This window comes from Oryctolagus cuniculus, chromosome 15, assembly GCF_964237555.1.
Source record: "Oryctolagus cuniculus chromosome 15, mOryCun1.1, whole genome shotgun sequence".
NCBI lineage: Eukaryota > Metazoa > Chordata > Mammalia > Lagomorpha > Leporidae > Oryctolagus > Oryctolagus cuniculus.
This window is the reverse complement of record NC_091446.1, coordinates 34560504-34696477: the sequence shown is the minus strand read 5'-3', so window position 1 is coordinate 34696477 and position 135974 is coordinate 34560504. Positions and strand designations below refer to the sequence as shown.

General features: G+C 39.0%; 3 protein-coding genes across 4 annotated transcripts; all 3 read left to right on the top strand.

Moving 5' to 3' along the window:
* Window positions 1-21686: 21686 nt before the first annotated feature.
* Window positions 21687-39543, top strand: LOC138845334 (cytochrome P450 2C30-like). Its single transcript, XM_070057554.1, has 9 exons — window positions 21687-21891; window positions 23982-24144; window positions 26230-26379; window positions 28043-28203; window positions 28654-28827; window positions 31459-31600; window positions 33321-33508; window positions 36819-36960; window positions 39158-39543. Exons 1-9 carry the CDS (start codon window positions 21724-21726, stop codon window positions 39337-39339), a joined length of 1470 nt encoding a protein of 489 aa, XP_069913655.1. The 5' UTR covers window positions 21687-21723; the 3' UTR covers window positions 39340-39543.
* Window positions 39544-51404: 11861 nt separating this feature from the next.
* LOC138843065 (cytochrome P450 2C30-like) lies at window positions 51405-79732 on the top strand. Of its 2 annotated transcripts, XM_070057550.1 has the most exons (9): window positions 51463-51702; window positions 54757-54919; window positions 57541-57690; window positions 68593-68753; window positions 69204-69377; window positions 71010-71151; window positions 73231-73418; window positions 76616-76757; window positions 79347-79732. In XM_070057550.1, exons 1-9 carry the CDS (start codon window positions 51535-51537, stop codon window positions 79526-79528), a joined length of 1470 nt encoding a protein of 489 aa, XP_069913651.1. In that variant the 5' UTR covers window positions 51463-51534; the 3' UTR covers window positions 79529-79732. The 2 variants fall into 2 exon arrangements, with proteins under 2 accessions (XP_069913653.1, XP_069913651.1); XM_070057552.1 differs by lacking the exon at window positions 57541-57690 and having other exon boundaries at window positions 51405-51702.
* Window positions 79733-97742: 18010 nt separating this feature from the next.
* LOC100352031 (cytochrome P450 2C3) lies at window positions 97743-126229 on the top strand. The gene is given in 10 exon segments (XM_070057553.1): window positions 97743-97950; window positions 106165-106287; window positions 107042-107209; window positions 110521-110681; window positions 112906-113079; window positions 113976-114117; window positions 117221-117408; window positions 123042-123183; window positions 126049-126186; window positions 126189-126229. Coding segments are annotated over 9 exon segments (1275 nt in total). The 5' UTR covers window positions 97743-97950; window positions 106165-106166.
* Window positions 126230-135974: the final 9745 nt, after the last annotated feature.

The window sequence follows — 135974 nt, the reverse complement described above, 5'->3', positions numbered from 1 at the left end:
TAAATATAAGAGTGGGAATAAGAGAGGGAAGAGATGTGCAATTTGGGACATGCTCAAACTGACTTACCTCAAACGGTAGAGTTAGAAACATACCAGGGGATTCCAAGTCAATCCCATCAAGGTGGCATGTACCAATGCCATCTCACTAGTCCCAGTGATCAATTTCTGTTCACAATTGATCGTAATGATAGGACTAAGAACCAAAGGGATCACATAAACAAGAATAGTGTCTGCAAATACTAGCTGATAGAATCAAAAAGGGAGAGAATGATCCAACATGGGAAGTGAGATACACAGCAGACCCATAGAATGGCAGATGTCCTAAACAGCACTCTGGCCTCAGCATCAGCCCTTAAAGCATGCGCATCTGGCTGAAAAGCCCATGAGAGTATTTCAGGCATGGAAAGCCAAGACACTCTGGGAAAAAAAAAAAAAAAACCTAAATGAAAGATCTCCGCGAGTGAGATCCTAGTGGAAAGAATGGGTCATCAAAGAAGGAGGTACCTTTCTCTGAAGGGAGGAGAGAACTTCCACTTTGACCATGGCCTTGTCTAAATATGATCAGAGTCGGTGAACTCAGGGGGTTTCCATAGCCTTGGAAACTCATGACAAGAGCCTAGGGTGATTACTGATGCCATAAACAAGAGTGTCAATTTGTTAAGTCAACAACAGGAGTCACTGTGCACTTACTCCTCATGTAGGATCTCTGTCCATAGTGTGCTGTACATTGAGATTTAACGCTATAACTAGTACTCAAACAGTATTTTTCACTTTATGTTTCTGTTTGGGAGCAAACTGTTGAAATCTTTACTTAATGAATGCTAAACTGATCTTCTGTATATAAAGAGAATCGAAAATGAATCTTGATGTGAATGGAAGGAGAGAGGGAGTGGATAAGGGGAGGGTTGCGGGTTGGAGGGATGTTATGGGGGGGAAGCCACTGTTATCCATAAGCTGTACTTCGGAAATTTATATTCATTAAATAAAAGTTAAAAATAAAAAAGAAAGAAAATGAATCTTGATCTGAATGGAAGGGGGGAGGGAGAGGGAAAGGGGAGGGTTGCGGGTGGGAGGGAAGTTATGGGGGGGGGAAGCCATTGTAATCCATAAGTCGTACTTTGGAAATTTATATTCATTAAATAAAAGTTAAAAAAAATCAAATTTCAACAGCTAGAAATTAATTATACATATGTAAAGCATGTTTTATCGATATCTTTGGCACCAACCCATTGAGAAAGCTCTTCCATGGTAGGGGCATTGTTTTCATGAAGGCCACAGGTGGTATCTGAGTGATTAAATCAGTGAATGCATTCCATGCATGATTTTTCTTTTTTTTTAACTTTTATTTAATGAATATAAATTTCTAAGTACAGCTTATGCATTACAATGGCTCCCCCCCCCATAACGTCCCTCCCACCCTCAACCCTCCCCTTTCCCACTCCCTCTCCCCTTCCATTCACATCAAGATTTATTTTTGATTCTCTTTATATACAGAAGATCAGTTTGGCATACATTAAGTAAAGATTTCAACAGTTTGCTCCCACACAGAAACATAAAGTGAAAAATTTTATACCACTTAATTTTCCTGGGAAATGAATGTCCCACATTAATAACATAATGATCACTTAGCTTTCCTCCCAATGCTCTAGAATTTATTCTTTCTCTTCTTTATGGTGCAGAATTTCAGTTACCATTTTGTGTATTCTACAAAGGCTGGATACTTTCATCTCCTGAAAATGTCTTTATATTACAATGCTCTGATGCATGTCTATTTTTTTTGTACATGATATCCGTTTTCAAATTTTGCTGACTTTACAGATTGTTTTCATCCACAATGTTTTTTGAGAGAGTCAATATAAAATCTCATTTTTGTTTTTCTCTTTCACCAATGTTGGAGTTTACTCCAGCATGCCTAATTGAAGAGCTCTCCAGAGATTGGGAGGAGTTCATGTTGAGAATTTATGGCCGAATTCGTGAATCTCTTTTTGGAATTGATTCCCTCTGTTTTCAACTTCTGAGTGGATTGTGTACATGAATATTTTTACTGGGTCTTCAGTCCAGTCAGACTGATGGTTGATAACCATGTTTCAGTTCACAGATATTTTCATTCCTCCAGTCTGTGTTACAGATGAAGCTATGATACTTGACAACTCACCAGCACCATCTCCTTTTTTCCTGACTTTTGGGCTCCACAAAAGTCTGGTTCTGGTGTCTTCCAGGCGCTGTCTAATAGGAGCTTTCATCTATTGCTCTTTGCATGTGTCTCTTCATTGACCAACATTTCTCTAGCAGTCTCTATTGAACAAATGCCACCTAGGAAATTTTAATTTCTGCTCTTTACAATTCTAGATTTTTTATAGCTTTCATTTCTTGCTATTTCTTATCTCTGTTTTTCATTTCGAATTCTTGGTTATATTCAGAAGATCTTCTTTGAAATTCCAGTATGATAATCTTAACACTTAGTGTTGAAGAGGCCTATTACAATATACTGCTTTTGGTTTGGCGCTGTGGCACAGCAGGTTAACACCCTGGCTTGAAGCGCTGGCATCCCATATGGGCCCGGTTCCAGTCCCGGCTGCTCCTCTTCTGATCCAGCTCTCTGCTATGGCCTGGGAAAGCAGTAGACGATGGCCTAAGTCCTTAGGCCCCTGCACCCACATGGGAGACCTGGAAGAAGCTCCTGGCTCCTGGCTTTGGATCAGCACAGCTCCAGTCATTGCGGCTAACTGGGGAGTGAACCAGCAGATGGAAGAACTCTCTCTCTCTGCCTCTCTTCTGTGTAACTATCTGACCTTTGAATAAATAAATAAAATATTTTTTAAAAAAATATCTATATATATGTACTGCTTTCCCTTTAATAAGGGGTTGTTGCATTTCTTCCCTTTTTACATTCAGGGTATTTTTATTGATACTGAATATTTTGATTGATTTCTTGTGGGAGTAGGTTATGCTGTCTTCCTTTAAATATAATTGATTTTTATTTGAGCCACTAGTTAAATCACTGATTTTTTATCTGTTAATCTTTATTTTTAAAGATTTATTTATTTATTTGAAAGTAAAAGTTACACAAAGAGAGAGTAGAAGCAGAGAGAGAGAGAGAGAGAAAGAGGTCTTCCATTCGATGGTAAACTCCCCAGTTGGCTGCAACCACCAGAACTGCGCCAATCCAAAGCCAGGAGCCAGGAGCTTCTTCCAGGTCTCCCACACAGGTTCACAAACCCACTGGTTCACCTCTCAAATGCTAGCAATTGCCAGAGATGACACAGCTAAAATTAGTTGAGCACCCAATCTGAGTCTGCACATGGACGGCATGACGATCCCAACACCTGAGGCCTCAACAGCTGCCTCCCAGCAGGTGAATTCACAGGAAGCTAAAATGGAGAGTAGAGGGAGCCAGGCCTCAGCTGAGGTAGCTGCTAGAGGAAGATGCTGGCATCCTAAGCACCAGATTAATTGTTCTGTCAAACCCAGGCACCCTGTAATATGCGTTAAAGTAGGCAGTGTAAGGTCTGCTGTTTTTTCTTTGTGCTGATTGCCTGGGTATTATTATTATATAAAATAAATTTATAAATAATTGTATTTGGACATTTCTCTCTCTGTGTCTCTTTCCATCTTTCAGGCGCTCTGATAAATGAACAAATTAAAAAATCACATTGGTACACTAAAACACCATATTAATACTATAAAAACAAATACATACACCAACAGAAAACAAGGGAGAGCCTACAAAATGTACATAGCTTTGGCAACTTATCTATAACAAGGTCCTAAGTACATGTGTTGGGTAATGGAAAGTGACTTGGGGAAAATTGAGTATCCACACACACACAGAAGAATGACACTAGACCCCATCTCTCACTATGTGCAAAACCCAACTCAAAATGGAATAAAGAACTAAATATGAGACATGGATCTTTGAAACTACTACTAGAAAACATAGGAGGATGCTTCACAACATTGGTATAAGCAAGGAATTTTTGACTCAGACCCTCAAAGCACAGAAAATAAAATCAAACATAAACAAATGGGATTTCCTTAAAGAGCTTCCCTACAGCAACAGAAACAATCACAGAGTGAACAGACACCTTATAGTCTAGAAAAAAAAAATTTGCAAGTTACACATTTGACAAGGATTTAATTACCAATGTATATACAACTCAATAGAAAAAAATCAAACAATCCAATTTTTAAATGGCTAGAATGTCTAAGTAGGCATTGCTGAAAACAAGACATACATGTGGACGACAGCGACATACAAAATGCTTGTTATTTCTAATCCTCAGAGATTTTCAAATCAATATGACCATGAGATATTACTTCACACCCATATGGTGCTGGGTTCTAGTCCCAGTTGCTCCTCTTCCAGTCCACCTCTCTGCTGTGGCCCAGGAAGGCAGTGGAGGATGACCCAAGTGCTTGGGACCCTGCACCCGCATGGGAGACCAGGAGGAAGCACCTGGCTCCTGGCTTCGTTCCATCACGGTGCACCAGCCGCAGTGCGCTGGCCGCAGCGGCTATTGAGGGGTAAGCCAACAGAAAAGGAAGACCTTTCTCTCTGTCCCTCTCTCTCTCACTGTCCACTCTGCCTGTCAAAAAATAAAAATAAAAAAATTTTTAAAAAAGGAAAACAGCTTTGTTTTTAGAAAATACACACATGTTTCAAGATTCAGGAAAAAACTCACATTATTAAAAATATTTTAAGCAGATAAATTCGTTCTTAATATTCAACTTTTCTGTACCTCTGTTATGCACATCTTTCACTACCTACCTGACATCTGTGTAACTTTATCTACCTAGCTATCTAACATCCTCAGTGTATATCTATTTATCTATCATCTATCCATTATCTATCATCTGCATCCATCTCTCTACCATAGTTATGTCTTCCTCATCCTCCTCAATTTTATATCTATCTCTGTCTCATATACCTACTCAATAACAGGCTCACATCCCAAATATGTACATCCGTTTTTAAAAGAATACTAGGTAATTGCCATGACTCCTGAAAATTTTCATAGCATTTTTAATATAACTACAATGATCATGGAACCCATGTTCCTTGGAAAGTTTAATGACAATGGGTGACACTAAATCCTGGCAAGGAAGTAAATTATATTGTATTCTCAAAGGAGATATGTAACCTTGCATGAATACTTGCATATTTTTGTCAGTATTTACTAAATTGGTCATAGATACATATAAAATTATACTGTTAGGTATTTTTTGAAGGAATATATACTAGGATACCACAAGTTATATACATTGATGTTTAAAAAAGAAATATTCATTAAGGCCCCACTTGACAGACACTCACATTTTCATAAAAATATGATGAGGAAGAAAATGTGAAATAGGTATATAACACACTATAAAGAAATAATAACTTATTTATTGCTGTTTCTAGTATGAATGTGTCTCATAATATTTTGTGTAAATAAATAGATGTAGGTATATAGAAATGCATGATTTTGTTTACATGAATTTCAGAATAGATAAAGCTGCCTATGCCATGATACTGGATACATTAAGGGAGGAGTAGAGTTAATGAGTAGGAAAAGCATAAGTGGACACACCTAGATCAAACATTATGGTCTGTATTGGTTACACAATTATAGACACATTGAGGATAAACGAAAAATTCATTGAGGGCATGTGAGACATTCCCTATGTGAATTATTAAATGAAATCGGTTATTAAAATAAAGAACAGATAGCTGCAGCCAGGCACAGTTATTGACTTTGTACCTTCACACTGGAGCAGTCCAGTGTATTCTGTTGTGTAGTGGTGGCACATCCCCTGTATGTAACAGGTATTGAACTGAGAGCTGACAATTTGGATTATGAAACAAGATCTTACCTGGAACAAGATACAGATACTCACCTTCAGTTTTTTTATCCCATGTTGTTCTGAAAGTTCTAGCCTGAGTAATTAGGAAAGAGAATGAAACAAAAGGCAATTGAATAGGAAAGGAGGATATGAAACTTTTACTGTTCACAGATTACATTATCTTATTTAAAGAAACCCCAAAGTCTCCATCCAAAAACCATTAGAACTAAAACACATACTTTCTTTTTTTCTTTTTTTATTTAATAAATGTGAATTTACAAAGTGTCAGGATCTCCCCCTCCAGGAACTGGCCAGGTTGCCACAAAGGAAGAGTCGAGGAGACTGAGGAAGATCAAGCTAAACACACTTTATTGATACTCTAGGCGGCTAGGAGGAGAGATCGCTCAAGCCTACTCCTGCGGGCACTAGGCACTACGGATCAGGAGCTTCTCCCTGCGGGCACTAGGCACTACAGACCAGGAGCTTCTCCCCGTGGGCACTAGGCACTAAGGACCAGGGAGAGAGGCTGAGCGACCTCTGGTTTACAGCATCTGAGGGTCCCCTTATATACAGTTTCTAGAGGCTAGACCCGCCCACATTCCTACCTCCCAGGGTCCCCTAGTCATGGCAATGACAGTTTGTGGTTTGTGGTTAGGACTTCTAGTTAGGCTGTCCCTTTTCAAATCTTACCAGCTAGCGTGGTTACCTTTCTACTTTTCTTTCAAGCTGCGCTACTGCACAGTTACTTTCTTTCAAACGGCGCTACAGTTACTTTCTCCATGAATGGTTCCCTAACAGTCCTTCCTTTTCTTTAAATGGGCTCATAGCCCTGCAAAGCCCGTTGAGCCACTGGGCCAGGGGGATGAACGTTCTTGAGCTAATCCCGAATTGATTTCCAGGTTTGGGGTCTCTTTTTTCTTCTTCTTCTATTTCTGGTGGGCTGGGTTCCTTTCGGAGGGCTAGGTATCCCTTCATGAAATTCCGTCCAATTGAGAAGAGGTGCTGTAAGATAGGCAAGCATACAAGAACCATACAAAATATTGCTCCTATTTTAAACCATTTCCATTTATTTTTACAAAATGTTTGTGAAACATTTCATATCCTGCCTGCCAAAAACAATGTGTTGACTGATTATTACTTGGAGGTCTGCATCTGATATATAATAAGGGATAGAGTCCCTATGGGCTCAGATCCTGACCTTGGTTCACAGGTAAATGGCACATTAGGAATATCAGGGTATGTATAGGCTGGTGGGTTTTCTCCTAAGCCTAACACTTTTTCTGTTTTTATACTTGGCAATATAATTAAGATGATAATTTTCATTATCAGTCCATAAGCTCTGAGGATAGGTAGTTCAAATCTTTCCCACAATCTCATTAAGTTGCCTCATATTTTAAATCATTTAAGCATTTCCTTACCTTCAATTAACTTACCTTTATCTGGGTCCCATCTCCATTTGCTGCTGCTGTTGCCATTTCTGGAGTTCTTTAGTCCTGGCTCTGGAATATGAAATCCCTAATTCTTTCTGTAAAAAGCACAACTGACAGTGGTATCTACATTTCTTACAAACACATGAGTTCTTTTGACAGGATAATTGCAATTGATATTCCATTAGTGCCTAATCAGAAATTCCCAAGTCTTGAGGTCCTGGGGCTGGAACCATCCTAACATGTCTTTGGGGCAAGCTAATAATCCCCTTTTCAGGTGTGTCAATCACTACTGCTCCTTCTCCTTTCCAAAGGATGGTAGTGGGCTCTTTCCAGTCTTTACTGTTTGGTAATCTAAAAAATCAAGAGCTTTTCTCTTTAAATTTCTGGAGTTGGAGCATTTGCTCTAGTTCTTGCCATCTCTGATGGATATATCTTTCAGTAGGAGTATAGCCCCCTATTCCTCCCCTTTTCTTTTGATTAAGGGCGATAAGAGCCGATTGTAGCCGCTTCAACGGTTTGAACTACATCAGAAAATTTATCCATTTCTTGTTTTAAGGATTGATTAGCTCTCTCAACCATTCCCTGCAACTGTGGATTATAGGGTGTGCCTGTGGTATGATCAATATTTAAATATTGGCACAGTCCCATGACCCTTTCTGCTGTGAAGTTAGGGCCATAATCTGTATGGAGTGTTTGGATATGAAATAGGTTCTGAAATTCTAATATTCCCCATACTGTTTCCTGAGCAGTTTCCTTAGGAATTAGCTTAGCCCATAGAAGGCCAATAGATGTCTCAACAGCTACCAGAATTAGCCGGGCCTCATAGTGGGTCACATCCATTTGCCACAGTCCTGGTCCTGATCTACTAATATGAGGAGTAGTTCCTCCTTTACGCACACACTTAGGGAAATTCTTTATTATTTGTTCTGCTACAATTCTTGGTAAGCTGAATTGTTGCCTCAAGTATGACACATCACTATGCCATTTAGCATGATCATCTGTGGCTGTCTCAATATGTTCTAGAAAAAAGATGTTTGGTGCCTTACTTATGTCATGGAGGACAGGCATTAAAATTAACTGAGCTATTAGTTGTCCTGTTTTTACATATACTATTTTTTGGGATAGGTTGACCAATCTTATCTTTAAAGGATTTTGATCTCCTGGGCTGATGAAACCTCCAACTACCCTTACTTTGGCCTCAATCATCTCTGATGTTTCTGTTATCCACCCCCACTGTCCTGGGATTATGGTAATTTGTGTTTGTAGGTTAAGGGTCTCTATTAACTTTGGCATAAGTACCAGATCTTTTGGGGCACTTATGGAGTATCCAATCTGTTCTGGTTCTTTTTCCTTAATGTGACCACCTTGTACTACCAGGTTTATTTGAGTTGTATTTATTTGTGAAACTAATTTGTCAATATTTTCATTGCCTGGGATTCCCTTATGTCCAGGAACCCAATGGATGTAAATTTCTTCTTTACTTTCTATAGCTTCTAATATGGTTCTAAGCAAGGATTCTTCAATATTTACAGGTAGGGGTCTGGCCTCAATTGATGTATATACATATTGGGAATCCGTAACTATATTCATTATCAGGGGTCCTTCTTGAAGGGCTAGTAGCATGGCTCTTTTTTCTAATTCTTGATTACTTCCCTCATTCTCCTTAACTAGTTTAACTCCATCTGATCTCCAAAAGCTATATCTTCCTTGCCCCTGTTTGCTTCCTCCATCAACATAGTAAGTAGGTCCTGGCACGGGATGACCTTGAAGACTGCTTAGCTCCCTTCTAAGCATTAAACGCACATGGATATATTCATCTGTGGTACCCAATGCAAGTAGGGGTCTTCCTGAATCATAACATCTAAATCCTCTTTTTTATAAGTAACCTATATATAGGGCATATATATATGCCCTATTCATATAATACATTCTTGTCTGATTTTATGTAGACATTTTAGGGCTCTAGTTAGAGGAGATGCTGCCAATACCTTTGGAAATTCCTGTCTACCTACCCAAAGGATATCAGATCCTTGGTGCACTTTATAATTTGTGGTGTTACCTCCCATCATAACGGTACAGTAAACTTCCTTGCTGGGGTCCCAGTAGCTTAAAGGTTTGTGTTCTTGTAATAGCCTCCTTATAGTCCATGACATCTGTTTTGCTTCAGGGGTCCATTCCCTGATGCTATTTAACTCTTGGTTTCCATTCATCATAAGAGTAAAAGATTTTGTCTTAATTCTGGGAACATCTTGGGTCATCCAATTAAGGAGTCCTACTAACTTTTGTAGCTCATTTAGGGTGGGTTTCTCTGGAAGTTCTGGCAACTCTAGTTTTTGCAATGTCCATTTATCCGGGTATAACAAGTACCCCATCCATGAATAAGGATATTTCTTGTAATTTCTCATTTGGGGTCTCGAATCCCTTTTCTAGAAGCATTTTTCAAAGTTTTTCTATGATCAGTTTCTGTTGTTTTGGAGAATGATCGGACCCAATATATATATCATCCATATATTGATAAAGATCTACTTCTGGGTGTTGTTGTCTCCAGGGCTCTAGTATGTCCCTTAGTGTACTTTGGTAAATCAAGGGACTTAATATGAAACCTTGTGGGAGGCAATTCCAAACATACCTATGGCCTGGACCTTGATTATTAACCTCTGGGATGGTAAAGGCAGTGTACTGCCTGAAGTCCTTATCCAGAGGGATGGTAAAATAAGCATCCCCTATATCCAAAACAGTAACCTGGTTTCTTCTTCGTAATCCTCCAGGGTGTGGAAGACCTAATTGAACTTCTCTTCCCTTATATACTAACTTATTAACTTCTCTAAAGTCTATAAACATTCACCATTTACCTGATTTTTTTTTCCTTATCACAAATATTGGGGTGATCCAAGGATTATCTGAGCTTGCTGGACATATCTTCCCTTCCTCTAGTAGTCTTTTTGTTATTTCCTTAATTCCTTCTCATTTTCTTTGGTTAAAGGCCATTGGGGAATCAAGGGACCTTTATTAGGATCTTTCATTTTTATCTTTATTAGGGTAATTTGGATAGAGAGTTGTGCCATAATTAGGGCTACCCCCAACTTTGTTAAGATATCCCTTCTGAATATATTGATGGGAATATCTGGGGATATTAGAATGCATGTCTTTGTCTTCCTTCCTTTTTTATCTTTCAGTGTAACCTGTGATATTTTTTGTAATTTAGAGCACCCTGCCACCCCTTCTATATCTTGCCATCCTTTTGTTATCCCTACTTATATTCCTTTAGCCTCTTGTTCCCTCATTATGGTTAAATCAGCCCTTGTGTCTAACATCCCTATTATATCTTTTCCCCCTGGGTTTACCTTTTTTTTGTATTTTTTTAACTTTTATTTAATGAATATAAATTTCCAAAGTACGACTTATGGATTACAATGCCTTCCCCCCCATACCGTCCCTCCCGCCCACAACCCTCCCCTTTCCCACTCCCTCTCCCCTTCCATTCACATCAAGATTCATTTTTGATTATCTTAATATACAGAAGATCACCTTAGTATACATTAAGTAAGGATTTCAACAGTTTGCTCCCACACAGAAACATAAAGTGAAAAATAATAGATGATTTTTTAAATGATGATGAAATCAGATCAGACCTATTGTCATGTTTAATCCCAGTGAGAGTCAAGTTGGGAATTGATAATTTCTTTTTTTTTTTACAGAAGATCAGTTTAGTATGCATTAAGTAAAGATTTCAACAGTTTGCACCCACATAGAAACACAAAGTGAAACATATTGTTTGAGTACTCGTTATAGCATTAAATCTCAATGTACAGCACATTAAGGACAGAGATCCTACATGAGGAGTAAGTGCACAGTGACTCCTGTTGTTGACTTTACCAATTGACACTCCTGTCTATGGCATCAGTAATCTCCCCATGCTCCAGACATGAGTTTCCAAGGCTATGGAAGCCCTCTGAGTTCTCTGACTCTTATCTTGTTTAGACAAGGTCATAGTCAAAGTGGAGGTTCTCTCCTCCCTTCAGAGAAAGGTACCTCCTTCTTTGAAGACCTGTTCTTTCCACTGGGATCTCACTCACAGAAATCTTTTGCCAGAGTGTCTTGGCTTTCCATGCCTGAAATACTTTCATGGGCTTTTCAGCCAGATTGGAATGCCTTTAGGGCTGATTCTGAGGCCAGAGTGCTATTTAGGACATCTGCCATTCTATGAGTCTGCTGAGTATCTCACTTCCCATGTTGGATCACTCTCCCCTTTATTTATTCCATCGGTTAGTGTTAGCAGGTACTAGACTTGTTTATGTGCTCCCTTTGACTCTTAGTCCTTTCATTATGATCAATTGTGAACTGAAATTGATCACCTGGAATAGTGAGATGGCATTGGTACATGCCACCTTGATGGGATTGAATTGGAATCCCCTGGTATGTTTCTAACTCTACCATTTGGGGCAAGTCAGCTTGAGCATGTCCCAAATTATACATCTCTTCCCTCTCTTATTCCCACTCTTATGTTTAACAGGGACCAATTTCAGTTAATTTTCAACACATAAGAATAACTGTGTATTAATTACAGAATTAAACCAGTCATATTGAGTAGAACAGACAAAAAAACTACTAAGAGGGATAATGTATTAAGTTGTTAATTAAGAGTCAGCGCTATGCTGATCAAGTCACCATTTCCCATAGTGTCCATTTCACGTCAACAGGTTCCCCTTTTGGTGTTCAGTCAGTTGTCACCGATCAGGGAGAACATGTGGTATTTGTCCCTTTGGGACTGGCTTATTTCACTCAGCATGATGTGTTCCAGATTCCTCCATTTTGTTGCAAATGACTGGATTTCATTGTTTCTTACTGCGGTATAGTATTCTAAAGAGTACCTATCCCATAATTTCTTTATCCAGTCTACCGTTGATGGGCATTTAGGTTGGTTCCAGGTCTTAGCTATTGTGAATTGAGCTGCAATAAACATTGGGGTGCAGACCGCTTTTTTGTTTGCCAATTTAATTTCCTTTGGGTAAATTCCAAGGAGTGGGATGGCTGGGTCGAACGGTAGGGTTATCTTCAGGTTTCTGAGGAATCTCCAGACTGACTTCCATAGTGGCTTGACCAGTTTGCATTCCCACCAACAGTGGGTTAGTGTCCCTTTTTCCCCACATCCTCGCCAGCATCTGTTGTTGGTAGATTTCTGTATGTGAGCCATTCTAACCGGGGTGAGGTGAAACCTCATTGTGGTTTTGATTTGCATTTCCCTGATTGCTAGTGACCTTGAACATTTTTTCATGTGCCTGTTGGCCATTTGGATTTCCTCTTTTGAAAAATGTCTACTGAGGTCCTTGGCCCATCTCTTAAGTGGTATGTTTGTTTTGTTTTTGTGGAGTTTCTTGATCTCTTTGTAGATTCTGGTTATTAACCCTTTACCTGTTGCATAGTTTGCAAATATTTTTCCCATTCTGTCAGTTGCCTCTTCACTTTCCTGACTGTTTCTTTTGCAGTACAGAAACTTCTCAATTTGATGCAATCCCAATAGTTGATTTTGGCTTTGACTGCCTGTGCCTCCCGGGTCTTTTCCAGAAACTCTTTGCCTGTGCCAATATCTTGAAGGGTTTCTCCAATGTTCTCTGGTAACTTGATGGTGTCAGGTCGTAGATTTAGGTCTTTAATCCATGTTGAGTGGATTTTTGTGTAAGGTGAAAGGTAGGGGTCTTGCTTCATGATTCTGCAAGTGGAAATCCAATTTTCCCAGCACCATTTATTGAATAGACTGTCCTTGCTCCAGGGATTGGTTTTAGATCCTTGATCAAATATAAGTTGGCTGTAGATGTTTGGGTTGATTTCTGATGTTTCAATTCTGTTCCATATGTCTATCCATCTGTTTCTGTACCAGTACCATGCTGTTTTGATTACAACTGCCCTGTAGTATGTCCTGACATCTGGTATTGTGATGCCTCCAGCTTTGTTTTTGTTGTACAAGATTGCTTTAGCTATTCGAGGTCTCTTGTGCCTCCATATAAATTTCAGCACCATTTTTTCCAGCTCTGAGAAGAAGGTCTTCGGTATCTTGATTGGTATTGCATTGAATCTATAAATTGCTATTGGGAGAATGGACATTTTGATGATGTTGATTCTTCCAATCCATGAGCATGGAAGATTTTTCCATTTCTTGGTATCCTCTTCTATTTCTTTCTTTAAGGTTTTGTAATTTTCATCGTAGAGATCTTTAACGTCCTTGGTTAAGTTTATTCCAAGGTATTTGATTGTTTTTGTAGCTATTGTGAATGGGATTGATCTTAGCAGTTCTTCCTCAGCCATGGCATTGTCTGTGTATACAAAGGCTGTTGATTTTTTTGCATTGATTTTATACCCTGCTACTTTGCCAAAATCTTCTCTGAGTTCCAATAGTCTCTTAGTAGAGTTCTTTGGGTCCCCTAAATAAAGAATCATGTCATCTGCAAAGAGGGATAGTTTGAGTTCTTCCTTCCCAATTTGTATCCCTTTAATTTCTTTTTCTTGCCTGATAGCTGTGGCTAGAACCTCCAGAACTATATTGAATAGCAGTGGTGAGAGTGGGCATCCCTGTCTGGTACCAGATCTCAGTGGAAATGCTTCCAACATTTCCCCATTCAATAGGATGTTGGCTGTGGGTTTTTCATAGATTGCTTTGATTGTATTGAGGAATGTTCCTTCCATATCCAGTTTGCTTAGAGTTTTCATCATGAACGGGTGTTGTATTTTATCAAATACTTTCTTGGCATCTATTGAGATAATCATATGGTTTTTCTTCTGCAGTCGGTTAATGTGGTGTATCACATTGCACACATTAAACCATCCCTGCATACCAGGGATAAATCCCACTTGGTCTGGGTGGATGATCTTTCTGATGTGTTGTTGAATTCTATTGGCCAGAATTTTATTGAGGATTTTTGCATCTATGTTCATCAGGGATTTTGGTCTGTAATTCTCTTTCAATGCTGCATCTTTTTCCGGCTTAGGAATTAAGGTGATGCTGGCTTCATAGAAAGAATTTGGGAGAATTCCCTCTTCTTCGATTGTTCTGAATAGTTTGAGAAGAATTGGAGTTAGTTCTTCTTTAAATGTCTGGTAGAATTCAGCAGTGAATCCATCTGGTGTTGGGCTTTTCTTTGTTGGAAGGGCCTTTATTACTGTTTCAATTTCTGTCTCAATTATGGTTCTGTTTAGGTTTTCGATGTCTTCCTGGTTCAATTTAGGTAGCTTGCATGTGTCCAGGAATCTATCCATTTCTCACAGGTTTCCCTGTTTGCTGGCATACAAGTCCTTGTAGTAATTTCTGATGATTCTTTTTATTTCTGTAGTGTCTGTTGTTACATTTCCTTTTTCATCACTGATTTTATTGATTTGGGTCTTTTCTCTTCTTTTTTTAGTTAGTTGGGCCAATGGGGTGTTAATTTTGTTTATTTTTTCAAAAAAAAAATCCTCCTCGTTTGGCTGATTTTTTGTAATGTTTTTCTTGATTCAATCCTGTTGATTTCTTCTCTGATTTTAATTATTTCTCTTCTCCTACTAGATTTGGGTCTGGTTTGCTGTAGGTTTTCCAGATCCTTGAGGTGAATTGAAAGCTCATCTATTTGGTGCCTTTCCAGTTTCTTGATGTAGGCACCTATTGATATAAACTTTCCTCTTAACACTGCTTTTGCTGCGTCCCATAAATTTTGGTATGTTGTGCTGTTATCCTCATTTACTTCCAGAAAGTTTTTGATTTCTCTTTTGATTTCTTCTATGACCCATTGTTCATTCAGGAGCATGTTGTTCAATCTCCATGTGTTTGCGTATGCTCTAGGGATTCCCAGGTTGCTAATTTCCACCTTCATTCCACTTTGGTCTGAGAAGCTGCATGGTATGATTCTAATTCTTTTGAATTTGCTGAGACTTGCTTTATGACCTAGTATGTGGCCAATCCTAGAAAAGGTTCCATGTACTGCTGAGAAGAATATAAAATCTTTAGCTGTAGGATTGAAAGTTCTGTATATATCTGTTAGATCCATTTGGGCTATAGTGTCGTTTAAATCTACTGTATCCTTGTTGATCTTCTGTCCTATTGATCTGTCTATTTCTGAGAGTGGAGTATTGAAGTCCCCCAGTACTATTGTATTGGGGTCTAAGTCTCCCTTTAAGTCCGTTAATAAATCTTTTAGATAAACTGGTGCCCTGTAATTAGGTGCATATACATTGATAATTGTTATATCTTCTTGTTGTATTGATCCCTTAATCATGATATAGTGTCCCTCTTTGTCTCTCTTAACAGTTTTTGTGGTAAAGTTTATGTTGTCCGATATTAAGATGGCTACGCCCACTCTTTTTTCAATTCTGTTGGCATGGTATATCTTTTTCCAGCCTTTCACTTTCAGTCTGTATGGATCTTTGTTGGAAAGATGTGTTTCTTGTAAGCAGCAAATAGATGGGTTTTGTTCCTTAACCCAATCAGCCAATCGGTGTCTTTTAACTGGACAGTTCAGGCCATTCACATTCAATGTGACTAATGATAAGTGGTAACTTTGCCCTGCCATTTCCCAAAGATAAGTTCTAATATATGCTTTGAATTCCCTGTGATCTTTTGCTGTGAGCTTTCCTTCCTTGGTTTCCTTCCTTTACCTTCTTTCATATTGATGACCGTATTTCTGTGTTTCTGTGTGTAACACATCTGTAAGCATCTCTTGCAGGGCTGGATGAGTGGCAACAATTTCTTTCAATTTCTGTTTGCTATGAAAAGTCTTTATTTCACCTTCATTCACAAATGATAGCTTTGCAGGATATAATATTCTGGGCTGGCAGTTTTTCCCTCTTAGTACCTGGGCTATATCTCGCCATTCCCTCCTAGCCTGTAGTGTTTCTGATGAGAAGTCTGCTGTGAGTCTGATTGGAGATCCTCTGAGAGTAATCTGACGTTTCTCTCTTGCACATTTTAGCATCTTTTCTTTATGTTTCACTGTGGAGAGTTTAATTACAATGTGTCGTGGTGAGGATCTCTTTTGGTCGTGTTTATTAGGGGTTCTGTGAGCTTCCTGTACCAGGAGTTCTCTGTCCTTCTCCAAACCTGGGAAATTTTCTGCTAATATCTCACTAAAAAGGCCTTCTAATCCTTTTTCCCTCTCCATGCCTTCAGGAACTCCTAGAACCCGAATGTTGGGTTTTTTAATAGTATCCTGAAGATTCCCGAGAATATGTTTTAGATTTCTAATTTCCTCTTCTTTTCTTTGGTTTGACTGTATCCTTTCCTGTTCTCTGTCTTCTAAGTCCGATATTCTCTCTTCTGCTTCACCCATTCTGTTTGTAAGGCTTTCTATTGTGTTTTTCATTTGATCTATTGAATTCTTCACTTCAGTCACTATCACAGTTTCCTGTTGTACTAGTTGTTTCGTTTCATTTTGATTCCTCCTTAATATTTCATTTTCACGCGAGAGATTTTCTATCTTGTCCATTAAGGATTTCTGTAGTTCAAGAATTTGTTTTTGAGAACTTCTTAATGTTCTTATCAATTTTTTGAGATATGCTTCTTGCATTTCTTCTATGTCATCATCTGCATAATCTTGAATTGGGGTGTCTTTTTCATTTGAGGGCGTCATAGTGACTTCCTTGTTTTTATTACCTCGGTTTTTGTGTTTGTTATTTGGCATATTGGAGATATTTGGTTTCTTCACTGTGGTGCTTTTTCTTGTTATACTATGACTCTAGATTAAGTGGACTATCTGTTTTTGATGGAGCCTTAGAGGCTTCAGATGGGTGTGGCCTGAGAGCTCTGTTTGGTGTGCCAAAGGTGACACTCCCAGGTTAGGCGTGGTAAATCTCTCTCTCTCTCTCTTTCATTTTTTTTTTGATTCAAAAGGGAAGTAATTCCGCACAGATGAACGAAGTTGGAGGTAGTTAGCAGGCAAATGATATACCCACAGGAGCCAGAGATTGGAAGCTCTTTCCCAAGGACCACACAGGGAATCTGTTCTGCCCTCAGGGTGGTCTCAGATTCTCCTTCATTCTCCCACTGGGTTGCCAAAGTTACGGAATTGTAGCGTCTCTGGAGAGTGCTCACGTGAATTCCGTGAGTTCTCTCCCCCACCGTCTCTTTTTTCACAGTCTCAGTTCAGTAGCACCACAAATTTACTAGGTTCTAATCTCCTGTTAATTCATCCCGCCCAGAGTCAGGTTTTTCTGCTAGGCTCAGGACCGGTGCAGACCTGAGGTCGCTCTGCTTATGACGTATGTCCAAGATGGTGCCTGCACTTTGTCTTGCTCGCCCTTGAGAGGTGAGCGGAGAGAGAGAAACCCGTGTCCGTACCAGTCACCTTTTTTCTCTCTCTCTCTCTCTCTCTCTCTCTTCCAGTTAGCCTGGTGAACTTCCCCCCCCGGGGGGTCGTTCCCTCTAGTCTCCTCTCTCTGCTTGCCTGCTGGTGTCTCGGGCTATTGAGGTTTGGCTCACCTCGCATTCCAGTGCTGGTGTGTTGAGTCTGCCGCTGGTGTCCCGAACTGTGGGCTCCCACGCTCTCCACGCAGGTCCGCTGTGAATCATGCGTTCCGGAAGAGTTTCTTCTGCTGTTTCCTCCCCTACTCTTCCTTGAACCTGCAGTATCTCCACTTTTATTAAACTATCTCTCCCCGGACTATCAGTGTGCTCCCTTCCTATTCCGCCATCTTGCCTCCTCCCCTGGGTTTACCTTTAAAGTAGGTCTTTGTCTTAATTCTATTTTGGTAGTTTCGGGTAGATCCCTGTCACAGGGGCTTCTGTCTGTGTTTCCCCTAGGGGCGGGGCAGACAGCAGGATAAATGACTGGATATTCTAGGCAGACGCCATCATGGTCTGGGGGGCATTGCCCCCCACTTTCCCGTTTTTTGGCTGTCTACATACTTTTGCCATATGTCTGGTTCTCCCACAATTATAGCATTTAGCAGAGTTTTTTCTCCATGCCTACAATTTCTTGCCATATGCCCCTTTTTTCCACACCTGTAACAATTTCCCTGAAAACTTGATCCTTGCTGTCTATCTCCAGCCTTTAAGGCCTCTGCCAGCATGGCCATCTTATAGGCAGTGGATCCAAATTCTCTACAGGCATACATTTTTTCTTCTAAAGAATCTCCTGGTCTTAAATTTCTAAGCAACTTTTTACATTCTTCACTAGCATTTTGAATGCTCATGGTGTCCTTTAAATATGTTCTCAAATCCTCTCTAGATGTTTCCATATCAATCTGAGTAAATAGTCAATTAATAATCTCAGGGTAGGGTTCTTTGGGCCCTTGTCTGATGCTGACTGCTTTAGGGGCCCCACTGATAGTTCTCTGGCAATCTTGAAGTACCTCAAGAACCCATGTTCTATAGAGGGTTATGACATCAGCAAATCTAGGGCCAGCTGCTTCTTCTGGTGATAATCCAATTCCCCTAATCTGATCTGATGTTAATGGCACTGGTCCAGCCACGTTGGCTGGGGGAGGGTATGCATCTCATCCCATGCTATTGCCTTCTCTTTTATCTTGTCTATGACTAGCTGTTTCTCTGCTGCAAAGCCAGGAGTTACATTTAGTAGCATATTGATGTCTACTGATGTAAAGTTTATTGAAATTACTCCAAAATAAATGATGGTAGCTGAGTGCGTGAGACCATGTTCCTGAACTTGTTTAAGCCAAACTGCTATTAGTCCAGGTCCCACAGACTCATATTCTTGTCTACCAAGTCTTAACATTATCAGGTAAGCTGACTGCTCTTTTGCTTTTTCTTCCTTACTTAACTCCCTGGGAATAACTTGAGGTTTTTCCTACATTCTGTTATGGCATCATAGAGCTTACAGGCATCTCCTGATTTTTTTGGATTTAATCCCTTGCCACAACAAATTAACACCTTAAGGGTCTGTACTGCACATTTATAATCTTTCCCTGTTGTGGCACCTACTCCTCTTTGTAGAAATTCCTCCAGGAGGTTTTCTACTTCTTCCAAGGTCCGCAGATCTTGGAGGTCCCATCCTGTATAAGCTGTATAAGCCCATTTTACATTTCCTGGTGAATAGCACTTCACTTTCTTGCCTATTGGTGCCTGGTCTGGAAGGAACTTCACCTTCTCTATACTCACTAGTGCCTGCTTATATTCTTTTGACTGGGACACCCCACCCATCGTGGTCTCTTTCAACCACCACTACTCACACTTTTGATGATTCCTCAAGGGCTCATCTCCTCACCATCCGACTTCAAGTCCCTGTTCGGGCGCCAGCTGTCAGGATCTCCCAATGGGAGCTGGCCAGGTTGCCTCAAAGGAAGAGTTGAGGGGACTGAGGAAAGTCAAGCTAAACACCCTTTATTGGTACTCTAGGCAACTAGGAGGAGAGATCGCTCAAGCCAACTCCTGCGGGCACTAGGCGCTATGGACCAGGGAGAGAGGCTGAGCGACCTCTGGTTTATAGCACCTGAGGGTCCCCTTATATACAGTTTCTAGAGGCTAGACCCACCCACATTCCTACCTCCCAGGGTCCCCCTGTAGTCATGGCAATGACAGTTTTTGGTTTATGGTTAGGACTTCTAGTTAGGCTGTCCCTTTTCAAATCTTCCCAGCTAGCGTGGTTACCTTTCTACTTTTCTTTCAAGCTGCGCTACTGTGCAGTTACTTTCTTTCAAACGGCACTACAGTTACTTTCTTTCAAACGGCGCTATAGTTACTTTCTCCATGAATAGTTCCCTAACACAAAGTACAACTTTTGCATTGTTGCAGCTTTTTCCCCCATAACCTCCCTCCCATCCACAACCATCCCATCTCCAAATCCCTCTCCCATCCCATTCTTCATCAAGATTCATTTTCAATTATCTTTATATACAGAAAATCAACTTAGTATATAGTAAGTAAAGATTTCAACAGATATACCAACAGAGCCACACAAGAGTAATGTTCAAGTAGTAGTTTTACCATTATTTCTCATAGTACAAGGCATTAAGGACAGAGATCCTACATAGGGAGCAGGTGCACAGAGATTACCGTTGTTGATTTAACAATTGACACTCTTATTTATGATGTCACAAATATACTTTCAAAATTTGTAGGCAACAAAATCAGTGCACTGAAATCAGTAGTATGGCTTATTTCAATAGCAACTTAAAAAGAAATCAAGAAAGCAATCCCATTTCTAATAGTTACAAACACTTCTAGTAATAAATTTCACCAAAGAGGCTGAGACTCTAAAATGAAAGCTATAAACCATTGAAGAAGGAAAGTGAAGAGGACACAAAGAAATGGAGAAGTATCCCATGCTCATGAAGATTCAGTATCACTAAAATGTGCATACTATCCAAGTTGATTAACAGATCCAAAGCAATGCTCACAAAGATTTCCACCCTGCTCAGGTTTCACAAGAAAGTAAATAGGGGATTATTTTACTGTAATCCTTAGAGCTTCATGAGTTTCCTGCAGGCAATTTAAGAAAGTTGTATTTTATGTTCAAAGTTTGTGTTCAATTATTTTTTTCTCTTTTCTTGAGATTCCTACCAGAAATTTGCTAGAACCATGGTTCATGTCATTTAACTTTGTTTTTAGTGCTCATAATTATTATTTTGATTTCTGGTCTAGGGAAAACTATTGATCCTCCTGAAAAGTAAACTAAATGTAGTTAAGTGCGTTTTATTACTCATACATGTTTAAAATACTACAATTAGATTTTTATGACATAAGCTACATGTTTGTTTTGGTTTTGTATTTCCTGAAACATCTTTTAAGTCCTGACAATTGGTTTATATCTATGTGTTTGTAGACACTTTCAAAGGTTTGTAGCATTGGAGGCTGGACTATTTCTCCTTCCTCAAGTGACAGGGGCAATGCAGACCATGGCAGTGAGAACCTAGCTGGTGTTGGAGATGTGACCAGGAAGATAGGGGATGTGACGCCAAGAAGCATTTCTGTTCTGCCTGAGCAGTCTCTTTTCTTTTCTAGGTATATTTCCTTATATTATTTGTCGGCCCCTGGTCCCCAATTCAGGAGTCTTTTCATTACTGCAATATAGCATGGGGCTTTGTCCAGAATGTTGGGACATCTCTGACATTAGCCACATTAAGTCTGACACCTTTTTGTCTAATGCTTCTGATTCTGGTCTTTTCCCTGGAAATTTCTGACCAAAGGTGACAAATTCTGATATATGTGACCTTCTTTAACTTATTTTCCAAGAACATGAGCTCCCATTAGCCCTTTGAAAAATCTCATCATCTCAATCTTACCATTAATACAAGGACAGTCACACCACAGTATCTGGAAAAGTAAGCAATTTTTCAGCAGAAATTTCCAGTGAAAATTCAGGAATTAGTAAGGTTTGAAAGGACTGTGTTTTTTTCCTTTAATTTTCAACCTTAGGCCAAACTGCACTAAAGTTAATAATATTTGTCCAAAGTTCAAAAAGCGCTACATGTTTCATAATAAGCTCTCAGTGCACTTATAAATTCCTGGAACCCCAAGGCTTCCACTGCATTTGCCCACATCACATCCATGGATCTCTTCATTGTCCTGGTGATCTGTCTTTCTTGTTTGCTTCTTGTTTCTCTGTTGAAGCAAAGCTATGCCAAAAGGAAGCTCCCGCCTGGCCCCACACCTTTCCCACTTGTTGGAAATGTCCTACAGCTGAACAGGAAGAACATTAGCAAATCTATAAGCATGGTGAGTATGATTAGTTTTATCTTGGTTGTTTGCAATGAGTGAATAAGGTGCTTCTATAACTAATGCAATGTGGTGACAGATGGTATTTTACTGTGAAGATAAATTTTTATATGAATTATGAAAAGATAATAAAGGAAAGCATTAATTGAATTCTAGCTGTGATTTGAGAATCTATACAGCTAGAAGACAATGAGATTAATAAGACAATAATAAAACTGACAAAGTTAGGAATGTTTTATTCCTATTTTGACCTACATCTATTTTATTGTTATTATTCTTTTATGAAATATAATAAATATTTAACTGAATAAATTCTTCTAAAGCATACATTGATTTGAACTCTATGAAACACACAACTGAATATGGGTTTTCAGGCCCTTTTATATTTGTTCAATAAATGAATCAGTTACTTATCTGGACCAAGTCATTCATATGGCAGCTCCCTTCTGAAGCCCACAGGATGAATCTAAGAATTTCCTATGGCAGTAGATTACCAGACTCAATCCTGGAAGCTCCTGCTTCCTGTGCCTTGATCTCTGGATTGGAGGGACTGTGTCATGCACCCCATCTCCATGTTAGCTAATTGTCTGGGGCAACTTTTCAATCTTTCAGAGTTTGAATTTCCCTTTGTTAAAATGCATCTGATGGTCATTTTGGTCAAAGGCTACAAGAGATCCTTGAATTATAGAAATTACAGTCTAAAGGGTAAGCATGTATTTAAAAAGAAAATGAGCAATATTACACAGGCTATGTAAATTGGACATTCAGGGATACAGGTATAGTCAGCAACGTATATTCTGATGAACCAAAGCTGGGCATGAGACTTAAGAAAAGAATGATAATTAATCAGATAAAATTCAGATAAAAATCATTTTCATCTGGTTTCAATCTGGGGGAGAATTTCTTCTTGTAGACCTTGGCGATAGACCAACGTGGTTGTATCCCAGAGAGTAAATAAAAGCATACAGATAAGGAATGTGACTTTTGAGAGGTAAGCAGAGCCAGCTGATGTAAGACTTGCTGGATTTGAATGCTATTGTCAAGTCTCATAAAAGAAATTGACTCTAATAATGTACTTCAAGGATTGGCATGCTAACATTTGCCTTATGAAATGAAAGCATTAATCTGTTTTTTTTAATGGAGAGTAAATTACAGAGCAGTAAAAGAAGTTGAATTCTTTATGAGAATAGTGAAAACTGAATTATTCTACATATTTAGAATATCTCAACTTGACATGACAGAAAAAGCTCAGTATTGCAATCACAAAAGAAGAAATGTTTATTTATATCTCACCTAATGATTACAGGTGTTACTGGGCTTCCACTCATCCATGAGATTCTTTCTGAGAATTTTTTTTCAGATTTCAGTTCTACTGTCCCATATCCATAGACTATTATTCCCAATGGCATTTTTATGGTGACAGATCTCTACACTATCATTTCAATGTATGAATAGTGGAGAGAAATAGAGGGCAAGCAATGACTTTTTATGAAATAACACAGCATTTACACGTATCACTTCTACTAACATCAGAGACTAGAGATTAGTTAAAGGACACCAGTTTCAATTGAAACTATGCAATGTATGCAACCACAATGCCATATTTTCCGTTATTACTAATACTTAGAGGTCTCTAGTGTTAAAAAAGTTAAAAACATATGTGGAAAATATATAAAGCAGGATGGTTACTTATCTATACTTTGGAACATTAAAGGGATTCAACATACATATGAGTAGAGATATAAAATTTATTGTCTTTGCAGGAAGGAAGGAGAAATTTGGTTCAAGTTACAGTTTGCCAAATTTAAACTAAGAACAAATGCATAATATAGCCCTGTCACATAGTAGGAGCTAGGTATAGGATAAATGTAGATAATGGAAATAACAGCAGTGTGGTAGTATATAGTAATAACTACCCTTTAAGTATACTTTGTATTAAATTAATGGCTTTAGAAGCTGAAAGCTGATATCTTTCATATCACAGGATGCATACTCAAATGTGTCTTCAATAAGATTAAAATTGTTGCCATAAATTTTCTACATTTCAATTCACAAATTCTCAATTTTTGCCTCTCCTGTTCCTTTTCCAGCTAGCAAAAGAGTATGGCTCTGTGTTCACAGTGTATTTTGGTACAAAGCCCACTGTGGTGTTGCACGGATATGAAGCAGTGAAGGAGGCCCTGCTTGATCATGGAGAGGAGTTTTCTGGCAGAGTGAGCCTCCCAGTGATTGACAGATATGCACAAGGATCAGGTACATTTTGGTCTGTGGAATGTGCTTGAGGTTTTTAGTTAAAAAGTTTCCAAATGGACGTAGGAATTGGAAAATTCTAAGCTTTCAAAGAAATTCATGAAATACACTTTTGCTTTTTATGATAAGTGTGTGAATAATGATTCTATAAGAATCATGATTTTTTAATTCCATGAATGTGATACAGGTTCTCCAGGAGACAAAAAATTCAGTAAAAAAGTCACTATGAGTGCTCCATGAATTTATGACACATACTTTAAGTGATGGTTGCTTATATTAATGAGTTAAAGAGATTGAGATAAAAGAGATTAAAGATAAATGACTAAATTATCCATTCACCAAATATCTGATTTCCTGGTCTAATTCATGGATGTCAACATAATATTCTATGAAGCTTGTGTCATATGCAAGGAGCCAACAAAATGTATATTTCCAGCCTTGTTTTCTACCTCTTATAAAAAGGCATAGCAAATGTTGCCGGCGCCGTGGCTCACTAGGCTAATCCTCCGCCTTGCAGCGCCAGCACACCGGGTTCTAGTCCCGGTCGGGGCGCCGGATTCTGTCCCGGTTGCCCCTCTTCTAGGCCAGCTCTCTGCTGTGGCCCGGGAGTGCAGTGGAGGATGGCCCAAGTGTTTGGGCCCTGCACCCCATGGGAGACCAGGATAAGTACCTGGCTCCTGCCATCGGATCAGCGCGGTGCGGCGGCCATTGGAGGGTGAACCAACGGCAAAGGAAGACCTTCCTCTCTGTCTCTCTTTCTCACTGTCCACTCTGCCTGTCAAAAAAAAAGGCATAGCAATTATTTTACTCTAATAGAAACCAAAGTTTAAAGCGCAGGTATATTATGCAACAAGCATTGTAGAGAAGCATAGAGTGAGTATGGATTGGAACTCATATTAGATAAAGTTTCTTCAGTTAATAAGACTGTGTTTTCTGCTAGTTTTCAGATATCCTTAAATTACCCATCTTCTAGAGGATCACTAAGGTCTACTGAAATAGAAATTGGTGAATGTGTTCCTGTCCTCCACAATATCCTTAACAATGTTTCCTGCACAGTGAAATACAAACTTATTGTTTCTTTTTCTTTATTGATTCTAGAAGTCTGAAATTGAAACTTTTTGGCAGTAAGGCCACATTTCATGCAATAAATTGAACAAGTAGATGAGGAATTTTTAAATGAGAAGAATTATCTGTATACAGGTGTATTCCGTTTTTCATTTAAAAGATATATTTAATTATTTGAAAATCACAGGAGGAGAGAGAGAGAGATACAGAGAGACACAGAGAGAGAGAGAGGAGTGAGAGAAAGTGAGAGAGACATTTTCCATGTGCTGATGCACTCTGCAAGTGGTTGCAACGGCCAGATCTGAGCCAAGCAATATCCAGGAACCTTCACTTAGTCTCCCACATGGGTGATAGGACCCAAGCATGTGTGCTATCTCCACTGCTTTTCCAAGGCCATGAGCAGAGAGCTGGATCAGAAGTGGAGTAATCAGGACACAAACTGGCACCCATATGAGAGGCCATCCTTTACCCATGGCACCACACTGCTATCGCCAGCCAGTTTTTTCTTTATTTGGGGAAATGATTGTCAAGTGATTCCTTCTCTTGCAGAAGAGTTGTCTCAACACTTGAGAATGCGCTTCTTTTTTAAGTTTTCCCAAAAAATCAGAAAATTATTCCCTGATAATTTAAGCCTCTGAGTTGTATCCATGTGACTTACTATCTTGTGGTATTGGGCGTCATGCTTTTCCCTCCATACTTTACTGCACCCTTTCCAGTAAAAAAGGGGAAAAAACTTGGTTCACGGTATTATTTTGAGATTTTGAGGAGCTAAAAAATGAAGAATATTTCAGTGGAATTCCAATTCAAGAATCCTGACAGTAGAATTCTAGATAGACTTCAGGATAGTTTGGACTCATTGGAAATCCTGCAGCCAACACCAATAGGTGTGTGTGTGTGTGTGTGTGTGTATACGGAATTGTCTACATTGTTTCAGAAATGCATTTTCTCACATTGAATTCATGAATGTGGATCATAAGGTAACATATTTGCTGTTATCTGTTTGTTTGGTTTTTGTCCTGATAGGGCTTGTTTTCAGCCAAGGAGAATTATGGAAGGAAACTCGGCGTTTCACTCTCACAGTCTTGCGGGACATGGGGATGGGGAAGAAAACTATTGAGAACCGAATTCAAGAAGAAGCTTCGTATCTAGTAGAAGCATTGAAAAAAACCAATGGTGCATATTTCTTTATATCATTAAAAATGGTAGTTGGGTATAGTATATTTATTACAGTAGTGTAAAATAAAGATATGATAAATAAGTACAACAGAATTACTTTTTTACTTACATATGAGCAGTAAGGTATTAAGGAGTTGGCAGTTAAACATTTTCAGGGACTGATGTAGAGCCTTGAGTATCTTCATCCTTTGGTGTGTGCTGTCATAGAATTTCATCTTTTTGTGTAATTGTCAAAGGAGAAAAGAACAAGGTAAAGAGCAAATGGTGTTTAAACCAGATATGGAAGCTGCACACAAAATTACTCTCAGATCTTAGAGCTAGAATTGTGCACTGTCATAACACCAGTAGGAGTGGTAGGAAAATTTGGTCAGTTGTGTGCACAGGAAGAAGAAGAAAACATGGATTTTCATAATAAGCTAGAAGACTTGCCACATTAGAGTAACAACATAAGCAAACTCTCTAGTAACCTGTGTATAACACTGAAAGAATGCTAAAGTTTTCTAACGTGTAGGGTTGGAGTGTGGGTGTGAATGGAGGGTTCACCTGTGTCACAAAAGTCTTAGATATGTACACAATGTACAAATATGCAGGGCTGGGATGTAGATGGAGAAAGAAATGTATGGACAAGTGAGCAGACAGAGAAATGTTAAGGTCAGGATCGGAAGACATGCGTGATTTCAGAACATCAGGATTTGAATATTTTAACATGATCATTACCTTATAAATGCTATGATCTATACACTGAATATTTACTGTATTTCTTAGTTATATTATTGTCCATACAGGTTATTTCTTTCTAATTTTTTTTGCTCCATCTGTATAAAATACATTCATAGAAATCTCCCACATGGGATGCCAGGGCTGCAAAGCAGAGGCTTAACGTATTATACCACAACATCGGCCCCTTGCTGCTTCATTTTAGTTTCTGTTTCCATAGATAAAGTGTTAGGATAATACAGGATAAAGTATTGGCATTTGGCAGGTTTTACTATTTTTTTACATGAGGACATAGTATTGTTTTCCTGCTAATATGTAATACTTCTGTTAGAAAACTGGTGTTAAACTAATGAGGGCTCCAAAAAGGTGACATGATTCTTTTCAAATAAGATTTTAGAGTTATCTCATTGTGTTTGACTTCTGAGAATTTGATTCTCAGGTATATTGCTAGTGATATATATTGGGATGCTGTAGGCCTCTTGTATTTGGAGTCTGTGTTTTTCCCAGCAGTGGGAGGTTTTCATATGTTACCCCTTGGATCAGTTTTCTGTTCCTACTCTTTTCTTTTATTCCTCACAGATTCCACAAATGCAAATATTTGTTCATTGAATTGTTCAGTTTTCTATGTGCATATAATGAATGAAAATTCAGGCTGAGACCTACATTCAAAATGTTAAAGGAATTTTTAAATTATTTTTTCTCAGTTTTTTCCTTGTTGTTAATTAGGAAATATAGAAAATGATATAAAAAACTAATATTTGGGCAAAATTAACAAATAAAATGGAATGAATTAGATTGTTTTCATTAAAAAATATTAATTTTGTTTTATGAAAGTGGAGTTTATGTTTATAACATGTTCAAGCAATCAGGCTTTCAGTTACTTTATACAGTCAGTTTAAGAACTGCGTAAAAACCGTGTTCTCACTTCTACTGTTTCCCTTAGCATCTCCCTGCGATCCTTCTTCACTTCTGTTCTGTGTTCCCTGCAACGTGATCTGCTCCATCATCTTCCAGAATCGTTTTGACTACAATGATCAGACATTTCAAACACTGGTGAAGCACTTTCTTGACAGCATCAGACTTTTTAATACTCCTTGGATACAAGTAAGCTCAAGGTTCACTTTAATAGAAAAATAGTTTTCTAGCAAATGTTTTGCCCATTCATCTGTCCCATTTAAAGTACTCGATGGAATATTTTTAAAATTACTACTCATAACCTATAAGTGGGTTATAACATTAAAATAATGTATAGAATGCATTACAGAAATATATAGAAAATTAAATTTGATAAGAAAACTATATTATCAATTTTCATTGATAATATTTTTATAAAAAGCTCATATTTTATTATTAATTTATTTAAAAGGCAGAGACAGAAAGAGATGTAAAAAGTTCATCAGAGACAGAGAGAGATCTTCCACCCATTAATTCAGTGAGGGAAGCAAATCCTACTCTTCTTTATCATCTCAGTATTTAAGAAAGAGTATGGGACACCTAATAAGAGGCTTCCAATGTGTGTTGAGTGAGTTAATGAAGGATTCTTTCTACTTTCAGCTCTACAATACGTTTCCAATTTTACACTATCTCCCAGGAAGTCATCATGAGTTATTTAAAGTCTTTAATGACCAAATTAAGTTTTTTTTGAAGAAAATACAAGAACATCAAAAATCTCTGGACCACAATAACCCTCGAGACTTCATTGACTATTTACTGATTAAAATGGAAAAGGTATAATGTGACCATAATTTGCTACCTCATTGATGTGTATGACATGACACATAGATTAGCTTTGTTTCATTCTGCTGAAACTGAGGTATTCAAACAAATGCTCATTCGCTAAGGTGCATCATTGCATGTGCCAGGCGTTCTGAATATGCTCAGGCTGACTTGCCCCAAGTGGTGGAGTTGGAAGCATACCAGGGGATTCCAATTCAATCCCATCGAGGTGGCATGTACCAATGCCATCTCACTGTTCCAGGTGATCAATTTCAGTTCACAGTTGGTCATGGTGAAGGGACTGGGAGTCAAAGGGAGCACTTAGACAAGTCTAGTACCTGCTAACGCTAACTGATGGAGTAAATAAAGGGGAGAGTGATCCAACATGGGAAGTGAGATACTCAGCAGACTCATAGAATGGCAGATGTCCTAAATAGCACTCTGGCCTCAGAATCAGCCCTAAAGGCATTCGGAGCTGGCTGAAGAGCTCATGAGAGTATTTCAGGCATGGAAAGCCAAGACACTCTGGCAAAAGATCTCTGCGAGTGAGATCCCAGTGGAAAGAACAGGTCATCAAAGAAGGAGGTACCTTTCTCTGAAGGGAGGAGAGAACCTCCACTTTGACTATGACCTTGTCTAAACAAGATAAGAGTCGGAGAACTCAGAGGGCTTCCATAACCTTGGAAACTCATGACTAGAGCATAGGGAGATTACTGATGCCATAGACAGGAGTGTCAATTGGTAAAGTCAACAACAGGAGTCACTGTGCACTTACTCCTCATGTAGGATCTCTATCCTTTTTTCTTAAAGATTTATTTAATATTTGAAAGTCAGAGTTACGCAGAGAGAGGTCTTCTATTTCTGGTTCATTCCCTACTTGGCCGCAACAGCTGGAGCTGTCCTGATCCAAAGCCAGGAGCCAGGAGTTTGTCCCAGGTCTCCCACGAGGGTGCAGGGGCCCAGGGGCTTGGGCCATCTTCTATTGCTTTCTCTGGCCACAGCAGAGAGCAGAATCAGAAGCAGAGCAGCCAGGACTCGAAACAGCGCCGATATGGGATGCCAGCACTGCACGTGGCAGCTTTACCCACTAGGCCACAGCGCCAGACCCCAGTCTTGAAGTATTTTTAAATTCTCATTCAAAAAAACTAAGATGGGGGACGGCACCATGGCACACTAGGTTAATCCTCCGCCTGTGGATACTGCATCCCATATGGGAGCCGGTTCTAGTACCGTCTGTTCCCCTTCCAATTCAGCTCTCTGCTGTAGCCTGGGAAAGTAGTAGAAGATGGCCCAAGTCCTTGGACACCTGCACCTGCATGGGAGACCAGGAAGAAGCACCAAGTTCCTGGCTTCAGTTAAGCATGGCTCTGACCGTTATGGCCATTGGGAAGTGAACCAACAGAGGGAAGAACTTTCTCTCTGTTTCCCCCTCTCACTGTCTGTAACTCTACTTCTCAACTAAATAAATAAATAAATATTAAATCTTTTTTTAAAAAAAGTAAAACAAAGTGTTATAGTGACTATATTATTTGGGGACAAATTGAACAACACAAACATACCTAGATGCATGTGTATATATATATATGTGTGTGTGTGTGTGTGTGTGTGTGATATATATACATAATTTACTGACTGATGATAATTGTCATTGCATATAAGCAGTATTTGTACAGGTAACAAAGGAGGGAATGTAGAATGTACAGGAATCTAGTAAGTCTTCCCTCTGTAAACACTGCAGGAGATTTCAACATGTGTACTTGTTGAAGAATCTGTGGTTTAGTCATCAAGGAAGATGAATTTGGTCCAGGGAATGATAAGCACATTGAGGAAATGTGTAGAACTTTCACAGGTCTTAGTTTATAAACAGTTCTATAGGTAATGATGGATGAGGTTAGGAACAGTGTTGTAGTAAATAGTCAGTGATTCTAGAGGCCAAAAGAGAAAAGTACAGATGACAGAACAGATAAGAGCAGTCACGTGGACACTGAGTAGCTGTGAGCAACTAAATACAACAAGTGCTTGAAAGAACTGAAGAGCAGAATGATTTCCTCTAATATGTGATAAATGAGTCACAGAAAGGAATCTGAGAACTGTCACTCGGATTATGTTTTAGCTGTTTGAAAGTTTTGTGGGTTTTTTTGTTTTTTTGTTTGTTTGTTTGTTTGTTTTTGACAGGCAGAGTGGACAGTGAGAGAGAGAGACAGAGAGAAAGGATTTCCTTTTGCCATTGGTTTACCCTCCAATGGCCACAGTGGCCGGCGCGCTGCGGCCAGCGCATCGCGCTGATCCAAAGCCACGAACCAGGTCTTCTCTTGGGCTCCCATGCGGGTGCAGGGCCCAAACACTTGGGCCATCCTCCACTGCACTCCTGGGCCAGAGCAGAGAGCTGGCCTGGAAGAGGGGCAACCGGGACAGAATCCGGCGCCCCGACCGGGACTAGAACCCGGTGTGCCGGCGCCGCAAGGCGGAGGATTAGCCTAGTGAGCAGCAGTGCCGGCCTGAAAGATCTTAACAATCATCTGTATCATCTATACCACTCTCTAATGACTGCCTTACTTTCAGAATTCTTAGGTGACACTGAATTATTTTATGTTATCTCTAACTATTTTGATTCATCATGTATTTTTAACACATCTTTCTCAGGAAAAACATGAAAAACAGTCTCAATTTACCATGCACCATTTGGTCATCACCATATGGGATGTGTTTGATGCAGGAACACAGACAACAAGTACCACAATGCAATTTGGACTCTTGCTCCTTATGAAGCATCCTGAGATTGCAGGTTTGTAGGATCATGAGGAAGGGAAGATGAGATTCTAGGTAATGAGATTCTAGGTAACAAATGATTATGAAGACAACACTCAGAACCATTCTGCCATTTATCTGTCATGACCTGGAACAGAAATTTTTCCATCACTGCTACATCTTCCTATGATTGGATGAATAAAATCAAATAGGCAATAGGATTAAAGGAGAATGGATTCTTAGAATTGTATTTAATAACTACATAAAGACTTTTCTCATCATATTAATAATAATAAACTCAAAGAAAAATTGTACCTATAAACTACATTTTATGAGGTCTGTGGGTGAAAGCTAAAAATATGATATTACATTTTTTGCAAAATATTACATCTTCTGCCTATGGCATTATTTGCTATTTTCATATTTCCCCTTCACTTCCCTTTTCATGCTTCATGCTCACATATATTTTGCCTCCTCCTTTACTGTCTTAAGCCCTACTGTGTCTATTGTTCTGAGCACTCTGATTTTACCAGTGTTTCCTGACCACTTTATATAGTGACATTCTTGTCGTTAAAACTGTAACTTTTCAAATGAGAAGATGAAATTAAACATTGGTCAGAATTTCCCAATACTACCTTTTTTTACTATTTACAAAACTTTAGAATTATCACATGTTCCAATACAAAGGCACATTCTCAGCTAGCAGACAGATAATCTTTAACGAAAGTTGCCAAATGGCATTGGTTCTTTGGACATGGGTTATAACAGCAGTGGCCTCAGATTCTGACTCAATCAGGAGTAGCTCGGAGAAATAGCCTCTTAGCTATTTGCCTTCTCTATTAGGCGTTTAATAGAAGAAAGATCACTTTCTTCCTACATGTGTTAGGAAGCACAAAATAATACCTACCACGTGGAACTATCTTGAGGACCTAAAATGTGACATAATGAATAGTGCAGCATTTACATTGTATATTACATTTTTGAATCTTTTTAAAAAGAGTTATTTATTTTATTTCACAGTAGAGTTAGAGAGAAAGGGTGGGGATGAGAGAGAAAGGGAGCACTCTGGGGGAAAGAGAGATATTCTACCCACTGCTTATCTCTGCAAAGGTCTTCAAGCTTAAAAAAAAAAAAAAAGCCAGGAGCTTGAATTTCATCTGGGTCTCTCAAGTTACTGGCAGGGACCTAAGCACTTGGACCATCTTTGACTATTTTCTCAGGTGCATTAGCAGGGAACTGGATGAGAAGTGCATTAGCTGGGACCCGAACCAGGCCCCTCAGTGTGCCTGCACCACTGACACCAGCATTACATGCAATGTCACAACGCTGCCCTTCATATATTACTTTTTATATAAAATATCCCACCTTCTTTCGATTGCTAATTAAAATCTTTAATATATGAGGTAGCAATATTCATTATGTTTTAATAAATTCGTTTAAAATAAAAAATGGCATACACAAAGTGATTTTATTAAACGGTTTTTAGAGTCAGTAAGATACTAGATTCCTGTTTGATAAGGTAAATTAATCCAGACACAGCACTTGAGTTGATAATAAATTTTGCTGTACATGTGAATATCAAAATCTCTCATGAACTTCTAATCTGTACAGAAAATAAAAGTCTTTTATTTTGTCCCTTATTTCGGTGGTTATTCATAATTTCTTCAAGTATATATCTCAAGCCAAATTCTGGCAGTGATTAAAGTATTTAAACTATTCAAAGAAACTGACTGTACATATGATTCCATCCACGACAGCTAAAGTCCGGGAAGAGATCGAGCGTGTGATTGGCAGAGACCGGAGCCCCTGCATGCAGGACAGGAGCCGCATGCCCTACACGGATGCTGTAATACATGAGATCCAGAGATACGTTGACCTGGTCCCCAATAATGTGCCCCATGAAGTGATTCGGGACATCCAGTTCCGAGGATACCTCATTCCAAAGGTGAGACACATGTCATCTACTCTCCACCCTAGGAATCTTAGGTGATCCTATATAGTAAAATTATAAAATATAAAGCCTTCCATGATTATGTCACAAACGTAACTCGGGCATCTCACCCTGTGACCACATGCTATGTTCCTTTCAATGAGTTGACACAATTTTCTAAATAAACAGTGCTTAGAATTCCAGAGGGTTTTCAGTACATACATGGCTGCACTTACTGCTTATCCATTGACCAGGCTATTGTACATGGTTTATTACTTCTACCCATCAATCAGTAACCTATAAATATATATAGTCCCACCTCCCTATATACGCTGAGTTTCCCTTAATTGAGAAATGTCCAGTTCAGTAGTCTCCTGCTTTCCTGCTTACATGTGGACTACTAATCACTACAGTAAAAAAGCTTGCAACCCAGCAAGTTTATAATTATCCACAAAATGTATTTCAGGTTGTAGCTGATAACCATACAGTACAAACTATAACAACATGCTTCACCATGCTCCTACATGAACTTTTCAACCCTAAACTGCCCTCAATCTTCCATCTCTCCATCATCTTTTCCTCAGTAATATGTCTACCTGTCGACAGAGAAAATCAGAACCACTGCAAGGGAACTCCTGTGATGTCCTTCAATGGGATCTCCACTCTTAGCAACAACCGCATCCTTTAAATTTTCTTTCATGTGTCTAGTGAAAGACTGATTCTCCTTTGACCTAAAGTGAACCTTTTCCCCTGGCACTTGGTTGCTCCAGTGCCTTCCTCCAAGAGCAATTTCTTCTTGCTTCTTAGTCTTCAAGCTCTCCCTCTTTCCTGGCAACATTCCATCAGCATTTGAACACGGTCAATTCTCATCTGTCATCAGCTTAAAGTTATCTCATCTCTATTCTCAAATACCATAAACTAGAAATTGTTTATACATATTTAAAGATCTTTAATTAATATCTTGATACCAACCCATTGAAAACATCTTGTGTTATAGTGACATTGTTTTCCTGGAGGACACAGTTGCTATCCATGTGATTAAATCAGTGAAAGCTTTCCCATGCCTGATTTTCCTTCCTACCACTTAATATTCCCAGGAATGACTTCCCATGGGATACACTCATGTCCCACATTAGTAAAACAGCAATCATTTAGTTTTCCTCCTAACATGCTAGAACTCATTCTCTCTACTCTTCATCCTTCAAAATTTCATTTAACATTCTGTATATTCTACAAAGTCTGGATGGGGCCGGTGCCGTGGCTCACTTGGTTAATCCTCCTTGTGAGGCGTGGAGGCATTATATGGACTCTGGGTTCTAGTCCCGATTGCTCATCTTCCAGTCCAGCTCTCTGCTGTGGCCCGGGAAGACAATGGAGGGTGGTCCAAGTGCTTGAACCCCTGCACCCGCGTGGGAGACCAGGAGGAAGCACTTGACTCCTGGCTTCAGATCGGCGTAGCTCTGGCTGTGGCGGCCATTTGGGGATGAACCAACGGAAGGAAGACCTTTCTTTCTCTCTCACTGTCTAACTCTACCTGTCAAATAAATTAAAAAAAAAAAAAAAGGCTGCAGACTTTCATCTCCTGAAAATGCCTTCATATTACATTAATGCCCTGGTGCATAACCATTTTTTTTGCAAATGACAGCATTTTAAGATTTTGGTCTTAGTGTTTTGCTGGCTTTATAGACTGTTTCCCTCCTCAGTGTTTTCTGAAAATTTCAATGCGAAATCTCATTTTGGGTTTTTTCCTTTCGGTGAATGTTGGAGTTCACTCCAGCATGCCAAATTGAAGGGCTCTCCAGAGATTGGGAGGAGTTCATGTGGAAAATTTATGGCTAAATGCATGAATCTCTTTTTGGAATTGATTCCTTCTTTTCAACTCTGAGTGGATTGTGTACCTGAGTATTTTTACTGGATCTACAGTCCATTGAGATTGATGATGGTTTATACCCAAACTAATCCCACCCAGGAAATTTTAATTTTAATCTATTCTTATCAAATATGGATTTACCAATTTATAGCTTTAATTTTTGTTCTGCTTTTTCTTATTTCCTTCGATGATTTTCATTTAGAATACTTGGTTAAATTCAGATTTTCTTAAAATTTCCAAAATAATAATCTTAACACCTCATGTGCCTTGGGCCTATTACAATATATGGGTTTGCTGTGAATAAGGGGGAGTCACATTATTAACATTCAGGATATTTTTGGTGTATGCTGAATATTGTTTGATCGTATGGGGAGTCTGGATTATCCTGTCTTCTTTTAAATGTCATTGATTTTTATTTGAGCTGGAATTTAATTGACTGTCATATTTTTGTCTCTTAATTCTACTGTTATATTCCATTATTTTTTATTCTATTAAGCTTAATGCAATACTGTACATTTTGAGTTAATTTTAACTTTGCATTTAGTCTTTGGACATGACCTCAGTGCAGCTGGGTTCCTTGGTTTGAATTTTGGTTTTACGAGTCATAAAAATGTTGTCACTTTTCCAGTAGAATATGTGACAATTCCATTGAAAACACAGTAGACAGAGGATATGGAAGGTCTTTGCCAATTAGATTTCATATTGTTTGGCTTTTCAATATTTTCAATTATATCTGTTTTAATACAAACTGTATAGTGAATTTGAACCTTTCCGAAGTCTGTAATATGTAGGAGATTACTGTCTTTGACACTGAGGAGCAGCACAAGCTAGTGCTACCGTTCATCCATGCAATCCAAAGGGAAAACATCCCACACATTACAGTGTACTGCGCTGTGAGTTTATGTCCAGTAGGTGTAGTATATTAAAGGCATCAATGATTCAGTAACATTTTCCACTTATCTTGAGTTCAATGTGACACAGGCACTCAAAAACTTAATGAGCATCTGTGCTAATTAGTTTCTCAGGATATTAGGGATGTGCAGGTATTTCAAGAATATGTCCAGTAATAATATGAGTTATGAAGAGGGCCTCATACATACTTGTAAAGATAATTACCTGATGATCAGAGACATCAATACTGTTATTTTTACTTATTTGTAGAGAGCAAAGGTATCAACTGATCTTTGTTGCTGTTCTCTAAGTATGAGCTGGTGTCACATTACAAATTATAGAGATGGATTCCAAATAATGAACAGTGTCCAACACAGGATCCTACATGATTTAAGACCTGTTAGTTTGGACACTATTATATTCTGTCTGTCATGGAGCAAAGAATCTCTCCTTATTTTGTTTCTTTCTCCTCATTTATTAAACAAAAGGATTACATGAAATACCGCTCATGTTATTCCATGTTCTTTCTTTATAACCCTTGTTGTTTGTGTCTCCTTCTAACAGGGCACACACATACTACCATCTCTGACTTCTGTCCTCTATGATGAGAAAGAATTCCCTAACCCTGAGAAATTTGACCCTGGACACTTCTTGGATGCAAGTGGCAACTTCAAGAAGAGTGATTACTTCCTGCCTTTCTCTATAGGCAAGCAAGCTTCCTTTACATCTGCACCACCATGGCCAAGCGAGATGAGGATGGGCTGTGGGTGTGGATTCCTCTGGACTGAGGAATTGCCTTTTGAGTGAGGGTGGAGGCGTCACTCGCAAGGTCCAAATTATTTCATTTTGGAATGCAAGCAGCACTCACAGCTTCTGCTTCTGGAGGGATAGATGGTAGAATTCCAGTTCCAGTAAGGCTCTTCTCCTCATCTCTGAGCAGCCAATATATTCAGTAAACTAAACTGAGCATCACCATGTTGCAATCCCATGTCCACAATCAGTTATAGGAATGTGAATGGGAAGCAACTGCTCAGTGGAAGAAAGACAATGGCAAATTCACAGATTATGAGACTCAGGTGCGAAGAATTTGCTGGAGACTGCTATGGGGGCTCAGAGAACCCAGTTCCAGACTATGACTAATGTAGGAGGTAGCAGAGATATTTGTGGGTTGGAGAAATTGTCTTCCAGGGAATAAGCTTTGAGCCTCTTCTCTAAATTTGTGAGATCTGGGAAGAAACAGAGGGCACAGTTAAATCTAGGCAGTTGAATGAAGACATTCTTTCCACAGATGTGAGCAGAACTAAAGTAAGCAAATGTGGAAAGGCAGTGAGGACCAACTCCATGAGGAAGATGTTCCCATCCTGGTTCCCTAGGGACAAGCAAAGGAGGGTTGTCCAGGAACCAGATGAACATTAGCCAAGAGGGGTGTAAGCCTCCCCAGGAGATGCTTCTTTGGGTACAGGAATACAGACACTGCCCAAACTGTGCCTTGGCAGAATGGGATTACTAGGGTAAATACTATGACCAAATCAGAATTTGAGTTTCCTAATTTATTCCTAGTCCAGAAGGAAAGTAACATCCGGCTAAGACTATCTAGAGAAGTGTATCTACTGTGAACAGAAAAGCTAAATGACAGACAGGGGAGACTCTGGAGAGAGGCTGAACGGAGAATTTTCAGTACAATCTAAAGGAGAAGTAGTAGGCATAATAAAGGGTGAAGAACGTTTCCTAAATAAGTTACTGAAACAGGGACAGAATTAAGACATTTCTCTTGACTGGGCAAATGCAAATTGCTATTGAGCTCCCTCATATTGTGGTCCCAGGATTGTACTATGCTCATGTATGACCTCACACAAGCCATTGCTGTTCCATGACTTATCTGATTTCCAGTAATTGCAGCCAGACCTGCTTTTCTCCTGATACCTTGCTATCATCACAAGATCTGAAGCTTTACTTAAGAACTTGTATTCACATGTTTGAGCCAGATTAGTTACTTTAATAGCATGCAAAGTGCACCATATTATAGACATTAATGAATCTGTTGAAAATGGATAATACAGTGAATTGTATATCGTGGGTGCATCAGATGGGTTCTAATGGAATCCATGTTCTTGGAGCTGAATCCAGGTGAATCTGGAGACTCTCAGCAGGCAGAGCACAGGGGAAGAGTTTTCCTGTCAGAGGAAAAAAGGGAGTCTGAGAGAAATATAAATTAGCCAGAATTTTGGGTGAGAAGTAAGTAGTTGGAAACTGCTTGGTATTGAGAACTACAAGGAAGGAGTTGAAGGGGAGGAGCTAAGGTTTCAGAATGGGATAAATTAGGGCAGTTTATATTCTCTATTCAAAAAAATGAAGGACAAAACTAAAAAAAATATGTGTTTTTCTAAACTGTAAAAGATAGCCAGATAAAAATGAAATAGAGTATTTGGGGAAAAAAAACATCTGTGTGTGACCTTTTTCAATAATTTTATACCTGATATACATGGCAATGGGATGCTTTTGAAAATAGTTTATTCAAGTATGTGAAAGTGCTGGGATTATCTTTGGAACATCATTGAGGGAAAGTAAGTCCGTTGTTGAATCCTGGAATTTTAAGTAAATGGGAAGCACAGTGTTGGCACCATGCCAATTTGGATATGTGAAGTGTGTGTGCACAGTTATGATTGTATGTGAGTGTCTGTGTAGAAAATATCATTGGCAAGCCTCAGCACAGAGTTCTAATGTGAATGCACAATACCTTTTTCCAGAACACAGATAGTTTAATCCATGCAGAGAAATGAAGGAAAGTTGGTTCAGGTGTAACTTGAAAGGGCCATCAGGTTCATCTGCTGTTTCTGAACTTTTAGTCACTCCAGAGTTATTTATGCCACTCTATGCATAATTAATGTGTGTGTCATTTTTAGGAAAAAGAGCTTGTGCTGGAGAGGGCCTGGCCCGCATGGAGCTGTTCTTACTCCTGACCACCATCTTGCAGCATTTTACCCTGAAGCCTCTGGTTGACCCAAAGGATATTGATCCCACCCCAGTGGATAATGGGTTTCTCTCTGTTCCTCCCTCCTATGAGCTGTGTTTTGTTCCAGTCTGAAGAAAGCACTGGAATCCCTCTGGGCAACACAGATGGTTTCAGGCATTTGTGTCGCCTGTTGCCTTCCCAGTCCTTGCTAACGAAAATCCAATCTCTGAGCTCTGTGTCTTCTCATGTTTTCTGTCCTTCAAACTCCATTTTTAATTTCTCTAATGGAAGAAAGATCATTGTTTCATCACCAATAAAATTATTTCTGTAAAACAACCCAGAATTCATAGTGCATTTCATCAGTGGTATGTACCTAATGGAAACACATTATAAATGCCAACTCTATTTTATTAAAATTAAGAATGAAGAAGTTTTTAGCACAATGGTTAAGATGTCTCGTGGACACCCACATCCGATATTGATGTACCTGGGTTTGAGTCTATGATGTGCTCCTGATCCCAGATTCTGATTTGTGCCCTGTGAGGGAAAAGGTAAAAACCCAGTGGTTTCATTCCCTGACACCCACACAAGAGAAGCCAAATGAGTTCCTGGCTCCTGTTTCAGCCTTCTCTGAGCCCTAGTTGTTTCAGGCACATGGGGAGTAAAGCAGTAAATGGGAAAGCTCGGTCTCTCTCTTTCTATTCCTGTCAAAATAAATTAACATTTAAACCATTGAATTAAAACATAAAATAAAAATAAAAATTACACTGTGAATATTAAGAAATATTCATGTAAAATATGATAGAATCATTTCTCATCCCATCTAACTCTCTATGTTCTTGTTCTTGTAACAATTTGGCATGTGTAAATATAGTGTTTTGCTACTGTTTGTGAAATGTAATTATGTGAGCTGGTGCTAAACCTACCATTTGAGATGCCTCCTTCCCATATTTCAGTGCCTGAGATTGATTCCCTTTTCTGGCTCCTGACTCCAGTTTTTCCTAATGCAGACTCTTGGAATACGTGGTGAAGATTCAAGCAATTGACCCTTGCCCCTTTTATATTTAATATGGATTATATCCCCAGCTTTTGTCCCTGTTCCTCGCTCAATCTGCCGTTGTATATATTTGAAGATCAAACCAGTGATTGGGATCTCTCTTTCACTCTCATAAATTTTTTAAAATATTCAAGTTTGTTAATTAATCAGCTGCCAATATTCTATTTATCATTTCTTCCACATTCTCGTCCATTTTCTGTTACCTAGTCAACAATTGCCTCATATCCAAACTACCATACATCCATTTACAAAGAATAATAGATGATATTCAGTGACTCCTGAAAATTTCTCAGCATTGTGAGTATAACTACAGAAATCATACCCACCTGAAGTTTTACAGTGAATAATTGGTGACAGTATGTGTTGGCCAGGAAGTAAATTAAATGACATTCCTATAGTAAAAGTGTAAATTGGCATGTCCACTGACAAATTTTTGTCACTATCTATAAAACTGTACTTATGCACCTTCAAAAATTATGTTTTTAGGTATTTATTAAAGCAATGTATACAAGGATAGCAGAGGTTATGTACAGTGATGTCAATAGAAACACTATTCATAATGGCTTCCTATGGAAAACATGCAGATTTTCATAAAAATACAATGAAGAAAATTAAATTATGCAATAGTTATAAGACCTTATACAGAAATAATGTGATCTATTGCTACTTCATTTTTTTTTCTTTGACAGGCAGAGTTAGACAATGAGAGAGAGACAGAGAGAAAGGTCTTCCCTCTGTTGGTTCAACCCCAAAATAGCCACTATGGCCAGTGCGCTGCAATGATCCGAAGCCAGGAGCCAGATGCTTCCTCCTGGTCTCCCATGCGGTTGCAGGGGCCCAAGCATGTGGGCCAACCTCCACTGCCTTCCCGGGCCACAGCAGAGAGCTGGACTGGAAAAGGAGCAACTGGGACTAGAACCCGGCGCCTCACGCGGAGGATTAACCAAGTGACTCATGGCGCCAGCCCCTCTATTGCTACTTGTAATAATCCAAATGCAACTCATAATATTTTGGATAAAATTAAGTGTAGAGGCTGGCACTGTGGCATAGTAGGTAAAGCAGTCACCCATGGCCCTGGCACTCCGTATGGGCACCAGTTCAAGTCCTGGCTGCTAGACTTTTGTTCTAGCTCCCTGCTAATTGGCCAAGGAAAGTGGCAGAGTATGGCCAAAGTACCTGGAACCCTGCACCCACATGGGAGACCCAAAGGGATCTCCTTGTTCCAAGTTTCAGAACAGCCCAGATCCCGCTGTTGCAGCCATTTGAGGAGTGAATCAATCAGTGGGTGGAAGATATCTCTCTCTCTCTCTCTCTCTCTCTCTCTCTTCATCTCCCTCTCTTTCCATAGCTCAGACCTTTTTTAAAAATCTAGGTTTAAATATAGATAAATGTATAATTTAAGTTAAGAAACGGGCAAAACTACCTAGGGCATGACAATGATTCATTATGCATGGAGAAGGGTTTATTAGTCAGAAAAGCTACAGTGGGACACAAGGATAATGGAATATTCTTTTCTTACCTCTGTTGGTTACACAAAAATTCTTACTTTGAGGACATGAGAAGAATTCATGGAGACATTCTCTATGTATATTGTTATTTATTGGAAAATAGTTATTAAAATAAAGAGCAGATAGCTCCAGCAGTTTATGACAGTTATGTCACTGTTTATGACTTTGTGCCTGTGGAGGGCTTCACCCTGAAGCCCTCTTGTGTATCTAAAAATTGAGCAGTGGTAGGAAATCCCTTTTATAGGTCAGTTATAGAACTGGGAGGTGGCGATCTGCTTTCCTAAGCAAGATCTCATCTGGAATAAGATAGATACTCAGTTACACTTCTTTTTTGCCCATTAGTCCTGCAAGATAAAGCCAGAACAACTACCCAAGAGAAAGAAACAGACAGCATCAAATAAGCAGCAAAGCCAAATTGCTACTGTTCCCAGGCAACATGATTTTATATAAAATACAACGAGAACAAACAAAAAAGAGAGACTCCACCCAAAAGACTGAGAACTAATAAACAAATTTTGTGAAGTTTCAGGATAGAAACATGGTATGCAAAAATTTCTAATAGGTACATATTTATCTAGGAATAAATTTCACCAAAAATTTGGGCGAGCTCTAAATGAAAAGAATAAACACAGATGAAGGAGACAAAAGTAAACACAAAGAAATAGATAAACCACCATTGTTCAGGAATATTCAAATCAATAAAATGTGCATTCTAACCAAAGTGTTTAACAGATGAAAAACAAGCTTTTGTGGAAATGTATTTGTGGAATTACAAAAGGCTCTGAATACCTAGGTAATCTTAGTACAAAGAAAAACAGCAGACCTTACACTGCCTACTTTAACACATATTACAGGGTGCCTGGGTTTGACAGAGCAATTAATCTGGTGTTAGGATGTCAGCATCTTCCTCTAGCAGCTACCTCAGCTGAGGCCTGGCTCCCTCCACTCTCCATTTTAGCTTCCTGTGAATTCACCTGCTGGGAGGCAGCTGTTGAGGCTTCAGGTGTTGGGATCGTCATGCCGCCCATGTGCAGACTCAGATTGGGTGCTCAACCAATTTCAGCTGTGTCATCTCTGGCTATTGCTAGCATTTGAGGGGTGAACTAGCCGGTTGGACATTTTTCTCTCTCTGTCTCTTTCCATCTTTCAGGGTCTCCGATAAATGAACAAATAAAAAAATTGCATTGCTACACTAACTAAAACAACATATTAATACTATAAAAACACATACACCAACAGAACACAATGGAGAGCCTAAAAATAAATGTACATAGCTTTGGCAACTTATCTATAACAAGATCCTAAGTACATATGTTGGGTAATGGAAAGTCTTTTCAGTGAATTGGGGAAAACTGAATATCCACACACAGAAGAATGACTCTAGACCCCATCTCTCACTATGTGCAAAACCCAACTCAAAATGGAAAAAAGACCTAACTATGAGACATGAATCTTTGAAACTACTGCTAGAAAACATAGGAGGATGCTTCAGACATTGGCATGGGTAAGGAATTTTTGGCTCAGACCTTCAAAGCACAGAAAATAAAATCAAATATAAACAAATGGGATTTCCTTAAACTAAAGAGCTTCCTTACAGCAACAGGAACAATCACAGAGTGAATAGGCAACTAGAAGAACTAGAAGAAAATATTTTCAAGTTACACATTTGACAAGGAGTTAATTACTAACGTATATACAACTCAGTAGAAAAAAAATCCAACTTTTAAATGGCTAGAATGTCTAAGTAGACATTGCTGAAAACAAGACATACATGTGGACGACAGCTACATACAAAATGCTCCTTATTTCTAATCCTCAGAGATTTTCAAATCAATATGACCATGGGATATCACTTCACACCCATTGATTAGCTATTATCAAAGAGACAATAGATTAGTACTGTTAAGTATGCACAAAAAAAAGGAAACTACACACTGCTGATGGGAATGTTCATGAGCCCACCCATTGTGAAAAAGAGTATGAAGGGTTCCCAACAAACTAAAAGTAGAACTAACATACCATCTAACACTGCCCCTATTTGGTATGTACCCAAAGGGAATGAAATTCATTTGTGGCAAAGACATCTCTACTGCCACATTTGTTATACCATTACTGAACATAGCCAATAAATGAAAACAATCTAAGTGTTATGCCAAGTCCTGAAAGGATAACGGAAATGTGATACATGTATACAATGTAATACTACTCAGCCATAAAGAATAAAATTGTGAAATTCACAACAACATAGATGTAACTGGAGGTCATTGTGCTAAGTGAAATAAGCAAACCACAGAAAGGCAAGTACAGCATGGTCTCACTCATAAATGGATCTCAAATTGCTCTTCTTCTTGCTTCTACTCTTAGGAGTTAAAACTAGAATGAGGTTTCCCAAGACTTGGGAGAATATGGGCCATGAAGGGATGGAAGTGTGTTGGTGAATGCACACAAACTCATAGGTAGAAACGAGTAATACCTGGTGTTCTATTCCATATGTAGGTAACCTTAGATAATTATTATTCTGAGTTTTATTCTTATATATTTTATATTTCTTTAAAAAATCCTAGGAGAAAAGATTTTTGATGCTTTCACCAGAAACACATGTTAAATTTTGGAGGAGATGAATAATTATCCTATTGAATTTGGTATAATGTATACTTGTATGTAAACCTCAGATGCTGCCCTATCACTATAAATAATTTTTATTTCTTTAATAAGTTTAATAAATGAAAGAAAATCTCCTACTGACACAATGAAGACAATTTACTAAAGCATAAATCCCACATCCTAGTAATATAAGTAAGTGTTCAAACATTTCTGAGATCCCTTCAGTCTCTCATTACTTATGATTTTTTCATCCAATGACTGGCATGCCCTAGTTGGAGGCTCATGAGAGAAAGGAAAAGAAAACTCTGATATGGTTGAGAACAAAATTGAAGGAGGGCTTTTTGAGTTCATTTTTTTCTGTGGAATGTGGTCCTAATAGAATTTGGAGCTATATGAGTCAGGAAGCAGATTACTCTTTTTCTTTGACCTGATAGAGACTTCATGAATCCTGGTGTCATGAAGGATCTAAAGGTTATAAAATCAAACATTTCTGACCTCCACTTCAATCTACTGGTGCTGCAATTATTAACCTAGTGTTTATTTTGAATATCACTGATTATGGTGATTGAAGGAATACTGCATCATAGTACTCAATGAACTTTTTTTAATAATAAAATGAACATTTAATCATTAGGAATATCTTAATTATCTGCTCATTAAAGTACAATACAAAATGAAAGTCTTTATTCTTTTTTTCCTTTTTTTTTCTTTTTTTTCTTTTTTAACTTAAATTTAATGAATATAAATTTCCAAAGTGCAGCTTATGGATTACAATGGCTTCCCCCCCAATAACTTCCCTCTCACCTGCAACCCTTCCCTTTCCCTCTCCCTCCCCCCTTCCATTCACATCAAGATTCATTTTCAATTCTCTTTATATACAGAAGATCAGTTTAGCATATATTAAGTAAAGATTTCAACAGTTCGCACCCACATACAAACACAAAGCAAAAAATACTGTTTGAGTACTAGTTATAGCATTAAATCACAATGTACAGCACATTAAGGACAGAGATCCTACATGAGGAGTAAGTGCACAGTGACTCCTGTTGTTGACCTAACAAATTGATTGACTGAATATTTTGTTTGGAAAGAAACCAGAATCTCAGGGCTTTTGACCTCTCAGCACAGCTCTATCACCTGCTGCTGCCCTGCCTTTGGCCTAAGTACTAAATCTCCATGGCCCACTTTCTTCACTGATAAAATGGGAATAGTTTTTCCTTAGGCAAAATTTTTTTTCCTCAAGTCATTGCTTCTTTTTATTTATTTTTAACTTTTTTTTTAATGAATATAAATTTCCAAAGTGCAGCTTATGGATTACAATGGCTTCCCCCCCAATAACTTCCCTCTCACCTGCAACCCTTCCCTTTCCCTCTCCCTCCCCCCTTCCATTCACATCAAGATTCATTTTCAATTCTCTTTATATACAGAAGATCAGTTTAGCATTCATTAAGTAAAGATTTCAACAGTTTCCTCCCACACAGAATCGCAAAGTGTAAAATACTGTTTCAGTACTAGTTATAGCATTAAATCACAATGTACAGCACATTAAGGACAGAGATCCTACATGAGGAGTAAGTACACAGTGACTCCTGTTGTTGACTTAACAAATTGACACTCTTGTTTATGGCATCAGTAATCACCCTAGGCTCTTGTCATGAGTTGCCAAGGCTATGGAAGCCTTTTGAGTTCACCAACTCTGATCATATTTAGAGAAGGTCATAGTCAAAGTGGAAGTTCTCTCCTCCGTTCAGAGAAAGGTACCTTCTTCTACCTCCTTCTTTGATGACCTGTTCTTTTCACTGGGATCTCACTCACAGAGATCTTTCATTTAGTGTTTGTGTGGGTTTTTTGTTTGTTTGTTTGTTTGTTTGTTTTTTGCCAGAGTGTCTTGGCTTTCCATGCCTGAAATACTCTCATGGGCTTTTCAGCCAGTACCGCGTGCTTAAGGGCTGATTCTGAGGCCAGAGTGCTGTTTAGGACATCTGCCATTCTATGGGTCTGCTGTGTATCTCACTTCTCATGTTGGATCGTTCTCTCCCTTTTTGATTCTATCAGCTAGTATTTGCAGACACTAGTCTTGTTTATGTGATCCCTTTGACTCTTAGTCCTTTCATTATGATCAATTGTGAACAGAAATTGATCACTGGGACTAGTGAGATGGCATTGTACATGCCACCTTGATGGGATTGAATTGGAATCCCCTGGTATGTTTCTAACTCTACCGTTTGAGGTAAGTCAGCAATTGGAAATACTCAAATGATAGTTTTGAATATTCCTTGTAAATTATCAGAATCCCTATAAACGTGAGAGTTAAGCATTGTATTACTGGAATCTTGACAAAAATCTTAATTTCTCCTTACTCTAAAGAGATGAGAAATAACTGGATCATCCAATTTCAAACAAAATGACTTATTAATAGAACACATCTTTGTACTGCCATTAGTGGTATGCCGGTCTATGCGTACTAAATGTCATCTCCCATTTCTGTTTCTGCTAGGGTTCTCCTTAATTAAGTATTCAGTAAAAAGATTGAAAACATATACAAGTAGGAGGATACAGGCAAAATATACAATCCAGTGTTTTTTTTTTGTCTGTCCTTTGTACTTAACTCTTAAAATATTGAATATCAAGTGCACAGTGGGTCAAAGAAACGTAGCAATTTGTGGAGCCTGTGAGAGAGCTATGTCCTCCACATTACTCATCAGGGCCCTATCAAAGTTTCAAGGACATTTCTCTGGATAGCAGCCTGGGGTGATACAGGAACCAGGAATACGGAGTAAAGAGTATGAGAAAGGGTCATCCAATATGGCACTTTGGACTCCAGATAAAATCTCATGTCCTCTTTGCCTGTGGTCACCTAACTTGGGGTTTCAAAACATGAACCAAACAAGGAAGAGAACATCTACGGTGGTATCCAGAAACAGAATATCTGTGGCTGAGTAAGTGAGAAACACAGGGATGCAGAAATGGGACTGTCAGAACCAGACAGGGAGAAAGAGAAATCCTGTGGAGGGTAGTTCTAGCAGGGGACGTCACAGTCCAGGAGGTGAGGAGATCACTCATGGCAGGCAAAGGGCAGAGACTGCCATTTGAAGAGTCAGAAAAAATTCTAAAGAGGACATAGGAAATATTGTTATTATTAAACCTTATTGAGAAAAGAGGAATGGGGTCTGAGGACTAGATGGCTTGAACACATCAATGTAAATTTCCGAATTTTGAGAGTTGTATCATATTTACATCAGAAAATAGCCTTGTTTTTAGAAAATACACACTCACATATTTCAAGATTCACAAAAAACTAACATTATTAAAAATACTTTTAAAAAGAGAAATTATTTCTTAATATCCAACTTTCTGTACCTCTGTGTTTTGCACATCTTATATTATTTAATTTCATCTATCTAACTTTATCCATCTATCATCCTCTGTGTACATCTATTTATCATCCACCCATTATCTATCATCTGTATCTATCATCTTTATATCTTCCTCATCCTCCTCCATTTTATATCTGTCCCTGTCTCATATACCTACTCAACAATGGGCACACATTCCAAATATATACATCAGTTTTTAAAAGAATACTAGGTAATTGCCAATGACTCCTGAAAATTTTCTCAGCATTTTTAATATAACTACAATGATCATGGAACTCATGTACCTAGGAAAGTTTATAATGACGATGGGTGACACTAAATCCTGGCAAGGAAGTAAATTAAATTGTATTCTCACAGCAGAAATGTAACTTGGCATGAAACTTGCATATTTTTGTCAGTATTTACTAAATTCATCATAGATACATGCAAAATTATGCTCTTAGGTATTTTTGAAGGAATGTCTAGTAGGATACCACAAGTTATGTACATTGATGTTTAAAAAATTAATATTCATTAAAGCCCCACTTGGCAGAAACTCAAATTTTCATAAAAATATGATGAAGAAGATCAAATTGCAAAATAAGTATATAAGACACTATAGAGAAATCATGTTATTTCTTGCTATTTCCAATATGAATGTTTCATAACATTTTGTGTAAAAAGATAGATGTATGTATATAGAAATGCATGGTTTCACTTACATGAAGTTCAGAATTAGATAAAACTACCTATGCCATGATGCTGGGTACATTAAGGGAGGAGTAGAATTAATGAGTAGGAAAAGCAGAAAAGGACACACCTAGATCATATATTATGGTCTGTATTGGTTACACAAGTATAGACACGTTGAGGATAAATGAAAAACTCATTGAGGGCATGTGAGACATTCCCTATGTGAAATATCAAATGAAATCAGTTATTAAAATAAAGAACAGATAGCTGCAGCCAGGCACAGTTATTGACTTTGTACCTTCACACTGGAGCCGTCCAGTGTATTCTGTTGTGTAGTGGTGGCACATCCCCTGTATGTAACAGGTATTGAACTGGGAGCTGACAATTTGGATTATGAAACAAGATCTTACCTGGAACAAGATACAGATACTCACCTTCAGTTATTTTACCCCATGTTGTTCTGAAAGTTCTAGCCTGAATAATTAGAAAAGAGAATGAAACAAAAGGCATCTGAATTGGAAAGGAGGATATGAAACTGCTACTGTTCACAGATCACATTATCTTATTTAAAGAAAACCTCAAGAACTCCATCCAAAAACCACTAGAACTAAAAAAACTTTGAAAATTTGTAGGATACAAAATCGGTGCACTAAAATCAGTAGTATGGCTTATATCAAAAGCAACTTAAAAAGAAATCAAGAAAACAATCCTTTTTCTAATACTTACAAACACATCTAGGAATAAATTTCACCAAAGAGGCTGAGGCTCTAAAATGAAAGCTATAAACCATTGAAGAAGGAAAGTGAAGAGGACACAAAGAAATGGAGAAGTATCCCATGCTCATGAAGATTCAGTATCACTAAAATGTGCATACTATCCAAGTTGATTAACAGATCCAAAGCAATGCTCACAAAGATTTCCACCCTGCCCAGGTTTCACAAGAAAGTAAATAGAGGATTATTTTACTATAATCCTTAGAGCTTCATGAGTTTCCTGCAGGCAATTTAAGAAAGTTGTATTTTTTTTTTTAGGGAGATTACTAATGCCATAAACAGGAGTGTTGATTTGTAAAGTCAACAACAGGAGTCACTGTGCACTTACTCCTCATGTAGGATCTCTGTCCTTAATGTGCTGTACATTGAGACTTAATGCTATAATGAGTACTCAAACAGTATATTTCGCTTTGTGTTTCTATGGGGGTGCAAACTGTTGAAATCTTTACTTAATGTATACTAAACTGATCTTCTGTAAAAAAAAAAAAAAAAAGAAGAAGAAGAAGAAGAAGTTATCAATTCCCAACTTGACTCTCACTGGGATTAAACATGACAATAGGTCTGATCTGATTTCATCATCATTTAAAAAATCATCTATTATTTTTCACTTTACGTTTGTGTGGGAGCAAACTGTTGAAATCTTTACTTAATGTATGCTAAACTGATCTTCTGTATATAAAGAGAATTGAAAATGAAAAAAAAAAGAAAGCTGTATTTTATGTTCAATGTTTGTGTTCAATTACTTTTTTTCTCTTTCCTTGAGATTCCTACTAGAAATTCACTAGAACTATGGTTCATAACATTTAACTTTGTTTATAGTGCTCATCATTCTTTTTTTGTTTTCTGGTCTAGGGGAAAACTCTTGATCCTCCTGAAAAATAAACTAAAATGTAGTTAAATTCATTTCATTACTCATATATGTTTAAAATATCATTACAATTATATATTTGGGACATAAACTACAAGATTACTTTGGTTTTGTATTTCCTGAAACATCTTTTAAGTCCCGATAATTTGTTTATATCTATGTGTTTGTAGACACTTTCAAATGTTTGTAGTGCTGAAGGCAGGACTAGATCTCCTTCCTCAAGTGACAGGGGCAATGCAGGCTGTGGCAGTGGGAACCCAGCTGGTGATGGGGATGTGACTTAGAGGAAAGGGGATGTGATGCTAAGAAGCATATCTGTTGTGCCTGAGCAATCTCTTTTCTGTTCTACTATATTCCCTATATTATTTGTTGACCCTGTGCCCCCCTTTCAGAATTCTTTTCTTTTTTTTTTTTTATTTATTTATTTTTTATTTTTTTTAATCTTTTATTTAATGAATATAAATTTCCAAAGTACGACTCATGGGTTACAATGGCTTCCCCTCCCATACCGTCCCTCCCACCAACAACCCTCCCCTTTCCCACTCCCTCTCCCCTTCCATTCACATCAAGATTCATTTTCGATTATCTTAATATACAGAAGATCAGCTTAGTATACCTTAAGTAAGTATTTCAACAGTTTGCTCCCACACAGAAACATAAAGTGAAAAATAATAGATGATTTTTTTAAATGATGATGAAATCAGATCAGACCTATTGTCATGTTTAATCCCAGTGAGAGTCAAGTTGGGAATTGAAAATTTCTTTCTTTTTTTTTTTTTTTTTTTTTTTTTTTTTTTTTTTTTACAGAAGATCAGTTTAGTGTACATTAAGTAAAGATTTCAGTCGTTTGCACCCCCATAGAAACACAAAGTGAAATATACTGTTTGAGTACTCGTTATAGCATTAAGCCTCAGTGTACAGCACGTTAAGGACCGAGATCCTACATGAGGAGTAAGTGCACAGAACTTCAGAATTCTTTTCATTATTCCTGTATAGCATGGAGCATTGCCCAGAATGTTGGGACATCTCTGACATGAGCCAGGTTAAGTGACAACTTTTTGTCTAATACCTCTGATTCTGGTCTTTTCCCTGGAAGCTTCTGATCATATGGTGACAAATTCTGATACATGTGACCTTCTTTCTACTTATTTTCCAAGAATATGAGCTCCTATTGGCTCTTTGAAAATCTCATCATCTCAATGTTACCATTAATATAAGGCCACTCACACCACAACCTCTGGAAAAGTGAGCTATTTCTTCAGCAGGAATTTCCAGTGAAAATTCAGGAATTATCAAGGTTTGAAATGACTTTTTTTTCTTTAATTTTTAACCTTTGGCCAAATGGCACTAAAGTTAATAATATTTGTCCAAAGTTCAAAAAGCGCTACATGTTTCATAATAAGCTCTCAGTGCACTTATAAATTCCTGGAACCCCAAGGCTTCCACTGCATTTGCCCACATCACATCCATGGATCTCTTCATTGTCCTGGTGATCTGTCTTTCTTGTTTGCTTCTTGTTTCTCTGTTGAAGCAAAGCTATGCCAAAAGGAAGCTCCCGCCTGGCCCCACGCCTTTCCCACTTGTTGGAAATATCCTGCAGCTGGACAGGAAGAACATCAGCAAATCAATAAGCATGGTGAGTATGAGTAGTTTTCTCATGGTTGCTCGCAATGAGTGAATAAGTTAGTTCTATAACTAATATAATGTGGAGAAACCCAATATTTTACTGTGAAGGAAAATTTTTTATATGAATTATGAAAGAAGATCTTAAAGGATAGTGTTAACTGGACTCTAGCAGTGATTTGAGAATTTATACAGCTAGAAGACAATGAGATTAATTAGACAATAATTAAAACTGACAAAGGTAGGAATGTTTTGTTCGTATTTTGACCTACATCCATTTCATTGTTGTTGTTATTCTTTGATTAAACATAATGAATATTAATAATTTTAATAAACTTTATGAGTAAATTAAACTTTATGAGTAAATTTTCTAAAGCATACATTGATTTGAATTTAATGAATTAAACAACTGAGTCAGGGATTTTCAGGCCCTTTTATATTTGTTCAATAAATGAATCAGTTACTTATATGGACCAAGTTATTCACAGGGCAGCTCCCTTCTGAAGCTCACAGGATTAATCTAAGAATTTCCTATGACAGTAGATTACCAGACTCAGTCCTGGAAGCTCCTGCTTCCTGTGCCTTGATCTCTGGATTGGAGGGACTGTGTCATGCACCCCATCTCCATGTTAGTTAATTGTCTGGGGCAACTTTTCAATCTTTCAGAGCTTGAATTTTTCTTTGTTAAAATGCATGTGATGATCATTTTGGTGAAAGGTTAAAAGAGTAAATCATAAATTCACCAAGTAATTAAAAATTCTATTATTCACTAAGTGCTATGTTAAGGTACATACAAGGAATATGCAATGATGAGTGAAAATTAAGAGATCCTTGAATTATGGAAATTACAATCTACAGGGTAATCATGTATTTAGAAATAAAATGAGCAATATGACATAGGATTCAATGTGTTAACACAGTCATCATATTAGGAGGCCATGTAACTTGGGCGATCAGGGACACACGTATAGTTAGCAAAGTATACTCTGAGGAACGGAAGCTGTGCATGAGACTTGAGGAATGAATGAGAATTAATCAGACAAAATTCAGATAAAAGCCATTTTCATCTGGTTTCAAACTGGGGGAGAATTTCTTGTGGTAGACCTTGATGGAAGACCAATGTGGTTGTATCCCAGAGAGTGAATAAAAATATACAGATAGGGCACTTTGAGTTTTTAGAGGTTAGCAGAGCCAGCAGATGTAGGTCTTGCCTGGATTTGAATACTGTTGTTATTTATCATAACAATAATTGTCTCTGATAATGTATTTAAAGGATTGTCATGCTAACATTTGCCTTATGAAGTGAAAACATTACCCTGTTTTATTTTTTTTTCTCTTGAATTTCTTTTTTTTTTTATCTTTTATTTAATGAATATAAATTTCCAAAGTACGACTCATGGGTTACAATGGCTTCCCCCCCCCATACCGTCCCTCCCACCAACAACCCTCCCCTTTTCCACTCCCTCTCCCCTTCCATTCACATCAAGATTCATTTTCGATTATCTTAATATACAGAAGATCAGCTTAGTATACCTTAAGTAAGGATTTCAACAGTTTGCTCCCACACAGAAACATAAAGTGAAAAATAATAGATGATTTTTTAAATGATGATGAAATCAGATCAGACCTATTGTCATGTTTAATCCCAGTGAGAGTCAAGTTGGGAATTGATAATTTCTTTTTTTTTTTTTTTTTTTACAGAAGATCAGTTTAGTGTTACCCTGTTTTATTTTAATGGAGAGTGAATTACAGAGCAGCAAAAGCAGTTGAGTTTTTATGAGACCAGTGAATATTGAATTGTTCTGCATATTTAGCATATCTAACCTGAAATGACAGAAAAAGCTCAGTAATGCAATCACTAAAGGAACAAATGTTTATTTATATCTCACCTAATGATTACAGGTGAGTGTTGCTGGGCTGCCACTCATCCATGAGATCCTTCTGAGAAATTTTTTTTCAGTTTTCAGTTCTACTGTCCCATATTCCTAGACTATTGTTCCCAATGGCATTTTCATGGTGACAGATCTCCACACTGTCAATTCAACACATGAATAGTGGGAAGAAATAGAGGGCAAGCTATGACATCTTGATGCAACAACATAGCATTTGCACATATAAATTCTACTAACATCAGAGACTAGAGATTAGTTAAACAACACCAGGCCGGCGCCGCGGCTCACTAGGCAAATCCTCCGCCTAGCGGCGCCGGCACACCAGGTTCTAGTCCCGGTCGGGGCGCCGGATTCTGTCCCGGTTGCCCCTCTTCCAGGCCAGCCCTCTGCTGTGGCCAGGGAGTGCAGTGGAGGATGGCCCAGGTGCTTGGGCCCTGCACCCCATGGGAGACCAGGAAAAGCACCTGGCTCCTGGCTCCTGCCATCGGATCAGCGCGGTGCGCCGGCCGCAGCGCGCCGGCCACGGCGGCCATTGGAGGGTGAACCAACGGCAAAGGAAGACCTTTCTCTCTGTCTCTCTCTCTCACTGTCCACTCTGCCTGTCAAAAAAAATAAAAAAAATAATAATAATAGTTAAACAACACCAGTTTCAAGTGAAAATATGCAATGTATGCAACTGCATTGCCATGTTTTCCATTGTTAATAAAACTTAGAGGTCTTTTGTGTTAAAAAAGAAATGTGGAAAATAGATAAAGCAGGATGATTACTTGTCTACACAATAGAACATTGGGGAGATTCATCATACATATGAGTAGAGACACAAAATTTATTGTCTTTGTAGGAGGGAAGGAGAAATTTGGTTCAAGTTGTAGTTTGCCAAAGTTAATGTAATACAATGAACAAATGCATAATATAGCCCTGTCACATAGTAAGAGCTAGGTGTAGAATAAATGTTGATGATGGAAATAACAGCAGTGTGGTAGTATATAATAATAACTACCATTTAAGTATGCTTTTTATTGAATTAATGGTTTTAGAAGCTGAAAAGCTGGTATCTTTCATATCACAGGATGCATTTTCACATGTGTCTTCAATAAGATTAAAATTGTTGCCATCAATTATCTACATTTCAATTCATAAATATTTATTTTTTGCCTCTCCTGTTCCTTTTCCAGCTAGCAAAAGAGTATGGCCCTGTGTTCACAGTGTATTTTGGTACAAAGCCCACTGTGGTGTTGCACGGATATGAAGCAGTGAAGGAGGCCCTGCATGATCGTGGAGAGGAGTTTTCTGGCAGAGTGACTGTCCCAGTGTTTGATAGATACGTCCAAGGAGCAGGTATATTTAAGTCTGTGAAATGTGCTTGAAGTTTTGAGTTACAAAGTTTCCAAATAGACCTAGGAATTGAGAAATCATAAGCATTCAGAGAAATTTATGAAATACACTTTTGCTTTTTATGATAAGTGTGTGAATAATTATTCTATAAGAATCATTATTTTTGATTCCATGAATGTGACACAGTGTCCCCAGGAGGCATAAACTTCAGTAAAAGCAAGTCACTAAAAATGAATTTTCTGTGAATTTTTGGCAAAGACATATTGTTTTAAATGATTGCTGCTTATGTTAATGACATAGAGAAATTGAGATAAAAGAGATTAGAGAGAAATGGCTAAATTATCTATACACCAAATATATAAAATCGTAATCAGACTAAGAAGCTCAAGGTAATATTCTAGGAAGTTTGGCCGGCGCCGCGGCTCACTAGGCTAATCCTCCGCCTAGCGGCGCCGGCACACCGGGTTCTAGTCCCGGTCGGGGTGCCGGATTCTGTCCCGGTTGCCCCTCTTCCAGGCCAGCCCTCTGCTGTGGCCAGGGAGTGCAGTGGAGGATGGCCCAGGTGCTTGGGCCCTGCACCCCATGGGAGACCAGGAAAAGCACCTGGCTCCTGGCTCCTGCCATCGGATCAGCGCGGTGCGCCGGCCGCAGCGCGCCGGCCGCGGCGGCCATTGGAGGGTGAACCAACGGCAAAGGAAGACCTTTCTCTCTGTCTCTCTCTCTCACTGTCCACTCTGCCTGTCAAAAAAATAAAAAAAAAAAAATATTCTAGGAAGTTTGTGTTATATGCAAGGAGCCAACATAAAGTTGGTATTGATAGATATTCCAAAGGATCAGGTATATTTTAGTCTGTGGACTGTGCTTGAGGTTTTGAGTTGCAAAGATTCCAAATGGACTTGGGAATTCGAAGTTATAAGCATTCAGAGAAATTTATGAAATATACTTTTGGCGTTTAGGACAAATGTGTGAATAATTATTCCATAATAATAATAATAATGAATTCCATAGGAGACATAGGGACATAGGAATTCTATGTCCCTAGGAGGCATAGAATTCAGTAAAAGGAAGTTACTAAGATATGAGGGTTCTATGAATTTATCACACATTTTTAAATGATTACTAATGATATAAAGAGATTGAGATAAAAGACATTAGAGATAAATGACTGAATTATCCATTCACCAAATATCTAGTTTCCTGACTCATCAATGTCAAGATAATAGTCTAGGAAACTTGTGTTGTATGCAAGGAGCCAAGATAAAATTGGTATACTTCAAGCCTTATTTTCTACCCTTTGTAAAAAGGCGTAAGATTTATTTGACTCCAATGGAATCCAAAATTTAAAGCCCAGGTATGTTATGCAAAGAGGATTGTAGAGAAGCACAGGTTGAGTATGGTTTTGAACTCACATTAGAAAAGGTTTCTTCAGTTAATAAGTACCTGGGCTATATCTTCCATTAGTTTTCAGTTATCCTTAAGTTGCCCAATTCTAGAGGATCACTAAGGTCTGCAGAAAGAGAAATTAGTGAACGTGTTCCTGTCCTCCACAAAATTATAAGCAATGTTTCCTGGACAGTGAAATATAAATTTATTGTTTCCATATCGTTATTGATTCTAGAAATCTGACGTTGAAATTTTTTGGCAGTAAGACCACATTTCACGGAAGAAATTGAACAAGTAGATGGGGAGTTCTTAAATGAGAAGAATTATCTGTATAGAAGTGTATTCCTTTTTTTCCTTTATTTAATTATTTGAAAATCACAAGTGGAGAGAGAGAGGCGGGGGGGGGGGAGATTGAGTTTTTCCATGTGCTGATTCACTCTGCAAGTGGTTGCAACGGCCAGATCTGAGCCAAGCAAAATCCAGGAGCTTTACTTGAGTCTTCCACATGGGTGGTAGGACCCAAGCATGTGTGCTATCTCCACTGCTTTTCCAAGGCCATGAGCAGGGAGCTGGATCAGAAGTGGAGTAATCAGGACACAAACTGGCACCCATATGAGAGGCCATCCTTACCCATGGCACCACAGTGCTATCGCCAGCCAGTTTTTTCTTTATTTGGGGAAATGATTGTCAAGTGATTCCTTCTCTTGCAGAAGAGTTGTCTCAACACTTGAGAATGCGCTTCTTTTTTAAGTTTTCCCAAAAAATCAGAAAATTATTCCCTGATAATTTAAGCCTCTGAGTTGTATCCATGTGACTTACTATCTTGTGGTATTGTGCATCATGCTTTCCCCTCCATGCTCTTCTGTACCCTTTCCAGTAAAGAAGGGGAAAAAACTTGGTTCACAGTGTTATTTTGAGCTTTGAAGAGCTAACAAATGAAAAAGATTTCAGTAATATTCCAATTCAAGAATCCTGACAGTAGAATTCTAGGTAGACTTCAGGATAGTTAGGACTTCATTGGAATTCCTGCAGCCAACACCAATAGGTGTATATAATATATATATATATTTATATATAACTACATATATATATTTATATATATAGAGAGAGATGTGTGTGAATGTGTGTAATGGATTGTCTGTATTATTTCAGAAATACATACTCTCACACAGAATTCATGAATGTGGATCATAAGGTAACATATTTGCTGTTATCTGTTTGTTTGGTTTTTGTCCTGATAGGGCTTGTTTTGAGCCATGGAGAATTATGGAAGGAAACTCGGCGTTTCACTCTCACAGTCTTGCGGGACATGGGCATGGGGAAGAAAACTATTGAGAACCGAATTCAAGAAGAAGCCTTGTGTCTGGTAGAAGCATTGAAAAAAACCAATGGTGTATATTTCTTTATATCATTAAAAGTGGTAGTTGGGTAGAGGAAATGCTATTACAGTAGTGTAAAGTAAACATATGGTAAATAAGTACAACAGAAAATTCCTTTTTTACTTACATATGTGTAGTTAAGGTGTAAAGGAGTTGGCAATTAAACATTTTCAGGGACTAATGGTAGAGACTTGTGTATTATCATCCTTTGGTGTGTGCTGTCACACAATTTCATCTTTTTGTGCAATTGTCAAAGGAGAAAAGAACAAGGTAAAGAGCAAATGGTGTTTAAACCAGATATGGAAGCTGCACACAAAATTACTCTCGGATCTTAGAGCTAGAATTGTGCACTGTCATAACACCAGTAGGAGTGGTAGGAAAATTTGGTCAGTTGCGTGCACAGGAAGAAGAAAACATAGATTTTCATAATAAGCTAGCAGATTCGCCACATTAGTTAAAAACATAAGTAAACTCTCCAGTACTGTTTGTATAATATTGTAGTAATGCTAAAGTTTTCTAATGAGTAGGGTTGGAGTGTGGGTGTGAATGAAGGTGACACCTCCATTATGTTTCACAAAAGGCTTAGATATATACACATATGTACAAATATACAGGGTTGGGATGTAGATAGAGGAAGAAATGTATGGACAGGAGAGCAGGCAGAGAAATATTAAGGATCAGAGGCATGTGTGATTTCAGAGCATCAGGATTTGAATTTTTTAAGATGATCATTACCTTATAAATGCTATGATCTATACACTGAATATTTACTGTATTTCTTGGGTAAATTTATACTACTGTCCATACAGGTTATTTCTTTCTGATTTTTTTTCTGCTCCATCAGTATAAAATACAATTCATAGAAAACTCCAACATGTAGTTCCTTAGAATAAATTTCTGGAGATTGAGTTAGTGTGTCAAAATATCTTTTTTTAATTTTGGAATTTTATCTATGATTGGAGGGAAGCTGTATCTGTATAGATAACAATATGAGACATATACTGTAACTATTAGTACATAATGTTATTTTTAAGTATTTGCTATAATTTATTTTAAAAATAACTATTTATTGAGATATAACTCACAAGCTAAAAAATTTGTTTATTTATCAATTTCATTCTACTAATATTTTATCAGGTTATATGATCATCACTGAAATCAATTTTAGAATATTTCATGACTCAAGAAAGAAATGATATTGCCATTAACGTCTATCCCAGTTTTGTCCAATCACACACCCACCTCCTTCGCATCCATGTGCAGCCCCAGGCATCACTTACCATATTCTGTCTGTATATCTTTACATATTTGGATTTTCCACTTCCTGTCCTATATAAATGTATTTATATCTCCTTTAATCATCCATATATATCCTTTCTGTTTTTCTCTTGACCACCCACAATTCAGTTAAACTCTGTTCTATTCTCTCACTCTATGAGATTAGCTTTTAAAGTTTGCTCATGAAAGAGAGACAGTGTGGAATTTGTCTTTCTGTATATTTAACATAATGTTCTCAGGTTCATTGATTTCTAGATGACAGTATTTAACTCCATTAAATGTTGAATTATTTCCTGTTACATTGTATTTTCTTTTCCCATTAATCCACTAATATTGATTCAATATATTTGGTTATTCTTTTTACTGCTATAATAAACATGTGAATGTGGCTATTTCTTCAAAATATTGATTTCCTTTTGTTTAAACAAAAAGCAAAGAAGGGATTGCTAGGCCATATCTATCAAATAGTGGTTCAATTTTTTTTGCATTTCATTTTTTTCTTTCTCAACTTTTATTTATTAAATATAAATTTCCAAAGTAAAACTTTTTAATTATAGGGCTTTTACCACCATAACCTCCCTTCTACCTGCAACCATCCTATCTCCCACTCCCTCTCCCATCCCATTCACATTAAGATTTATTTTCAATTATCTTTGTATACAGAAGGTCAACTTAGTATATACTAAGTAAATATTTCAACAATTGGCACCCACACAGACATGCAAAGTATAGAGTACTGTTTGAATAGAAGTTTTACTGTTAATTTACATAGTACAACACATTAAACAGAGATCCTACATGGTGAGCAAATGTATAGTGACTCCCATTGTTGATTTAACAATTGACACTCTTATTTATGACATCAATGATCACCCGAGGCTCTTGTTACGAGCTGCCAAGGCTATGGAAGCCTCTTGAGTTCACCAATTTCGATCTTATTTAAACAAGGCCATAGTCAAAGTGAATGTTCAGAAAGGTACCTCATTCATTGATGGCCCGACCTTTCTGCTGCGATTTCATTCACAGAGATCTTTCATTTAGGTCATTTTTTGCCACAGTGTCTTGGCTTTCCATGACTGAAATACTCTCATGGGCTTTTTAGCTGGATCTGAATGCCTTAAGGGATGATTCTGAGTCCAGAGTGCTGTTTAGGACATCTGCCATTCTATGAGTCTGCTGTGTATCCCCCTTCCCATGTAGGAACATTCTCTCCTTTTTAATTCTATCAATGATTATTTGCAGACACAGGTCTTATTATGTAATCCATTTGAAAGATAATCCTATCATTATGATCAATTATGAACTTAAACTAATCACTTTAAGGAGTAAGATGGCATTAGTACATGCCACCTTGATGGGATTGAATTAGAATTCCCTGGCACATTTCTAGCTCTGTCATTAGGGGTAAGTCCGAGTGGGCATGTGCCGAACTGTGCATCTCCTCCCTCTCTTATTCCCACTCTTATATTTAACAGGGATCACTTTTCAGTTAATTTTAAACTCTTAAGAATAATTGTGTGTTAATTAAAGAGTTCAACCAATAGTATTAAGTAGAACAAAAAATTACTAAAAGGAATAAAATAGTAACTTGTTCACCGACAGTCGGTACAAGGGCTAATCAAGACATTATTTCTCATAGTGTCCATTTCACTTCAACAGGTTTCCTTTTTGGTGCTCAGATAGTTGTCATAATTCAGGGAGAACATATGATATTTGTTCCATTGGGACTGACATTTCACACAGCATGATATTTTCCAGATTCCTCCATTTTTTTGCAAATAACTGGATTTCTTTTTTTTACTTCTGTATTGTATTCTATAGAGTACATGTCCCATAATTTATTTATCCAGTCTTCTGTTGATGGGCATTTGGGTTGATACCATGTCTTAGCTATTGTAAATTGAGCTGCAATAAACATTGAGGTGCACACAGCTCTTTTCTTTGCCAATTTAATTTCCTTTGAGTAAATTCCAAGGAGTGGGATGGCTGGGTCAAACGGTAGGGTTATATTCAGGTTTCTGAGGAATCTCCAGACTGACTTCCACAGTGGCTTTACCAGTTTACACTCCCACCAACAGTGGGTTAGTATCTCTTTTTCCCCACATCCTTGCCAGCATCTATTGTTGGTAGATTTCTGTATGTAAGCCATTTAACGGGGGAGAGGGAAACCTCATTGTGGTTTGATTTGCATTTCCCTGATTGCTAGTGATCCTGAACATTTTTTCATGTGTCTGTTTCCCTTTGGATTTCCTCATTTGATAAATGTCTATTTAGGTCCTTGGCCCCATCTCTTAAATGGATTGTTTGTTTTGTTGTTGTGGAGTTTCTTGATCTCTTTGTAGATTCTGGTTATTAAACCTTTACAGGTTGCATAATTTGCAAATGTTTTTCCCATTCTCTTGCTTGCCTCTTCACTTTCCTGAGTGTTTCTTTTGCAGTACAGAAACTTCTCAATTTGATGCAATCCCAATAGTTGATTTTGGCTTTGACTGCCTGTGCTTCCAGGGTCTTTTCCAAGAAGTATTTGCCTCTGCCTATATCTTTCAGGGTTTCACCAATGTTCTCTAATAATTTGATGGTGTCAGGTCACAGATTTAGATCTTTAATCCATGTTGAGTGGATTTTTGTGTAAGGTGTAAGGTAGGGGTCTTGCTTCATGCTTCTGCACGTGGAAATCCAGTTTGCCCAGCACCATTTATTGAATAGACTGTCCTTGCTCCAGGAATTGGTTTTAGAGCCTTAAACAAATGTAGATTGGCTGTAGATGTGTGGATTGATTTCTGGTGTTTCTAGTCTGTTCCATTGGTCTATCCATCTGTTTCTGTACCTGTACCATGCAGTTTTGATAGCAACTGCCCTGTAGTATGTCCTGAAATCTGGTATTGTGATATCTCCAGCTGTTTTTGTTGTACAAGATTGCTTTAGCTATTCGAGGTCTCCTCTGTCTCCATATGAATTTCAGCATCATTTTTCCAGATCTGAGAGGAATGTCTTTGGTATCTTGATTGGTATTGCATTGAATCTATAAATTGCTATTGGGAAAATGGACATTTTGATGATGTTGATTCTTCCAATCCATGAGCATGGAAGATTTTTCCATTTCTTGGTATCCTCTTTTATTTCTTTCTTTAAGGTTTTGTAATTCTCATCGTAGAGATCTTTAACATCCTTAGTAAAGTTTATTACAAGGTATTTGCTTTTGTAGCTATTGTGAATGGGATTGATCTTAGAAGTTCTTCCTCAGCTGTGGCATTGCATGTGTATACAAAGGCTGTTGATTTTTGTGCATTGATTTTATATCCTGCTACTTTGCCAAACTTTTCTATGAGCTCTAATAGTCTCTTAGTAGAGTTCTTTGGGTCCACTAAATAAAGAATCATATCATCTGCACAGAGGGATAGTTTGACTTTTTCCTTCCCAATTTGTATCCCTTTAATTTCTTTTTCTTGCCTAATGGCTGTGGCCAAGACTTTCAGTACTATATTGAATAGCAATGGTGAGAGTGGGCATCCCTGTCTGGTACCAGATCTCAGTGGAAGTGCTTCTAACTTTTCCCCATTCAATAGGATGCTGGCCGTGGATTTTTCATAAATTGCTTTGATTTTATTGACTAATGTTCCTTCTATACCCAATTTGCTTAGGGTGTTGTATTTTATCAAATGCTTTCTCTGCATGGATTAAGATAATCATGTTAGCTGGCGCCCTGGCTCAATAGGCTAATCCTCCGCCTTGCGGCACCGGCACACCGGGTTCTAGTCCTGGTCAGGGCACCAGAATCTGTCCCGGTTGCCCCTCTTCCAGGCCAGCTCTCTGCTATGGCCCGGGTGTGCAGCGGAGGATGGCCCAAGTCCATGGGCACTACACCCGCAGGGGAGACCAGGAAAAGCACCTGGCTCCTGGCTTCGGATCAACACATTGAGCCAGCCGCGGCAGCCATTAGAGGGTGAACCAACGGCAAAAGGAAGACCTTTCTCTGTCTCTCACTTTCTCACTGTCTACTTTGCCTGTCAAAAAAAATCATATGGTTTTTCTACTGCAGTTTGTTAATGAGGTGTAACACATTGATTGATTCGCAAATGTTGAACCACCCCTGCATACCAGGGATAAATCACACTTGGGCTGGGTGGATGATCTTTCTGATGCGTTATTGAATTCTATTGGCCAGAATTTTATTGAGGATTTTTGCATCTATGTTCATCAGGCATATTGGTCTGTAATTCTCTTTCTTTGCTGCATCTTTTTCCAGCTTAGGAATTAAGGTGATGCTGGCTTCATAGAAAGAATTTGGGAGGACTCCCTCTTTTTCGATTGTTCTGAATAATTTGAGAAGAATTGGAGTTAGTTCTTCTTTAAATGTCTGGTAGAATTCAGCAGTGAATCCATCTGGTCCTGGGCTTTTCTTTGTTGGGAGGGCCTTTATTACTGATTCAATTTCTGATTCAGTTATGGGTCTGTTTACATTTTCTGTGTCTTCATGCTTCAGTTTAGGTAGGTTGTATGTGTCCAGAAATCTATCCATTTATGATACATTTCCCTGTTTGCTGGCATACAACTCTTTGTAGTATTTCTGATGACTGTTTTTATTTCTGTGATGTCTGTTGTTACATTCCTTTTCCATCTATGATTTTATTGATTTGGGTCTTTTCTCTCCTTTTTTTAGTTAGTTGGGCCAATAGTGTGTCAATTTTTTTTCTTCAAAAAAAAAATAGCTCCTTCTTTTGCTGATCCTTTGTAATGTTTTTTTATTCAATTCTGTTGATTTCTTCTCTAATTTTAATTATTTCTCTTCTCCTACTAGTTTTCGATCTGGTTTGCTGCAGTTTTTCTGGTCCTTGAGATTCATTGAAAGCTCATTTATTTGGTGCCATTCCAATTTCTTGATGTAGGCACCTATTGTTATAATCTTTCCTCTTAACACTGCTTTTGCTGTATCCCATAAGTTTTTTTTTTTTTTTTGACAGGCAGAGTGGACAGTGAGAGAGAGAGACAGAGAGAAAGGTCTTCCTTTGCCGTTGGTTCACCCTCCAATGGCCGCCGCGGCCTGCGCGCTGCGGCCGGCGCACCGCGCTGATCCGATGGCAGGAGCCAGGAGCCAGGTGCTTTTCCTGGTCTCCCATGGGGTGCAGGGCCCAAGCACCTGGGCCATCCTCCACTGCACTCCCTGGCCACATCAGAGGGCTGGCCTGGAAGAGGGGCAACCGGGACAGAATCCGGCGCCCCGACCGGGACTAGAACCTGGTGTGCCGGCGCCGCTAGGCGGAGGATTTGCCTAGTGAGCCGCGGCGCCGGCTCCCATAAGTTTTGATATGTTGTTCTGTTATCCTCATTTACTTCCAGAAAGTTTTTGATTTCTCTTTTCATTTCTTCTATGAAAAACTGTTCATTCAGGAGCATGTTGTTCAGTTTCCATGTGTTTGCATACTCTGTAGGGTTTCCTGAGTTGCTAATTTCCAGCTTAATTCCATTGTGGTCTGAAAAGATGCATGGTATGATTTTGATTCTTTTGAATTTGCTGAAACTTGCTTTATGGCCTTACATGTGTTCAATCCTAGAGTAGGTCCCATGTACTGCTGAGAAGAATGTATATTCTTTAAGTGTAAGATGAAAAGTTCTGTAGATATCTGTTAGATCCATTTGGGCTATAGTGTCAATTAAATCTGCTGTATTCTTGTTGATCTTCTGTCTGGTTGATCTATTGCTGTAAGTGGAGGATATAATAGTACTGGGGTCTATGTCTCCCTTTAAGTTCCTTAACATATCCTTTAAATAGCCTGGTGCCCTGTAGTTAGGTGCATATAGGTTTATAATAGTTACATCTTCCTGTTGAATTGATCCCTTGCTCATTATCTAGTGTCCCTCTTTGTCTCTCTTAATAGTTTTGTGTTAAAGTTTCTTCTCTCTGATATTAATATGACTACGCCAGCTCTTTTTTTGGTTTCTTTTGGCACAGAATATTTTTTCCAACCTTTTCCTTCAGTCTGCATGCACCTTTGTTGGAAAGATGTGTTTCTTGTAAGCAGCAAATAGGTGGGTTTTGTTTTTGAATCCATTCAGCCAATCTACTTTTAAATGGAGAGTTGAGGCCATTTACATTCAATGTGACTATTAATAAGTAGTGACTTTACCTTGCCATTTTTCCAAAAATATTTCTAATATATACTTTGAACTTCCTGTGATCTTTACTGAGAGATTTTCTTCCTTTACCTTCCTTTGTAATTTTGGCCGTGTTTCTGTGTTTCTGTGTGTAACACATCTTGAAGCATCTTTTGCAGGCCTGGAAGAGTGGTGACAAATTCTTTCAATTTCTGTTTGATATGAAAGTTCTTTATTTCATCTTCATTCACAAATGAGAGCTTTGCAGGATATAATATTCCAGGTTGGCAGTTTTTCCCTCTTACTACCTGGGCTATATTTCATCATTCCCTCCTAGCCTGTAGGGTTTCTGATGAGAAGTCTGCTGTGAGTCTAGTTGGAGATCCAATGAGAGTAATCTGACATTTCTCTCTTGCACATTTTAGACTCTTTATGTTTCACTGTGGTGAGTTTGATTGCAATGTGTTATGGTGACGATCTCTTCTGGTCATGTTTATTGGGAGTTCCATGTGCTTCCTGTACTTGGATGTCTCTTTCTTTCTCCAAACCTGGGAAGTTTTCTGCTAGTATTTCACTAACAAGGGCTTCTAATGGTGGTTCTATGTTTAATTGTTGAGAACCACTATACTGTTGTCTATAATGACAATTCTGGCTTGAAGTAAAAGAGGATGCTGAAGATTCGCTGTTGAGGTCCATGACAAATCATGTTATTATATTGTCATCTGTATCTCCCATCAGATTCAGTAATACTTGTTTTATGTCTCTGGGTTTTCCAGCATTGGATTCATATTTATGTATAAACTGTTGTGCCTTTTGCTAGATTGACTACTATATCATCTAATGATGGTCTATTTATGTCTTTTCAAAATGGTTTTGTTTTCAAACCCACTTTTTTTTAAAAAGATTTTATTTTATTTATTTGAGTGGTAAAGTTACAGACAGAGGAGAAACAGAGAGAAAATCTACCATTTGCTGGTTCACTCCCCTAACAGCTGCAGTGGCCAGATCTCAGGCAATATGAACTCAGAAGCCATGAGCTTCTGCTGGGTGATTTCCCAGGCCATGGTGGAGAGCTGGATCAGACGAGCCAGGACACAAACCAATGCCCATAAGGATTGCTGGTACCACAGGCAGAGGCTTAGCCTACTAAGCCAGAGCAGCATCCCAGAAACCCAGTTTTTAAGTTATACCTATTAGAGATGATGTGTGATACTCTCTATTTATTTGGTTTATTTTATCTAACATTGCCATCTTCAGTTCCATTCATTTTGCTTCAAAAGTCCAGATACATTTTTTAAAGACAAATATTTCATTTTGTATATATACCACATTTTCTCTGTCCATTCATCTGCCAATGTATACCTACATTGAGTTCATATCTTGTCTGTTGTGGACAGTGTAAAAAGGACATGGAAGTTTGGAGACCTGTTACATATGCTTATTCATTAACTAGATATATACTGAGAAGAGAATAGCTGTATCATATGGTAGATACATTTTTAGCGTTTTGAGGAACCCTCCCAATGACAGTCTTACAATATCTGGTTCACCAGTAGTGGGTAAGTGTTCCCATTCTTCACATCCTTTGCAGCAGTTGCTATTTTTGTCTTTTTGATATTAGTCACCTGACTGAAATGACATGATATCTGATTGTAGTTTTAATACGCATTCTCTAATAAGTAGAGATACTCAACACTTTTTCATGTATTTATATCCTTTTTATAATTCTCCTGTGTAATATCTGTTGAGATCCTCTGTCCTTTTGTTAAGGGGACTATTTGTTCCTTGTTGTTTAAGTCTGGTTATTGCTGAGGATTTGGAGTTCTTTATGTGTTCTGCCTATTAATCATTCTTCAAATGAGTAATTTCCAAATATTTTCTTCAATTCTGTTGGTTGTGTCTTCATTGCGTTGATTGCTTCCTTAGCTGGCCTTAGTTTCTTTCTTAGTTTGATATGGTCCAATATGTCTATTTATGCTTTTGTTGCCTGTGCTTTGTGGGTGTTACCAGAAAGTTGTTGGCTATGCTGAATTCTTGAAGTTCCCAATATGTTTTCTTCTAGAAACTTCATTGTTTCCTATGTTATATTTAGAATTTGGATTCACTGTGTGTTGATTTGTGTAGAGCAATAAGTGTGGTTGTTCTTAGTTTCAACTTCTGCATATGGATATCAGTTGTCCCAGACTGCTTATTCAAGAGGATATCTGCTGGCATGTATTTTGGGGGAACATTTAGGTATAATTAGGTGTCTTTAAAGATTGGATTCTTTTCTAGAATTTTTGTTGTCTTCTTTTTGCCTGTTCGTGTGTCTGCACTATGAGAGTGATTGGTTATCATAGATTTGAGGTATTTCTTGAAATTGGGTATTGGGATTCCGGTAATTTGTTGTTTTTACTCAAGACTGTTTTGACTATTTGGAGAATTTTACATCTATTTAAATTTTAGAATTGTTTTTCTTAGTTCAGGAAAAATGGTATTGTCATTTTGGTCTAATTATGCTGAATCTGTAAATAACTTTGAGTAACAGGGGTATTTCAACTATGTTAATTCTTCCAACCTGTGAACATGGGAGAACTTTTCATTTTTCTGTCTCCTTTATTTTCTTTCATCAAAGTTTATCATTTTCACAGTAAAGGGCATGCACTTCTTTGATTATATTTATACCTAAGCATTGTAAAACTTCTGTAGAACTCTGTAATTCTTTGATTAGGGCATCTTTTGCTATATTCAATGCTCTCTTTCTTTCTTTCTTTTTTTCTTTTTTTTTTTTTTTTTTTTTGGACAGGCAGAGTGGACAGTGAGAGAGAGAGAGAGACAGAGAGAAAGGTCTTCCTTTTCCATTGGTTCACCCCTCAATGGCCGCTATTTTTTTTCATTAAGGCATAGTATTGCTTTTCCTGCTAGCATGTAACATTTCTGTTAGAAAACTTGTGATAAAGTAATGGAGCTTCCAAAAAGGTGACATGATTTTTTTTTTTCAAATAAGATTTTAGAGTTATCTCACTGTGTTTGACTTCTGAGAGTTTGATTATCAGGCGTAATGCTGGTCATATATATTGGGATGCTATAGGCCTCTTGTATTTGGAGTCTGTATTTTTCCCAGCAGTGGGAAGTTTTCTATGTTACCCCTTGGATCAATTTTCTGTTCCTACTCTTTTCTTTTATTCCTCACAGATTCCACAAATGCAAATATTTGTTCATTGAATTGTTGTTCAGTTTTCTATGTGCATATAATGAACGAAAATCCAGGCTGAGACCTACATTCAAAATGTTAAAGGAATTTTTAAATTATTTTTTCTCAGTTTTTTCCTTGTTGTTTATTAGAAAATATGGAAAACGATACAAAACAAACTAACATTTGGGGAAAATTAACAAATAAAATGGAATGAACTAGATTGTTTTCATTAAGAAATTTTAATTTTGTTTTATGAAAGTGGAGTTTATGTTTATAACATGTTCAAGCAATCAGGCTTTCAGTTACTTTATACAGTCCGTTTAAGAACTGCATAAAAACCGTGTTCTCACTTCTACTGTTTCCCTTAGCATCTCCCTGCGATCCTTCTTCAATTCTGTTCTGTGTTCCCTGCAACGTGATCTGCTCCATCATCTTCCAGAATCGTTTTGACTACAATGATCAGACATTTCAAACATTGGTGAAGCATTTTCTTGACAGCATCAGACTTTCTAATACTCCTTGGATACAGGTAAGCTCAAGGTTCGCTTTAATTGAAAAATAGTTTTCTAGCAAATCTTTTATCCATTCTCCTATCCCATTTAAAGTACTCAATGGAATATTTTTAAAATTACTACTTATAATCTATCAGGAGGTTATAAAGTTAATATAATGTATAGAAGTAAGATATAGAAAAATTAAACAATTTGAGCAGAAGAAAACTATATTATCAAATTTCATTTATAATATTTTATAAAAAGCTCATATTTTATTATTAATTTGGTTAAAAGGCAGATACAGAAAGAGAGATGTAAAAAGTTCAACAGAGACAGAGAGATCTTCCACCCACTAATTCAGAAGGGAAGCAAGTCCTAGTCTTCCTTATCATCTCAGAATTTAAGAAAGCGTATGGGACACCTACTAAGAGTCTTCCAATTCTGTTTGTTGAGTGAGTTAATGAAGTATTCTTTTCCTCTTTCAGCTCTACAATACTTTTCCAATTTTACATTATCTCCCAGGAAGTCATCATGAGCTATTTAAAGTCTTTAATGACCAAATTAAGTTTTTTTTGGAGAAAATACAAGAACATCAAGAATCTCTGGACCACAATAACCCTCGAGACTTTATTGACTATTTACTAGTTAAAATGGAAAAGGTATAATGTGACTATAAATTGCTACTTCACTGATGTATATGACATAACACAGGGATTAGCTTTGTTTTTTTCCCGGTGAAACTGAGGTATTCAAGCAAATGCTCCTTCGTTAAGGTGTGTCATTGCTTGTGCAAGGCATTCTGAATGTCTTAAAGATTTATATATTTATTTGAAAGTCAGAGTTACACGGAGAGAGAAGGAGAGGAAGAGAGAGAGAGAAGACTTCCATACCCTAGTTTAATCCCAAGTTGGGTGCAATGGCCAGAGCTGTGCTGATCCGAGGTCAGGAACCAGGAGCTTCTTCAGGGTCTCCCACTCAGGTGCAGGGGCCCAAGGACTTGGGCCATCTTTACTACTTTTCCAGGCCGTGGTAGAGCACTGGATCAGAAGTGTAGCATCTGGGACTTGAACTGGCACCCATATGGGATGTTGGCACTGCTGACAGCGGCTTTACCTGCTATGACATAGCTCAGGCTCCAGTCTTGAGGTATTTTTAAATTCTCATGGAAAAAAAAAACTTAGAAAGTGTTATAGTGGAGGCTGGCGCTGTGGTGCAGCTGGTTAAAGCCCTGGCCTGAAACACCGACATCCCATAGGCACGCTGGTTCTAGTCCCGGCTGTGCTCTTCCAACCCAGCTCTCTGCAATAGCCTGGGAAAACAGTAGGAGATGACCCAAATCCTTGGGCCCCTGCACCAATGTGGGAGACCTGGAAGAAGCACCTGGTTCCTGGATTCGGATTGGTGCAGCTCCAGCTCTTGCAGCCATTTGGGGAGTGAACCAGTGGATGGAAGACCTCTCTCTGACTCTATCTCTCTCTCTCTCTCTCTCTCTCTCTCTCCCCCCTTCTGTCTGTATCTCTGTCTTTCAAATAAATAAAATAAATCTTTTTAAAAAAAGAAAGTGTTATATTGACTGTTATTTGGGGACAAATTTAAACACACAAACAGACCTAGATGCATATGTGTGTGTGTGTGTCTGTGTGTGTGTATAAATATATATATAATTTACTGACTGGTGATAATTATTCTTGCCTATGAAATAGATTACATTATTTGTACAGGTAACAAAGGAAGGAATGCAGAAGGTACAAGAATCTAGTAAGTCTTCCCTCTGTAAACACTACAGGAGATCTTCACAAGTGTAGTTCTTGAATAATCTATGGTTTAGTCATCAAGGAAGATGAAATTGGTCCAGGGAATAAGCACATTGAGGAAATGTGTAGAACTTTCACAGGCCTTCATTGATAAACAGTGCTATGGATAATGATGGATGAGGTTAGGAATAGTGTTGTAGTAAATAGTCAGTGAATCTAGAGACCAAAAGAGAAAAGTACAGATGACAAAACAGATAAGAGCAGTCACGTGGACACTGAGTAGCTGTGAACAACTAAATACAACAAGCGCTTGAAAGAACTGAAGAGCTGAATGATTTCCTCTAATATGTGATAAATGAGTCACAGAAAGGAATTGGAGCTTTGATTATATTTGATTATATTTTAGCAGTTTGAATAATTCCAACAATCATCTACATCATTCTGTACTGTTTAGCTTACTTTGCAGAATTCCTATGTGATGTTGAATTATTTTATGTTACCTCAACTCATCATGCATTTTTAACACATCTTTCTCAGGAAAAACACAACGAACAGTCTCAATTTACCATGCACCATTTGGTCGTCACCATATGGGATGTGTTTGATGCAGGAACACAGACAACAAGTACCACAATGAAATTTGGACTCCTGCTCCTTATGAAGCATCCTGAGATTACAGGTTTGTAGGATCATGGGGAAGGGCAGATGAGATTCTAGGTGATGAGATTCTAGGTAACAAATGATTATGAAGACAACACTCATAACCATTCTGCCATTTATCTGTCATGACCTGGAACAGAAATTATTCCATTACTGCTACATCTTCCTATGATTGGATGAATACAATCAAATTAGGCAATAGGATTAAAGGAGAATGAATTCTTAGAATTGTATTTAATAACTACATTAAAAATTTTCTTATATTAATAATAATAAAGAATCAAAGAAATAATATAAACTACATTTTAAAAGGTCTGTGGGTGGGTGGGTTGGGCTGGTGCTGTGGTTCACTTGGTTAATCCTCCACTTGCAGCGCCAGCATCCCATATGGGTGCTGGGTTCTAGTCCCGGTGGCTCCTCTTCCAGTCCAGCTCTCTGCTGTGGACCAGGAAGGCAGTGGAGGACAGCCCAGGTGCTTGGGCCCCTGCACCCGCATGGGAGACCAGGAGGAAGCGCCTGGCTCCTGGCTTCAGATCAGTGCAGCACCAGCTGTAGCGGCCATTTGGGGGGTGAACCAACGGAAGGAAGACCTTTCTCTCTGTCTCTCTCTCTCTCTCTCTCTCTCTCACTGTCTAACTGCCTGTCAAAAAAAAAGGTCTATGGGTGAAAACTAGAAATAGGGTATTACATTGTTTTCAAAATATTGTATCATCTTCATATTGCAAAATCTGCTATTGTCATATTTCCCCTTCACTTCCATTTTCATGCTCCATGCTCACATATAGTTTGCCTCCTCCTTTTCTGTCTTAAGCCCTACTGTGTCTATTCTACTGAGCACTCTGATTTTACCAGTGCTTCCTGACCACTTTACTTGTAGGTAAAACTATAACTTCTCAAATGAGAAGATGAAATTAAACATTGGTCAGAATTTCCCAATTCTTCCTTTTTTAAATATTGACCAAACCTTGGAATTATCACATGTTCCAATGCAAAGGCACATTCTCAGTTAGCAGACAAATAATCTTTAACAAAAGTAGCCAATTGGCATTGGTTCTTTGGAACATGGGTTATAGACTCTAATAGAAGTGGCCTCAGATTCTGACTCAATCAGGAGTTAGCTCTGAGACATTAGACTCTTGGTTATTTGTCTTCTCTGTTTAGGCATTTAATAAAGGAAAGATCACTTTCTTCCTACATGTGTTAGGAAACACAAAATAATACCTACCATGTAGACTATCTTGAGGATCTAAAAAGTAATATAATGAATAGTGCAGCATCTACATTGTATATTACATTTTAAATTTTTTTAAAAATTTATTTATTTTATTTGAAAGTAGAGTCAGAGAAGAGAGAGGGTTACAGAGAGAGAGAGTGAGAGCGAGAGAGAGAGAGAGAGAAAGCACCAGCCAAGGGAAGGAGAGAGATTCTACCCACTGGTTATCTCCCCAAAAGTCTTCAAGCTTAAAAAAAAAAGCCAGGAACTTGAATTTCATCTGGGTCTCTCAAGTTACTGGCAGGGACCTAAATATTTGGACCATCTTTGACTGTTTTCTCAGGTACATTAGCAGGGAACTGGATGAGAAGTGCACTAGCTGGGCCCTGAACCAGGCCCCTCTGTATGCCTGCACCATTGACACCAGCATTACGTGCAATTTCACAATGCTGCCCTTCATATATTACTTTTTATATAAAATATCCCACCTTCTTTCGATTGCTAATTAAAATCTTTAATAGACTAGATAGCAATTCTCATTATGTTGGAATACATTGATTTAAAATAAAAAATGGCATACACAAAGTGATTTTATTTATCGGTTTTTAGAGTCAACAATATGACAGATTCCTGATTGTTAAGGTAAATTAATCCAGACACAGCATTTGAGTTGAAAAGTAAATTTCAAAATAAATTTTGTTGTATATGTGCAGATCAAAATCTCTCATGAACTTCTAATCTCTCCAGGAAACTAAAAGTCTGTCATTATGTCCCTTAGGGAGTTGGTTATTTATAATTTCTTCATGTATATATCTCAAGCCAAATTCTGACAGTGATTAAAGTATTAAATGAAGCTGTCTTTACATATGATTTTGGCCATGACAGCTAAAGTCCGGGAAGAGATCGAACGTGTGATTGGCAGAGACCGGAGCCCCTGCATGCAGGACAGGAGCCACATGCCCTACACAGATGCTGTGATACATGAGATCCAGAGATACGTTGACCTGATCCCAAATAATGCACCCCATGCAGTGACCCGAGACATTCAGTTCCGAGGATACTTCATTCCAAAGGTGAGAGACATGTCGTCTATTCTGCACACTAGAAATCTTAGGCGATCCTACATTATGAAATTATATAAAATAAAGCCTTCCATGATTATGTCACAAAGATAACTCGGGCATCTCACCCTGTGACCACATGCTATGTTCCTTACAATGTGTTGACACAATTTTCTAAATAAACAGTGCTTAGAATTCCAGAGGGTTTTCCGTACACACATGGCATGGCTGCATTTCTGCTTATTCATTGACCAGGCTATTGTACATGGTTTATTACTTCTACCCATCAATCAGCAACATGTATATATAGTCCCATCTCCCTATATATGCTGAGTTTCCCTTAATTGAGAAATGTCCAGTTCAGTACTCTCCTACTTTCCTGCTTACATGTGGACTACTAATCAATACAGTAAAAAACCATGCAACCCAGCAAGTCTATATTATTATCCACAAAATGTATTTCAGGTTGTAGCTGATAACCATACAGTACAAACTAAAACAACTTGCTTCACCATGCTCCAACATAATCTTTTCAACAATAAACTGCCCTCAATCTTCCACCTCTCCATCATCTTTTCTTCAGTAATATGTCTACCTATCGACAGAGAAAATCAGAACCACTGCAAGGGAACTCCTGTGATGTCCTTCAGTGGGGTCTCCACTCTTAGCAACAACCACATCCTTAAATTTTCTTTCATGTGTCTAGTGAAAGACTGATTCTCCTTTGACCTAAAGTAAACCTTTTCCCCTGGCACTTGGTTGCTCCAGTGCCTTCCTCCAAGAGCAATTTCTTCTTGCTTCTTTGTCTTCAAGCTCTCCCTCTTTCCTGGCAACATTCCATCAGCATTTGAACATGATCAATACTCATCTGTCATCAGCTTAAAGTTATCTCATCCCTATTCTCAAATATTATAAACTAGAAATTATTTATACATATTTAAAGATCTTTAATTAATATCTTTGACACCAACCCATTGAAAACATCTTGTGTTATAGTGACATTGTTTTCCTGAAGGACACAGTTGCTATCCATGTGATTGAATCAGTGAATGCTTTCCATGCCTGATTTTTCTTCCTACCACTTAATAATCCTAGGACTGATTTCCTCTGGCATACACTCATGTCCCACATTAGTAAAACAGCAATCATTTAGTTTTCCTTCTAACATGCTAGAATTCATTCTCTCTACTCTTCATCCTTCAGAACTTCAATTACCATTCTGTATATTCTACAACGGCTGGAGACTTCTATCCCCTAAAAATGCCTTCATATTACTTTAGAGCTCTGGTGCAAAACCATTTTTTTGGCAAGTGACAACATTTTTTCAGATTTTGGTCTTAGAGTTTTGCTGGCGTTATAGACTGTTTCCCTCCTCAGTGTTTTCTGAAAGTGTCAATGTGAAATCTCATTTTGGTTTTTTTCCTTTCAGTGAATGTTGGAGTTTACTCCAGCATGCCCAATTGAAGGGATCTCCAGAGATTGGGAGGAGTTCATGTGGAGAGTTTATGGCTGCATTCATGAATTTCTTTTGGGGATTGATTTCCTCTCTTTTCAACTCTGAGGGGATTGTGTACTTGAGTATATTTCATGGATCTATAATCCATTGAGATTGATGGTTTATAGCCATGTTTGTGTTAATTGATATTTTCATTCCTCCAGCCTGTGCTAAAGATAAAACTAGGAAAATTGACAACTCAGCCTGAACCATCTCCTTTTTCCAGATGACTTTTGTGCTCCACAAATTTGATGTCTCTGGCTGCCCACCAGGGGTTTTCGAACAGGAGCTTTCATCAGTTGCCCTCTGCATGTCTCTACATTGGCCACATTTTCTCTAGCAGTCTCTGCTGAACTAATCCCACCCAGGAAATTTTAATTTTAATCTGTTCCTACCAATTCTAGATTTACTGCTTTATAGCTTTAATTTTTTCTGCTATTTCTTATCTCCTTCTTTGATTTTCATTTAGAATACTAGTTTATATTCAGATCTTTGAATTTCCACACCTAGTGTGCTTTGGGCCTATTACAATATATGGGTTTTGTAAATAAGGGGGAGTCACATTACTCCTGTTTCACATTCAGGATAATCCTTGTATATGCTGAAATTGTTTGATCTTGTGGAGAGTCTGGATTATCCTGTCTTCTTTTAAATGTCATTGATTTTTATTTGAGCTGGAATTTAAATGACTGATAGATTTTTATCTATTAATTCTACCATTATATTCTTTTATTTTTTATTCTATTAAGCTTAAAACAATACTGTGGCATTTTGAGTTAACTGTAACTTTGCATTTAGTCTTTGAACATGACCTCAGTTCAGCTGGGTTCCTTGATTTGAATTTTGGCTTTTAGGGATCATAAAAATGTTGTAACCTTTCAGAAGAATACGTGACAATTCCATTGAAAGGACACAGTAGACAGAGGATACGGAATGTTCTTGCCAATTAGATTTTCTACTGTTTGACTTTTTAATACTATGAAATATATCTGCTTTAGTACAAGCTGTATAGTGAATCTGAACCTTTCCAAAGTCTGTAATATGTAGGATATTACTGTCTTTTGATGATCAGGAGCAGCACAAGCTAGTGCTACCGTTCATCCAGGCAATCCTGAGGGCAAACACCCCACACTCCACATTGTACTGTGCTGTGAGATTATGTCCACTAGGTGCAGTATACTAAGAGCATCAATGATTAAGTAACATTTTCCACTTCTCATAAGTTCATTGGGACACAGGTTCTCAAAAACATAATGAGAATCTGTGCTTGTTAGTTTCCCAGGATAGTAGGGATGTGCAGGTATTTCAAAAATATGGCCAGTAATATTCTGAGTTATGAAGAGGGCCTCATCCTTACTTGTAAAAATAATGCCTTGATTTTCAGAGACATCAGTAATGTTACTTCTACTTATTTTTCATGAGCGAAAGTATCACCTGATCTTTGTTGCTGTTCTCTAAGTATGTGCTGGTGTCACATTACAAATTTATAGAGATGGATTCTAAAACAATGAACAGTATCCTTCACAGGATACTATATGATTTAAGACCTGTTAGTTTGGACACTACTATATTCTGTCTGTCATGAGGCAAAGAATCTCTCCTTACTGTGTTTCTTTCTCCTCATTTATAAAACAAATGGATTACATGAAATTTTGCTCATGTTATTCCATGTTCTTTATTTGTAATCCTTGTTATTTGTGTCTCCTTCTAACAGGGCACACACATATTACCATCTCTGACTTCTGTCCTCTATGATGAGAAAGAATTTCCTAACCCTGAGAAATTTGATCCTGGACACTTCTTGGATGCAAGTGGCAACTTCAGGAAGAGTGATTACTTCCTGCCTTTCTCTATAGGTAAGCAAGCTTCCTTTTTTACATCTGCACCACCATGGCCAAGCGAGATGAGGATGGGCTGTGGGTGTGGATTCCTCTGGACTGAGGCATTGCCTTTTGAGTGAAGGTGGAGACATCACTCCCAAGGTCCAAATTATTTCATTTTGGAATACAGGCAGCACTCACAGCTTCTGCTTCTGGAGGGATAGATGGTAGAATTCCAATTTCAGTAAGGCTCTTCTCCTCAGCTCTGAGTAGCCAACACACTCAATAAACTTAACTGAGCATCTCCATGTTGCAATCCCATGCCCACATTCAGTTATAGGAATGTGACTGGGAAGCAATTGATCAGTGTAAGAAAGACAATGGCAAGTTCACAGATTATGAGACTCAGGTGTGAGGAATTTGCTGGAGACTGCTATGGGGGCTCAGATAACCCAGTTCCAGACTATGACTAATGTTGCAATAGGTAGAAGAGATATTTGTGGAGTAGAAGAATTGTCTTCCAGGAAATAAGTTTTGAACCTCTTCTCTAAATTTGTAGGAGATCTGGGAAGAAACAGAAGGCACAGTTAAATCTAGGCAGTTTATTGAATTCATTGTTTCCACAGATGTGAGCAGAACTGAAGTAAGCAAATGTGGAAAGGCAGTGAGGACCAACTCCGTAAGGAAGATGTTCCCATCCTGGTTCTCTAGGGACAAGCAAAGGAGGGTTGTCCAGGAACCAGATGAACCATTAGCCAAGAGAGGTGTAAGCCTCCTAAGGGCAGGAATACAGACACTGCTAAACTGTGAGATGGCAAAATGGGATTTATGGGGTAAATACTATGACCATATCAGGATTTGAGTTTCCTAATTTATTCATAGTCCCAAAGGGAAGATCTATCCTCATAAGACGATCTAGAGAAGTGTGTCTACTGTGAACAGAAAAGCTAAACCGACAAACAGGGGAGACTCTGGAGAGAGACTGAATGGAGAATTTTCAGTACAATCTAAAGGAGAAGTAGTAGGCATAATAAAGGGTGAAGAACGTTTCCTAAATAAGTTACTGAAACAGGAACAGAATTAAGACATTTCTCTTGACTGGGCAAATACAAATTGCTATTGAGCTCCCTCATATTGTGGTCCCAGGATTGTACTATGCTCATGTATGATCTCAAACAAGCCATTGCTGTTCCATGACTTATCTGATTTCCAGTAACTGCAGCCAGACCTGCTTTTCTCCTGATACCTTGCTATCATCACAAGATCTGAAGCTTTACTTAAGAACTTGTATTCATGTGTTGGAGCCAGATTAGTTACTTTAATAGCATGCAAAGTGCATCATATTATAGACATTAATGAATCTGTTGAAAATTGACAACACAAGCCAGCGACGCGGCTCACTAGGCTAATCCTCCGCCTAGCGGCGCCGGCACACGGGGTTCTGCTCCCGGTCGGGGCACCGGATTCTGTCCTGGTTGCCCCTCTTCCAGGCCAGCTCACTGCTGTGGCCTGGGAGTGCAGCGGAGGATGACCCAAGTGCTTGGGCCCTGCACCCCATGAGAGACCAGGAGAAGCACCTGGCTCCTGCCTTCGGATCAGCAGGTGCGCTGGCTGCAGCGCGCCAGCCATTGCGGCCATTGGAGGATGAACCAACGGCAAAAGGAAGACCTTTCTCTCTGTCTCTCTCTCTCACTGTCCATTCTGCCAGTCAAAAAAAAAGAAAATTAACAACACAGTGAATTATATATCGTGGATGATTCAAAGAGGTTCTAATGGAATCCATGTCTTGGAGCTGAATCCAGATTAATTTGGCGACTCAACAGGCACAGCAGAGAGAACAGTTTTCCTATCAGAGGAAAAAAGGAAGTCTGAGAGAAACATAAATTAGCCAGACTTTTTGGAGGAGAAGTGAGTAGTGGGAAACTGCTTGGTATTGAGAACTAAAAGAGAGGAGTTAAAGATGACCTTTGTTATAAGAATTGGAGGAAATTAACGCAGTTTTATGTTCACCATTCAAAAATTAAAAATGAATGCAATGAATGAAAACCAATAATATATCAATGAAAGACAAAATTGAGAACTAAAATACATGTGTTATCTAAACTGTAAAAGATAGCCAGATAAAAATGAAATAGAGTATTAGGGGAAAAAAGGAAATCTGTGTGTGATCTTTTTAAATAATTTTATACCTGATACACATGGCAATGGGATGCTTTTGAAAATAGTTTATTCAAGTATGTGAAAGTTCTGGGATTATCTTTGGAACATCATTGAGGGAAAGTAAGTCTGTTGTTGAATCCTGGATTTAAAGTAAGTGGAAAGCACAGTGTTGGCATAATGCCAATTAGAATATGTGACGTGTGTGTGCACACTTATGATTGTATGTGAGTGTCTGTGTAGAAAACATCATTGGCAAGCCTCAGCACAGAGTTCTAATGTGAATGCACAGAAATACCTTTTTCCAGAACATACATACATTAACATGTGCTGAGGAAATGAAAGAAAGTAGGTTTGGTGTAAATTGAAAGAGCCATCAGGTTCATTTGCTGATTCTTAACTTTTAGTCACTCCAGAGTTATTTATTTATGCCACTCTATGCATAATTAATGTGTGTGTCATTTTTAGGAAAAAGAGCTTGTGTTGGAGAAGGCCTGGCCCGCATGGAGCTGTTCTTACTCCTGACCACCATCTTGCAGCATTTTACCCTGAAGCCTCTGATTGACCCAAAGGATATTGATCCCACCCCAGTGGATAATGGGTTTTTCTCTGTTCCACCCTCCTATCAGCTGTGTTTTGTTCCAGTCTGAAAAAAGCACTGGAATCTCTCTGGGCAACACAGATGGTTTCAGGCATTTGTGTCGCCTGTTGCCTTCCCAGTCCTTGCTAACAAGAATCCGATCTCTGAGCCTTGTGTCTTCTCATGTTTTCTGTCCTTCAAGCTCCATTTTTAATTTCTCTAATAGAAGGAACCTCATTGTTTCATCACCAATAAAATTATTTCTGTAAAACAACCCAGAATTCATAGTGCATTTCATCAGTGGTATGTACCTAATGGAAACACATTATAAATGCCAACTCTATTTTATTAAAATTAAGAATGAAGAAGTTTTTAGCACAATGGTTAAGATGTCTCGTGGACACCCACATCCGATATTGATGTACCTGGGTTTGAGTCTATGATGTGCTCCTGATCCCAGATTCTGACTGATTTGTGCCCTATGAGGGCGTAGGTAAAAGCCCAGTGGTTTCAGTCCCTGACACCCACACAAGAGAAGCCAAATGAGTTCCTGGCTCCTGTTTCAGCCTTCTCTGAGCCCTAGTTGTTTCAGGCACATGGGGAGTAAAGCAGTAAATGGGAAAGCTCGGTCTGTCTCTCTTTCTAGTCCTGTCAAAATAAATTAACATTTAAAACCAGTGAATTAAAATGTAAAATTGAAATAAAAATTATCCTGTGAATTTAAGAAACCTTCATGTGAACCCTAATAGAATCATTTCTCATCCCATCTAACTCTCTAGTTTCCTGTTCTTGAAACACTTTGGCATGTGTAAATATAGTGTTTTGCTACTGTTTGTGAAATGTAATTATGTGAGCTGGTGCTAAACCTACCATTTGAGATGCCTCCTTCCCATATTTCAGTGCATGGGATTGATTCCCTTTTCTGGCTCCTGACTCCAGTTTTTCCTAATGCAGATGCTTGGAAGATGTGGTGAAGATTCAAGCAACTGAGCCATTGCCCCTTTTATAGTTAGTATGGATTATATCCCCAGGTTTTGTCCCTGTTCCTCGCTCAATCTGCCATTTTATGCATTTGAAGATCAAACCAGTGATTTGGATCTCTCTCTCTCTTTCTCTCTCTCTCTCTCTCTCAAACTTTTTAAAAATACTCATATTTGTTTAATTTATATATCAGCTGTCAATCTTATATTTATCATCTTTCATCCACCTTCTCCTCAATGCTCTGTCATGCCCCTAGTCTATAATGGGCTAATATCCAACTATATACATCCATTTACAAAAGAATAATAAATGACTTTCAGTGACTCCTGAAAATCATACCCACCTGAAGCTTTACAATTAATGAATGGTGACAGCATGTGTTGGCCAGGAAGTAAATTAAATGACATTCTTATGGTAAAAGTGTAAATTGACATGTCCATTGACAAATTTTTGTCAGTATTTATAAAACTGTACTTATGCACATTCAAAAATTATGTTTTTAGGTATTTATTGAAGCAATGTATATGAGGATAGCAGAGGTTATGTACAGTGATATGACTAGAAACACTATTCATAACAGCCTCCAGTGGAAAAGATGCCAATTTTCATAAAAATACAATGAGGAAAATTAAATTATGCGATAGTTATTAGACCTTATACAGAAATCATGTTATCTATTGCTATTTGTAATAATCTGAATGCAACTCATAATATTTTGGTTAAAATTAAGTGTAGAGGCTGGCACTGTGGCATAGTAGGTAAAGCAGCCACTCATGGCCCTGGCACTCCATATGGGCACCAGTTCAAGTCCTGGTTGCTAGACTTCTGTTCTAGCTCACTGCTAACGGGCCACAGAAAGTAGCAGAGTATGGTTTACCTGCTTGGGTCCCTGTACCCGCCTGGGAGACCCAGAGGGAACTCCTGGTTAGAAGATTCAGAACAGCCCAGCTCCCGCTGTTGCAGCCATTTGAGGAGTGAATCAGTGGATGGAAGATCTCTCTCTCTCTCTTCATCTCCCTCTCTTTCCGTAACTCAGACCTTTTTTAAAAATTTAGGTTTAAATTTATATAAATGTTTGATTTAACTTACATGAAGTTCACAAACAGGCAAAACTACCTAGGGCATGACACTGATTCATTATGCATGGGGAAGGGTTAATTGGTCAGAAAAGCTACAGTGGGGCACAAAGATAATGAAACATTCTTTTCTTACCTGTGTAGTTACACAAAAATTCTTACTTTGAGGACATGAGGAGAATTCATGGAGACATTCTCTATGTATATTGTTATTTATTGGAAATAGTTATTAAAATAAAGAACAGATAGCTCCAGCATTTTATGACGGTTATGTCACTGTTTATGACTTTGTGCCTGTGGAGGGCTTCACCCTGAGGCCCTCTTGTGTATCTAAAAATTGGGCAGTGGTGGGAAATCCTTTTTATAGGACAGTTATAGAACTGGGAGGTGGCAATCTGCTTTCCTAAGCAAGATCTCATCTGGAATAAGATAGATACTCAGTTACACTTCTTTTTTTTGCTCACGTAGTCCTGCAAGATAAAGCTAGAGCAACTACCAGTGAGAAAGAAACAGACAGCATCAAATAAGCAGCAAAGTCAAATTGCTACTATTCCCAGGCAATGTGATTTTATATAAAATAAAACAAAAACAAACAAATAAAGGGAGACTCCTGCAAAAAGACTGAGAACTAAATATAAAAATTTTGTGTAGTTTCAGGATACAAAGCTGGTGACTTGACAGAGTTCATCGAGACCTGAGATTGTGCAAATTCTAAAGGATATAATATCAAACTATTCTGATCCTCATTTTACTAAACTGGTGCTGAAGTTATTAAGTTAATATTTGTTTAAGATATCACTGATTTAGGGTGATTCAAGGAACATGAAATCAGCACACACTCAATAAACCTGACCTTTGTTGAACTGAATGTTTTGTTCAAATTAGAACCCGGTATGACTCAGCAAATACGGTTTCTAGCCACAGGTCAACCTTATGCCCCTGACTAATGTACAATCTTTAAGGCCAGTGTCCTTCAACCCTAAAATAGGAACAATTTTTCATAAGACAAAGTTAATAGTAAGGCATCTGTGTAACATGATGGGTTTAAAATTCTTTGTAAGCTATGAGATTCCTTACAAAGTTGAGTGAAACAGTCTGTTACTGGAAGTTTCATTTCTTATTATTAAGGAGTTTAGAAATAACTGCCCAATTTAAAACAAATATGATGATATTAACAGGGCACATCTTTGTACTTGCCCTGCCATTAGTGATCTTAGATTGTATATTCATGCAATAATATGTGGACTCATCATGTCATCTCCCATTCAGGTTAGCATCTTGTCACCCTTCTGTGCTGTGAGTCTGTTTAACAAAGTTCCCCCACTACCAAAGCATATGCCTGTTGTTCTGGATCCCATCTCACTTCCATGCTATATAATGTTTCATTACATTATTTTTGACAATGACTTACTAAAACAGCAGTGGAAGTACACTTATCTAGGGTCGACTGGGAAATGGGAAGCTACAGGTTCCTGAACCCTTCCCACTAAAGTTCATTGATTGGTTCTATAGTTTATCTGGGAGGTTTCATTGCTATAGTGACAAAAAATGGAGAACCCTATCTGTTTCTCCACCTTTTGTATAAAATCTGTGGCCCATTTATTCTTAGAATGAGATACAGATGTGTAAACAGTGGAATAAACATGCAGACTACTGTTTTGGTAGTTTCATTTACTTTTGTTAAAATTTTCTCCAAGGTATAAGAGAGTGAACATTAGAGTACCACAATGGTGTAATATGATCACAATTAAATCCCAGTTCTACAACCCGTGAGCAGCGTGACTCTGGGCAAGTCTCCAGCCCTCTTAGTCTTCCTATTCCCATTTGAAAAAATATTAATAATAATAGCAAATTAAATTTCAGAGTCCTTAATAAAGACCAATGCATCTACGTTAATGGAGTTGGCTCACTCTAAGCAAAATGTTTCTAATAAGTAGTGCTGTCAAATCTTACCTGGGGGGCCAGCACTGTGGCATGGTAGGCTAGGCCTCCACCTGTGGCACCAGCATCCCATATAGGCACTGGTTCTTGTTCTGGCTGCTCCTCTTCTGATCCAGCTCTCTGCCTATGGCCTGGGAAAGCTGTAGAAAATGGCACAAGTGCTTTGGGGCCTGCACCCATGTGAGAGATCTGGAAGAAGCTTCTGGCTCCTGGCTCCTGGCTCCTGTCTCCTGGCTTCAGATTGGCCCAGTTCTCACCATTGCGGCCATCTGGGGAGTGAACCAGTGAATGGAAGACCTTTCTCTCTCTGTCTCTCCCTCTCTATTTCTATGGCTTTACCTCTCAAAAAAATGAATAAAATCTTTAAAAAAAATATTACCTGGGCTAACTAAAAAGGGAATGAGGTCTCTGATACTGGATGGCAGTGATCACCATGGCTGATATGATGCTAGAAAGTTCAGGTTCTGGCTCTGCTCCTCATTCCAGCTTCCTGCTAATGCGCATTTTGGAAGCCAGGAGGAAGTGTCTGAAGTTGTTGGGTCCCTGCCATCCACATGGGGGCCCAGGTTGAGTTCTCAGTTCCCATACCTGGCTTGTTCCAGCACCAGCTGTTATAAGAATTGGGGCAGTGAACTGCTTAGTGGTTGGAAACAGCTTGTTTCTGTGTCCTTCTGCCTTTTGATTGAATAAAATTTTAAATTTAAATATAGAAGATGGGTAAAAAACCTGAACATTTTTCAAAGTAGATGCACATGACTAACCATTTCATGAAAAGATCCACATTGTCCCTAATCATCAAAACAATGCAAATTAAAACCATAATGATAAATCATCTGACAGCTGTTGGGATTACTGTTACCAGAAAGTAAAAGATGAGTGCTGGTGAGTATGTACAGGAAAGGGAACCATTGCATGCTTGTTAATGAGAATGTAATTGGTAGAGCTAAGAGTATGGAAGGTTCTCAAAAATTCATTGAGTTCCTGAGCTGGGAAATCCTTCTCCCTCTGCCTTTGGACATTGCAAATTGTGAAATGAGTCCAAATGAGGCATTTGGACTCCAGGATTTGCACCAGAAGACCCCCTTTTCCCTTGTCAGGTGTTTGTCTCTCACTTTAGGCCATGCTTGTTCTCAGTAGTTTGAAAAAAGACTGGATTTTCTGGTTGCTTCTCTTGATGATGCCATATTTCGGGCCTTCTAGACCTCCATAATCATCTAAGCAAACTCCTATAATGAACATCCACTTAGGTATTTACCCATGACTGATACAACTACCATTAGTAGTTTGTAGCAAGGAAGCTACAAATTGGATTTTGCACTGTAACAGCCCATATTCATTATGGATTCCTACAGTAACCAAAAAGAAAGGACAAGAGGCTATGTCTGAAGCTAAAACCCAAGTTTATCTTCTTACTCAGAAGAGAAGGAGAGAGACACAGAAAGGCAGGGGGGAGAGATGAAGAAGAAGAAGAAGAGGAAGAAGGAGGAGGAGGAGGAGAGGATAAGAGAGGAGGAGGAAGGAGAGGAGGAAGAAAAATAACATATAATTGTTTTAGAATCTCACCTTTTCCACCGATGCCACAGTTCACTAGGCTAATCCTCTGCCTTGCGGCGCCGGCACACCAGGTTCTAGTCCTGGTCGGGGCACCAGATTCTGTCCTGGTTGCCCCTCTTCCAGGCCAGCTCTCTGCTGTGGCCAGGGAGTGCAGTGGAGGTTGGTCCAAGTCCTTGGGCCCTGCACCCCATGGGAGACCAGGATGAGCACCTGGCTCCTGCCATCGGATCAGCGCAGTGCACCGGCCACAGCGCTATGGCCGCGGCGGCCATTGGAGGGTGAACCAATGGCAAAGGAAGACCTTTGTCTCTGTCTCCCTCTCTCACTGTCCACTCTGCCTGTCAAAAAAAAAAAAAAAGAATCTGATCTTTTTTGAGAACCAGTAACAAAAAAATAGAAGATGGAGGGAAGGAGGATGGGAAAGAAGAAGGCAGGAAATAATACATTCTCAGAATTATATATATGAACTACATTTAATCTGTTATCTTTGTATTAATATCTGTCTTGGAATGAGAAGGTAAAAAGGTCATGCCAAGATGGCCACTGAGGTGAGAAGGTCATGCCAAGATGGCTGCTGACAACAGAAACTGCCTGGCAACAGGCCGTGATTGGATGGCTTTGGAAACGACATGACAACAGAGCCTGACTGATAACAGGTTGTGATTAGATGGCTTTGGAAACTGCCTGGCAACAGGCTGTGATTGGTTAGGGCATAGACTGCCCCTTGACTGGATTGGCTGCCTTGGCTATATAAGCAGCTGTAACAACTGAAATAAATGAGTCTGCAGGCTGCTCACCTCTGGCCCACTTTCACCCCACTCCTGGGGTCTGTGTGGTGACTACGTGCCTCTTGCCCCCACCACGCTCCTCCTCTCAGGACAAATCCTCTCAGAAGAGATCAACCTCAACATCTGGCGCACCAACGTGACTGAGAGAGAGAGATAGCGTGTCAGACTCGATGAGGTCCCCCCTTGATTTTGGCAAGTAGGCCCCTCGGTGTTTTGTGTGCTGTTCAGTTCTGTGACGGTGAACCCCTTTCCTTGTCCTTGTCCTTGTCCTGGGTCTAAGTGACCCGAGGTTAGGCACATACCACCCAGAAGCATATGCTGTTTCTTGGCTCCTCTTTTTACTTTCAGTTTGCCCAGCAAATTCACATAAGGGACTGATCATCCCAGAATTCGGAACCAAGTCATCTTCCCTCAATCGGGAGAGGTGATGCTCCGGAGACACCATGTGGGCATACGGCCTTGACCTAACGAATCAAGGAAGTTCCCCCACTAACCACAGGACATACTTAAGATCTGATACACCACTGTCTGTTCATCTAACGTAAGGAACCCCTGAAGAATGCCATCAGCATTTCTATCAGAAGAAATCAATCACAACAAATATCATGATAATATGAAAAAAATTAAAGTATCAGATGCCAAAAATAATAAAGCAAAGAAAAAAGTATATCTGGGACATGTATTTTTTTTAAAACTTCAGTAATAAATTACCATCCCAGTCATAAAAAATACTTGATATTCTTTGAGAAATATGCTGGCCTATGTGTGTGATGAGAAATCTAATGATAGCGTTTATTTAGAGAAAAGTTTTTGAATTCTATTCCCCAAAGTTCAAAAGAGTACAAAAGGGAAAACTTCTCTGAACTTTTCACTTATTCATGGGAGAATTATTGACTCAGCAACTGTTCAATTTTCAACAATTTTTTAAGATCAAAGTGAGACTGCAGGATATCTAGGAATTACTCAGCTAGTATTTGTGGAATGTATTTTGATTTAAATTCTTTCCAGTGCAGAATTCACTCCAGAATTGGAGCCTTTGCCTTGGCAGTGGAAATATGGATGCCCTCTTCCCATCCTAGTATCTGGTTTCAAGTCTCAGATCTGCTTTTTCTTAAAGAAAAGATTGATTGATTTATTTGAAAGGCAAAATTATAGAGCAGCAGACAGAGAAAGGTCTTATATCTGCTGGTTCACTCCCGAAATGGCCACAAAGGCTGGAACTGCACAGATCCTAAGTCAGGAGCTCCATCCAGCTCCCCAATTCTGGTACAGGGATCCAAGCACTTGGGCCATCTTCCACTGCTTTCCCAGTCCATAGCGGAGAGCTGGATTGGAAGTGGAGCAGCCAGGACTTGAACCGGAGCCCATATGCAATGCTGGTACTGAAGGCAGCAGCTTTACCCACTATACCACAGCATCGGCCCCTCAAATCTGCTTTTGATTATATTTCCCTGCTAGTGGGCATTCCTGGAGGCAGTAGTGACAGCTCAGGTGATTGGGTTCCTACCACCTATGTGGGAAACTTGTGTTGAGTTCTGGTTTCTGACTTTAGTTAAACCTATCCCTGTAGTATAGAAGCCTGAGCAGTATTAGAGTCCTGTGTTTGACTCCTGTGTACATGGCCTCTTAGTTAGGGACTTCTTCCTTTTTTTGCTAATTACAGACTGTTACTGCTTCTCTTAAATTCACTGGCTGATGTGATTTGTCAGCTATCCTTAATCTACATTAAATTCAAAGACATAAAATTATACATCTTTATGGGGTACATTGTGATATGGGGTACATGTATAAATTCTGTGATGTCCACTCAGGGTAAACATATTTATCTCAAACACAATGAGCTTTTCTTTATGTCCAGTGTTGGAGGATGGTAATGAAGACAGCCCCCCATCTGCCAAGACCAGTAATAGGCTGGGTCCCACCTGTGTGCCTAGTCACTAGACCCCTGGGGCTTCCCGCCAAGTCCACCCAAGACCAGTGGTGATGCATGCCCAAACATGTCCATCCCACCAATATTCATGTCTCCATCTGATATCAGACAATTCTGTAAACTCAGTCTGTTATTAGAGGTCAGAATTAAGGCTGGGGCTTCATCAGATATGGGTCTCAGGGTAGTCAACAGGACACTGAGCTCCAAGACAAGGCCTCAAGTGCCCTCTGCTGTCCTACTGGGAAGCAGCTGGAGTTTTGCTAGGTTTTCTGAAGATGTTTCATGGGGGGGGGGGGGTTGTTGGAGGTCACCTGGCTCTGGAGGGTCCCAATACTCAGACTTCAGTTACACTGCTTCAGTCTGACTGAAATTTTCTGAGATAGGTTTTTCATTTGGTTTCAGTTCCCTCTTCCTGTCTCAAGCAGGAGGCTTCTCTGTCCAAGGCAACCTCCTTAGAGCTGGGGAGAGGTGACATAGGCAGCTCTTTCCTTCTTGCTTTTTTGAATGCAACTTTGCTTGTTATTATATGAGAAAAAGCACTGTGGTCTCTCACGCGACGTGGCTTCTGTAGCTCTTGTGTAAGTGACTTGGTACATAAAGAGCTGTTGAAGTTAATGATTATTGTTTATAGCCCTTTTCTGTACTCTTAAGGAACAGTGGTTTTTCTACTTACTATTTGTTTCTTTATTCTTTATTTAGTGGAAGTTTAAACTGTGACTATAAAGTAAATTAAAAGTATGTCTTAATATTAAAAGAAAAATAAGATAAGAAGAGGATAAGAGTAAGGGAAGAAGGAAGAGTAGGGTGGGAAGTATCATTATGCTCTTAAAATTGTATATGTGGCGTGGAGCCAAGATGGCAGAATAATGAGGACACACACTGATAGTCCGGGAAAAGATAGGTTGATAAAAGAGGAACTACAGTAATCACAGGGAAAGGCTCAGGGGAAAAATGCAGCGGAAACCCTTTTGGATCTAGTGGATGTGACACAGATGACCAGAGGGGAGAGCAGGGACACCCACGGCTCTGAGTCCACACATTGGCGCTGGAAGGGGAGGTGAGCTCAGTAACCCGAGACATTGGCAGGGAAACGGCAGACAGAGCCAAGAGGGAAGCAGGCTTGAGGTGGGAAAGTTCACCAGACTGACTACCTGAGAGAAGGAAAAAAAAAGTGGGGGGGGGGGGTACTGGTACTTGCGAGTTTCTCTCTCCGCTGACCTTGCTAAAGCAAGCAAGGGACAAAGAGCAGGCACCATTATGGATATACATAACAAAAGGGTAGAGCTAATGAACTGAGGCAGGGGAAAAAAGATACAGTGAGTTAGAGGCCACCTGAGTACTCTCAAGAGACCCTACAATTCAGTAACCTAGGCAACCCGGTGGGAGACCCACAGGCCAGAGCTCTCTGGCAACACCCATATCAAGCCTCCAAGGCTCCTCCAACAGCGCAGTCCACTTAACACATATAGTATAAAAAAACTCACAGTGAGGGAAGAAGAATTAACTATGCCAAGAAACAAACACAAAAATCGAGGGAACAAGATCAACTAAGACACTATGATGCCTCCAAATAAACAAAACACACCAAGCCAAGATTATGAAGATGATGAGATAGAAGAAATGCAAGATATGGATTTCAAAAAATTTATGATAAGAACATTTAGAAGTTTTCAAAAGCAAATTCTTGAACTACAGAAATCCTTATTGGACAGGATAGAAAATCTCTCTCGTGAAAATGAAATTTTAAGGAAGAATCAAAATGAAACGCAGAAACTAGTAGAACAGGAAAGTGCGATAGTGAAGAGAAATCAAAATGAAATGAAGAACTCAATAGATCAAATGACAAACTCATTAGAGTCTAAAAAACCGAGTCAGTGAAACAGAAGAGAGAATATCAGACTTAGAAGACAGAGCAAAGGAAAACATACAGTCAGACGAAAGAAAAGAAGAGGAAATTAGAAATCTAAAAAATATTGTTGGGAATCTACAGGATACTATTAAAAAAAAACCAACATTTGGGTTCTAGGAGATCCTGAAGGCATGGAGAGAGAGAAAGGATTAGAAGGCCTTTTTAGTGAGATACTAGCAGAGAACTTTCTGGGTTTGGAGAGCACAGGGACATCCTAGTTCAGGAAGCTCATAGAACCCCTAGTAAACATGACCAAAAGAAATCCTCACCACGACACGTTGTAATTAAACTCAGCACAGTGAAGCATAAAGAAAAGATCCTAAAATGTGCAAGAGAGAAACGTCAGATTACTCTCAGAGGATCTCCAATCAGACTCACAGCAGACTTCTCATCAGAAACACTACAGGCTAGGAGGGAATGGCAAGACATAGCACAGGTGCTAAGAGAGAAAAATTGCCAGCCCAGAATATTATACCCTGCAAAACTCTCATTTGTGAATGAAGGTGAAATAAAGACCTTTCATAGCAAACAGAAATTGAAAGAATTTGTCGCCACTTGTCCAGCCCTGCAAAAGATGCTTAAAGATGTGCTACACTCAGAAACACAGAAACACGGCCATCAATATGAAAGAAGGTAAAGGAAGAAAACCAAACAGTAAAAGAGCATAGGAAGCTCAAAGCATGTACTAGAAAATATCTTTGGGAAAATGGCAGGGCAAAGTCACTATGTATCAATAGTCACATTAAACGTTAATGGACTTAACTCTCCAGTTAAAAGGTACAGACTGGCTGAATGGATTAAGGAACAAAACCCAACTATTTGTTGCCTACAAGAAACACATCTCTCTAACAAAGAGGCATGCAGACTGAAAGTGAAAGGTTGGAAAAAAATATTCCATGCCAAAAGAAACCAAAAAGAAGCAGGTGTAGCCATATCAACATCAGACAAAATAAACTTTAATACAAAAACTGTTGAGAGACAAAGAGGGGAACTATATAATGATGAAGGGTTCAATTCAACAGGAAAATGTAACTATTATGAATGTATATGCACCTAATTACAGGGCACAGGTCTATTTAAAAGATATGTTAAGGGACTTAAAGGGAGACTTAGACTCCAATACAATAGCACTGGGGGACTTCAATACTCCACTCTCAGAAATAGACAGATCATGATTTCATCATCATTTAAAAAAAAAATCATCTATTATTTTTCACTTTATGTTTCTGTGTGGGAACAAACTGTTGAAATCCTTACTTAAGGTATACTAAGCTGATCTTCTGTATACTAAGATAATCGAAAATGAATCTTGATGTGAATGGAAGGGGAGAGGGAGTGGGAAAGGGGAGGGTGGTGGGTGGGAGGGACGGTATGGGGGGGGAAAGCCATTGTAACCCATGAGACGTACTTTGGAAATTTATATTCATTAAATAAAAGATAAAAAAAAAAAGAAAGAGATGATCAAGTTTCCAAATATGGACCCCACCTGCACAGCCACTTCCAGCTCAGCCCCGTCTCGTCACAGGCCCACGCTGCTGGCCGTGGGTGCAGGCTGCCAGCCTGGGGGAGAGGAGGCAGCGCCCTGCAGGAGGCTGGCTGAGTGCAGGTGAGCGCTGGCTTCGCCCGGGGCCTCCCGGCTGCCCAGGGAACCTGGTTCAGATACAGCGCCTGGCGCCTCCTAGCACAAGTTCCTCAGGACAGCGCACGCCGTGTGTTGGGCCTTTAACCAGCAGAGGCAACCGCAGGCCACTTGTGCATCCCTGGCTGACACAGCTGCAGCGCGGGCTGCCCGGCCCTGGGCACTGGAGGTCCCCTCGTCGCTGCCCAGGTGAGGAGAGCGCCGGGGCTGAGGGGCAGCCCCAGACACAAGGCTGGCCTTGGGGGTCCCAGCAGGCCCCCCTCTCTGGCGCCCACTGCACAGCTTCCTCCAGGCCAGGCCTGGCTTCCCTGCACTGGCCCAGCCCCACCTAACCGACGACAAAGCGAGGGCTGCACTGCCAGCCCTTGGGACCTGCCCATCACACTGGCCCGGAGGCCCAGGCACTCATCGTCGGACTTCTTCCCAGGGTTCTGCTCCGGCCAGCGCAGCTCTGGCCCTTTCACCCCCGCCTGGAGGCCCGTGCCTGTGCACCAGCGAGGTCTGCGGTCACGGACGTTTGTAGAAGACTCTGCGCTGTTTCCCTACAGCCCATGTTATACCGTGCTGTCTACACCATGCTGTCTACACTGGCTTCTGTGCTCATTTTGCACAGGTAGTATGCCATGTGTTGCATCTGAAGTCTCTGTGCCAAGACATTCCCTTCCATGTTTCGGTCACACCCAAACTTGGTAATGTTTCTCCAAGAAAACCCGAGCTGCTGGATCACCAGGGCCGGGCTCAGCACCGGGGTCTCGGAGCCTTGGGCAGGCCACGGGCCACTGGAATGCAGCTGACCCGTTCATCTCACACTCCTTGTTTTAGCTGTGAGCCATCGCCGTGTCCTGGGCCTGGTCTAGGTAGCGAGCACGCTGTCACAGGTCCCCTCTCCCCCCTGAATCCTAACGAGCGGGTAGGAAGGGCTCCCTTCCATCCGAGTTTTCGGAGACGGCAAACCACAGATCTGTTCACTAAAAGGTAGCCCTGCTGCTGAGGGCCACGCCCGGCTCCCACTGGTGCATCAACGTCTTCCGCTGCAGCTGTGCCTCTGTGAAGTGCCGGGGGGAGGCTTCCCCTCACCAGTACAGGCGCTCTGGCTATCAGAGTGGGACCGCCAGGGGCGCCCTTGTATGGCCTGGGATGGAGGACACAGGAGGGCAGACGGCATACCTGCAGCGTAGGCTTGGGGATAGTGACAGTCTGTCGTGGGCACAGTGGGGGAGCTGAGAATTCAAGCAGCCTCTGAACTCCCAGCCCTGCCCTGCCACACTCCGTGCCCGTGGGCGTCATCACCCCGCCAGTCCCCAGCTGTGCCCTCCTACACTCACTGCCCGTGGGCATCGTCATCACCCCGCCAGTCCCTGGCACCCCCAGGGAGGGCAGACAAGCAGATGGCAGTGGGCACTGTAGGATTATCCTAACCACCCTTTTGCGTTAAGGTTTACAGGACAGAATTTTTAAACAAATGTGTTTAATTTTCTAAAACCTCTTGTATTAAAATTTTCTTTTGGAATAAAAAAAAAAAAAAAAGAAATAGACAGATCAACCAGACAGAAGATCAACAAGGAAACAGCAGATTTAATCGACACTATTGCCCAAATGGATCTAACAGATATCTACAGAACTTTCAATCCTACAGCTAAAGACTTCACATTCTTCTCAGCAGTACATGGAACCTTCTCTAGGATTGATGACATACTAGGCCATAAAGCAAGTCTCAGCAAATTTAAAAGAATTAGAATCATACCATGCAGCTTCTCAGACCACAGCAGAATGAAGTTGGAAATTAGCAACTCAGAAAACCCTAGAGAGTATGAAAACACATGGAGACTGAACAACATGCTCCTGAATGAACACTGGGCCATACAAGAAATCAAAAGAGAAATCAAAAACTTTCTGGAAGCAAATGAGGATAACAACACAACATATCAAAACTTATGGGATACGGCAAAAGCAGTATTGAGAAGCAAGTTTATAGCAATAAGTGCCTATATCAAGAAATCGGGAAGGCACCAAATAAATGAGCTTTCAGCACATGTCAAGGACCTAGAAAAACTGCAGCAAACCAAACACAAATCTAGTAGGAGAAGAGAAATAATTAAAATAAGAGAAGAAATCAATAGGATTGAATCAAAAACAATTACAAAAAATCAGCCAGCAAAGAGCTGGTTTTTTGAAAAAATAAACAAAATTGACACCCCATTGACCCAACTAACTAAAAAAAGAAGAGAAAAGACCCAAATCAATAAAATCAGAGATGAAAAAGGAAACATAACAACAGACAACACAGAAATAAAAGAATCATCAGAAACTACTACAAAGAGTTGTGTGCCAGCAAACAGGGAAATCTATCAGAAACGGATAGATTCCTGGACACATGCAACCTACCTAAATTGAATCATAAAGACATAGAAAACCTATATAGACCCATAACTGAGATAGAAATTGAAACAGTAATAAAGGCACTACAACAAAGAAAAGACCAGGACCAGATGGATTCACTGCTGAATTCTACCAGACGTTTAAAGAAATAATTCCATTTCTTCTCAAACTATTCAGAAGAATTGAAAAAGATGGAAACCACCCAAATTCTTTCTATAAAGCCAGCATTACCTTAATCCCTAAGCCAGAGAAAGATGCAACACTGAAAAAAATTACAGACCAATATCCCTGATGAACATAGATGCAAAAATCCTCAATAAAATTCTGGCTAATAGAATACAACAACACATCGGAAAAATCATCCATCCAGAACAAGTGGGATTTATCCCGAGTATGCAGGGATGGTTCAACATTCGCAAATCAATCAATGTGATACACATTAAAAGACTGCAGAAGAAAAACCATATTATTATCTCAATAGATACAGAGAAAGCATTCGATAAAATTCAACACACTTTCATGATGAAAACTCTGCAAACTGGGTTTGGAAGGAACATTCCTCAATACAATCAAAGCAATTTATGATAAACCCACGGCCAGCATCCTATTGAATGGGGAAAAGTTGGAAGCATTTCCACTGAGATCTGGTACCAGACAGGGATGCCCACTCTCACCACTGCTATTTAACAAGTTCTGGAAGTTTTAGCCAGAGCCATCAGGCAAGAAAAAGAAATTAAAGGAATACAAATTGAGAAGGAAGAAATCAAACTATCCCTCTTTGCAGACGATATGATTATTTATTTAGGGGATCCAAAGAACTCTACTAAGAGACTATTGGAACTCATAGAGGAGTTTGGCAAAGTGGCAGGATATAAAATCAATGCACATAATTCAACAGCCTTTGTATACACAAGCAATGTCATGGCTGAGAAAGAACTGCTAAGATCAATCCCATTCACAATAGCTACAAAAACAATCAAATACCTTGGAATAAACTTAACCAAGGACGTTAAAGATCTCTACGATGAAAATTACAAAACCTTAAAGAAAGAAATAAAAGAGGATACCAAGAAATGGAAAAATCTTCCATGCTCATGGATTGGAAGAATCAACATCATCAAAATGTCCATTCTCCCAATAGCAATTTATAGATTCAATGCAATACCAATCAAGATACCAAAGACATTCCTCTCAGATCTGGAAAAATGATGCTGAAATTCATATGGAGACAGAGGAGACCTCAAATAACTAAAGCAATCTTGTACAACAAAAACAGCTGGAGATATCACAATACCAGATTTCAGGACATACTACAGGGCAGTTGCTATCAAAACTGCATGGTACTGGTACAGAAACAGATGGATAGACCAATGGAACAGACTAGAAACACCAGAAATCAATCCACACATCTACAGCCAATCTACATTTGTTTAAGGCTCTAAAACCAATTCCTGGAGCAAGGACAGTCTATTCAATAAATGGTGCTGGGAAAACTGGATTTCCACGTGCAGAAGCATGAAGCAAGACCCCTACCTTACACCTTACACAAAAATCCACTCAACATGGATTAAAGACCTAAATCTACGACCTGACACCATCAAGTTATTAGAGAACATTGGAGAAACCCTTCAAGATATTGGCACAGGCAAAGAGTTTCTGGAAAAGACCCGGGAGGCACAGGCAGTCAAAGCCAAAATCAACTATTGGGATTGCATCAAATTGAGAAGTTTCTGTACTGCAAAAGAAACAGGAGAGTGAAGAGACAACCGACAGAATGGGAAAAAATATTTGCAAACTATGCAACAGGTAAAGGGTTAATAACCAGAATCTACAAAGAGATCAAGAAACTCCTCAAAAACAAAACAAACATACCACTTAAGAGATGGGCCAAGGACCTCAATAGACATTTTTCAAAAGAGGAAATCCAAATGGCCAACAGGCACATGAAAAAATGTTCAAGGTCACTAGCAATCAGGGAAATGCAAATCAAAACCACAATGAGGTTTCACCTCACCCCGGTTAGATTGGCTCACATACAGAAATCTACCAACAACAGATGCTGGCGAGGATGTGGGGGAAAAGGGACACTAACCCACTGTTGGTTGGAATGCAAACTGGTCAAGCCACTATGGAAGTCAGTCTGAAGATTCCTCAGAAACCTAAATATAACCCTACCGTTCGACCCAGCCATCCCACTCCTTGGAATTTACCCAAAGGAATTTAAATTGGCAAACAAAAAAGCAGTCTGCACCCTAATGTTTATTGCAGCACAATTCACAATAGCCAAGACCTGGAACCAACCTAAATGCCCATCAACAGTAGACTGGATAAAGAATTTATGGGATATGTACTCTTTAGAATACTATACCGCAGTAAGAAACAATGAAATCCAGTCATTTGCAACAAAATGGAGGAATCTGGAACACATCATGCTGAGTGAAATAAGCCAGTCCCAAAGGGACAAATACCATATGTTCGCCCTGATCGGTGACAACTGACTGAACACCAAAAAGGAAACCTTTTGAAGTGAAATCGACACTATGAGAAACAGTGACTTGATCAGCCATAGCCCGGACTGCTATGAACAACTTAATACTTTATCCCTCTTAATATTTTTTCTTTGTCTGTTCTACTTAATTCTATTGGTTTAATTCTGTAATTAATACACAGTTATTCTTAAGTGTTGAAATTTCACTGAAAAATAATCCCTGTTAAATATAACAGTGGGAATAAGAGAGGGAAGAGATGTACAATTTGGGACATGCTCAAGCTGACTTCCCCCAAATGGTAGAGTTAGAAACATACCAGGGGACTCCAATTTAATCCCATCAAGGTGGCATGTACCAATGCCATCTCACTAGTCCAAGTGATCAATTTCTGTTCACAATTGATCATAATGAAAGGACTAAGAGTCAAAGGGATCACATAAACAAGACTAGTGTCTGCTAATACTAACCAATAGAATAAAAAAAGGGAGAGAACAATCCAACATGGGAAGCAAGATACACAGCAGACTCATAGAATGGCAGATGTCCTAAACAGCACTCTGGCCTCAGAATCAGCCCTAAAGGCATTCCTATCTGGCTGAAAATCCCATGAGAGTATTTCAGGCATGGAAAGCCAAGACACTCTGGCAAAAAAAATGACCTAAATGAAAGATCTCTGTGAGTGAGATCTCAGTGGAAAGAACAGGTCTTCAAAGAAGGAGGTACCTTTCTCTGAAGGGAGGAGAGAACTTCCACTTTGACTATGACCTTGTCTAAATAAGAGTCAGTGAACTCAAAAGGCTTCCATAGCCTTGGAAACTCATGACTGGAGCATAGGGAGATTACTTATGCCATAAACAGGAGTGTCAGTTTGTAAAGTCAACAACAAGAGTCGCTGTGCACTTACTCCTCATGTAAGATCTCTGTCCTTAATGTGCTGTACATTGTGATTTAATGCTATAACGAGTACTCAAACAGTATTTTTCACTTTGTGTTTCTATGTGGGTGCAAACTGTTGAAATCTTTACTTAATATATACTAAACTGATCTTCTGTATATAGAGAATTGAAAATGAATCTTGATGTGAATGGAAGGGGAGAGAGAGTGGGAAAGGGGAGGGTTGCAGATGGGAGGGAAGTCATTGTGGGGGGAAAGCCATTGTAATCCATAAGCTGTACTTAGGAAATTTATATTCATTAAATAAAAGTTTAAAAAATTATATATGTGAAAGTTTTCCATTTATATAAATAAAAAGATTGAGAAGAAAAAGAAATTGGTGTCTCTGTGGGGAGGTTGTTGCTGAAGCATTTCATTCAACTGGTATCTCCGTTACCAGCCAGCTTGATCTTTGAAAATCTGATAGTTTTCAATTGCATAATTAAAATATGGTCAAAAATGTCACTGTCCCTGGAGAAGTAAAAGTTATTTCTGGTAGAAATGTCCAGTGAAAACTTATTAATTTATCAACGCTTAATTGACTCATTTTGTTTTCATTGCAACCACCAGGCCAAAGGACACTCAAGATAATATTTAACTGAAGTTCAAGATTAGCACATGTTTAGTGATAAGCATGCAGCATGCACTATGTTTATAACGTCTGCAGATCCTAAACTTATGATTGCATTTGGACAAATCACATCCATGGATTTCTTCATTGTCCTGGTGATTTGTCTTTCTTGTTTGGTTTTTATTTCTCTGTGGAAGCGAAGCTATGACAAAGAGAAGCTCCCACCTGGCCCCACTCCTCTTCCAATTGTAGGAAATATCCTACAGTTAAATACCAAGAACATCAGTAAATCCATGAGCATTGTAAGTATGATCAGTTTTCTCTGAATTGCTTCAATGAGTTAAGAAGGTGGTCCTACAACTATACAAAACATAGTCTTAAACAATGTTTGGTTTTCAAGGGAAAGTTTTTTTAAACAAGAAAAGTGTCCATTGGACACCTAACTGTGATTTTAGGATGTAAACAGTTAAAAGGGAAAGAGAACAATGAGATAATTATTAAAATTTCCAAAAGTAGGAATTCTTTGTTCATATTGTGATCCAGATCACCTCTATTGAAATCATTCTTTGATGAAATCTAATGGATATGAAACTACCTTAAGTTATTACAAATTTGCTTTAGCCAGCACTGTGGTGTAGCAGGTTAAGCCACTGCCTGGGCTGCCAGCATCTCACATGAGCACAGATTACAGGAAAGTTCTGGGCTCATGGCTTTTGCCTGCCCTGCCCCAGCCTAGACAGTTACAGCCATTTAGGGAGTCTACCAGTGCACTGAAGATTTCAATTTCTCTCTGTCTTTTTCTCTCTGTTTGTAACTCTGCCTTTCAAATAAATAAATAAATAAATAATAAATAAATCTTAAAAACAAACAACTGATGATTTATAGTCACAGCAGTAAATTTTCCTAAAGCACACATATTAATTTGAGATAAAGGAAATAAGTAATAATTCAGGAATTTTCACTGTCTGACTATATTTTCTCAGTAAATGAGTCAATCATGTCTGTAGTCCAAGTTATTCACAAAAGAGCATCTCTCTGAACTGTGAATGAAATATCTGAAATTTGTCTTTTCTGCAAGATAACGGCGTGATCAGAGCTCTATCCCTGGAAGCCCCTTCTTCCTATACATTGTACTCTGGATTTGAAGAGAATGTGTCAGCACTGCAACTCATTCACTTGTTAATTCATGATCTTGGGCAAGTTTCTCAATTTCTCTGAATTTAAGTTATCATTTTTAAGCATGTATAGTAACTTCTTTGCAAAAGTTGCTTGAATATATTGTATAATCAATAAGTAATTAAATTCTACCTTGCATTACATAGGATGTTAGGTGTATACAAACCATTTTCTTTTTTTTTACTTTTATTTAATGAATATAAATTTCCAAAGTACAGCTTATGGATTACAATCGCTTCCCCCCCATAACGTCCCTCCCACCTGCAACCCTCTCCTTTCCCACTCCCTCTCCCCTTCCATTCACATCATGATACATTTTCGATTCTCTTTATATACAGAAGATCAGTTTAGCATACATTAAGTAAAGATTTCAACAGTTTGCTCCCACACAGAAACATAAAGTGAAAAATACTGTTTGAGTACTAGTTATAGCATTAAATCACACTGTACAGCACACTAAGGCCAAAGATCCTACATGAGGAGTAAGTGCACAGTGACTCCTGTTGTTGACTTAACAAATTGACACTCTTGTTTATGGCCTCAGTAATCACCCTAGGCTCTTGTCATGAGCTGCCAAGGCTATGGAAGCCCCTTGAGTTCACTGACAATAGGTAAAGATAATTAAGACCTAAGAGTCATGGAAAATTTTGTCTTGAAAGTAAGCTGATATTTATTAAAAATGCAGAAAAGTTTATGGCTGTAATTCACATAACAGGGAGGAGATATAAAGAGGCCATGTAGTGTTGAGGATCAGGTGTGTAAAGAGTCATCAATGGGTTCTCTGAGAAACTGAAGTTGGAAATGAGCTCTAAGGTATGAATAAGCTTTAATGTGATGAAATAGAGATAACAGCCAGTTGTACATGTTTACAGTCTGAGGGAGAATAGTTTGTTGGAGACCTTGACTGTGAACCAATGCAGTTGTAGCCCAGAGAACAAATTAAAAACATGTTCATAGGGCAAGGTAACAATGGAGGAAAGCAGAGGTTAGAGCACGCAGGTGTTGCTAGGATTTTAATAATATTGGTATTTGTCATAAAACACAATTATTCGTAGGTGTTTAAATTTAAGTGAAAAGTGATCTCTGTTAAATATAAGAGTGGGAATAAGAGAGGGAGAAGATGTATAATTTGGGACAAGCTCAAGCTGACTTGCCCCAAATGGTAGTTAGAAACGTGCCAGGGGATTCCAATTCAATCCCATCAAGGTGGCATGTACCAATGCCATCTCACTAGTCCAAGTGATCAATTTCTGTTCACAATTGATCATAATGAAAGGACTAAGAGTCAAAGGGATCACATAAACAAGACTAGTGTCTGCTAATACTAACCAATAGAATAAAAAAAGGGAGAGAACAATCCAACATGGGAAGCAAGATACACAGCAGACTCATAGAATGGCAGATGTCCTAAACAGCACTCTGGCCTCAGAATCAGCCCTAAAGGCATTTGGATCTGGCTGAAGAGCCCATGAGAGTATTTCAGGCATAGAAAGCCAAGACACTCTGGGAAAAAAAGACCTAAATGAAAGATCTCTGTGAGTGAGATCCCAGTGGAAAGAACGGGCCATCAAAGAAGGAGGTACCTTTCTCTGAAGGGAGGAGAGACTTCTACTTTGACCTTGTCTAACTAAGATTGGAGTTGGCGAACTCAAAAGGCTTCCATAGCCTTGGCCACTCAATAAGAGCCTAGGGAGATTACTGACACCATAAACAAAAGTGTCAATTTGTTAAGTCAACAACAGGAGTCACTGTGTACTTACTCTTCATGTAGGATCTCTGTCCTTAATGTGTTGTTCAATGTGAATTGATGCTATAACTAGTACTCAAACAGTATTTTACACTTTATGGTTCTGTGTGGGTTCGAACTGTTGAAATTTTTACTTAATATATGCTAAATTGATCTTCTGTATATAAAGAGAATTGAAAATGAATCTTCATGTGAATGGAATGGGAGAGGGAGCAGGTGATGGGAGGGTTGCAGGTGAGAGGGAATTTATGGGGGGAAAAATCCATTGTAATCCATAAGCTGTACTTTGGAAATTTATATTTATTAAATAAAAGTTAGAAAAAGAAGAAAAAGTAAATGAAGCCATTGACATGGAGTTTCATATTAACATTCACCTTGTTAAAATCAACCAAATGTTTGCTTTATGCAGAATATATTATTGGGCACCAAAAGGAGTTCATCATGAGACAAGTTGAAAGAGGGTAATCTTACTTCCTTCTTCCTACCTCCCTCCCAAAGTGTCATTATATTCTTAAAATTGTATCTAGGAACTACAATGAATGTGCTCTCTTTGTATTAATATCACATTAATAGGGGAATTGATAAAAAATTATGTAATGGTATTTATCATGCATTTTCTGTGACCCTAAGAATTTAATGTATTAATAATTCCTCAAAAATAAAAAAGAAAAATTTGGCCCTATAGCATTTAGGATACCACATAAGCTGACATGACAAGACCCCAATAACACAAAGATTACAAGAACATAGAAATGTATATCTTGGCAGAGCTCCAAGATGGCAGAATAGGGAGGGCGCTCACTGATAGTCCAAGAAAAGATATTTTAATGAAAGTGCAGATACTGCAGTCTCAGGGAAGAGTTAGGGAAAAAAACTGCAAAGGAAACTCTCAGAAACTAGTGCAAAATGGGGGACCTACGTGGAGGGCATGGGTGCCCATGGCTCGGGACCCCAGCTGCCGAGTCTATGCACCAGCACTGGAAAGGGAGATGAGGCAAAACAGCAGTATCCTGAGACACTGGTGGAAAAGCAACACGAAGAGCCTAGAGGGAACGAAGCTTGAAGCCCCGTGGGGGAAAATTCACCAGCCTAACTAGAGGAGAGAAAATAAATAAAAGGGACCAGTACAAACACGATTCTCTCTCTCCACTCACCTTACAAAGGCGGGGAAAACAATACAGCAGGCACCATTTTGGACAAACGTAACAGCAGGGCCAGCTCAGGGCTGTGCACACCCTCAGCCAAGCAGAAAAACCTGACTCTGGTGGGGAGAAATAACAGGAGGTCAAGACCTAGTGAGTGTGTGGAGCTTATAAACTGGGACTGTGAAAAAAAAAAAACTGAGGGTGTGTGGGAAAACTCATGGTGTGGCTGAGACATGAGTAGTCGAGGTGGGGGATACCACAAACTCGGTAACCTTGGCAACTCGGCGGGAGATTGCAGGGGAATCTGAGCTTACACTGAGGATTGCACAGATCCTTTGTGTGGTCCTTGGGACAGAGCAGATGAATATTATACCCACTGGGGCTAGCACTCAGGCACTGATTGCCATCAAGGAGAAGAGCTCAGCTAAGCAGAATTACTTCCCTTCTAAATAAAGAGAGAGAGAGAGAGAGAGAGAGAGAGAGAGAGAGAAGATTTACCATTCCAAGCCTGGGTGTGTCACCTATGGCACAGACTTAACCGTGAAAAACTGAACAGAGTTCTCTGGCAACACCCACCACAAACCTCTAGGGATTCACCAAAACCAGACAGTCCACTTAATCTACAGACATAGTATAATGAGAAAAGCCGCCACAATGGGAAAAAAAAAGAAGAAATCAAATATCTCCACAATTCCAACCAACAAACACATAAACTGAGGAAACAACAACAAGGAAGACATTATGATGCTCACAAATGAACATAACACTCCAATACAAGATCATGAAGATGATGAGATAGAAGAAATGCAAGTTATGCATTTCAAAAATTTATGATAAGAACATTTAGAAGTTATGAAAAACAAATTCATGATCTATAGAAATCCATATGGGACAGGACAGAAAATCTCTGTCATGAAAATGAACTCTTAAGGAGGAATCAAAATGAAATGAGTAATTTTATAAAACATGAAATTGTGATATGGAAGAGAAATCAAAATGAAATGAAGAATTCAATAGAACAAATGACAAACGCATTAGAGAGCCTTAAAAACAGAATGGGTGAAGCAGAAGAGAGAATATCAGACTTAGAAGACAGAGCACAGGAAAGTATACAGTCAATCCAAAGGAAAAAAGAGGAAATTAGAATCTAAAAATATTATGGGGAATCTACAGGATACTTTTAAAAAAACCAACATTCGGGGTATAGGAGGTCCTGAAGGCATGAAGAGAGAGAAAGGATTAGAAGGCCTTTTTAGTAAGATACTAGCAGAGAACTTCCGGGTTTGGAGAAGGACAGAGACATCCAAGTACAGGAAGCACATAGAACCCCCAATAAACATGACCAAAAGAAATCCTCACCACGACACGTTGTAATCAAACTCACCACAGTGAAACATAAAGATCTAAAATGTGAAAGAGAGAAACGTCAGATTACTCTCAGAGGATCTCCAACTAGACTCACAGCAGACTTCTCATCAGAAACCCTACAGGCTAGGAGGGAGTGGTGAGATATAGCCCAAGTACTAAGAGAAAAAAACTGCCAGCCCAGAATCTTATATCCTGCAAAGCTCTCATTTGTGAATGAAGGTGAAATAAAGATCTTTTATAGCAAAGAGAAATTAAAAAAATTTGTCACCACTCATCCAGCCCAGCAAAAGATGCTTAAAGATGTGTTATACACAGAAACACAGAAATATGGCCATCAATATGAAAGAAGGTAAAGGAAGAAAACCTCCCAGTAAAAGATCACAGAAAGTTCAAAGCATATATTAGAAATATCTTTTGGAAAATTGCAGGGCAAAGTCACTACTTATCACATTGAATGTTAATGGCCTCAACTCTCCAATTAAAAGACACAGATGGGCCGAATGGATTAAGGAACAAAACCCATCTATTTGCTGCTTATAAAAAACACATCTTTCCAACAAAGATGCATGCCGACTGAAAGTGAAAGGTTGGAAAAAAATAACCATGCCAACAGAAACAAAAAAAGACCTGGTGTAGTCATATTAATATCAGATAAAATAAGCTTTAACACAAAAACTGTTAAGAGAGACAAAGAGGGGAACTATATAATGATTAAGGGTTCAATTCAACAGGAAGATGTAATGATTATACATGTATATGCACCTAATTACAGGGCACCAGGTTATTTAAAAGATATGTTAAGGAACATAAAAGGAGACGTAGACTCCAATACAGTAGTACTGGGGGACTTCAATACTCCACTTTCAGAAATAGATCAACTAGACAGAAGTTCAATAAGGAAACAGCAGATTTAATCGACACCATAGCCCAAATGGATCTAACAGATATCTACAGAACTTTTCATCCTACAATTAAAGAATACACATTCTTCTCAGCAGTACATGGAACCTACACTAGGATTGACCACATACTAGGCCATCAAGCAAGTCTCAGAAAATTCAAAAGAATCAAAATCATACCATGCACCTTCACAGACCAACAAGGAATGAAGCTGCAAATTAGCAACTCAGGAATCCCTAGAGCATATGCAAACACATGGAGACTGAACAACATGCTCCTGAATGAACAGTTTTTCATAGAAGAAATGAAAAGAGAAATCAAAAACTTTCTGGAAGTAAATGAGGATAACAACACAACATATCAGAATTTATGTGATACAGCAAAAGCAGTGTTAAGAGGAAAGTTTAAAGAAATAGGTGCCTACATCAAGAAATTGGAAAGGCAGCCGATGCTGTGGCTCACTAGGCTAACCCTCCACCTGCAGCACCGGGATAAAACTTCCACTTTGACTATGAACTTGTCTAAATTTGATCGGAGTTGGCGAACTCTAAAGGCTTCCATAGCCTTGGCAATTCATGACAAGAGCCTAGGGTGATTATTGACATCATAAACAAGAGTGTCAATTGTTAAATCAACAACAGGAGTCACTGTGCACTTACTCCCCATGTAGGATCTCTGTCCTTAATGTGGTATACTTTGTGAATTAACGGTATAGCTAGTACTCAAACAATACTTTATACTTTGTGTGTCTGTGTGGGTGCAAACTGTTGAAATCTTTGCTTAATATATACTAAATTGATCTTCTGTATATAAAGATAATTGGAAATGAATCTTGATGTGAATGGGATGGGAGAGGGATAGGGAGATATGATGGTTGCAGGTGGAACGGAGGTTATGGGCAGAAAAAGCCACTGTAACCCAAAAGCTGTACTTTGGAAATTTATATTTATCAAATAAATATTACAAAAAAGAAATGTATATCTCCTCTAATGATCTATGGGTGAGTGTTGGTGGGCTGTCTCTCCTCCATAGGGTCATTTTGAGAACCAGTTTTCTTTATTCTGTTAATGCTACTAACCCATGTTCCTAGAATGCTGTTCACATTTCATTGTTATAGATAAAAATCTCCATGTTATCATTTTAACCACTAGTAATGGAAGAAATAGCTCTTCATGCAACACCACAGAATTTGCACATATCACTTCTGCTAATGTCAGTTAAGGAAATAGCCAAAGGATCACATCAAATTTCAAGTAAACCTGGACAATGAAACTGACCAGCATGCCATATTCTCCATCGTTAATTAAATTAGGGGTTTCTGGCATTAGAAAGAATATGTGGAGAATGGAAAATGTAGGACAATTATAGTCAATATATCAGGTATTTTGGAGGGATTTCTCTTAAACAGGAAGAGACAAAGAGATAACAAGTAATTTATTATATTTATCACAATCAAGGAGAAATTTGGAGCAAAACAGATTTGACAGAAAAAATGTTTTAAAAAAATGAAAAAAATACATAATATTGCCCCTGTCGCACATTAAGAGTTTCACAAAGAATAATTATTTATGGTGATACCACAATGCTAAAGTTATTAGTAATATAATAGTTGTTGCCATTTAAATAATGTTTTTTCCTCTTAGCTTCTAATTTTGAAGATGAAATATTTTATAATGCTGAATGAACATTAAAATGTGTGTCTTATAGATTTAAATATTTCCCTCACTTATCTACATTTTATTTTTAACATTTTAACTTTTCCTGTATATTCTGTTCCTGTTTCAGCTAGCAAAAGTCTATGGCTCCTTGGATGCCAGCACTGCGGCTCACTAGGCTAATCCTCCACCTTGCGACACCAGCACACCGGGTTCTAGTCCCGGTCAGGGTGCCAGATTCTGTCCCGGGTGCCCCTCTTCCAGGCCAGCTCTCTGCTGTGGCCAGGGAGTGCAGTGGAGGATGGCCCAGGTGCTTGGGCCCTGCACCCCATGGGAGACCAGGAGAAGCACCTGGCTCCTGCCATCGGATCAGCATGGTGCGCCGGCCACAGCGCGCTGGCCACGGTGGCCATTGGAGGGTGAACCAATGGCAAAGGAAGACCTTTCTCTCTGTCTCGCTCTCTCACTGTCCACTCTGCCTGTCAAAAAAAAAAGTCTATGGCCCTGTGTTCACTGTGTATCTAGGCATGAAGCCCACTGTGGTGCTGCATGGATATGAAGCAGTGAAGGAGGCCCTGGTTGATAAGGGAGAAGAGTTTTCTGACAGAGGAAGTCTTTCATTGATTGACAAAATCACACAAGGATCAGGTATGCTTCTTTCTGTGGAATGCAAAGGTTTGTGAGTTGCAAAGATTCCAAATAGGCTAAAGTTTTGACTAATTGTAAGGCTTTCAGGAAATTTACGAATATACTTTTCATTTAAAAAAAACTGTGAATAATTTTTCTTTAAATCATTATTAATGCATTTTTTAATCTATGGATGCAACAGTGCCCCCAGCAAACATTAAATTTGCCACCTATGTCTAATGAATTTGTGCTAAAAACTATGAAACTCTTTTTAAAAGATTTATTTATTTGAAAGTCAAGAGTTATAGAGAAACAGGGAGACAGAGACAGAGATCTTCCATCTGCTATTTCACTCCTCAAATGGCAGCAACAGCTAAGGCTCGGCCAGGATAAAGCCATGAGCCTGGAACTCCATCTATGTATCCCAGGTGGGTACAGAGGCCCAACAAGCACTTGGGCCACCTTCCAATGTTTTCCCACACACATTAGCAGTAGCTGAATTGGAAGTGGACAGCTGGGACTCAAATAGGCACCCATACAGGATGTCAGCATTGCAGGCAGTGTTTTAATGCATTATGTCACAATACTGATCACTAGATCAACTTATTTTAGAAGGGAAAGGATTTTTAGGGCTCAATGGGAATTCCTGAAGCTTACTAAATTGGCTGTATTTCCATCCTTCTTAAGTATATAGATGATTTCCAGAAATGAGTACTCTCACCTAGAATTCATGAAAATGAATTAAATTCTACTTTTTTTTTCTTTCGCTTGATAGGACTTGCTTTCAGCAATGGAGAAATATGGAAGCAAACCCGGCGTTTCTCACTCACAGTTTTGTGGAACGTGGGGATGGGAAAGAAAACTATTGAAGATCGAATTCAGGAAGAAGCTTTGTGTCTGGTAGAAGAGTTAAAAAAAAAAAAACAATGGTATATATTTCTTTGTATAATTAAGAGCAGTAATTGGATAGACTAAATACTATTATAAATAGTGTAAATAATAATGATGTCTCAAGTACAAGATAAAAATATTTCTTCTCATGTAAGAGCGGTAAGCATTGAAACTGTTGGCATAAAAGCTCTTTCAGGCACCCAGATGATGGGGATTTTGTATCTTCATCCTTTAGCTTCTAACATCATGCAGGGCATGTGTCTTTGTGTGGTTGTAGAAGGGAAGGAATACCAAAACAAGGAAAAGAGAAAATGGTGTTTCAGTCATGTATGGAAGTGGCACACAAAATTTCTCTCACATCCATGAGCTATAACTTTGTAACAGGGTCACCCCTGCAAGAGGGGTTGGACAATATGGTCAGCTGTGTGCACAAGAAGGTGAAAAGAACATGGGGTTTGTAATGAGCTAGAAGATGTGGCCATATTAGCATGAAAAACTGAGTAAGCTCTCTAGTAGTGTCTTGAGTAACATTGCAAGGATGAAAATTTTTCCAAATGTGAAAGCTAAATTTTGGCTCATATGGAGGAGTGTGGGTGTGAAGTGGGGGCTGCTATGTCACAGTTCTCTATGGGGCATAGATGTGTATATGCACACACCAGCCTAGGAAGGAGGTGGAAGAAGAAAGAAGTGGACAGTAGACTAAGCAGAGAAGGGGGAAGACCAGAACCATAAGATAAGTATGGTTTTGGAGTATCAGTATTCCAATATTTTTAAGATGATTGGTAATTCTATAAAGAAAATACTGAATTCCCACTGTATTTTTAACCATATTTATACTATTGTCTCTATAGTTTTGTTTCTCTTTTATTTTGCTATTAATGTAAAAATAATAGAATTCTTAGAAATCTTTGCATGATCTAATTTCTACCATTGCATAAGTTTCTTGAGATTGAGTGTCACTGAACATTTGGGGAAGGAGGGTTTTTGAAACATATTACCTAGGAGTGGATGGGTGATATTTCTGAAAAGGGATAAAAATATGAGGCATATACTACCTCTATTGATCTATAAGCTTACTTTAAGTACTTATGCATTAATGTAATTTATTATTTTAAAAGATGGTTTTTTGATATAAAATTCACAAATCATATAGTTCACTTTTTTTCAAGTGGACAATACAGCAGTATGTTCTCAAGAGTTGTGCAATCTTCATGAAAGTGAATCTTAAAACATTTTCATGGCTCAAGAAAGAAACTCTTTTAACCATTAGTGCCAATCCAATTTATCTTACCCATACAATTCACCTCTTTTTCCCTCATCCTTAATCTCAGGCAATTACTTATCTACATTCTTTCTCTATACATGTGCTTATACTAGACTTCCCCCATCCTTCCATCTAAATGTGATTATGTGTTGTTTGATCCACATATCCCCTTCTACCTTTCTTCCTGACTACTCAAGTTTCTGATAAGTACCACACTACCCTATCCTGTGAGATATGAGACAAATAATGGAGTTTTTTTGTTTCCCTACCTCGTCTGCTTTACTTAACGTAACATTTTCCAGGTTTATTTCTGCTGCCAATGATGGGATTTCATTCTTTTTAATATCTGAATGCTATTGCATAGTGCATATATATCACATTTATTTCTTCCATTTATCCATTGATAGACACCTAAGTTGATTCCTTTCTTGGTATTGTGATTAATGCTTCAAAAAACATGAGAATGTGGGCATAGCTTCAATATATTGATTTCCCCTTGTTTAAATTTATACCAAAGAAAGGATCACTGGATCATATGGTAGTTATAGTTTCAATTTTTTTCTGTGTCCTACCAGGTTCTCATTATCCCTTACTGGGTTTTGCAACTTGTCCTTAGACAATTAACTAACACAGCTATCTATTTAATGTTTGCCTCTTCTGGGAAGGAGGAAGCAAACTCTGGGTACTTCTATACAACCCTCTTGAGAAAAATTGTCTTTGTAAAATATTTAACTTAAAGATTCTGTTGTCTGATAAAAGAACAGGAAAACCTCTTCTCTTCTGATTTTCATTGCATGAAATGCCATTTTCATCCCTTTGTTTTCAGTCTGTGTGTGTTTTTTTAGGTCAAGAAAGTTCTTGTAGGCAGTATGCAGTGGGACTTGTTGTTTATACATTCAGCTACTCTGTTATTTTTTCCATTTGGAAATTTAATTAAGTGATTATCAATAAGTAAAGAATTCTTCATACAATTTTAAAAAATTGTTGTTTTCTAGATTTGCTCACATATTCCTCTCTTATTTAACTTTGGGGTTTGGTGGTGTACTTTGATTCCTTTCTCTTTCTCATATGCAAATGTGCTGTAATTTTTTATTTATGTCCATCGTGGGGCTTAAATAAAATATATTTTGCTACAATAGACTGTCTTTTTATTTAAGGTACACAAATTACATGTATGTAATTTAGGAACATAGTGGTACTTCCCATCCTACCTTCCCTCCCACCCATGCTCTCACCCTTCCTCCTCCTTCCTCTCCTAATCCCTCTCTTAATTTTTACAATGAACTTCTTATATTCACATATTCTTATATTCATAACTTCTTATATTCACAAGATTAACCCTACACTAAGAGTTCAACAAATACTAAGAAGAAAAACAAAACACTGTTCATAAACAATCATGAAAGCTCAAAATGTCAATTTCACTCCTATACATTACATTTTTAGTGCTCTTAATTACCACAAATCAGGGGAAATACATAGTTCTGTTTGTTCCAAAGAAGAGAGCACTTGAGCTTTCTTCATTTTTCCAGGTCATCCATACATAGGTTATGGGTAAGATAAAGGTGAAGATTAAAAGCTGCTAGCAGCCAAACCTTATAATATGGATTTGTACTGTTTATTACACATAGAAATCTGCTTAAAACTACAATCGATTTTTTAACATATCAATATAACTTCAAGCACTTTCATTATTTTTCTCTTCTGTAAGAAAAGCACCCTATGTTTTGTGAAATGAAATTTAACTTGCCTTGTAGATTTACTTGTTAGGTTACTCAGCTCTCTGTGTATATGATGAAAGAATATCCACATTAAGATCTAAATTCCACACATGAAAAGATATTTTTGAATTATTTCTTTTGAATTATTTTTCATCCTGCTCATTAGAAAAGTTTGGTTTATGATATGAGTAGTAGAATACTTGTGAGGACAGTAGCAAATAAACTGGAGTGAAGGAGACAGCTTTGTTTGAGTAACTGTAATTTCATTTTAGCAAGTAAGGCTTATAATGATGATGACATGTGCAAGTATTCAATCCTTCCCAATTATTTTAAACTCAATGTAAGATCTGATGTACTTACTTCTGCTTCTTTTCTTAGCACCTCCCTGCGATCCTTCTCCACTTCTGTTCTGTGTTCCCTGCAATGTGATCTGCTCCATCATCTTCCAGAATCGTTTTGACTACAGTGATCAGACATTTCAAACCTTGAATAAGTATTTTCATGAAAACACTAGACTTTTGAGTACTCCCTGGGTACAAGTAAGGTCAGAGTTCCCTTTAAATGTGAAATATTTTTATAAGATATCTTTTGCTCATTCCTCTGAACCATTTAAAAGCATCCAAAGTAATGTTTTTCAAGTTACTACTTGTAACTGAAGCCAGCAGCCTGGGAGTCAATAGGAGTATCCCATGTGGGCAGCACTCACCTAAGTAATTTATACATCCTGTACTGCCTCCCTGGATGTGATTTAGCAGGAAGTTGGAATGAGACCTCAGCAGGCTCTCAAATCTAGGCACACTGGTATGGGATGCAAGCAAGACAAGCAAGCAATATCCAAGTACTACATAGAATACCTGCCCCAAGTAAGGTAATTTGGGGGAAATTTTTTTCCTCAATTTTTATGTAGAGTGTGGTAATGGGAAATGTATTCCTTATCATGGTTCATTTTTAGAAAAAGCAAAGAAGTTGTGTTTTATAATCATTAGCAATTAAAATTCTACGTAAATCATACATCAGGATGTGTTCACTCTGGCAAGGACACTAGAATAAAATCTACTCTCTCTAAATTAGGAACAGCAAATTTGAACTCAGAACTATTCTTTATATTTTCCAAAGTTATTTAGCAAGACAACCTGAGAACTAGATCTAGAGTCTAGATTTCCTTTTCCTTTAAAAAAGATTTTATTTATTTGATAGGCAGAGTTACAGACAGAATGGAGAGACAGAGAAAGGTCTTTCATCCACTGGTTCACTCCCAAAATAGCTACAATGGCCAGAGTTGGGCCGATCTGAAGCCAGGAGCCAAGAGCTTCTGCCAGGTATCATCCCATGTGGATTACTTGAGCCATCTTCCACTGCTTTCCCAGGCAATAAGAAGAAAGCTGGATTATAACTGGAGCACTGGGACACGAACCATTGCCCATGTGGAACACAGGTGCCACCGGCAGAGACTTAGCCTACTATGCCAGAGCATTGGCACCCAGATCTAGATTTTCTAAGTCTCTATTTATTGTTTTATTCAAGCTACAATTCTGAGTAAGTTGTTTAAAAGTTTAATTCATCACTAAGGTATTGTCTGAAGCAGAGGCTGTGAGTTCTAGGACCAAGAAGGAACTTTGAGTCAGGTAAATGTGCATATTCCTGAGTGTGGAAAATGCCCAAATACAATAAGCTAAGTGATCTGGGTACCTTCTTAATCTTCCTGTTGTACTGTTTCTTCATTATAATAAAAGAGTATGAGTCCTAACTTTTTTGGTGACTCCCTGGAGAAATACGTGTAGTGTAAGTTGGAACGAACACTGAGTTCAAACTCTGATCTCACTAAGTTGTTGCCTTTGAGTTGTTATCTGACCTTTCAACTTCAATATTCTTATGTGGAAAGAGTTGACAAGAAGGATATGTGAATAACCCAGAATGGGTTCCAAGATGGTGGTATAGCAACAGGATGATCCGAGTCACACGAGGAAAATTAAATAGTTAAAAAGGAGAGAGGATACATGCTGGAGATAGAGCCGCAGGAAATTCACAGCAGGAATTCTAGGAGATCAACAGAGACTGGGCAAGTAAATGCTGACGGAACAAATAAGAATGGAAGTTGTGGAGGTGCAGCCAAGATGCGGAATAGGGAGGCTGGTGCCAGCCCCCAGTGGACCAGGTTAGATGGGAAATCGTAGATCCATGGAGCTGCAGACAGCAGCAGTAGGGGGAGCATGGTGAACTGCATTTGAAGTTCCATGCAGGAAAAAAGAGAAAGTATAGAGGAACAAAAAGAGAGGTCGGGCACCCCTCTGCCCATCTACGTACCCTCCCCCAACCAGACCTGCAGCTTTCTTTTTTTTTAGAAACCTTTTATTTAATGAGTATAAAGTCCATAAGTACAACCTTAGGAATATAGAGACGCTTCCCACCATACTCACCTTCCCGTCACCACTCCCAGCCCACCTCCTCCTCCCTCTCCCATTCTTTATTACTGATTGAATTTCCATCTTGGTAATGGGTCTGTTTAGGTTTTCTATGTCTTTTTGGCTCAATTTAGGTAGGTTGCAGGAATCTATACATTTCTTCTAAGTTTCCCAGTTTGTCGGCATATAGATCTTTGTAGTAGTTTCTGATGATTCATTTTTATTTCTGTGGTGTCTGTTGTAGTATAGGAAGCAAGTCCTAGTCATCTTTACCTGCTCAGCACATAGCAGAGTCTCACAAGTTATAAGGACTTTCGAATGTTTGTGGAGTGAACTAACAATGAATTTCTTCCTCTTTCAGCTCTACAATATTTTCCCTATTTTACATTATCTCCCAGGAATTCATCATCAGTTATTTAAAAATATTGCTTTTCAAAAGAAGTTTGTTTTAGAGAAAGTACAAGAACATCAGGAATCTCTGGATGTGAATAACCCTCACGACTTTATTGACTATTTCCTGATTAAAATGAAAAAGGTATAATGTGACTCCAATATGCTACTTCACATTTGTGGGTGACATGACTCATAGAATAGCTTTATTTTTCCTGGTGAAACTGGGATATTAACAAATGCTCCTTAATGAAGGTATATTCAATGCATAAGCCAGCCATGTCAGGTGTCTCATTCAAAAAAAAGACTTTGAAGATATTGTATCAACCATGTTAAAGCTGGCTGTTTATTTGGGGACAAATTATAACACATATATACACACTTACATACTTTGTAGAATGATGATAGCATATCATTACATAAAAATACTTCCCAATATTGAACATGTAACAAATGAGTGAACATAGGCATGAATAGGGATCCAGGAAGGCTTACTTTAAAAAAATTATAGGAAACCTCCACAGAGAGGTAAGTGTTGAGGAATTTCTGGATGAAGTCATCAAGGACAATAAAATGAGTCCAGGGGATAATAAGCACCATGGTGAAGTGCATAGAATTTTCAGAGGTTATCTGGATTTAGCTGAAGATCAGTGGTGGGTGTAATGATGTGTGAAGTTGGGAACAGTGATGTAGTTGGAGGTGAGAGGGTCTGGAGGCCAGGAAGAGAAATGTGCACAGGATAGAATAGCAAAGAGCAGGCCACATAGACGGTGAGTAACAGTGAGCGACATCATAGAAATACATGTTTGGAAGATACTAAGGGGAATTGATTGACTCTGAATCAAACAATGAATAGTCAGAAGGATTTTTGAACTTTGTAAATCTAATTATATTTTAGCATTTTGAATCAGTCCTAGTGATTCAGCTATAGCAGTCTCTACTCCCTGGGTTAATTTGCTAAATTCTTCTGTTATAGCGAGTTATTTTGTATTATTTCTAATGATTTTGTCTTATCATGTAATTCTAACGCATCTTTGCTAGGGAACTCTCGAAAAAGAGTCTGAATTTACCATGGACCACTTGATCATTACCATATTGGATGTGTTCAGTGCGGGGACAGAAACAACGAGCACCACACTGACATTTGGACTCCTGCTCCTGCTCAAGCATCCTGAGATTGCAGGTATCACCACAACAATGGGCAGGAAAAACAACTGGAAGAGTTAGAATCGTGCCAGGGGATTCCAATTCAATCCCATCAAGGTGGCATGTACCAATGCCATCTCACTAGTCCAAGTGATCAATTTCAGTTCACAATTTATCACACTGATAGGTCTAAGAGTCAAAGGGATCACACAAACAAGACTAGTGTCTGCTAATACTAACTGATAGAATCAAAAAGGGAGAGAACGGTCCAACATGGGAAGTGGGATACACAGCAGACTCATAGAATGGCAGATGTCCTAAACAGCACTCTGGCCTCAGAATCAGCCCTTAAGGCATTCCTATCTGGCTGAAAATCCCATGAGAGTAATTTAGGCATGGAAAACCAAGACACTCTGGGGAAAAAAAAAAAGAGGACCTAAATGAAAGATCTCTGCGAGTGAGATCCCAGTGGAAAGAACGGGGCCATCAAAGAAGGAGGTACCTTTCTCTGAGGGGAGGATAGAACTTCCACTTTGACTATGACCCTGTCTGAATAAGATCGAAGTCGGCGAACTCAAAAGGCTTCCATAGCCTTGGCAACTCATGACTAGAGCCTAGGGAGATTTCTAACGCCATAAACAAGAGTGTCAAATTGTTAAGTCAACAACAGGAGTCACTGTGTACTTACTTCTCATGTGGGATCTCTGTCCTTAATGTGTTGTCCAATGTGAAGTAATGCTATAACTAGTACTGAAACAGTATTCTACACTTTGTGTTTCTGTGTGGGTGCAAACTGATGAAATCTTTACTTAATATATACTAAATCGATCTTCTGTATATAAAGATAATTGAAAATGAATCTTGATGTGAATGGAATGGGAGAGGGAGTGGGAGATGGGAGGGGTGTGGGTGGGGGGGAAATTATGGGTGGGGGGCCATTGTAATCCATACTGTACCAGAGAGCTGGACTGGAAGAAGAGCAACTGAACAGAACCGGTGCCCCAACCGGGACAAGAACCCGGGGCACTGGCGCCGTAGGTGGAGGATTAGCCTAGTGAGCCACAGCGCCAGCCTGATTACAGTAATTTAGAAACACAATCATAAAATTACTTTGTTAGGACATAGTGTAAGATATAGTAGCCCTTTTTTCCTTCACATGACAGACTCTGTAAAATAATTTCACTAAATCCTATAAGACCTATGTTTATTGAAGTTAAAAATAGGTTATGACATTTTCTCCAAAACAGTAAATATTTTGGCCATTTCAAAATCATTTCTTTTGTCATATTTCCCCATCATTTCCATTTTTATTTTCTATTTTCATTTTTCTTAGCCATGCTCTTATATATTCTCTCTTCCTATCTTCTTCCCTTATGGTGTCAATCTAGTGAACATTCTACCTTTACCAGTGGTGGGTTTTTGGTTTTGGTTTTTTGGTGTTTTGTTTTGTTTTGTTTTGTTTTGTTTTGTTTTGTTTTGTTTTTTGACAGCCAGAGTTAGACAGTGAGAGAGAGAGAGACAGAAAGAAAGGTCTTCCTTCCGTTGGTTCACTCCCCAAATGTCCGCTACGGTGCTGGCAACACAGATGGAGGATTAGCCTAGTGAGCCACAGCTCCAACCCAATGGTGGGTTTTTTAAAGATTTACATTATTTATTTGAAAGACAGAGTTACAGAGAGAGGTAGAAACAGAGAGAGAGGTCTTCCATCCACTGGTTCACATCCAAATGGCCGCAATGGCTGGAGCTGTGCCAATCTGAAGCCAGGAGCTTCTTCTGGGTCTCCCATGTGGGTGCAGGGGCCCAAGGACTTGGGCCATCTGCTATTGCTATCCCAGGCCATAAAGGAGAGCTGGATCAGAAGAGGAGCAGCCGGACTAGAACCAGTGCCCATATGGGATGCCAGCACTTCAGGCCAGGGCATTAACCCACTGCGCCGGCACCTATCAGTGTTGTTTTTTTCAAGGTTTATTTATTTATTTATTTGAAAGGGAGAGTTACAGACAGAGAGAAGGAGAGACAAAGAGAGGTCTTCCATCCACTGGTTCACTCCCTAATAACTGCAACTGCTGGAGCTGGGCCAATCAGAGGCTAGGAGCCAGGAGCTTCTTCCAGGTCTCCCACATGGGTGCAGGGGCCCAAGTGTTTGGCCATCTTCTACTGCTTTGCCAGGCCATAAGTAGAGAGCTGTATTGGAAGAGGAGCAGGCATGACACTAATTGGCACCACAGTATGAACCCTTATCAGTAGTCCTTGACCACTTTGTTTCACCATGCTATACTAGACAAAACTCCAACCTCTCAAACTGAAAAGAGGAAATTCATTTTTTGTCTGAAATTCCTTTTTTTTCTTCTTATACTTATAAATCACAGATTTTCAAATACTCCATTACAAAGATATACTTCTCAGTAGCAGATAAATGCTATCTGACCAAAGCAGCAACATGGTGTTACTACTTTGGAACACAGATTGTAGAATCCAATAGCAAGGCCTTCACGTGACCTGAGATTCATGGCTTTTCCTCATGTCTCCAATCCCTTCTCTGTATAAGGGAAACTATATGGCAAATACTACATATTACCTGAGTGTTATTAGGAAACACAATAAAATACCTAACTCATAAAACTGCTTTGATGAATTATAAAGTAACATAATAAATGATGTGGCATATGCATTATACATTATATTCTGAATGAATGTTAACTTTCTTCTTGTTCCTGAGTCAACTAAGCATCTTATTCTAGTCTATAGAGGGTAGTTCTCATCCTTTTGGAAATTATAAATCTAAAATACTACACTTGATTTTAGCCAAAAGGCCTAGAAGCGATCATACATCTAAAATAAAAGCAGGAATACATGGTCTGTAGTGTGCCTTCAAGATCCCAGAAACCTATGTCTCTCAAGTAAAAGCCAGAGAATTTGAGTTGAGGAATAAATTTCACCTTTTAGTTGTGTTTTATATGTGCGTGTATTTATATCTCCCATGAACATTCAGTCTTCCCAGATAGCTGAAATTGTTTTTGTGTTTCCCTTTACTGAGGTAATGGCACATTATTTCCCCATCTACCCATCTCCTACCACTATGTGACAATGATTAAAGTATTAAAAGAAACTGACTGTACATATGATTCTGTCCATGACAGCTAAAGTCCGGGAAGAGATCGAGCATGTGATTGGCAGACACCAGAGCCCCTGCATGCAGGACAGGAGCCGCATGCCCTACACGGATGCTGTGATGCATGAGATCCAGAGATACGTTGACCTGGTCCCCAATAACGTGCCCCGTGCAGTGACTTGAGACATCCAGTTCCGAGGATACCTCATTCCAAAGGTGAGACACATGTCATCTACTCTCCACCCCAGGAATCTTAGGCCATCAGTTATCACCATAGAATAATTGTAGATTACTGAGCCTTCTACAAGTTATGGCACTGTCATAACTCAGGCAGCTCACTCTGTGACCACATCCTCATCTCCCTACTGTTTGTTGACACAATTTTCTAAACATGGCAGTGCTTGGATTCCCAGAGGATTTTCAGTACCTAGATAGCTCCAAACTCTGCTTCTCTGTTAGTCAATCAGTTGTCCTCTTCCCATTTTTCCAGGGTATATTTTATTACTCTTATTAATTGACCAATATCATATATTGATCATTTCCACTGAATTGAAGAATCTCCAGTTCAGTATCCTCTTGCCTCCCAACAAGAATTTTGGCAACTGATCATTGTAGTAAAAAGACCATGTGCCCACCAGGATGATATTATTATTACCAACCCCAAATGTATCCGCAGCTGTACCCAACAATCCTGTTTTACAACCTAGCTCAACTCACTTCACCATGCTCCACAAGGACCCCTTCAACCCTGAACTCTCCTCAAACTTCAATGCTCCATTATCTTCTTTTTCTCGGTATTCTGCCCTTCCACCAAAGACAACTAGAGCCCTTGGAAGGGAGCTCTCTGGATCCTCTTCCCCTAGATTTGCATGCTTAACTACATCCATCTCCTTTGAAATACCTTCATCTTTTTGGTGAAAGAATGACTCTTCTTTGATCTGAAGTGGACTTTTCTCTCTGCAACGTGGATCCCTTTCTTCTCACTTTTACAAGGGCACTACTCAAATATTTCATTTTCTTTTAATCTTCATCATCCCACTCCTCCCTGGCTCCTTTCTCTCAACATTCAACATGCTAAATTCTCTTGTATCTTTTTTTTTTTACAGGCAGAGTGGACAGTGAGAGAGAGAGAGAAAGAGAGAGAGAAAGAAAGGTCTTCCTTTTGCCATTGGTTCACCCTCCAATGGCCGCCGCCGTGGCCGGCGCGCTGCAGCCGGCGCACCGCGTCTATCCGAAGGCAGGAGCCAGGAGCCAGGTGCTTCTCTTGGTCTCCCATGGGGTACAGGGCCCAAGCACTTGGGCCATCCTCCACTGCACTCCCAGGCCGCAGCAGAGAGCTGGCCTGGAAGAGGGGCAACCGGGACAGAATCCAGTGCCCCGACCAGGACTAGAACCCGGTGTGCCAGCACTGCTAGGCAGAGGATTAGCCTATTGAGCCCAGTGCCGGCCTAAATTCTCTTGTATCTTAAAATACTCTTATTCCTAAACTCTAACCACACTCTCTCACACTTATACAATCAATGATCTAATCAATTCACAGAAGAAGTTAGTTATATATATAAATATATATAAATCATTTCCTAATCAGATTTTTTATCAAAAACCAATTAAGAAATATCTTCCATTCCAGTGACACTGTTTTCATCAAGTTCATGGATGCCAATATGATTACATTAATGGATGCTTTCCAGACTTCGTTTCACATGGCCTACTGGTAGTGATTAATACCCTTTGAGAGGTCTTCAGTTAGAATATGCTTGCTCCCACATCAATGACATGATAATCTCTTAGTTTTCCTCCTATGATTCTGGATATTTATTCTCTCTCTTCTTTAGCTTATAGAACTTTAGTTTCCATTTTGTGAATTCTCGGTTGACTGGTGATGGAGTGTTTTAGATTAGTCTGAAAATGTCTGTGTATTACCTTCATGGTCTGTGATTTCCCCTTCTCCCATTTCTCCTCGTCCCTCTTCTGATGACATTCTTTCCACCACTTTGCTCTTAGAATTATGCTGGATTTATAAAATGTTTCAAGAATTGCTTTCCTCCTCAGTATTTCCTGAAAGTGTCTAAGTTAAAACTCATTTTACTTTTTTTAAAGATGTATTCATTTTACTTGAAAATCAGAGGTACAAAGAAGGAGGGAGGGAGGAAGAGAGAGACAGAGAGAGAGATAGAGACAGACAGAGAGACAGACAGAGATCTTCCATCCACTGGTTCATTCTCCAAATGACCACAACGGCCAGAGCTTGGTCAATCTGAAACCAGGAGCCAGGAGCTTCTTCTGGTCTCCCATGTGGGTGCAGGGGCTGAGGACTTGGGCCATCTTCTACTGCTTTCCCAGGCCATAGCAGAGAGCTGGATCGGAAGAGGAGCAGCCGGGACTAGAACCAGTGCCCATATGGAATGCTGGCACTGCAGGTGATAACTTTACAGACTATGCCACAGGGCCAGCCCTCCATTTTTACTTTTTAAACATTAAATGAATGATTTGGAGTTGGGTCCATGTATGTCTTTTTTTTTTTTTTTTTTTTTTTTTTTTTTTTTTTTTTGACAGGCAAAGTGGATAGTGAGAGAGAGAGACAGAGAGAAAGATCTTCCTTTTGCCATTGGTTCACCCTCCAATGGCCGCCACGGCTGGTGTGCTATGGCCGGCACATCGCACTGATCCAAAGGCAGGAGCCAGGTGCCCCTCCTGGTCTCCCATGGGGTGCAGGGCCCAAGCACTTGGGTCATCCTCCACTGCCTTCCCGGGCCACAGCAGAGAGCTGGCCTGGAAGAGGGGCAACCAGGAAAGAATCCAGCACCCCGACCGGGACTAGAACCCGGTGTGCCAGCGCCACTAAGTGGAGGATTAGCCTAGTGAGCTGTGGCACCAGCCAAGGGTCCATGTATGTCTAACTGAAAAGTTACCCAGAGGTTGAGAAGAGTTCATCTAGAGAATTCATGGCTCCTCATCTCTGGATCTGTTTCTGGGATTTTTATTTTAATATTTGATAAATTACTGAAAAATGTTTCCCACTTTTTTAAAAGAATTATTATTTATTTTATTTGAAAGTCAGAGTTACATAGAGAGAGAAGTAGAGGCAGAGAGAGAGAGAGAGAGAGAGAGAGAGAGAGAGAGAGGTCTTCTATCCACTAGTTCATTCCCCAGTTGGCCACAACAGCTGGAGCTGTGCCAATCCAAAGCCAGGAGCCTGGAGCTTCTTCTGGTCTCCCACGTGGGTGCAGGGCCCCAAGGACTTGGGCCATCTTCTACTGCTTTCTCAGGCCATAGCAGAGAGCTGGATTGGAAGTAAAGAGCCGGGACTTGAACCAACGCCCATATGGGATGTCAGCACAGCAAGGGGCGACTTTACCCACTATACCACAGAGCCGCCCCCTGTTTCCAACTTTTTTAAGGCTTGGTATAACTCTTTGTTATGTGGATTAATTTCAAACATGAAATTAGTCTTTAGGAAGGACCCTTAAATCTAGACTGATTTCTAGGACCAACTGGCATTTTAGGGGTCATCATAGAATATCTGGGTTACCAAGAATGTTCTTTGTGTCCTGGCTGTGATTGGGCTTTAGCACCTTCTATCATCTGGGATCCACCTGCAGTTCTCAACACCCCACTGTTTATGTGCCAAAGAGCTTTGTGGCACTTCCTCTTGTTATGTGACACACGACCCACAGCCATGGACTTACGAGACTGATCTTCTGCACTTTTGAGACCCTCCCTGCTTATAGATTCCTTCTCTCCTGGACCTGTTCTCACAAATTCTGGGTACCTGATTTGATCTCCATCTACTTATCTGGAGAGCAGCACAACATAATTTGATCTTCACTGTTCTGCACTGTGGGAAGAAAATGCTCTACTCTGAATGTAATCATTATTATAACAGCAATGAAGTTTCACTGTACTGAGCATTTTAACATGAGTAAACTTTGCATAAGGAGTATTTATCATTCATTGTGTCTTTGGTTATTTGTGATAACTAATGCAAATATGTTACATTTAATACATTGAAGTATTTAAATGTTAAACATATCTAGAGCTCAAATGGTTAACTTGACAGAAATATTCCACTGATTCTGACCTGTTCTGAAAACTAATCTTAGCTCCTTATGTTTTACTATGTCAATGAGTTTAGGAAAAACTTTGCAGAAACAAAAAACAATGCTTACCTTTTAGAAAGAATATGTGACAATTAAATGGAAATAACTGGAGACAGAGGAGATACAGGAGAACCCTGATGACTAATAGTTAGACTCCCTGTGGTTTGACTTTACAATGGTGGGAAATTTAAATATATTCAGTAGAAAGTGTACCTTGAATTTCAATTTTCCCTAGGCTAACAATATTTCATAGAATATTTTCATGTGATGCTGAGGAGGAGCAGAAAAATCCAGATTTTGCATTCAGCCGCAGGTTCACAAAGGTGCACATCCCACACTGTAGCTGTAGTGTATTGTGTTGCAAAGATTTGATGTTCAGTGGGTTCAGTTCATTATATGCATCTATGATGTAACAAGTTCCCAATTACCCTGGGTTCATCAGGGCATAATCCATCATAGTAAAGGAGCATCTGTTTTACCAGCTATCATCTGTAAGTGGAACTGAAGGCTTTACTAGTAGGTAACTAGTCATTTTTTTTTACTTTTATTTAATGAATATAAATTTCCAAAGTACAGCTTATGGATTACAATCGCTTCCCCCCTATAACGTCCCTCCCACCCGCAACCCTCCCCTTTACCACTCCCTCTCCCCTTCCATTCACATCAAGATTCATTTTCGATTCTCTTTATATACAGAAGGTCAGTTTAGCATTCATTAAGTAAAGATTTCAACAGTTTGCTCCCACACAGAAACATAAAGTGAAAAATACTGTTTGAGTACTAGTTATAGCATTAAATCACACTGTACAGCACACTAAGGCCAAAGATCCTACATGAGGAGTAAGTGCACAGTGACTCCTGTTGTTGACTTAACAAATTGACACTCTTGTTTATGGCATCAGTAATGTCCCTAGGCTCTAGTCATGAGTTGCCAAGGCTATGGAAGCCCCCTGAGTTCACTGACTCTGATAGATGGATTCACTGCTGAATTCTACCAGACATTTAAAGAACTGACTCCAATTCTTCTCAAACTATTCAGAACAATCAAAAAAGAGGGAGTCCTCCCAAATTCTTTCTATGAAGCCAGCATCAACTTAATTCCTAAGCTGGAAAAAGATGCAGCATTGAAAGAGAATTACAGACCAAATTCCCTGATGAACATAGATGCAAAAATCCTCAATAAAATTCTCACCAATAGAATGCAACAACACATCAGAAAGATCATCCACCCAGACCAAGTGGGATTTATCCCTGGTATGCAGGGATGGTTTAATGTGCGCAAGACAATCAATGTGATACACCACATTAACAGACTGCAGAAGAAAAACCATATGATTATCTCAATAGACGCCGTGACTAGTCATTTTCTGAGGTCTGAAGAAGGCCTGGTATATTTCTAAAAGAATGAGGTAAATTTTCACTGATATCAGCACTGTTACTGCTATTTATTTGTAAGGAGCAAAGGAATCCAGGGAGCTTTGCTGATGTTCTACAAAGTAAGTGCTGGTGTCAGATTACAAACTAAGGAAATGACTTTTAAGTCAAGGACCAATGCCCTGCCCAGGACATCATGTCAGTTTAGACCTGATAGCTTGCTCATTAGTTTATTCTGTGCCATGGAGCAAATTAACTCTCTTTTTTGTGCTTCCTTCTCCTTATCTATAAAACAAAAGGATTAGATAACAAATTTATTGTTTTGTTTCAAGTTCTTTCTTCACAATCCTATTTATGTGTTTCTCTTTTTATCAGGGCACGAGTATATTACCATCTCTGAGTTCTGTCCTGTATGATGACAAAGCGTTTCCCAACCCAGAGAAGTTTGACCCTGGCCACTTCCTGGATGAAAGTGGAAACTTTAAGAAAACAGACTACTTCATGCCTTTCTCCACAGGCAAGCAAGCTTCCTTTTCACCTGCTCATCTGGGGTCAAGTGAGATGAGGATGTGCTCTGCATGGAGCCTCTCTGGCTGGAGGAAGTGCCTCTTCCATGAGGCTAGAAATACCACGCCCAAGGTCCAGGCTGTTTGTCCTTGGACTGGAGGCTGCTTCCGGATCCACCACTGAGATTCTTAAGAGCACCTAGTAGTCCAGTTTCACCAGTGTTCTCATCAGCCCTGAGCAGCCATTTCACTCAATGAATTTCATAGGGCATCTCACATGCAACTATTCCATGCCCATCATATTCAGGGACAGAAAAGAAACTGAAAAACAGATGTTCCCAGAAATGGTGAGAAAGACAACTTAACAGACTATGAAATACAACTGTGAGGAATGCTTTCCTAGAGGCTGCTATGCAGAACCAGAGAGAAGAACTCAATGTTCATTTTAGGGACAAGAGTAGTACAGTTTAAGGGTAAGGACAGAAATGTTTGTAAGAGAAATTGTCTTGTAGGAAATAACATTTGAGCCACATCACTCAATTTGTAAGAGCCTTGTAAAAAAAAATAGGTGGCACACATAAAAATTTAAATAATTGGTTTAATGATGAGACTTTTTTTTTTTTGACAGGCAGAGTTAGACAGTAAGAGAGAGAGAGACAGAGAGAAAGGTCTTCCTTCCGTTGGTTCACCCCCAAATGGCTGCTACAGCCTGCACGCTGCGCCAATCTGAAGCCAGGGGCCAGGTGCTTCCTCCTGGTCTCCATGCGGGTGCAGGGCCCAAGCACTTGGGCCATCCTCCACTGCTTTCCCAGACCACAGCAGAGAGCTGGACCGGAAGAGGAGCAACCGGGACAGAATCCAGTGCCCCAACAGGGACTAGAACCCAGGGTGCCGGCGCTACAGGCAGATTAGCCAAGTGAGCCACAGCGCCGGCCAAGACGGTTTTCAGAGGTGTGCAAGGAGAAGGAAATGGGTGCTTTAAAACTATCTCCATCAAAAGGATGATCCCATCCTAGTTCGGAAGAGACAAGGAACCTGAATTGGTCTTCGCCAATCACCAGGAGATGTCTCTATAGGCAAAGGAATACAGACGCTGCCTCAGCTGTGGCCTGGCAGAACTGGATTGAAGGGATAAATACTGGATCTTTTCAACATCTAAGCCTCTGAATTTATTCAGAAATAACTTCTGTGTTAATGCAGTATAGAGGAGTCTGTTTTTCAGAACAATTAGGGGAAAAAAAAAAAAAAAGACGAACCAGTACAGGATGACTCTGGAATGTAGGAGTGTAGGAGAAATGGAGAGTTTTCTCTACACACCAAAAAAGAAGCAGGACACAGAGAAGAAGCTTCTCTACAGAGGTAGCAGTGTAAGGCTGCCACAAAACACTCCAAACACGGGAGTTAAGGGAAAGGGTCTATTGACTAGGAAATCTGACAGGCCAGAGGGAGGGGGCGAAGAAGAGAGAAAGAGGGGTCCAGAGAGAGAGCACGTGTGCAGGAACTAGGTCCTGTTGTGCCTTTGTGGGGGTGGGTGGGCAAGGGAAGTAGGAGCAGCAAATCCCATCAGAGTGGGGGGTGGAGCTGACACCTGTGGTTGGGCCATCTGGTCACCTGGCTTCCAGCAATGGCAGTGGAGACTAGAGGCTATGACGATGTCTGGGAGGTAGATCACACCACAGATAAGACTTACTAACTAACAGAAAAACGGGGACAGAAAATGTGAGATTTGCTCCTGATTAAGCAAATGAACAAATAGGTTTTGAGGTATCCTTGATGTTGTAGTTCCAGGATTATGTGCAATGCACAGGGATGATCTAAAAGTAAGCCACTGCTACCGTAATCCTTATCATATTTTTGTATTTGGAGCCAGGCCTACTTTTGTCCTGACACTTTGGATATCATTAAAAATCTAAAGATTTCTCTTAAGAACTTACATTCCTTTGTGAGTCAGCTAAAAAATTTAAATCTCAAGTGAAATGCACTGGCTAAAACATTAGTGAGTGTTGTAGAAAATTGATAAGGAAGTGAATTGTATAAAATGGGCACATCAAAGAGGTTAGTATAAAATCAATGATCACTGAGATAAATCCAGAAGCATTTAAAGAATATGTAATAGAGCACAGGGCAAAAGGAAAGACTGGAGTCAGATAAACTTGACGTTGTCAGTCTGTTCAGGGAGTGGTAAAGAGTTGGCAACTGCTTGGTGCAGGACACTGAGTGGAAGGAGGGAAGGAAATGAGGCTCTCTTTTACTTGTAGATTTTCTTTTGTATAGTGTTATAGTATCATTCAAACACTAATTGATTAAACACAATGACATGTCTAGCATATTTTTGAAGGACAAAATTATGTTTAAAAATAAGAATATCTTCTAAATGTAAAACTTAAGGCATATGAAAACAAAACTAAATATTTGAAAAACAGAGAAGAGTCTGTGGCGTGTTTGCAGCATTTGTTTTTATACCTGGCAATGGTAAGCTCTTGAAATATTTTTAATCAAATAATGAAAAGGTTGAGATTATCCTTTAGATAATGCAACTGAGCAGAAATAAATTTGTTGCTGAGTACTGGGCCAAAGGCAGATAGAAAAGCATAATTTTGTGTAGCACACTGGCTGGGATAGGTGCGTGAGCCTGTGTGTGTCCGTGAAAAGATCACTGGCAAGTCTCAGCACAGCAGTGCTAACACAAATGTGCAGAAAGTACTTTTCCCAGGACACACACACACACATTCACATGTTCAGGGGGAATGAAAAGAACCAGCTTGGGATATAAGCAGAAGGAGGTATAGGTTAATGAGCCACTCTTTAACACTTTTATTCATTTCATAGTTACTTATTTCTCCTGTGTGAAAAATTAATGTTTACGTCATTTTTAGGAAAAAGAGCTTGTGCTGGAGAGGGCCTGGCCCGCATGGAGCTGTTCTTACTCCTGACCACCATCTTGCAGCATTTTACCCTGAAGCCTCTGGTTGATCCAAAGGATATTGATCCCACGCCAGTGGATAATGGGTTTGTCCTATTCCACCTTTCTGTGAGGTATGCTTCATTCCAGTCTGAAGATGGCACCAGACTCCTGGGCGAGACCCTGCACCTTCCTCTGAACCAGACAGATTATTGCAGGCCTGTGTGTCACCTGTTACCCATCCATTGCTTACCAGCAATATGCCATTCCTGAACACTGTCTCTTCTAATTTCCCAATTCATCAAGCTCCAGTTCAATTGCCCCACAAGGAAAAAAATTTGTTTCATCTTCAATAAAATTATTTTCATAAAGCAATCCAGAGTAATAAGGTATTTTCATCTCTGAGCCATCGGATGGAAGATCGATCTCTCTCTCTCTCTCTGCCTCTCCTCTCTCTGTGTAACTCTGACTTTCAAATAAATAAATCTTTAAAAAAATAAAATAAAATAATAAGATAAAAAAGATCAATGAAATAAAAAGTAAAAATACAGTGGCCCAGAGAAAACATATGATATTTACTTATTTTGGTCTGGCTTATTTCACAAAGTATAATGGTCCTCCAGTTGCATCCATTTTGTGATAAAAGACAGAATTTCATTCTTTTTGTTACAGCTGAGTAATAATCCACCATGTATATATACCACATTTTCTTTACCCAGTTGTCAGTTGATGGATCTCTGGGTTGATTCCATATCTTAGCTATTGTGACTGGAGCTGAGCTGCTATAACATGGGAGTACAGATAACTCTTTCATATGCTGATTTCATCTTCTTGAGTGAATTTCCAGAATGAGCTAGCTGGGTCATATTGATCTTGGACAGCTTATTAATAATTTTCAATATTAGTAATCTTGTGGGATCTTGCCACATATTCAGAGAAGAATTCTGAATACTGGCTCAAATAGACCAGATAACATGGTAAGTTTTTAAGAGTTTTATTCAGTGAGAGAAATGTGCAGGAGAGTGAGGGCTTTACTTAGGGAAGAAAGAGAAGTCTAGAAGCTAAGCTGGGTCCATTCCAAGCAGAGAGCAGGACAGGAGTGAGCCACATGGAGCAAGCATGCAGGCAGGAAAGCAGGGAGTGGGCAACCCCAAGGCCATGTGCCTGCCCGTCAACAAGGGCAACAGGGCGAGGGCCCACCGTGCTCCAGGTCTTTTACCCACTCTCAAAGGGGGGTGGTTACATAGTCTGACTGGCAGGTGGGTATCCAGGTGGGCTCAGGTAGGAGCGTGAAAGCACACAGGGGGCATAGTCTTCCAGCTCACGAATCTAATCAATTTTATCCTACCTGCCTACCAACACCAATATGATAAATCTATTTTCAGATTTCTGAGAAATTTCCATACTGTCTTCCATAATGGTTGTGCTAGTTTACATTCCCATCAACAGTGTATTAGAGTACATTTTTCTCCATACCTTTGCCTGCCTTTTTTATTTTTTAAATTTTAGATGATAGCCATTCTAACTGGGGTAAGGTAGATGATATGTAGAATACAAAAAGAAATGGTATATGACTGAGTTGACATCTTGTGATCTGATTATTATTTATAAAAATACTTACCTCCTTCCTCCCCTCTCCCTCTCTCCTCCTTCCATCTTGTCTCTTTTTTGTTTTAATTTTTGCAATAACATTCTTTCAATTTACTTTATAATCACAGAATAAGCAAGAGTCATTCTTGTGGAACAGTGGTCTTTCTACTATTTACTTGTTAATGCTATATTTACTGTATTATTAAACTTGTGATTATAAGTTAAATTGAAAATATGTTATTACAAAAACTAAAAGAAAAGAAGGAAGGAGGAGACAGAAAAGGAAGAGAGGAAAGTATCCTTATTTCTTAAAAGTGTATATTTGAAGTACATGAAATCTGTTCTGTATTAATAGCTTTTTAAATAAAGCAGATACTCTTTAAGACAAAAGTTTGTTCTTTATATAGACTAACAAAGTGGATAAAGCCTAGACAAGACTGATCAATGGCTATGAGAGAATAGCCAATAGCAGGAATGACAAAGAGATCATCAATGTAATTCCTACTGATATTTAAACAGATAGGTACAGACAACATAGTAGGTAAAATAAAGCTAATGTATTCAAAGTTTATGCATAATCCTATAATGCTATGCAGACAAAATTTAAAAGCAGTATAAGAAGAAAGAGCAAATCTTAGTAGTTGGATAGCATTAAATATTTGGATGCATAATTCAAAAACTTAAGACAGGTAAACTGAGAACCAGATGCTTCAGCAACAAATTCTAGAAAAGCTTTAAGCAAGCAGAAACCAACAAATATTACCAGAGATTAAAAAGAGATATTTCAAAATTGTTTATGCATTGTCTAGATAGATTACTCTTAATAAGAAACCTGATGTATGAAATAAGAAAGAAAAATTATAAGGCAACCATTCAAGAACATCAATACAAAAATCTAATATATTAGAAAATTTAATACAGTAATATGAAAAAATAATAATAAATTAGTTTGTTAGATACTTGGATATCAATGAATATCAATTAAGAAAATTCACCAAATCACGTCAATTAAGATCATAAAGTCAAAAATCTCAATGCATGCAGAAAATACACTTCATAAATTTCAATAGTGATTTATGATTAATGATAAAAGCACTTAGCAGTTTAGAACTAGAAGGCATTTACCTGGTTAATGCCACTCTTAGGATCATTGGTTGCTATTCTCACCCTGTCTTTTATACTACAGTGTCTGTTCAAGTGTTTACAGAGGTGATAATGGAACGAACCAAGGCCTTCAGCAACCAGGCGGTCAACCAAATTCTGCTACAGAGATATACTCGGCTCCCCACCCAGTAGACAGCGGCTTGAGACATCGCCCTATGCCAGCAAAGAGTACCTCATTGCCCCATGTCAGCAGGAAGTAGCTCTAAAGACAGATTATTGCCCCTCTACCCCTCCTGGACTTTTGGAACTAATGTAATCCCATACAATTCCTGCTTTATAAAAAACAAAAGGGGGGAATGTTAGTAAAATGGTGCAGTCTTATCTATGGCGCAGTCTACTCCCTGACACCATCCTGGGCTCTAGCCCCTGCCACCAGGTGGCCACATGGCCCAACCACTGGTGTCAGCCCCAACCCCATCTTAATAGGATTCGCTGCTCCTACTTCTCTGCCTGCCCACGGGCAAGTTACAAAAGGAACTGTTCCTGAACACTTGGTTCTCTCTCTCTCTCTCTCTCTCTCTCTCTCTCTCTCTCCTGATCTCTGTCTCTGTCTCTGTCTCTCTTATGCTCTCCTTCTTCTCCCCTTCCATCCAATCTGTTGAGTTTCCCCTAATAAACTCTTTCCCTTAAAAAAAAAAAAAAAAAAAAAAGAAATAGAAGAGGTTATCTTTAATATGACAAGGAGTTCCCTGAAAAAAAAAAAAACAGCTGTTACTAAACTTTAATAACAAAAGATTTGAACTTTTCTCTCTGAAATTAGAAATTTGACAGAATGCTTACTGTCCCCACTTCTATTCAAAATTGTACTAAACAATCTAACCACTTCAATAACAAGTATAAAGTTGTAAAAGATAATGTCATTACTTTCAGATAACAAGTTTGCATCTGTGTAAATACAAAATAATTCACAGAAAATTTTAAATAAATAATTTTAAAATATTAAAAAATAAATAAAATTAAAATGTTTGTTTTGGGTGGACATTCTGATACAGCAGGCTAAGCCACCATTGTGATCCCTATATCCCACACCGGAGTGCAGATCTAAGTCCTGGCTACTCTGTGCTTCTGTTCCAGCTCCCTGCTAATGCTCCTGGGAGGCAACATGGATGGTTCAAGGGCTGAAGTTCCCACCACCCATTTTGGAGACCCAGATGGAGTTTCTGGCTCCTGGCTTTCACCTGGCCTGGTCTAAATTTGCAGGCATTTGTAGAGTGAACCAACAAATGGATTCTCTCTCTCTTTCTCTCTCTCTCTCTCTCTCTTTATCATTTGTTAATAGATTTAACAAAATGAATGTATACTTGAAAGTTTACAAATGGTATATGACAAAAATAGACAATGTTACATGTTCATTTAAAAGTAAATTTAAAAATTTATGAATCAGGCTAGATATTTTATTTCCAGACAGCTGTGATATTAGTAATTCACATGAAAATGTTTCAAAGATTTCCATTTTGAAGGACAAAGTAGTCAGATGGTTTTTAAAATTATTTCTTGTTTTATTTGAAAAGGAGGCAAAGACAGAAAGAGATATTCCATCCTCTGGTTCACTTCCCCAGATGCCTGCAATACCCAGAGCTAGACCAAAGCCAGTATCATACAACTTAATCAGAATCTCCCATGTGGCTGGCAGGGATCACCTAATGCCTCCCAGGGTAGACATATGGAAGAAACTGGATCAGAAGTAGAGGAACCATGATTCAGACCAGGCACTCCAATATGGGATGTGAGCATCCTAAGCTACACCTTAACCACTGCATCAAATACTCACTTCATCTCCTAGCATTTAATAAAGACTTACAATCTAAACACTTGCAAATCATAGAATATGCTGAATTCCAACGAAGATCTCTGTTTATCCACTTTACATTTATAACAAGAATATTTTACTTCATTTTTCTTAATCCTAGCTGTACATTGAAAGCATCTGACTTTCACTTTTTATTAGTAATTCCTATATCCTTTCTCAGAATAATTGAACAAGAAGAGTTCAATTCAACAAGGAGAGTTAGACTATAAAGCACTTTTGTTATTTTATCACTGAGCAAAAGTCCACTCAAGAAAGATTAGAGCTGACTGGTTAACATTTAACATGTCAGTGGAAAACACACACACTGAATTAGCAGGGAGTGTTTTAAAAGCCTGGATTCCCGGCTCCTAGATGTGTCAGGAAAAAGGGAAAACTAGGGATCTAGCTGTGGCCCTGGTGTTCAGCCTTTCCTGTTTGTCAGTGCTCACACAAGCTTTGTCTTAACACACTCTGCACTTGAAACAGAATGGATTATGTTTGAGTTCAGGTAATTAATACTCCTTTCACCGTTAGCCTGTATCTGCTGGTACCTCTAGAAGCTGCATAGACAATCTGTTTGTCTTTGAACTCCAGATGCCTTGCATTTTTGGCTTTTGGTTTTGTTTTTTTTGTTTTTGTTTTTGTTTTGTTTTGTTTTGGTTTTTTTTGGTTTTTATTTGAGAGGCAGAGAAAGGAAGCTGGGGGAGGAGAGAGAGACTTTATCTGTTGTTTCACTCCCTGGATATCCTCAATCCCTGACACTAGGCCAAGTGTCAAAGCTCGATGCCAGGAACATAACCAAGGTCTCCCAGGTGAGTGACAGGAATCTCCTTTAGATGAGCCACCACAGATTCTTTCCAGGGTTCACATTAACAAGAAGCTGGAGCCAGGAGCCAGAGCCTGGTTTTGAACTTAGGTACTTCTATGTGAAATGTGGGATCATAAACGCTAAGCTAAATGCCCACTTGATTGATTGTATGCATTTCAAGATGGATTTGGGTATGTATTGAGATGTATGGTAGTTTCTGGAATAAAATGTAGAGTGAATAAATCCTCCAAATGAATGATGAAGGGAGTAAATGAAGTTTAAAACTTAACATCAAAAAATAATATTTTAGTTCAGACTGAGTGTTTTTAGCTTTCATATATGATGGAGAACTTGCTGTATTTGTTTTTCTATGTCTACCTTACTTCACTAAACATGATAGCCTCCATTCCATTTTTTTCTTTTTTGGAAGTGGAATGACAGTGACTATAGTTCACAAAGAACTACTGAAAATTTTATGAGCAAATAGAAGAAAGGGAATCCAAGGCTCCAATAATAAAGTACTATCAAAGAAGAAACAAAATGTTGATTTGATCAACACATTTTACATATATTATATATGTATATGTATATGTATATGTACTGAAGTGCCACATTGTAGCCCATAAGTATGTACAGCTCTTGTTAATAAAAACGTTTAATGAAAATTTCTAAAAAATATTTTAAAGTAATTTTTAAAGAACTGCCATGATAAAAAGTAAATTTTAAAGTCCTGAGCAAAGGTCAGTGCATGTAAATTAGATGTTGAATTTGACTCAGTCTGAGGAAAACCAGCCCAATAATAACAGATGTCCCAAGACTACCCAGGCTGTGTAGCAAGGGAGTGAGTACCCTAACACAGGGACAAAGTGATCACAATGATGCTGTTGTTCTAGAGATTTCCGCATTGACTAAGACGATCAACTACATGACCCCAAACACAGTCCTCTAAGAAACATTTTGTCCCGTGATATTGATAATGATGTCACTGTTTGGTTCTAACTCATGTTGGTACCTACTCCCCTTTATATATATCTATCATTTTAGTCATTATAAAGTACTCCTGTCACTTTTTTTCTGCATTAATTCTGTGTGTGTATTTACACCTATCTAAAAGTATTTAGATTTTTTATAAACAGCTTTCTTGAGACAAAATCGCATATCTCACAATTCAGCTATTTAAAATGGACAAACCAATGGTTCTTTTTTTTTCTTTTTTTTGACAGGCAGAGTGGACAGTGAGAGAGAGGGAGACAGAGAGAACAGAGAGAAAGGCCTTCCTTTTGCCGTTGGTTCACCCTCCAATGGCCACTGCGGCCGGTACACCGCGCTGATCTCCTGGTCTCCCATGGGGTGCAGGGCCCAAAGACTTGGGCCATCCTTCACTGCACTCCCGGGCCATAGCAGAGAGCTGGCCTGGAAGAGGGGCAACTGGAACAGAATCCGGCACCCCGACCGGGACTAGAACCCTGCATGCCGGCGCTGCAGGCAGAGGATTAGCAAACCAATGGTTCTTAACATGTACAAAGTTGTGCAACAATTACTTCAGTTTTAGAACATTTCATCACCTGAGTAAAAAATTCCATAACCATTAGTAGTCATTTCCCATTTTCCCACTCCCATCCATCTTCTTCCTGCTATCCCCAGCCCCAAGCAATCAACTATCTTCTTTTGGTCTCTCCATATTTGCCTATTTTGGAATTTAAATATATCTTGTCATGTAATTTTAATTTTACATCCTTTCATCACTATCTTCCATATCCCACCCCCACCTTACTATCCAGGCATCTTGTAGCTAGCATTCTCCTCTCTACTTCTATGAGATTCATGGAATCTAAAATAAGTTACTCAGAAGAAAACATAGAAGACAAGCTCTTTGACTTTGTATCAGCAAGGTACCAAAAACACAAGAAACCAAAACAAATATGAGCATTTAGAACTACCTCAAACAGAAAAATTTCTGCACAAGAAAGGGAACAATTTACAAAGTGAAAAGGCATTCCAGGGAATGGAAGAAAACCAAATGTCAAACAGGATTCATATTTGAAATATATAAAGAACTCAACTCTACAGTAAAAACCAAATGACCCACTTAAAATGGGCAAAGGACTTGAATAGGCATTTTCTCAAAGGAGACATACAAATGGACAATCAGTATAAGAAAATATGCACAGCATCACCAAGCATCAAGTAAATGAATACCAAAAGCATAACACCTCATACGTGTTAGGATCACTATCACCCCAAAGTCAAAAAATAACTGTCAGCAGGATATGGAGGAAATGGAACTCTTTTTTTTTTTTTTTTTTTTTATCTTTTATTTAATGAATATAAATTTCCAAAGTACGACTCATGGGTTACAATGGCTTTCCCCCCCATACCGTCCCTCCCACCCACAACCCTCCCCTTTCCCACTCCCTCTCCCCTTCCATTCACATCAAGATTCATTTTCGATTATCTTAATATACAGAAGATCAGCTTAGTATACCTTAAGTAAGGATTTCAACAGTTTGTTCCCACACAGAAACATAAAGTGAAAAATAATAGATGATTTTTTTTTAAATCATGATGAAATCAGATCAGACCTATTGTCATGTTTAATCCCAGTGAGAGTCAAGTTGGGAATTGATAATTTCTTTTTTTTTTTTTTTTTTTTTACAGAAGATCAGTTTAGTGTACATTAAGTAAAGATTTCAATCGTTTGCACCCCCATAGAAACACAAAGTGAAATAAACTGTTTGAGTACTCGTTATAGCATTAAGCCCCAGTGCACAGCACACTAAGGACAGAGATCCTACATGAGGAGTAAGTGCACAGTGACTCCTGTTGTTGACTTTACAAACTGACACTCCTGTTTATGGCATCAATAATCTCCCTATGCACCAGTCATGAGTTTCCAAGGCTATGGAAGCCCTCTGAGTTCTCCGACTCTTATCTTGTTTAGACAAGGTCATAGTCAAAGTGGAGGTTCTCTCCTCCCTTCAGAGAAAGGCACCTCCCTCTTTGAAGACCTGTTCTTTCCACTGGGATCTCACTCACAGAGATCTTTTTGCCAGAGTGCCTTGGCTTTCCATGCCTGAAATACTCTCATGGGCTTTTCAGCCAGATCCGAGTGCCTTTAGGGCTGATTCTGAGGCCAGAGTGCTATTTAGGACATCTGCCATTCTATGAGTCTGCTGAGTATCTCACTTCCCATGTTGGATCACTCTCCCCTTTATTTATTCTATCGGTTAGTGTTAGCAGATACTAGACTTGTTTATGTGCTCCCTTTGACTCTTAGTCCTTTCATTATGATCAATTGTGAACTGAAATTGATCACTTGGAATAGTGAGATGGCATTGGCACATGCCACCTTGATGGGATTGAATTGGAATCCCCTGGTATGTTTCCAACTCTACCAATTGGGGCAAGTCAGCCCGAGCATGCCCCAAATTATACATCTCTTCCCTCTCTTATTCCCACTTTTATGTTTAACAGGGATCACAGGAAATGGAACTCTTAAAAGATTGATTCATTTATTTGAAAGACAGAGTTACACAGAGAGGGAGAGACATGAGAGAGATCTTCCACCCACTGATTCACTCCCCAAATGGATACAATGCCCAGATCTGGGCCAGGCTGAATCAGGAGCCAGAGCTTCTTCTGGGTCTCCCAGGCAGGTTCAGGGACCCAAGCCCTTGGGCCATCTTCTGCTGCTTTCCCAAGTGCAATGGCAGAGAGCTGGATCTGAAGTGGAGCATCTGGCATTTGAATCGGTGCACATATGGGATGTCAGGGTTGTAGGTGGTAGCTTTACCCACTAACCACAGTTCCTGTCCCTGGAAAGGGAACTCTTGTAAACTATTTGTGGGTATGGAAGTTGATAGAGCCCTTATGCAAAAGAACAAGGAGATTCCTCATAAAAAATAAAAACAAAACACCATCCAATCTAGCGTCCTGAAATAAGGATTAAGAGCTTCTTAATCAAAAGAAACAGCATAAGCTAAAGCTTGAAACTGCTTGGTGTATTGGAAACTAATGAAGAGTGGATATGGCTACACATGAGACTAAAGGGATGGAATGAATGGAAGCAAAAATCATAGAACGAACATCAGACTGGGAACAGGGAACATAAGCAACCAGTGTGTGTTTCTAGAAAAGTATTGAATGACAGTTGGCAAAGAGCTGACATTACGTAACTTTTAGCTGACTAAAGAGTGCCTGATACTGAAGAGATTAGGTGTATAGAAAACATTTCCATCCATTTGTCCAACTGTAAAGTCAACCATCCTTCCAACTCTCCTTCATATTTTCCAAACATCCATCCATTTAATTATCCATCAAATAGTAATGGTATTTTTTTTAATTTTTTGACAGGCAGAGTAGACAGTGAGAGAGAGAGACAGAGAGAAAGGTCTTCCCTTGCCGTTGGTTCACCCTCCAATGGCCGCCGTGGCCGGCGCGCTGCGGCCGGCACACCGTGCTGATCCGATGGCAGGAGACAGGTACTTATCCTGGTCTCCCATGGGATGCAGGGCCCAAGCACTTGGGTCATCCTCCACTGCACTCCCTG

What these genes read in the sequence shown, in the direction of transcription:
- LOC138845334 (XM_070057554.1), top strand. Translation starts at nt 21,724, where the DNA reads ATGGATCTCTTCATTGTCCTGGTGATCTGTCTTTCTTGTTTGCTTCTT. An exon ending in AGCATTGAAAAAAACCAATG is followed by an intron (nt 26,380 to 28,042) that starts GTGCATATTTCT and finishes TGTTTCCCTTAG; the next exon opens with CATCTCCCTGCGATCCTTCT. An exon ending in CTTCCTGCCTTTCTCTATAG is followed by an intron (nt 36,961 to 39,157) that starts GCAAGCAAGCTT and finishes TGTCATTTTTAG; the next exon opens with GAAAAAGAGCTTGTGCTGGA.
- LOC138843065 (XM_070057550.1), top strand. Translation starts at nt 51,535, where the DNA reads ATGGATCTCTTCATTGTCCTGGTGATCTGTCTTTCTTGTTTGCTTCTT. An exon ending in GAAGCATCCTGAGATTACAG is followed by an intron (nt 71,152 to 73,230) that starts GTTTGTAGGATC and finishes TGGCCATGACAG; the next exon opens with CTAAAGTCCGGGAAGAGATC. An exon ending in CTTCCTGCCTTTCTCTATAG is followed by an intron (nt 76,758 to 79,346) that starts GTAAGCAAGCTT and finishes TGTCATTTTTAG; the next exon opens with GAAAAAGAGCTTGTGTTGGA.